This window comes from Siphateles boraxobius, unplaced genomic scaffold (genome assembly GCF_051911475.1).
Source record: "Siphateles boraxobius isolate OS27281-9 unplaced genomic scaffold, OSU_SipBor_1 13, whole genome shotgun sequence".
NCBI classification, from domain to species: Eukaryota; Metazoa; Chordata; class Actinopteri; order Cypriniformes; family Leuciscidae; genus Siphateles; species Siphateles boraxobius.
Window position 1 is genome coordinate 4,753,010 of NW_027508733.1, and position 144,179 is coordinate 4,897,188.

General features: G+C 41.8%; 2 protein-coding genes and 1 long non-coding RNA gene across 4 annotated transcripts; all 3 read right to left on the reverse strand.

The window, feature by feature from the left end:
- Positions 1-53,478: 53,478 nt before the first annotated feature.
- LOC143735027 (uncharacterized) lies at positions 53,479-73,804 on the reverse strand. The gene is made up of 9 exons (XM_077225256.1): positions 73,602-73,804; positions 72,410-72,700; positions 66,714-67,043; positions 65,925-66,224; positions 60,133-60,252; positions 58,411-58,725; positions 57,272-57,571; positions 56,915-56,959; positions 53,479-54,794 (listed from the first exon to the last, which is right to left on the reverse strand). The coding sequence occupies exons 1-9, from the start codon at positions 73,645-73,647 to the stop codon at positions 54,751-54,753; spliced, it is 1,791 nt and encodes a 596-aa protein (XP_077081371.1). The 5' UTR covers positions 73,648-73,804; the 3' UTR covers positions 53,479-54,750.
- Positions 73,805-81,777: 7,973 nt separating this feature from the next.
- LOC143735374 (uncharacterized) lies at positions 81,778-91,116 on the reverse strand. The gene is made up of 2 exons (XR_013203139.1): positions 90,900-91,116; positions 81,778-90,791 (listed from the first exon to the last, which is right to left on the reverse strand). It is a non-coding gene; the product is annotated as an uncharacterized LOC143735374 (long non-coding RNA).
- Positions 91,117-91,329: 213 nt separating this feature from the next.
- LOC143735292 (SLAM family member 5-like) lies at positions 91,330-98,447 on the reverse strand. 2 transcript variants are annotated; one of them, XR_013203079.1, is made up of 5 exons: positions 98,322-98,447; positions 97,584-97,922; positions 96,855-97,139; positions 95,898-96,592; positions 91,330-91,424 (listed from the first exon to the last, which is right to left on the reverse strand). XR_013203079.1 is itself a non-coding variant. In XM_077225424.1 (4 exons), the coding sequence occupies exons 1-4, from the start codon at positions 98,368-98,370 to the stop codon at positions 96,465-96,467; spliced, it is 801 nt and encodes a 266-aa protein (XP_077081539.1). In that variant the 5' UTR covers positions 98,371-98,442; the 3' UTR covers positions 95,754-96,464. The 2 variants fall into 2 exon arrangements, 1 of the variants encoding a protein (XP_077081539.1); XM_077225424.1 differs by lacking the exon at positions 91,330-91,424 and having other exon boundaries at positions 95,754-96,592; positions 98,322-98,442.
- Between the last annotated feature and the right edge of the window lie 45,732 nt (positions 98,448-144,179).

Below are 144,179 nucleotides of genomic sequence, written 5' to 3' on the forward strand. Positions count from 1 at the left end.
TTTGCCGGCTATTTTATTTTCTTGGGCCCTTATGTGTTGAATGTGAATTTGAATGCATAGTGATATGAGGTGATTTTGACAAGACACATTTAATTACTCTTTCTAACTCTTTCTACTTTTTCTGAGTAAATCTGTTATACTTTTTTCTATATAACAGTTGTGGTCACTGACTCTTTTGATATTTTAAGTTAATTAAGGAAAAGAGTATTTTTTGGTTTAAATGTGAAAGTGTTTACAGGATAATAATTCCAATACATTTAATTTCTGGTTAAAGTGTGTAAATATTACTGCTTAAATAGTGATTTAAAGGGAAAGAGTATTTCATATTTAATTAGCAATTACACACACACAAGTTAAACACTGATTAGTTTATTAGTGAAACCTCACTTATTTGATTGTATAGATTTTTAAAGAACTCAGGATAGCCACCTCTATAGTCCAACACACTACATTACCAACTAATGGCGCTACATTACCAACACTAAAACATAACCTGAAACTGTTATGTCTTATTAACTTAATGAAAACATTTGTATTCTGCCTTTCAGCTGATAAAAATACTTTGTTATTTAGTCCCTTCCAGAAAACACAATTACATCACAATGTAACATAACATGTCTTTATTTTACATGACATTTAAATTTAACATCACTGAGCACAAAGGCAGATCACTGTTTCTGTTCTGACCAAGTCCAACTAAAATCCAACAAAATAAATAATGAAAAAATAAAATATAAAACAACATGAAATTAGTTAATTGACAGTCTCATATATTAAGATTATACTACACCAAAAACTTGTCATATTTTTAGAAAAGATGTGAATTAAAACAACCAGAGCAGGCAACAAGTTGATAAATTCTGTTAAATTAAAATTTTAATGTAGCCTACCGAATTATCCATTTGTTTTATGACAGAAACATATGGAACTGATCGCCGCTATACATTTTGATTGACAGCCGTCACAACCTACTAGTGACTGTGTTTACTTCTGTCTTTTCAACTATTGGATAGGATTTTAAAAACGGCTGTTGTTTTCTTAATATGATAAAAACAAACAGACTGATGAAAATGCGTGACATTTTCTCAATATGCGACGTGGGGGACAAGGGGTGAAAATGCTGTGCGGTAGCCTACAACGCAACACGGGACGGGTGGTCACCATTATTATTAGCATACAGTATGTATATTTATAATAATCAACTCTAGTCGCGCAGCACGTAATCATCACATACTGTATAACCAACAGCAATATGACCAGGTAGCCTATAGCCTACACCACATTACACAGAAGCAATGTTATGAATATCCATAAAACTGAGCAAGACACTTAACCCCTAATTGCTCCAGAGGCGTGCGACCTCTGAAATATAGCAATTGTAAGTCGCTTTGGATAAAGGAGTCAGCTAAATGAATACATGTAAATGTAAAACACTTGACTATACAAGATGTAACATCAAAACATCTCTCAAACATTGCATTTTAAAGCAGTCAACAGAGAGGGATATGCATTGCCCCGACACACACACACGCGCGCGCACAGATACTTTGAGTGGAGGCCGCGCTGTCCTCTCTCCATTCCAGTACAGCGGGAGGCAGCATTTCTCCGAGCAGAACCTCCTCATTCCACTCGGAAGGAACTGAAGCGAGTAAGCCGGCGAAAACTCGTTTTGAAACAGCTTTCAAAAATGCGCGGTAACTGTTGAGCGACTTCATTGTACGTCACACAAAATTAGCAACTATGATAATATTAACACTAAATTAAAATTAAATTATCTGTGCCTCAAGTGGGGGGGCATAAGCATTTTTTGGGGCGGGCCCGACCCCCTATGGCCCGCCCATAGCGACGGGTCTTAAAGTGGTCACCCTATCTGTGGCTGTACATGGTTTAAGTTTAATAAAATTGTTAAAGTTTAAATTCCAATACAAACTATTTCAATCTACAATATAAATTTGTATTACACCTGTTCATGTGATAATCCAGTTTTATGCAATGAAGTTTTATTACAGTCCTAATTTACGTTAACATGTTAGATAAAACAGGACAGTAGCATTCAGTAAAAGTGGGAAATCCTATTAAATAAAAGATAATACATCAAATACATTTAAAAAGGAACGCAGAGCTGAGCGAAACATCCTCTTTATTAATCCACGAGTTTAGTGGTTCTTTTACATTTAATATATATATATATATATATATATATATATATATATATATATATATAACAATATCCTATTGTATTATCCAAGTACAAACTAGATGAAAATGTGTGTCCTACTTTACCAATTGCACTGTACCAATTTATCTAATAACGGCCGTAGAATAAAAATAGTTTCTTATCATTTTTGATTCTCTGTATATTTAAAAATAAAATCACACATATTTCTTAACTAACCATAGTTGAAAACACATTAGTTTAAAACAGTAATAGTGTAGATTAGATTTATTAGCATTTAATACACAGTCTACCAAAAAGTGTCCCAATTATCTGACTTTACCCCTGAGTCGTTTCCTGGTCTTGTGAAGCCAGACCTTCAGACTCACCGCAGAAGCCCTTCCCTCCGTCTCGTTCACTCGGATGTGCGTCATTGCTTACGTTGCACGAGTGCCCACTTCTGGCGGAAACTGCAATGGGCTGAACTGGCCAAGGACCAGTGAGGAAGCCGTCTGACTCACAAGTAAAGCAACCAATCATGGTTTGTTAAATTAAGTGTCATGTTTAGGGGCACCAACGTCTCCTGGAAGTCAAACGATCAATCAGATGTTGACTTAAATATGCAGAAACTCATAAAGTGTGGGTTTGATGTCTGAGGCTGAGACTAGTTTCCCACCATCTTATCCAGCACAGTTTAGTGAAAGCAGCTGCTGCCTCTGCTTTTATGAGCAAGACAGTATAGGAAGTCTAACCCACACTTGGACACAGTTTTCCTGAATTGCTAAAACTAATTCCACAAAACCATCAGCCACTTTCTCAAAATCTTTAACACAAAACTTCAAACTACATTCAGAAAACATTTGACTCTTCTGGCAAAAATCAAACAATTGACTCAAAACCATTATATCTGTGCTCAAAATCAAATAATGCTTTCAGATCTTACACAAACCGGCCAGTTGATAATACCTAGAATATCTAAATCGACTGCTGGCGGTAGATCCTTTTCCTATTTAGCACCAAAATGTTGGAACAATCTTCCTAACATTGTCCGGGAATCAGACACAGTCTGTCAGTTCAAATCTAGACTAAAAACACATCTCTTTGACCAGTAGCGGTTCTACATTGAATTACACCCTGGGCGAGACCACCTTCGAGCGCCCCCCACCCAAAAAACAACACAAAACTATCCACAAACAGTCATATTTTATCATAACAACATAAGTTAAAGAGAAAATTATATTTCTCAATTGCACAAATCCTTCATTACATCCAACATTGCCAAAAGACAATGGACACAATTCTGCACAAACTATGACAGTGTAAGTTATCAGAACTTAAATATACACTATATACATAAATGTGCCAAAAATATATACAATCAAATATATAAAAAATTTAACAAGAGCAGAGAGCAACAATAATATAAAACATTAAGAATAATATATAAAAAAAAATATAGAATAAATATTCTATAGCACAAATACTTTATCACACAAATGTGAAAACACACTAAAGAGAATCTAATTATTATAACTATTGCACTAAGAACAGAACATTGGCTGTCATCATGAGGCCATTATAACTGTGTCATGAATATTTTTCTTGACCTCAACTACAGAGGTACAAATTTAATTTTTCATTAAAATGTCATTGTACCTGTCAAGTGTTTTTCTAGATGTGAGGTGTCCACACTTGACAAGGACCAGACTTCGGATTTCACTCAGATGATTTTATTTTGACCAATTCAACAGAAGTAATAGAAGTAACAGGTGAAAAACCTTTAAATACAAAAATAAGCATTTTGAATAAACAGGTATTATTTACAGTTACAGTAAACGCATGTCAAGGTAAGTATTTCAACAATATAAAATATTTTTAGATGAAGTATAATGTCCCACAAACAATTATATTTTAACAGCATTTACTAATATGTATTTTAAGCATTAACAAGTCTATTTAAGTATTTACTCACAAATATAAGGTAAGAAGCCCACATTTTTTAACCATATACATCCAAGCATTTGGTTTTAGAATTATTTCTTTAACTATGCAGTGACAACTCTTAACTCACACCCACATTAACACATTTAGCTTATTAAATACATTTCTGCACCTAAACAGACAAAGATCTAAATGACAGTCCATGAGCTTACCGATAGCCCGTCACAATCAAAAGTCTCATTCCTCACAGTGGATGCACAATGCTTCTGCCGTCCTCTCAGTCCATTTCATTACAACCAAATGATTGCATTGTGTATATGTGCTCCCGCTCATTGAACTGAGCGCGAGCTTCTGATTACCCTAATTTAAATCACCTGGTCGCGAGTGCCAAGGCGCGCACAGTCACGCGCGCGCTACCAATGCAGAGCGGCACGCAGATAAGACGTAATGGAGGAGGAGGAGAGACAGGCTCACGGGAGACAGACACACAGCGCGACACCTCCCACTCGATCTTTACGTGGCAACGCCCAGAAAGATCGTACTCTCAAGTGGGCTGGTCTCTAACTTGATCCTCCACTGGGATGAGGACCACAAGGCGTCGGACGTCCCGATGCAGTATGGTACCCGATTCAGGATCCGTGGCACCAGGTTTTGAATTTCTCACAGAGGTGCTAGAACTTGGAGAGACTTTCACATGAACATCTCGAACGACACCTCTGAAATCAGGATTTGCGCTGATTACTTTTGCAAGCCTGAACTGCCCCCTCAGTGCGTTTTGGTCGCAGAGCCAAACTATGTCTCCAACGGTAACGTTCCTCTCAGCAGTATGCCACTTACTGCGAATGAACAGGTTCGGACCAGCAAGTTGGCTCCAGGACTTCCAGAAGTTGCTTACCAGCGTTTGTACTTCTTTGAGCCTCTTGAATGGGTAAATGGTGTAGTCGACCGTTTTAAAATCTCCACTTTGTGTGGCTCGACCAAGCAGCAAGTTGTTCGGCGTGATGTACTGGATGCGCTCTTCTCGACTCTGGACTCTGGCATCGATGGGTCTTTCATTGGCAAGATTAGCAGCTAGCTGCAGCACTGTCAGGAACTCACTAAAGGTAAGGCCTTCTACATTGCCAAGGCTTTGAAGGGCTCTCTTGGTGACTCTGACAGCGGCTTCGGCGGCCCCGTTTCGGTGAGGCGAGTCAGCTGGGAGGATTTTCCACGTCCAGGTGGTCCCATTTTTGGCAGCATACTCTTCAAGTGACTCTGTTCTCTTTTGATCCAAGTAAGTGTACATCTCTTTTAGGACAGATCTCGCTCCGACAAAGTTCGTACCAGGATCAGACCAGATTTTGCGGGGATGGCCTCGGACAGCAGTGAATCTCTGGTAAGCAAACAGGAAGCTCTCTGTCGATAGTGTGTTTGCTAGCTCGACATGGATGGCTCGGCTGGACATACAGCAAAACACAACGCCCCATACTTTCATGGTCACTCTCTTCTTGACATCATCCTTCACATGGTAAGGTCCAAACAGGTCAACGGATGCAAATTCGAATGGTGCTGCAGGACTTGACCTCTCTTCAGGTAAGTTTCCCATTATTTGTTTACAGATTCTTCCTTTTGCTTTCTTGCAGACGATACACTTGTCAACAACTTTTTGGGCAATGATCCTTCCTCTGATGACCCACGCCTTTATCCTCATCCGCAGCAGGGTTCCCGCCACTCCGTCATGTGCTTCACTGTGTGCTTCTCTGGCTAGCAAGGTGGATAACCAGGCTTGGAATGGTAAGAGTGGAACAGCTCTGCGATCTTCTTTAAAGGTCTGGATTCTGCCACCACAAACTAGAAGTCCACTTGTCTGGTCTCTGTAGACGACTAATCTGTCTGTTGTGGTGCTTGGGAAGTTGACGCCCTCTTGTGCTGCTAGGCAAAGGTCTCGAAACACGTCTCGTCTCTCACTGACTGCAAGGAAACCCGAGGATGGTACTGCCTCCCACTTTTCTTGGTCTCTGGCTTTGGCACTCAAGAACTTCTTAGCTGCTCTCCAGATCCAAGCCACAGTCCCAACCAGCCTTCTCAGGTTGCTGAAGCGCTTTTCATCGACTAGTTGTCGCACTGCTGCTCCTGCTGGTGGTCTTCCAGACTCTAGCTGGGCTGGATTGTGCGCTGTCTTCAGGCGACTTCTGGTTAGTAGTGCTACAAATGCTTTTTTCTGGATCCTTGTGACTTTGTCTCGAACTTGGGCTGCAACATCTCTGGCAGACTTTTTCGGCCACTCATCGTCAGGAAGTTGGAGGAACTTTGGACCCAACTGCCACTCAGAGTCCTCAGTTAGGGCATCTGGACAGGCCCCTCTGGTGATGATGTCTGCAATGTTTGCTAGCCCAGGAATCCACCACCAGTCTTGGACATCGGTACTGCTCTGGATCTCACCAACACGGTTTGAAAAGAAAGTCTGGTAGCCATAACTCTCACGCTGTATTGCACCCAGGACTGTTTGACTGTCGACAAGATGATACCATCTCTTGACCTGGAGTCGGCAGTGTCTCTGGAAGTAGGTCTTGAGGCGGGCTGCGAAGACTGCTCCGCATATCTCAGCTTTCACAGGATCCCCTTTGTGGTCAAGGGGGGTCAGCTTGGCTTTGGATTCGACCAGTCTCACAACAACACCATGGCTGCAGCTCCAGCGAAGATACATCACTGCGCCATATGCGTGTTGGCTGCCATCAGAGAACGTGATGGCACTGGGCTCTGCGCAGGGATCTGGCGGAGTCAGGGACCTGGTGAAACGAAGTTGGCTCAGATCAGAATATTCTTCAAATAGCTTTATAGCATCTTCTCTGAGACCTTCAGACAAAGCAGCATCCCACGTGTCCTCTAGCCAGTATTTTACTTTGGCTTCTTGAAAAGCTCTCCTAACAAGGATGGCACCCTTTTGCTTGACAGGAGTCACAAGGCCGAGTGGGTCGTACAGGCTAGAAACCTGGCTTAGCAGCTCTCGTCTGGTGAGTGGATCTGGTGTTTGATTTCTGATCTCTTCCTTGAGCAGGTTTTGACCAAGACGCATATTTCTCCCTTTCTTTGAGAAGTTAACTGCGGCCATGACATGGAGTTTGTCATCATTGATGATGTAACCAAGGCCAAGGGCTTTGTTGTCGCCTTCCGTCAGCTGGTTTGGTAGGATCATAGTCTTTGGCATCTCCTTCTCGGGTTCTTTCCTCCCACTTTGAATGGAGTAAACCCAGGGCTTTGTGTGGAATCCTCCAGCTTTCAGGATGTATTTGATTTTGGTTGTGAGGCCTTTCAGATGGTCAAGATCGTTGTGTGAAGTCAGGATGTCATCGACGTAGACATCTTCTTCCAGCACGCGTCTCTCTTCCTTAAAGTGACTAAATGAAGGCAAGTTTGCAGTCTCTCGCATGGCGACTTGGGCTATGCAACCGGCAGGTTTGTCTCCGATGTTGACTCTTGTTATGGCAAAATCTTCTATTTCAGCATCTTCACTGTCACGCCACAGGAATCTGTGCAAGTGGACCTCTCGATCTTCCAGCCAGACAGAGTTGTACATTTTCCGAATATCACCCAGGGCAGCATAGACACCAGTTCGAAATCTCAGTAGGACAGCTTTGATTGGGTTCAGGACATCAGGACCTTTGATGAGGATATCTTTCAGACTGAGACCTCTGCACTTTTGGCTGCTGTTCCACACTAGTCTGACTGGGGTGGTGACTGAGTGTGGGTTCGGTGCGATGAGATGACTTATGTACCACACTGGCCCAGTCCAACTCTGCAGGACGTCTTCGGACAGCTTCACTGCAGCCCTGCGGTTCACCATCTCATGGATTTGTGCACCGTAGGCTGCCTTCCACTCAAGTTCTTTTGACAGCTGCTTCTCAGTTCTGAGGAATGTTGCCTCAACTGCTCTCCTGTTGTTTGGCAGGGTTGCTGGATCTTCTGCCCACGGATACTTAGCATGCCAGTGTGGTTCGGTGCTGTGTACATCTCCAGTCGTGTAGGTCAAGCCATTTTTTATGATCTCCATCTCCCTTTCTTCTGCAATCGTCATTTCCTTACCCCCTGGCTGGCAGTTCCCGCAGCGACACCCTCCACATTTCGGCTGGCAGGCGGCTCCGATGCTTTCCCACCTCCACCACTTCAGAAAGTCTCTGCTGCTGGTGGCTGTGCTAGACTGGATCTCGGGGTGGTCGGGATACTGGCAGGAAGTTGAGTCTATAGTGAATTCTCGATACTTGACTGCTGAAGTTCTCATCGATCTAGCGAAGTGAGTCTTGGACGAGTGTACCTTCAGGATGACTTCCTCCAAGAGGTCTGGATGCATGCCCCCGACTGTCTTACCGAGTGGACCGTCCCAGAGCACCAGGTCACCAACTGAACGGACCTTTTGGGGCACCAGCTGCCCTTCTTTGTGGCTGATCAGAAGCTGGATTTCTCTGGGTCTGATGAGGTCTTTGAGGGGAACATCGGGGAAGATCTTCTGCAACTTGTCAGATGGAACATGCCTGTGCACTTCTGCAATCTTGTCAAGTCCATAGCAGATCAGCTGGTGAGACTTCAAAGTTCCTCTCGGAGTGCTGACGCGGATCTTAAGGAGGTAGCGCTTGGTTGCAACAGACACTTTCATCCCTCCAACGCCATGGACGACTAGTGCGACATCTTCACTGCGGAGGTTCAGCTTGCTTGCAGCTTTATGGGTTATGTAATTCGTGTCAGACGCAAGGTCAATAAGTGTTCCGATTCTTTGCCCGTCATTGGCAGTGACGTCAAGGAGCATCAGGAGCACTGGGTATTCGTGCAGACCAGTCTCCTCCAGAAGGCCTCTCTCTGCTGTAGTGGAGTTATATGCTTGAGATGCGATGTTGCAGAAAGCATTGCGACACTGCTGCGCTAGCTCAGATGAAAGTTTAGAGAGAAACTCTTCCTGGGCCTCGGTGTGTCTTTTCCCTTCAGCTCTCACAGGACCAAACTTGGGTCTTTGGGACTGGTGTCTGGGCAAGGGACAGAGGAGGTAGTGGTGTTGGTCTCTGCACTCTGGATTCCCACACAGGTAAGTAGTTTTTCTGCAGGGTTCGCTGTGGATTTCTAGGCACCCCTCACAGGCTCCAAGCTGTTGCACTGCGCTCCTCTTTTCTTGGAGCTTTGTAGTGGTCCTAAACCTCCTGCAGATATAAAGTTTTCTTTTGTGTTTCGGATCTCCACAGATGATGCAGCCTGCTATTTCATTGCTGGATTTAACTGTCCGTGTTCGGGCATGCTTGGTTTGAAACCTGGTCTTTTCCTTGGCAGGGTCGATGTCTCCCAGCTGTTCTAACTGCTCATAGATGGACTCTTGGGATTGGAGGTATGCCAGTAACTTGTCAAAGCGGTTCCAATGGGTCACAGCATTATTCGGGTCAGTAGCGTGGGTAAGCCAGTCTTTCTTCAGAGACTCTGGCAACTTACTCTCAATGGATTTTAACACCAGTGGGTTTTTTATGGCTTCTGCATTCTTCAGTTCAGTCAAATCATAGAGGGCTTTTTCCACTGCTTGGATGAGCTCTATAATTCTTCTCGGGTGGTTACCACGGACAGGTGGAATAGCTTGTAGCTCTTCGACAATCTCAATGGCGATGGTGGCTTGGTTTCCATAGCGGTTCTCTAGGACTCTGAAGATCTCGTCTGCTGAAGTATAAGTAGAGAGCCGTAGATCCTTGGCCACTCTTTCCTCGAGGCTATCAAGTAGTTGAAATTTCTTCACCTCTTTGGACCCGGTTGGTTCACCTTGCCTCTGCAGAGCCTCCCATTCTTTCCTCCATCTGTAGTACTCACGCTGGCTGCCAGTAAACTTTGGTAAAGCTGTGGCTTTGAGCTTTATGGCTGCAACAGGGGCTGCGCTGTGGGCTGTGACGGGTACCTTCTTGGTGTCCTCTTTAATTCTTGCTGCTCCGATCAGGGCGGCTTTCCTTGACACCAGCTTAGGAAGTTGGGTTTCGAGCTCCGTTAGCCGACGAGTGGAGTCTTGCTTCTCGGCTGGGGGGAGCCCAGCGGTTCCAGGTCTGGTGCGCTTCCTTGGCTTTGTGCACCAGGCTCTCTAAATGGTGGAGCATAAAGTCATACGCCTCCAGGGGTGTGTTAGGCTGAGCGGAGAAGACGTTCTCACACTATGCCTCTGCAGCTTTTAGAGCAAGGGTCAGTTCCCTCTCACCAAATGAGGCCCATAGTGTCTCCTGAACTAGGTGCTTTCCTTCTTTTAACCTCTGCTCACACTCTTTCTCCGTCTTCTCGAGGTCGGCTCTCTGCTGGTCACCTAACTCAGGTGCGCCTTCCGCTTCGGTTCCTCTGCCGAGTTCAATGTAAGCAGCCTCAACCTCCTCATTTACATCCATCACTTTAGCGCCCTCTGCTGTGAGTCTTTTGAAGTTATCTTGTAGCTCCTCTACAGACATCTCCATGTGGGTCCTCTTTATATAGTTGGCGAGTCGGGAAAAAAGTCTTTTTACTGTAGTTCGCTCCGATTTCAGCTCTTCGAGTGACTTGGACTCGGCCATGTTGCCCTTTTTGGCTGTTGGACTGACAGGTGGACGGCAGGTAGTTGATTTCCTCCAGGCCCCCAGGTGGAGTCTTCTCCCTCTTTGCGGTGGGCTTTTGTGGAGTCTTCACTGGTCAAAGCCGGTTTCCTTCTGGCCAGGCCGGTTTTTCACTGTCAAGTGTTTTTCTAGATGTGAGGTGTCCACACTTGACAAGGACCAGACTTCGGATTTCACTCAGATGATTTTATTTTGACCAATTCAACAGAAGTAATAGAAGTAACAGGTGAAAAACAAGCATTTTGAATAAACAGGTATTATTTACAGTTACAGTAAACGCATGTCAAGGTAAGTATTTCAACAATATAAAATATTTTTAGATGAAGTATAATGTCCCACAAACAATTATATTTTAACAGCATTTACTAATATGTATTTTAAGCATTAACAAGTCTATTTAAGTATTTACTCACAAATATAAGGTAAGAAGCCCACATTTTTTAACCATATACATCCAAGCATTTGGTTTTAGAATTATTTCTTTAACTATGCAGTGACAACTCTTAACTCACACCCACATTAACACATTTAGCTTATTAAATACATTTCTGCACCTAAACAGACAAAGATTTAAATGACAGTCCATGAGCTTACCGATAGCCCGTCACAATCAAAAGTCTCATTCCTCACAGTGGATGCACAATGCTTCTGCCGTCCTCTCAGTCCATTTCATTACAACCAAATGATTGCATTGTGTATATGTGCTCCCGCTCATTGAACTGAGCGCGAGCTTATGATTACCCTAATTTAAATCACCTGGTCGCGAGTGCCAAGGCGCGCACAGTCACGCGCGCGCTACCAATGCAGAGCGGCACGCAGATAAGACGTAATGGAGGAGGAGGAGAGACAGGCTCACGGGAGACAGACACACAGCGCGACAGTACCACTGTAGTTGAGGTCAAGAAAAGTATACAAGACTTGAAACTACCTACAGATTTGAAAATTCCATTGGCTAATTACAGGGCCTAACATTAACCCAACTGATGGAAATAAATAATAACTGAACTTGTAACAGTTTTGTTTCAAAGCACAATATTATGGTGAAATTAGATCTCGTGTTTGTTGACTTAAAACCTAATTATTGTTGTATAAGCATAACAAGCATCATAGCAAAAAGGCTAAGAAACGTAAGAGACGAGTTACCCACAATTAACATTAGCCCTTCATTCATGACAACATGGATACCGTAATCATACCACAGAGAGAACATAGTTGCATACCTTTATCTTTTGCTCGTTTCTCCTCTTCTTCTTTTCTTTTTTTTTTTCTAAATTGTGCACCTGATGGCTTTGCCCTTTTCCTGTCCATCTCTGTTTATTTGGCACTCGACAATCAACAGATTTCCCATCCCCAACACTGTCACTCACGTCACGAGTCACGGCCAGAAGTCAAGACTAAACCAATTCACCTTGGTGAGGTGACCCACATAATCGTTTTGTATTACTTATTTTTATTAGCCATTTCACGCAATTCAAAAAAACAAAAATTTGCAGGAACTATAGGCCTGTATTTATAATATTATGAATGAAATGTGTGTTATTTTGGAAGAAATTCGAGGTGGTGTGACTGACTTTATCCCACTAATTCCACTAGAGTATTGCTGATACAGTGCTCCTGCTAGGCGCTGCCGCGCCGCCTCTGCGTGCGTTGTGTGAATGCTCTAATCTGTTAACATGGGCGCCGAAAAAAATACGCACTTCTAACGCGTGCAGTGTGAAACCGGCGTCACACACGGCACCTTCTCAGCAAGCAGGGGCGCCTATTTGCCAATTCTCTACACAGTGAAATGATAGATAATAGAAAACCGCTTCGCTGCGCAGAGGATTTTTTTTTTTTTTAACTGCTCGTGCCGCCCCCCATGTGACATGAAAAAATGCCGCCCCGGGCGACTGCCCGGTTCGCCCGTGCCTAAAACCGCCACTGTCTTTGACCTAGCATACACAACACATTATCGACTTCTATAATTCAATGTTAGGCTGCATAGTTTAGATCATAACAACATACAGAGAACATCTGTGATTCGAATTTCAATGCGCGATTCGCACATCATATCTAGAACATCTTTTATCATCACACAGTGCGGTTCGGACCCATTAACAAATTTGTCCGTCAAATCATCCCATTAATTAGGGATGATAAAAAAATAAAATAAAAATCCTCTTATATGCCCCATTTGTTTCTTGAGATTTGCTTCACGCGTAGTGTCTACCATACATGGTAAACCGGAGTTACCAGCATCAGCGATGACAAAGTCATCCACAAGACCCAGAAGTGGTACAAGACACTTTTTTTTCAATCTTTTTATTTTTTTTATCTTTATTATTTTCTTGGATTCTGAAAAATATAATTTGTAAATAGTTTGAAATACATACACATACAAACATATATATATGTTTATTTTTTTTGTTATATATATATATATATATATATATATATATGTGTGTGTGTGTGTGTGTGTGTGTGTGAGTTCTAATATTAAAGTGTTTTAGTACCATAGCACTTGTTTTGTATCTTTATTTGTAGAAAGTTTGGTTTCAAAAATTAAAAAAAAAAACACTATAATGTGTTTATGCTTCAGTTACTATGTGTCAGCAATTATTGACAGTGAATATGGAAAAGGAATATAATAGCTCTAAGTGAAACCTTTCATTAGAGTCCAGAATTATGATTGTAGAGTAAAGCATTCAAGAATAGCAGCATGTTATGTGTCTATGGTTACTGTTGTGAACTTTTTCTTCTCAAGTGTAGAAAAGATAGAGTTGCAGACCAGGAGATTGTTGAGGTATAAGTTCTTTATTTCGTCGCTGTAGTCATCTCAATCAAGTCTAGTCTAAGGCAGTATACATTTAGTTCATATACCCTTTCAGGGGGAGGAGTTACATAAAGGTGGAAACAAAAGCATGTAAATGAGGCATCTGGGTTAAGGAATGTGCCCTAGACTGAGAGTGTTACCAATCCTAATCCAATCAGCATAACAGTGTAATGTAAATATCCTAATCCAATCAGCCAGACTCTTCACCGATACCTTCACATTATCTTAATGGCCAGGCAGTGCATAAAGACAAAAGGTGATAGTCTCACTGCTCTGACCAATTTAACTTACAATAGAGAGCTGCACAGACAGGAACAGGCAGGTTTGTGACATAATTTACCTTAGATACAAAATTCACACTAGTAAACTTTCTCAGTTTCTATACTATTGTGTTGGAAGCTCAATTAAACATTTAAATAAAATTTGTAATCCTACATTTCCCCCTTTGAGAGTTCTAAATAACTCTCACATTATATACAAATTTAAACACTTAAAAGTTCATTCTTGTAACTTGTGGTCGTTACAGGCACATAACTCATGTTCTGTGTTTGCTTTTCTGTAATTGCATGTTGACACAGAAACAAAACATGCAAATAGGGTCCGTGAGTCTTTTCTGGTTGGAACTGTGATCAATTTCTCGTGATCAATTTCTCAATTTTCTCGTGATCAATCAAGTTTCTGAACCATGAAGAATTATCTTCAGTCATCTTGGTGTAATTTGCTGAAAGATCAAGAATGTCTTGTTGGACCAACATGTTTGTGCACAAGTGAGTCCTGGAATGCAGTCATCTTCGGATGTGACATGCACACTTACTTTCCAGCAAACAAGGCATTTGTGACATATTCATCAGCTCTAAGAATATGTTGTTTCTGGAGTCCGGACTTTGTGCGATCTTCATGATGTGTAGTAGTAGGACAATCTTGATCATGTCGATGGATGACTGAAGGTTTCGTAGTCTCTGCGTTGTGTATTTTTTTTCTTTTTCTTTTCTTTATCCTTTTGTGATAGTTGTCTCGGAAGTGGGTCAAGTTGTTTCTTGAGGTTTTCTTGTGGCTTCATACGCAGATGACGAGGTCAGTGCGTATGGGTCTCGGGAAGTCATCAGTGGTATCTGCACAGAGTAAGAAAGAAAACAAAAGACAGGAGAGCAGTATTTGTTCAAACACTAGGGTTGTAAACTTCCGAGTCTGCTAAGCAGTAGAGCAGTATTTGTTCAAACACTAGGGTTGTAAACTTTTTCTGGGTCTGCTATTGTCGTTCCATCTCTCCCTATTTCTTAATTCCTTTGACACCTAAAGAACAGTGAGGTAAGGATGGACTAGGATAGGGCCTATGAGGGAAGTCTTCACCCCAGGGTTAACCCCCGAAGCCTACTGCATTCGGTTCTTCCCGGGGCTCCTCACTGGTTCTGTGTCCTAACCTATCCCTGTTGGTGGGGGAACAACCTTACAGTGTGTACAATGAGTCCAGGTTTTCCTTCCCTCACACAATACTGCAGCGGCTGTAATCAACATCACTTGATGTGGCCCATGCCACTTTGGTTCTAATGGCTTATTTCTGAATGACTTTATCATGACCCATTGACCTGGGATGATTGTGTGTCCCCCTTCTGGTGAAGTCTGCCAACATGACTCAACTCTCCCTCTGGCACTCTGTACCGCCTTTGTTAGGTTTTCACAGTAAGCCATCAGGGCATCTGAGGTAATGTGTACATCAGCATTTCTAAGATCAATCACACCTGGCATCTGCATGGGGCGTCCAGTAATAATCTCATGAGGGCTCAGTCCTACTGTTCTGTTAGGTGATGCTCTCATACTACACAGTACTGCTGGCAACGCTTCAACCCATGGTACTCCTTCCTGATGCATTTTGCTTAGCCTGATTTTGATTGTTCTGTTTGCACGTTCAACCTGTCCTGATGCTTGTGGCCTATAGGGGCAGTGGAGGTTCCACTTAATCTGCAACATTCTAGACACTTCCTTGACTATCTGTCCTGTGAAGTGTGTACCTTGATCTGAGTCAATCCAATCTGGTAATCCCCATCTGGGAATGAAATCAGTGACAAGACATTTAGCAGTATGTGCAGCTGTAGCACGCCCTGTTGGATAAGCTTCTACCCATCTTGAGAACTTGTCTATTACTACCAAAACATCAGTTTTTCCCTTACAACGAGGCAATGATATGTAATCAACTTGCAGGTGACGAAATGGTCCTGGTGGAGCTGGGGTATGTGCTGCTGGTGTAGTGGCTGCTGGTATATCATTATTTTTCTGACATGTAACACACCTCTTGGCTGTTTCTGTGGCTACATTTCTGAATTTTGGATTCCACCACTGATTTGAGAACCTGTGATTCATCGTTGCTGGACCACTGTGACCTAAACTGTGTATTTGTTGAGCCAAATATGGCAGCAGTGATTCGGGAGCGACATACTTTCCCCCTTTGGTCCAGCAACCAGATGAATCCACTGTGGCTCCTTTGTCTAACCATGTCCATGCTTCATACAGAGGAACGTCTTTGTACAGATCAATTATTGATTCAGGAGGCATAATTGTCTTCTGTGCTGCACTACCTGAACACACTTGTACAGTTGCATAGAAACAAGCCTGTTTAGCTGCCATATCAGCAAGAGCATTACCTTTAGCTTCCGTAGTATTAGTTGTGAGATGTGCTTTCACTTTGATCACTGCTAATTTCTTTGGAAGTTTCATGGAAAACATTAGATCTTTCACTAATTCAGCATGCTTAATGGGGGATCCAGCAGAAGTTAGAAACTGTCTGGTTTGCCAAATGACACCAAAATCATGAATTACCCCAAAAGCATATCTGGAATCTGTGTAGATATTAGCAACTGATCCCGAAGCTAGCGTGCATGCTCTTGTTAGGGCTACTAGTTCTGCAGCTTGAGCTGAAAAATGATCTGGAAGACGTCCTGAAGCTAACACTTCCGTGGTGGACGTTACTGCATAACCTGCTCGTCTGTTACCTTTTTCTTTTACTTCACTCATAGGTGTATATGTAAGCGTAACACAATCGTGAGTAATTTCTCCTTCATCCTCTAACAAAACTTCAGTCATAGCAGACATCATACATGAGGACGAATTTGTGACAGGTGCACGCTGTAAGACAATATTTGGCATTATTGTGGACACTGCATGAGGGCTTTTTTACGTTTACAGTCTGACCTAACACTATTAATGATGAAAGGCCTGTGCTGTAAAATAACATTTAAGGCTGTGAGTCTACTTTAACCAGAGTCCCCCAAAGGAAAAACTGAGGTAGTCACTTTCCTTTTGTGCTATTAAACAAAAAACAAAGTCTTTTATCTCTGTTGCATTATTGTGGACACTGCATGAGGGCTTTTTTTCATTTACAGTCTGATCTAACACTATTAATGATGAAAGGCCTGTACTGTAAAATAACATTTAAGGCTGTGAATCTACTTTAACCAGAGTCCCCCAAAGGAAAAACTGAGGTAGTCACTTTCCTTTTGTGCTATTAAACAAAAACAGAAGTCTTTTATCTCTGTTGCATTATTGTGGACACTGCATGAGGGCTTTTTTTCATTTACAGTCTGATCTAACACTATTAATGATGAAAGGCCTGTACTGTAAAATAACATTTAAGGCTGTGAGTCTACTTTAACCAGTGTCCCCCAAAGGAAAAACTGAGATAGTCACTTTCCTTTTGTTCTATTAAACAAAAAACAAAGTCTTTTATCTCTGTTGCAAGTTAGTGGGGAAATAAAGCACTCACAGCCCAAATGGTTAACACATCAACCAGCTGCCCCAGTTTAATGATGAGGGGAGGGGCTGCTTCATAGTAGCAAGCAGGCTGAGTAGGAGCTGAGTAACATTGTTAACTTGTTTAAAGTTCTTTTTGTTTTTCCTACACTCTTTTCCCCAATGTCCATGTTTACCACAATAATAACAACTGCTGCCCTCTCTCTTAGGAGATTTGCGTTTCTGTTGATTCTCTGTGTTGACCTTAAAGGATGCTGCTGCAATTTTTACTCTTTCCTTGACATCAGAGTCTCTTTCCCATGCAGCCAAACTGTCTAAGTTGTTTTGTATGGTTCTAGTGGACCATGTTAAGTCTAAGAAAGGCAATGCTTTTCTATGTTCTGACAACAGACCATCAAACCATGTGCGAACTAGGGGACCATTATCTTCTAGCACCTTCTCTGAAGTGTCAGCTATACCACTGTATGCTGCTGCTGACTGGCAAAATCTTTGAGTGTACTCACTAACAGTTTCACCCTTCTTCTGTAAAGAACTAGTGATCTTCGACCAGTCAATTTTAGGTCCAACAATGTTCTTCAACGCTTTCAGAACTCCCTCTCTCAATTCATCTTTTCTGGCATGTTGTAGTTCAGAAGTAACAGCAGACTCAAAACTGTTGAATTCAGATTCAGTTAGAATTTGTGACATCAGTTGTGTGACTTCTGCCAACGACATGTCGTAAAGACGCATTTTATTGATCAATGCCCTTCTAAATTCAGAAACATCAGTTCGTACTGAAGGTAAGCTTTGGGATAGTCTTTCTATATCTCTAGTTCCGAGTGCTTTGGCAACAGTTTGGTTTTGGACAACAGAAGAGTTGGTAGGAACACTTTCAGTTCCCTCAATTCCCTGAGATCTTCTTGCAACACAAACCTTTACTGAATCTACAGGCTTATCAGTTAATGATGGGATGTCTACATCTGTTTCAAAGAATGCTTTTAAGTCAGGATAAGTTTCATCTGACTTTTGGTCTTCTGAGTCACATTTGGTTGAGGCCTTGTTATGGCCTACCTTAGCGTGCATTTGTTTGTTCTGTTCTTTTAAATTAGCTATACACCTAGATTGTTCTTGTGCAATGGATAAGCTAAATTCCCTATGGCAACAGATTATGCCTTTCATGTTTTTCTTTCTGATACATGCACCTAACACCTTCTTGCATTCTTCAATAGACCAAATCTTATCTGGATGAATCTCATATTTCTGTGTTAGTTCTTGTCTAACTTTTTCAGTGACTATTAGATCCATCTGTTCTCCTAACAGTGTTTTAAATTCGCTATCTGACCACAAAGGATTAGCAAGACCACCTTTTTTAGTTGTGGAGATTAGTCTAGCACTTTTCTTAATCATTTTGTGGATTTCTTTGTTACCAAACAAACAAAGACACTAAAACTTCTCTGATCAAAAGAGTCTACACTTATGTCACAGATCAAACTGTTGATAAACCTTCCTTGTTACCAACACATCACATTTAACTTCCCTGCCAGAAACAGAGGATGAAACACAAATTATTAGCACGTTACGCTAATCTTCCCTGAAAGAAACGGAAAGGATCTTTCACCTTCCTAACTTTTTAGAGGATAAAACAAAATTACTATCATGTATTGCTAACTCTTCCCTGCCTGAAACAGAGGATCAAACTTTCCTCTCTAAAAGAAAAACTTTTAAAAGGGTAACCAAAATAAATAGCCTGTAAGACTACCTCTTCTCTGCTTGCACAGAGGCTAACAATATTTTAACTTGAATGCTAAAATCTTCCCTGTCTGCACAGAGGATACCAACAACTTCCCTGACTATTCAGAGGATCAAACTCTCTTCTCTAAAAGAAATTTTTTAGAGGGTAACACCACAAGGTAACAAACAACAAAACAAATAATTAGCAAAATAATACTAATCTTCCCTGCCTGACACAGAGGATATCTTTTTAACATGTGATGTTAAAAACGTCCCTGCCTGAACAGAGGATATATTTTCATCTTTAAAAGACAACTTTTAAAGGATAACTTTAGGTAATCAAACACTACAGCTGTCTGATAACTCTTTCTCTGACGGCGCAGAGGCACAAAATTCGTACTGGTCTGCAGTTGTTCTTTGAATAGAGTGAAACTCACCAAATCTTTTTAGTTGTACGGAAAGATTCCGTCTGGAACTCAGTCAGAAAGATAATTCTTTGTTGAAATCTTTGTTGAGCTTGAAGTTTCAAAATTCAGTCTGGAATTCAGTCAGAAGTTCATTCTTTGTTGAGATTCTTTTTTTTGAGCTTGAAGTTTCAAGATTCAGTCTGGAATTCAGTCTTTGTTGAAATCTTTTGTTGAGATTCAGTTCTGGATTCAGGTGTTTCAGCTCCATCCGGCTCACGGCACCATCTGTTGTGAACTTTTTCTTCTCAAGTGTAGAAAAGATAGAGTTGCAGACCAGGAGATTGTTGAGGTATAAGTTCTTTATTTCGTCGCTGTAGTCATCTCAATCAAGTCTAGTCTAAGGCAGTATACATTTAGTTCATATACCCTTTCAGGGGGAGGAGTTACATAAAGGTGGAAACAAAAGCATGTAAATGAGGCATCTGGGTTAAGGAATGTGCCCTAGACTGAGAGTGTTACCAATCCTAATCCAATCAGCATAACAGTGTAATGTAAATATCCTAATCCAATCAGCCAGACTCTTCACCGATACCTTCACATTATCTTAATGGCCAGGCAGTGCATAAAGACAAAAGGTGATAGTCTCACTGCTCTGACCAATTTAACTTACAATAGAGAGCTGCACAGACAGGAACAGGCAGGTTTGTGACATAATTTACCTTAGATACAAAATTCACACTAGTAAACTTTCTCAGTTTCTATACTATTGTGTTGGAAGCTCAATTAAACATTTAAATAAAATTTGTAATCCTACATTACAAAGGGTCATTTGGAGTCTCCAAGTGGCCTTTTTTGGGAAGCGCCTAGACATAAACTTAGATAAACATGTGTAAAACACTCATTTTCTAAGGTATTTATATCAAATTTTAAACTGGGTTTGGTAAGGCTTCATGCTGTGATCCCACTGGGTGATCCCTCCCAGCTGTAGTTATCTGCAGACAACTGTTTACAACAACAAAAAATGTAGGCGGAATTTTTTGGTCCTTTTTCAGTGTGTTCAAAGTTATATTACTCAATACAGTGATTCTGACTGTTTAGGAACAAACCTCTGAGTGTCACTTTTCAAAAGAGCACAAAAGCATGCATATACTCCAAATGGTTCAAGAACAGCATGCAATTTAATTTGGGTATGCCTTTTTTAGGCGTTTTAGGCTAATATTGCAGGATTTATAAAACAACTTGTTAAGAAAGTGTTATATAATGAAGGACACTTGTAATGAACATTGTAATCATTTATTGAGAAAGTGGTTTATGAAGTAAAACACTACAACTGTTGTTGTGAAATCATTTATTGAGAAAATGGTTTATAGAAAAAAAAATACACTTCAACTATTGTTGTAAAAGCATTTATTAAGAATGTGGTTTATAAAGAAAGACTACACCACACTGAATTTGTAAGCATTTATTAAGCAAATGGCAGGGTAGAGAGAAATTGAAAATGTATTAGAAAGAGTTTTTGCTAAAGAAAAAAGAAAATGCAAGCATTACCAGTTGATGTGTTGCAGACCGCACGCAGGAGAAAGCAGAGGATGAGAGCCCGAAGAAGAAGGACAAGAAAATGGAGGGCTTTATATGCAAAAGTCCTAAAGAGTTTTCCAAAATTGATGACAGTTCAAGACTTCGGATTGGACAGATTGTCTATGAAGAACTGAATCGGGTCACGTGGGTTACTGATAGTTCAAGACTTCGGATTGGACAGATTGTCTATGAAGAACTGAATCGGGCCACGTGGGAGCCTTCCACAATGATAAGGGAGTTTCCAACTGTCAAAAATGATGATGGGCTTTAAAGAGATAATGTCCAGGAGACGCTGATTCACCAAGGACGGCCTCTCCGGTGTTGGATGCCTTGACATGGCGCCTCTTGCAGTTAAAATTTGTAATTATTTGGTTTTGATTTACTTTTATTTATGTTATATATTAATACCTTTTATGTAAACTAGTTAACCTGTATTTAATAAGAAATATACATAATTGAAATTATGGAGCTCGCCTGCCATGAGTCTCTGCTTTATAAAAGATTGAGCTGAACTTACCACGGAGAAGTCTTCTGTAATCTAAATATTGTAAGTATGGAAATTCAAATGGTTTGACTTACTTTACCTAACCTGAGAATAATTAAAATAAGGTAAAAGGTGTTTAAAATTGCACACCATAAAACAACGTGTACGTATGTATCGGATGTTTGTACGGAGCTGGTATCCACCTTATTCCTGACGACCTTACTGCGTTTTGAATTATGGGTGGCACTTCCGGTTTGGGGAACTTCCATTCAAAACGAATCATTTCAAATCATATGGTTGTCCTACAAATAAAGCTGATCCCTCAGTTTTGACTGGATGAGCTGTCAATTTTCTTTCATGATTATTTTCAGACATCATGAGAATAACGTTATACTTGGTATTTTAACGTGACATTTTATAACAAGAACATCTATGGCAAGAGCTCTTTTCAGTCGCTGCTTTCTTTTCATCATGATTATTTTCTTTTTTCCCTTTGCAATCCGCTGTAAATGTATGAAAAAGGACAACATATACTGCACATTTGTGGTCTGTTCCCCCCGAATTTAATTTACGATATATTCCATTAATAATTCACTGGAATGCATGAAGAATCTCTCGTTATTCTCCTCAAAATCTTGCTGACGTTTCTTTCCAGGTTTGTTTTCACAGGTAAATGCAATTTATAATCTGTCAAAATGACGGAAATTACTTTGAAATAGTATCACGTTATGCGGAAGTTAATGAACATTTTTGATTAAGGTAACATATATTTTTTAATTTAACCAAAGACTCGCGCTTTTAGGGTTATTTGGTCTGTTGAAAGTACCTTGTTGATGCTTTTACACTTTTAAATTTCCCTTTAATGTTCGATGGTTGAAGGGTGAGTAGATTAATGTCATCTCATTGTGACACTTTTTTAACCTATTGCGTTCATAGAGCGAGCCTTTCACTGATTGTTTACAGCTTAACGGAAGTTACACCCGTAATTCGCGCAAAGCTTCATGGGGCGTAGGAATACTGTGGATTGAATTCAAAAAACTATGACGATGACGACGCTGACAGAATTGTCGAATTGATCAACCATGTCGACAGAATTGTCGTAATGTTTGTCAATTATGTCCTAGACAAAGACATGATGGCCTGTCACGTTTTTCTATTCTGGCTAGACAGTCGGTAATTTCACATTTTTATTATTTTTATTTTTTTACATTTTTATTTTACACCGTACTACTATTACATTTTATTCTTTTTACTTAGAGCATGTAGTCATTATGTATTCTGTTTTACTGTTTGTAACATCAATTGTGCTGTTTTTTTTTAGTTTTTTTTAAATAAAAGATGGAACGACTTTGCTCCTATTGTGGCAAAAACAATAATTAAACAAACAGCATCACTGCGTAAGAGACACCCTGATCTGAATTGTATTTTAAAAAGTATTATCAAATCTCAAAAACAGTTATCCTATTTATAGACTTTCAGGAAAGACTGTTTCTTCTGGCCATGAAAAACAGCTCTCTCTCGTTCTATAAAAGAAAATACTAAAAGTATCAGCATTTGTAAAGCGTGTAGCTTTGATCGGACATTAAAGGGACTTTATAATATGAGCACAAACAGAGTCAATAAATGAGTATATATGGATTTAATAAAGGAAACACTACGTATATCGGAGACTAAGGTTACATGGAATAAAATGTATACACAAAATACAACAAAAACAATGAGAGAGTATGAGAGTCAGAGAGAGAGTGGTAGAAAGAGGGAGAAGGAGGGGTTAGATCACGGAGGATCAGAAATAGCAAGTTACCTGGACAAAACCTTTGAGAGAGAACCAACAAGGAATCACACTCGCCCTATAGGCCTAAGGGGTTAAGCAAATCTTTATGATTTGAAAACTTCAATAAACAAATACTTGCAAATATAGCTCTCTTGTGTTGTCGAGAAAGCGTGTGTGTGTGTGTGTGTGTGTGTCCTTGGAGGCTGTGCGCGTTCTCTCGGAGTCTCGGTCCTTCAGAGCTGCGCGCGTTCACGTGAAGATGTAGTTGTCCGTTGAAGGTAAAGTTTGCAAGATAATTCAATTCACTTAGCCCAGTTCATTCAATAGGATCCAAGCAGAGAAGCGACCAAACAAAAATAAAACGTTGCGCTTTTCTAAGCATGTAAAATGGATAACTATATTATGGCGGAATACCATAGCAAGTGCTTGGCAGCACTTCGACTCGGCGCAGTGATATCATCACTCGAAATGAGAGGGAGGAGGAGAGGGAGCGGGGGGAGAGGATTTTTCACGAGGATATTACTGCGCCGAGTCGTATTTGCATTATTCTCGTTTCGTTGTCTATTAACTCCATATTTAGCACTGATATTTGTAGAAATAAGAAAAGTGTATTAATAAAACAAAAAGACTTGTTAGAACAATTTGTGTCTGTCATTATGTCAGAACACAAACAGGTATGAAGATATGTTTGGTTTTAACTTAACTCAAGCTTTAATGAATATACATCTCTCAGTGCAATAGTCAGATGTGATTCTGCGGTAGTTTAAAGGCAGGGTAGGTAGAATTTTATTTTCCAAATTTGTTTAAACTGTCTTTATATATCAATGCATAATTAAAATGTAAGTGCTCTGGAAAAGAAATTATAAATATCGAGTGTCTGTAGTCCTCTCAGGACTGTAATAAACACAGCTCATTATTCCATTCGGGACGAAAGAAATGATTGGCTGGGGCGACTGTCACTCTCCCTCGCTACATGGATACCACCTCTGCTGATACAGGAGCAGCCCAAATGCGCGCACCCGTTTGAAGAGGCACGGAAGCTAGTAATAACAATTATGGCAGAGAAAGAACAGTCAAAATTCTCAGTAACGTTACCTGCATATAGAGGGAGCGAAGTCAAACAAGTTAAAAAAAGGAAGACAGAATTTGAAAAGGCTATGAACAAAAGTCTTTGGATAAATAAAGAAATCATACGAGAGTCAATATCGGCGTGGCTTTCCAGCGGTGGCGACAACTGAGGGATCTCAAGGGGCTGAAAAGTGACTCCATGATGGCTTTATTTCTGCTGGACAGGTAATCTTGCTGTTTTCATTTTGATGGCATTTATTTTTTCATGAAGCATGTATCACTAGCACACTTAGCTACCTAACGTTACGTTTCATAACTAACGTTACACTGGCTTAGCTATGACAGTGTAACTTTGGTGTCGACTGGTATAACGTTACTGTTAGTGATCCAGGGTTGAGACGATAAATAAGCAATAGGCCTATCTGCAGTTGAAAGCTGTTTCGTTTAATTTTGCCAAATTTAGGTTAAAAAGTTTTATTCTATTCTATTCTATTTTTATACCTAGCTTTACCCTCTGCCTAAACTTTGTTCCTATGTTCACCGTGAACTCTACCTGCTCCGTTTTTTTCACGTTTGGTTTGTTGTTATATGCTCTACATATGTTTACCTATGTCTTTATGTTGTATCTGTATGTGTTATACAATATATGTTGTGTGTGTGTTTATCTTGTGTCTGCAATGCAGTTGTGAGAAGGTGTTTGAGTGTATGTTACTCAGTTTATCTGTAAACAATCTTATGTTATGAATCTTACAAATTCACCTTCATCACAATGTAACTGATAGTAACGGCAAACGTGTATCAGTTAAGCTATTTATAGCTTTGCCTTATATTGAGTTTGATTCGGTTACGAGCTAGTAAAATATTTTATACTTTATACCAGTTTCGATATGCGAGCTTGATAGTGAGTACTAACAGCCATGTTAATTGTTTATATTCATACATATTCATACTTTATATTCATATTCATACTAGTTATTTTATTACTTGTGATTCTGACATGTCACTACATGCACTGCGCTCCTCTCTGCTCGGTGCTGGTAAACGCGTCCGACTCTTCCAGATGAGCGAACGACCGGGATCGCACGTTCATGTGTTTTGGGGGCGTGGCTTTGGAAGGAGCCGAGAAGGGAGGGGGTGGGAGTTAATGGAATAATGAGCTGTGTTTATTGCAGTCCTGAGAGGACTACAGACACTCGATTTTTATAATTTATTTTCCAGAGTACTTACATTTTAATTATGCATTGACATATAAAGACAGTTTAAACAAATTTGGAAAAAAAGTATTTTGGGGGATTTCTACCTACCCTGCCTTTAAGTGTAAAACAGCATGCACTTACTTTTCGTGTTAATACTTTGTGTGATTCAGCATCAGATAGAGGGAAAGTTGCACTAAACGAAGTAGCCTATCAATTTAGTCAAACATTCTCAAACAGAAAGACTAATTCTTAATTGTCATTTATTCCTATAAACACTGAATGTTGACAGCTCTCAAAGAAAAATCTTCACCTAAAACACATACAGTCCGAGAAACAAGATGTGAACAGTGTCTTCTATGTGAACAAGATGACTAAACTAGTGGAGTAATAAAGTGTCATTTGCAAACTTTTTTGTATTTATTATAACCGATGCTTTTTAACCCTGTTCTCATATTGATTTGGTCTTTTGAATCTTACGTGGATGTTTTGGACACGTGTGATTCCTGTATAAAGATTTTGGTTTAAAGTTAGTCCATAGTCTTTACTAGCGTGTGAAACTTTGCATATGGTGTGCCAAAATATGTTGGTGTGTAAAAATACACCCAAAGATTTAAGCACAACTATTTACACACATACTAAGTAATATCTAACATATTGTAGATTGTGAACATTCCATTATCTGTTTATTTGGGATTAGAGAACATCCTTAGCTCATATGTGTCTTTAATTTGTGCAGGATGTTGAAATGTTAGTTAAAAAATGTATTAGTTAATAACAAACAAACAAAGACTTTAAAGCAACATGGAACCATAATATTAATATATAAAATATGGTATAATTATGGTATAATATATGGTATAATAATGTTTAAGCATACTCACAGTTTGAAAATTACTTCTGTAAAGACTCAGGGGGCGGATCTAATCCGTGGGGAATTTGCATATCATAATTAATAATTGGTAATTAATAATTATTCATACATGTGTGGATTAGATCAGTCTTACATGTTAATAAATCTCCTGATAAGGGATGATATGTCATTTTACCTGCATGCATGCGTATCCTTGCAATTAACCACAAGTTGATTGTGATTAATTACACGGACCACGTCCTACAAAACAGACAAAATTAATTAGCTCAATTGTCCGAATAATATTTGTGGGGATCCACAATATCATCCTACTATATAGGATTTCAGGAAAAGCAATTCTGTGGCCACAAGAATTGGGTTTCCAGCCCTATAAACAAATACTCTTTAAAGTACCTTTAATTTGTGAGCTTGTAGCTAAAGAACGTTCAATTAAGGGACTTGAAAATGAGCAAAAAGCCAGTAAACAATCAACATGAATATAATGAATTTAATACGGCAGAACTACTTATGTATTTACTACGGTTACATGGGCTATATGCATTTACAAACATAATAAACAAACAAAACACGATAAGGCATCGATGAACGAGAAATGCATAGTGTGGACAATGGAAACACGTGTGAGAGGGGGAGAGGGAGAGAGAGAGAGAGAGAGAGAGAGAGAGAGAGAGCATGGCAACATTCACCCTGACAGTCACCTGTCTGTAACAACACGAAAACATCATCTTAATGCTTCTTAGAAGCTCTATAAAGAGATATACTTAAGTTTCTGGGTCTCTCTGTGTCGCGGCATTCCTGCGCGGCCCTGTCTGGCCGCGTGCGTGAGCGGAGTCCTTTAGGAAGCGTCACGTGGTGCTGCTTGGCGCGGGTGTTGAACGGAGGTTCAGAGTCTTTGGGGTAACATTACCAAAGGAAAATAGTTCGGCTAAGTTCGTTTCACTTCGTGGAAGTGAACAGAGTCGACTACGCAAAACAAAACTTTGACTAACAAAGAAAATAAATAAAGATCTCTACGGGGAAATCACGCGGAGTTAACGTTACATCTTTGCGTGGCTGGTGAAGAAGCGCGTATGCGTCTCTCGGTCCGGCGCGTCACGTGGTCACGTGCGCGTGTTTCTCCTTCAAAACGAGCGCGCGCTCGTTTAAAGGTCCCTTGTAGATGGATTTGCTGAAGAGATGTCACGCGGTGTTCTTTTCACTCGTCGATTGGAATTAAACACGGAGACTTATTTAAGACTGAAAAACACAAACTAAACTAGAAACAAATAAAAGAAAGGCGAAGAGCTCGCCCGGAGGCGAGACGTTACATTATGACACACGAGGACAAGAGAAGTAAGAGAGGGATAAACTGGTATTCAGTCCTTTTGAAGACCTGACGTTTCCGCCTTCTTTTGGAAGAGGGTCCAATCAGGAGCTGTCCCTTTGGAGGGAGATTTTATGACCCTTTGTGTCATTTAAATCTCTAGTTTCATTGGGTGTTTAAGAGAAGAATCTTCACAATTCTTATAATACTAATGTGTCACAAAGTTTAGCAAAATGTAATGTCAATTAACAAATGGGGAATGAAGATTGGAGTTTATCGAGACCAAACTTGCCACAAATGGATTTGGTTAAACCTTAGTTGGCAAAGTTTAAAACATTATCGCATTAGAGTTGTCGAGAAACATAGACCAAACCACAAAAAGGCAACTCATGAAATAGGGAACTTAGATACATTGTTCATACAATTCTCAAGTGGATATATAATAGCATATATATGTGACCAGTCACGGAAACTAGGGACACAAGTCGGTTCTGGGGCATTTTGAGTTATTCATAGATTCTGAGAGTGTAATATCCAAGCTTTCCAACGATGTGTAACATGTGGAAATCTGATAATATTTGGAGAAGTTGTGGCCATTTTAAAGTAGGCACTTAAAAAAGCTCAAAGAGGAGAAAACGAGCTAAAGATTGTGCAGTTCTCACCTGTCTCTGCTGCTGGGGGTGACAATAGGGCTCATTTACATCTCATTTAGATAAGCCATACCCCCTGTAAAGCTCCTCCATGTGCTTTACAGCTTTTTTTACACTTCGAATGAGTGCACTTCTGCCGCACTAGGCGAAACACAATTGTGCTGCCTATTTGCAACGTACCAGCAACAACACACAAAGACCAATAATGCCATATAGCCTGCATATAACGCGAAACCAGCAACAACACATAAAGACCAATATGCCATATACATATAACGCAAAACCAGCAACAACACACAAAGACCAATATGCCATATAGCCCGCATATAACGCAAAACCAGCAACAACACACAAAGGCCAATATGCCATATACATACAGTATAACGCAAAACCAGCAACAACACACAAAGACCAATATGCCATATACATATAACGCAAAACCAACAACAACAAACAAAGACCAATAAGCCATAGGCCTACATATAGCGCAAATAGTACGCAACGCTCGTGTGCCCAAAATGTCAACAATATTAAAGTTTATGTAGGAGGCAAATGCCTGCTGGCATTTTTCTTTAAGCAGTCATTTCTGCAATTTTCCAAATAATCACATTTCACCTCCTCAAATTACTGTTGCAAATCTCTTTACACCACTTTCTTATGTGCGTATACACACACAAATGAAATGTCCGCAAGCACATTATATCATCAGCAGGTTCAGCATCTTAAATAACGACTAAAGAGCAAATGAAGCTTAACTTACATTTCAGAAACACGCACGGCAGGCCTTCATCGCAGCAGCAAAGGTCTTAACTGCATCCTCTATTTCGATTCTCCGTCACATATGAAACAGCCAGCCACCGCTGTCAGCGAGCCGAGCCGCCGTATTGAAGCACTGAGGGCGAGCGCGCTGCGCCCATACCTCCGGTTCAGTTTCCCGAGCCCACGAAGTGCGGCGAAAACATTTTCGGTGTAACTGCCAGACGGTTCATCTCGTCTGCGACAATCTTTGCGGCATCCATCTTCATTGAATTTTGATATCAGAGAGAGCTGGCCAGAGCACAGCATAATAAGTAGCCATGTGGTTGACTTGGAGGGCGGGGGCAAAAGCGCCGGGTTATTCAGTATGGAAATACACACAGACAATGACACGCCACGCCCCTACTGCATACTAGAATCTCCGAAAACAAGCCGATTTCAACCTCAAAATGTAAGCTTTTAAATATACCAATACTGCTATCTCAAACATGGAGAGGCTTCTTCGTGATTTCAATTAACAGATTCTCCAAAAAATTGAAAATCACCAATTTTGAAAAAAAACTCTTCTTTCTCATTTTGCTCGAAAGTTGTGCTGCCGACTTGTGTCCCTGGTTTCTGTGACGGGTCACATATATGAATACAGGATTCATTTCTCCTCCTTGGTTAGAATTCAGAGAGAGCCACAGTTCTGTGAACATTCCTTTGGGTCGTAAACGCTGTTATCTAAGAACACCAGTGATGTTAGTTTTGGTCTCTTTTCACTCCAAAGATGGAAAACATAGTAAACTATATTTTACTGGATATTACTGTACGTATTCTGATTGATCACACCGAAAGCATTCTGGAGGTGTCCAGAACTATGTGTACAAGTTATGGGAATAGACAGTTATATTTAAAATGCATAATGAAGGTATTTATAATTCACCTTAAGCTACGATAAAATCATAGTCATTCCAATGTGACATGGGCAAATGGACACACATAAAAACACATCGAATATATCTGGTTAAATGTCTTTTAAAGAAAAGAAGTTCCTTTTCGCTTTGGAATCCACTTCCTTTGGGACATTCCGATCAGTCATAAAATGTCTTGTAAGCGGACACCACGCTCTATCCTAAATGTGTGGTCTTCACTGGTGGGGGAATGTGTGCGTGTGTGTGTGTGTGTGTTTGGGTTAATTTACATTCAGAGATTTTTGGTCTTTAGCAGAATGTATTTAGTTATTCAGATTCACCCACTTAGCCCAGTCCTTACAGTCCCCCTTTTTGTCTGATGAAGTCCCTGTGTGGACTTAATCGGACAACACTCATCACAATGGACGGATGACAGGTGAATCATGATGATCGGGTAGCAGGTGCTCTCAGGCTGAGGCTGAGGGCTCAGCTTGATTAAGTTCGATGCAGCCTCCAGCGTGGTACCCTCTTCCTGAGGGTCCCGTGGGCTTGGCTGTAGATATTCGCACCTCGTTGAGCCTCTTGCGCAGGATGACTGTCGAGCGTCTGGGTGTGGTTGATAGAGGTAACAGCGTAGGGTCGGCCGCAATCCAGGATTGGACAGCAGGTGTGGTGGTTAAGTAGGGCAGTTGAGACAAAGCTTGGAGGGCTGTGTCGATAGGATAAATGTCAATTCGCTGGGACCCCCCCCCTTTCGCAACTCCCGTTCTGGAGTTAGGGTGAAAGTGTGGTTACTGGAGAAGGATGGGATTTCCAGTTCTAATTTGTGCTCTTTGCTTGGAAGATGGTACCATGCCAGGTTGTCACGGTGAAGGATGGCACCTTTCGGTACTTGGATTCACCTGCTCTGGTGGAGCGAGGTGACACAGGTGTCAGTGTCATTCTGGTCATAATTGAGTGCAGCTGTGCGCACAGGAGTGTTAACGAGCCCTGTCACTTACAATCTCTGCTTGGGTCTCGATGACTTGAGTGCGAGGCTTAGCTTCGGCAGGGCAGCGGGTGTCGCTGATCTGCAGCCTGCAGATTCCGTCAGTGTTGTCTCCGAGGAAGGGTTTGTTAGGGCAGAGATAGTGAGTGTCTTTGGTCAATGTGCACACGTACGGGTTCGGAGCTAAGGACAGCTTTGTGTAGCTGTTGTTGAAGTCAACCACGTCCGGCGTGCGGATCTTGATGTGAGTGTTACTTTTCAAAATCTGACATTGACAATGTTCTTGAGCCGGTAGATTCGGCTTGGCTCTATGATGGGCAAGTTCCGGAGCAAAACCCACTTTTCTCTGCTTGGGGTCGACGCAGAGTGGGCTGGCACTACCCAGCGAGTAGGCAAGGTGTATTTGTAGAGAGTCAGCTGGCGTGGTGATGGCGGAAGCCTGCACGGTTTGCACAAGGCTTAAGGGTATCAGGTGCGGTGGAATTCTACCCATGGCTAGGCTGTCAATGGAGGAGTTCACCTCCAGCAGCGTGTCTGTCATCAGGGCTGTTACCAGCTGAGTTTGAGCAAAGTCATTTTGGAAAACAGTAAACGGCTGTTTCATGGAGTTCACTGCCTGGGTCAGCAGAACGCTGTGAGTGTTGAAGATTACCACAATTCCCTTTAGTGTCTTGTCGATGGTCTGCAGGGATGCACTCTGTGTTGTGAGTTGCTCTTTTATCTGTGGAATCTCGGTCTGAATTTCGGCTGCATGCTGCCTCACGGTGGCTAGGTTCACTGTATTCACATTGGAGATACAAGTGTTAACAGAGTGGCAGCGGCTCCGGGCAAGGCTCCCAGAAACAGTTTGGAGTGGTGGTTGTGTCCACCTAACTTGTGTGATAGTCATTTTCTCAAGTTGGTTGAGCATGTGCTCGACATCGGCCTCAGCGTGAGTGAGGGCGTCCTCTGTCCCTCGGAACCTACCCAGCTGTATTGTGCTGTTACGCTGGGGTAGTGTGTTCTGTAGGCGTTGTCAAGATCAGGCACATACACTTTCTGAGTGCGGGTCCGGCAGAAAAGGAGTCCTGGTTGTTCCCTTAGGACGATGCCTGATGCCGGACCTGGTGAGATGTCCGATTGCGGCTGCCCTCTGGTTGGCTGGAGGCACAGCAGCATCCTGGTAAAAGTGAAAGGGAGAGAGAAAGAGAAAGGGAGGAAAAATTTCAGCGAGTGTCGTCCTTGGTTGGCTCGGACAGTCTTTTCGCTTTGAGGACGCCGGTATGCCACTTGCTTCGGTGTCTTGCAAGTGTCTCTGGTGCTGCGGTGTGCAGCACATGGGCATACATTGGCATGACCCCCCTTTTGCACTGTGGCACCACAAGCTGTGGCGCAGTGATGGCATCAGGTGCAGAACGCTGAATGTTGTCTTGTGCACGCAGCATGTGCAAGGTGTATTGCAGGTGTCTGGGGCACCGGTCGTCGGTGGGTTCAGACGGCGTGCTAGGGTGGTTGGAGGGGTATGAGAGGTGGTTTCTCATAGTGTCCATTGTTTTGTCATAGTCTTTGGTAAGCTGGAAGGTTAAGGTCAGGCTAAGCAGAGGCTCTGTGCCATTTTGTCACACTTGTGGTGAGAGAATGCATGACCCTAAAAGTTCAGAACCACGGTTTAACGGGTTCGCTAGGTATGTAGCATAAAGCTAGGTGTTTCATGTGTATCTAGCTAGTGAAGTATGTCTTGTATCCTTATCATCTTAGCTGTGGATGTTAGGAGGCTAAGACTTGTGGTTCCGAGAGTATTTCCTGGAAAGGGCATAGCCGAGATGAAATAACTGACTTAAGATGGTTCTTATGACTAAATTATTTCTCAGGACTTAACTAGTGGTTCACTACGGCTTGACGAAGTGGCTGCTAGGAGGAAAAAGGACAGCTTTCTTATTCAAATTATGCTTATTATCCATCCTCAGGACCCATAGTTATGCCCTAGTAATTGTTGAAATCACTTGTGTTGCAGGGTAGAGGTCTGCGCGGGACACAATTTTCAGACCCGCTCCCGCCCGCTCCCGCAGTGTTCAGTCCCGCTCCCGCCCGCTCCCGCAAAGATTTGTCATTTTTAGTACCGCTCCCGCCCGCATCTGTGATATAATGTCCCGCTCCCGCCCGCACTTTCTGTCTGACGAAAGGTCTTGGGGAAAAAAATGCGTGCACACAAAATTCCTTACCAATACTTGGTAACATATTTATTGGTCCCATATTACGAACAGCATAATATTCACAACAGTACTTTATCTGAAGCACTAGAGGCGCTCTGTTCCTCGTCCATGCTGTCTATTTTGAACTTGAACTAGCTTTCGAATTCGAACTCGGAGCAGCGGGAAAGGAATTGTCTCTAAACAAGTGTGCGTGAGATTAGGCCCCGCCCTTCCCGACAACATTCACAAGTTTAGGCTGCTTAAAACGTTTTTATTGCTGCCAATCAGAATCTCCCTCCCAACTACAAATTATGTACGCTACTTTAATCATTTATATATTTTACTTTATACTCATATTTAATTTGCGGGAGTGCAGCGTATCATCCCTCCCGCCCGCACCCGCAAGTGCACCTCATCATCCCGCCCGCTCCCGCAATGACCTTATAAAAATTTGTCCCGCGCCGCACTGTTTTGCGTCGGGACCCGCGGGTCCCGCGGGACTCCCGCGGGAGTGCAGACCTCTATTGCAGGGTCACAAAAATGAGTGCACTTATTGAAAATAAACAAAATCACAAATAAAGGTGCCTCCGTTTCCTTTCTGGACCCTATGGGAAATGGAACCACATTCAAACAAGAGAGGAAATGGAATTAAATCATATAGATGACCGAATAGACAAGGTAATAGCTGACTGCTATTATTATTAGACTAAAAAAAAATTTAAAACTTAAGTGAGTGGTCAGAACAGCGGGACTGATCTGAATGTGAGAATAGTCAGTAGTACTAGTGACTAAACTTTAGATTTGCCTGGACCAACACTCCATAGTGGGTTACAGCGGTTGCGTGTTCAAGACCACACTGTGTGTGTCCCTCCAAAGGTTTAATCAACATGCTGATGGAAATTCTCATTACTATACGAATTCTTCTCTAGCTACACAGTTTACATGTAGTTAAACTTAAGTTTAATTGACAGGGCATCTGCAAATTTTGCCTACAGCGCTCAGCCAGGACTACGCCTAACTAGTGAAGGTGAAATTTAGCTGAGAAGAATTGAAAGTACGGAAAGTGAAGAATTAGAAACCCTAACTGGGGTTAAAGAAAGTATTCTAGAATACTTTGCACTGTGTAAACAAAAGCTGTAATTAAGGCTTCAAGTGAATGGTGCTAACTGCTAACTGTAGAAGTTATTATTTAGCTTAGCCTAAGCTGGATGAATGCTAGGTTAGGTTAGCTTAGCCTAAGCTGGATGGACGCTAGGTTAGGTTAGCTTAGCCTAAGCTGGATGGACGCTAGGTTAGGTTAGCTTAGCCACCTAGGCTGGTTTGTTTACAAAGTGACATCACAAGTTAGCACTTCCTGTGACCAGTTGTTGTCATGGGAACCAGAGCATGTCAGAACAATTCAACAGTACCTGAAGAATGTCTGCACATTTTACTGAGTTATGCATGTTTAAACAGGTTAAAAGGGGGCGCCTATACTTTAAGTCTTTCAAGAACTTGATGTTACATTCAGTTAAATGCAAATGTGTTTTGGCATTTGCTAATTTTACTCATGGAACTCTTCTCTTTATACAACTTATTCTATTTGTTTACAGAGTAAGGAAATAGATTTGCTGTAAGTCAAAGCTTGTCTAAGCCTATATAGTTACGTCCCTCTCATGCATAAATGCTGACTCTTCAGCGAGTGAACAGTTTTGATCGCTAGGTAGCTCTCTGCTTGTAGATGCAGCTAAAAATTTAGGTGAATTACATCAATCTAACAATAATTTGTAAGGCCTTTACATTGTAGAAAGGGGAGCATCACCCAGGTCTACGTATATATAACACTGTCCTGAGCTTTCTTTGTCAGAAACAGGTTTAGCACTACTGCAATTTGGATTTCTTTAACCAAAGCAGGATAGATATCGGTACAGTTTACAAGCTGCTGAGATGAGATTTTTTTTTTTTTTTTTGTCAAACAGACTAACGCTTTACTGCTGAACTTACTTATATTAGTTGGAAATCTAAGACTCTTTCACTTACAGTAGAGATGTCAATTCCAGCTATTGTTTTATCTGCATTTAGACAAGCCAGCAACCAGTGATCAAAATGCGTATCGCATGTTGTGTTCCGTTTGGATCGCAATGATCAAATGCACACCTGTAGGTTTACAGTAGTTTAAAACTCCGGTGGTTTTCCTACACTATGGCGTCAAGGTGACGTATGCCTTATTTGGAGCTAGTGTTTCCTGTAACCCTTCATTGCCATGGAAACTAATGTTTAGCAGTGTCATTTCAACCAGCATCTAGAAACCGTTTGTTTCAAAAGAGTCGTTTATAGTCTGTTGGCCGTTGAGATTTACACGTCCATTTAAGATTCTTTTAAATCAGTAAAATTCTAATTTTACGAATGCAGAGTTTTGCAACTCTTTGAGCACACATTTTCATCTACTTTTACAAGTTCTATGTCCTATGCTGATCAGGGACCTTTTTAGCAGAGTCTTGCACTGTGTTCGTGCAGTGTCTTCTGGTTTTGCAGTTCAAAATCATTGGGGTTTTAGGAATTCTTTCTGAGGAGGCCTTCTGTGTTAGAGGCCTTCTGCATTAGGTCACGCATCGTTGAGTGGGCATTGCGTGGTCTTTGGCGAGCTGGAAGGTGCAGGGTAGCGAACTTGAATCTTGACTTGGTGCTGAGGCTGTGTACCCATGGATGGCTGCTGGAGTTCCTGGGAACTCTGTGACCTTGAAGTCTGGCTTTGTTGTAGTTCTCGTGACCTCTGTGACCGGCCAGTCTGGCTTTGGTGACCTGTGTGACTGGAGGGGGAGGGGTTCTTGAACTCGGGCCCAGACTGTCAGGTGACTGGGAGCTACCTGTTCGAGCCGGATGTTGTTCTGGCTGTACGACTGCACGTTCAGCTCACACGTTTGGGGTATAAGAGTTCGATCTTTGCTCTTAGCTTTAGCGCTGAGTCTTTCAAAGAGTTGAGCTGACATTAAAGTGAGGTCTGAGCCGGTGTCTACCAGGGCTTCAAGGCTCACCTCATTATCCAGAGTGATGGGTAGGTAGAGTTTCCGAGCCCACCCCCTTTTGATCAGGTTCCCCAGGAGTCTTAGCGTAGGGGCTGGGGTGTGGTGATCGATGGGCGGTTAGGGCCGGTCTTGTGTAATTCTCTGCGGAGACAGACAGACAAGCAGCATTTCTAGGTATTTTGGGCTTTTGGACCCAGCTGTGGGAAACTGTGCTGTGTCGCTCAGGCTGTGTAGCTGCCAGCTGTGGTGGCTGTGTGCTGCTGTCACTTTGTGATGTGACAGTTTGCTCTGTGGTCTGTGGCTGACGAGCAGTGTTCTGTGTGCCTGTTGTAGGTCTTGCGCTCAGGCATAGGATGTCAGGCTCATTCCTCTTGTATTCTTTGGAAAGTCTTTTGTGAAGAAGCTTTTCAGTGTCTTCAGGGTCTCGGCTGTCTCAGACGTGGCGGCACTGTGTTTGTCTGATGTGTGCTCAGACTTGTGCTTACCAGTGGCATGTTGAGAGGGGTACCGCTCCAGGCTGTCTGGGCTTGATGGTCTGGTCGATGGGGCTCGGCTCTTTCTGGGCCATTGGTCGGTTTCCCATGTGGCTCCACCTTTTGGGTGGTCGGGTGGTTGTTGCAGGTCCCAGAATCTGTCAAAGCGCTCGCTCTGGTGTCTTGGACGAGCACCATCGCAGTAGTGCTGCCCTCTAGTGGCCTGGAACGGTCTTGACTCTCTGTAAACAGGGCTATGGTGTTGTGGGGCGCCCTCTAGAGGCAGCTCTGAGTAGGGCTCAGAGACAGAGTAGATTGTGGGGTTTTTTCAAAGTCTTTCGGACACAGTCTTTTGCTTGGTGTAAGCTTCTTTTAGCTGTTGAGTAGTCATGCTCTGTGGTCAGGCCAGGATGTCTAGGTGATGACTCACTGTGGGGTGCAGATTTCGGAGAGACAGAGTTCTGAAGTTGAAATCATCCTCCATACCGGGCTGATTGAGGTCCATAGCTGTGATTAGTCTTTGGTCTGATTCTGGATCAGAGAATTCTTTAGTGAAGGCCTGCCGCAGCGGCTGGTAGTCCGACTTGACTGTCTCTGGTTGACTGTCGAGGAAGCTGCGCGCATCACGACTGGACGTGATTCTGAGCAGGTACAATCTGTCCCACGCGATGACGTTGGTAACAGTTTGTAAGTGAAAGTCAATGTCCTGCGGGTGGCGTGCACGTTGTGGCCTCCTGCAGGGTTCGGAGTGAACGTAGGGATGTTTCTGGCCAGCTGGTTGAGTCTTTTGGGAGCCATGCCGTGGTTAGTGGCAGGGGCTCTCCTGGAAAGGCTCTTCCCCCCCTCGCTGCTGACGGGGGTTCTTGTGGGCTGGCTGGTGATGTTTTGAACAGTGGGCTTTCACCCACCTGTACAGCTCTGAGTTTGTGGCTGAAAGGTACGGACCGGCTGGTTAGGGGAAACTTTGTGGTGTGTGTTTCCCCTTCCCGGTCATTCGGCAGTCTATAAGAGTGTTTCAACTCTGTGTGAACGGTAATAAGTTCATGTTCGAGATCTTGTCTCTGCTGAACGAGCTTGTGAATGATAGCACGGGCCTCTTGTGAGTTTTTCGCAGGCCGTGGCTTTCGAGTCTCTTTAAGTTCAGTCTCTGCTCTTTGCAAGGGGCTTCACCTTTGTCGGAGTTTCTCGTTGAGTTCCTCTCTGGTTCTTTTCTCTGACTGCTCTCTTCGGTCTATGTGCAGATGAAGATCAGACAGGGCAGTTTGAAGTCTTTCCACTTCCTTCTGTAGCTCGGGGTCGTTGTCATCCTCGGCTTGCATCCTTAGCGTTGCAACTTCGTGCTCCAGGGCGGTGCGGCTCCTTTCGCGGAGACGTGCTTGTGCGATGAGCTGGCAAGTGAGGTTGACGTGTCTGACCGGTCTTTGTCGTGGGAGCTTTGGCTTGGTTTGTGCGCCATCAGCTTGTCCACGTCTGCGATGCTCTTGGCTCGGGGCTCTGAGTCACTGGCGACCTTGGTCAGGAATGGAGGTGTCATGAATCTCAGCCATGTCTCCAGGTTGTCCCAGCGGGTTGTGGGACTGTAGGACCGGAACATACTGGCTTCACTGTGGGCAAGAGGAACACAACACACACAGAGAGACCAATGCAAGTTCGTTCTACGTTTAACGAGCTATAATACGGGCTATGCCGTGTATGAAAATTTTGGTTAACTGATGCAGACAGTTAAATCATTCGGTGGGACAATTTAGGTAGGTCATCAAGGGCCTGAATAGAGATTTTTGACGGGGCGGTAGCTTAGGAGTCACCTGTTGATGCTACCGGGTTGGTTGTCAAACTATTATTCAGCGTTCCTTGTTGTCTCAGATAGGTTCTGTCTCTAGGTGAACTGAAAGGAACAGAGCACAACAGAAAAGAGCAATGGCAAGATAGCAAAGTTTGAAGTAACATGCAACCATCAAAGATGGAAAGGTCGGTAATGAAATGGCGTTAATGGTACACAGGAAGTGTTACAGGGGAAGAGGAGGCCTAAGCCTGCGGTTTGTGGCTCGGAGAGGAGGAGGGAGCCAAACACTTCAATGACCGGGGGAATCTCTAGATTCTGTGGCCAATACTAAGTGGATGGATTTAATACCTTTTCTAGTTTACCTGGGGTGAAATGAGGTCACTCAGGTTGGAGTCAGCATCGTGGTTGGTCTTTCTGTAGTCCCCAAACACTTGACAGCAGTCTCTCGGGCCCTTCCGTATATCTGTACCGATGTGTGCCCTCACGCAACTTGACTTTGAACACAACCGGCAGTGCCAAATTGGTGATGTCGTGTTGCGGGCCGCACCAATGGAGAAATACAGGAAAGTCCGAGACTCGTGCTCAGTCAGCGCTGGTGACGCAGGTCAGACGAACCAGCTTGCTGGACCCCAAGCAGAGATGACTGTCAAATCACCACAGCACGAGAGAAATTTCTACCTACAAACACAAAACAGGATGAAGGACAAGTGAACCTCAACGTGAATTAAAGCTCTCTCTATCTAAATCAAATTGAGTGTCTATTTTTTTGTAGAAAAATCATCAAAGGCAACGGCTTTACTAAAATTATGGTACAAACAAAAAGGGAATTATGACAATGTTAATTATCAGAACAACCTAGCCTCCATTCAGAGAAGAGATTAAGTGCAGCAGGAAGAGCACAGGAGGAAGCAAGCTGTAGTGGCGCGTTTGGGCCACAAAGGGTTTGGGCCACTTCCTCTTAGTGGTCAACCTGGCTGACAGAGAACTTGATTTAAATTGCATTCAAACTGGTTTAAATACAATTCAAATCAAGCGTATGCACAGATGTTAAGTAACTTCTAGAATAGTAAGGATACAGTTGTCATAACTTATCAAATACATAACGTAACGTATCAAATCAAAATTATTAAAAATAATTTGAAAAAGGAAATATAGAAATAGAGCCATAAAACAACTCCCAACAGGAAAGGAGACTTAATTCAAATTGATCTTGAAATTTGTTTGTTTCAAACCAAATTTGAATAAGTGTAGGAAATTAAAGGTTGGCATTATATTTGATGATGATCACGACTACGGTGAGGTATCAATGATAATAACCAAAATAAAAACCAACTGGGAGAAAGCCACTTCAGAAAAGAATGATGTTAGGAACTAAGTGATGAGCTGACGTAGAGGGGGGCGAGGCCACAAGGGGCGCATTCCTCCTAAGTGGTCATCAGAAACTGCTACTACTTACTTTTAAATTTTAAATTCAACTGTGGTTTGAACCAAATTCAAAATAAGTGTACACAGTCAGGAGTGAAATCATGTTAGTAAAACTGGAACTTGCACATGCATTGAAGGTTAGAAACACAATTTCAGAAATTCACTGGAAAAATCTGAAATTGTGATGAGAGAAATTGTTTAGGAAAGGACGACCTCGTTACTAGTGTCCACGAGATGGCGCTATTTCGCTCATGGAGGGTAAAGTCAGGGGGCGGTGCGTAATTCGGGAACTGTCAAGCACTTAGGCCTAAGGGCTGCCCTCTAGTGTTTGTCAGCGGAATAACGACCAGCCTGCTTCCATGTGTGATTCAAATTGGAGCGTGCAGACGCTTTGTTTTCTGTAAGATCACACTTATCCAAAATAAAATCTCAGCGTTTTTTGGTGCTATATTTCACAAAACGGCGTGGCAGGATTTTTTTTTTCTTTTCTACACACACACATAGGGACAACAGGAATTAGGCATCTGTTTTTCGATTCCCACATACAACAATTAGCGCTATGATTCTCACGTGTTCGCTTATGAATTTTAAACCTCGGCGGGTTTTTTCTATTCGACACACGTGTGCACGGAAGGATTTCTTCGCTTCCACACACTAATATGGACAACAGGAATTATACGTCTGTCGTTCGGATCTAAATAACATTTATCAAATAGCACTTATGATTAGAAATGTTTTTAGGTTTTGGATTTTTTGGTGCTATATTTTAACAAACACGTCTGGCGGGATTGCTTCGCTGCATCGTGCAAAATAAAACAGGAAATATTCGTCTGTTTTTTCGACTCCCATGACATATTATCAAATAGCACTTATGATTAAATATGCTTTAGGTTTTTTTACAATTGAGTAGCTACGTCAATGTATAACCAGGAGTTTATCGTTAATCTAACGATTATAATATCAGGCCTTTCTTAACAATAGCGAAAGAGCATCGTTTCACTAAATCTTGTCTTCACCCTGACAGAAGAATCTCATTCGGACAGGGGAGTTTAACATTAAAATGTCACAATTCAAAAGAGGTTTCTTCGTCTTTTGTAGGACAAATTTAATACTATGAAACTGTAGTTTTACTTTTAGTTATTAACAATGTCAAAAGGAATGTTAGACATTATTTTGCAGCTGTTAATGTGCTGAAATGGACTCGGCTTTGTGCCTTTAATCAGTCAGCCAGTGAGTTCGCGTTGCGTTCGCTCACTCGAGGCCCGCGTACAATATTAAATCACAATATAGACATTGATTGAAACTGAATTGCTCAAAAACAAGTTTAAAATGTGCCTAGCATTTTCTCCACCAAACTGTAAAGACTCAGGGGCGGATCTAATCCGTGGGGAATTTGCATATCATAATTAATAATTGGTAATTAATAATTATTCATACATGTGTGGATTAGATCAGTCTTACATGTTAATAAATCTCCTGATAAGGGATGATATGTCATTTTACCTGCATGCATGCGTATCCTTGCAATTAACCACAAGTTGATTGTGATTAATTACACGGACCACGTCCTACAAAACAGACAAAATTAATTAGCTCAATTGTCCGAATAATATTTGTGGGGATCCACAATATCATCCTACTATATAGGATTTCAGGAAAAGCAATTCTGTGGCCACAAGAATTGGGTTTCCAGCCCTATAAACAAATACTCTTTAAAGTATCTTTAATTTGTGAGCTTGTAGCTAAAGAACGTTCAATTAAGGGACTTGAAAATGAGCAAAAAGCCAGTAAACAATCAACATGAATATAATGAATTTAATACGGCAGAACTACTTATGTATTTACTACGGTTACATGGGCTATATGCATTTACAAACATAATAAACAAACAAAACACGATAAGGCATCGATGAACGAGAAATGCATAGTGTGGACAATGGAAACACGTGTGAGAGGGGGAGAGGGAGAGAGAGAGAGAGAGAGAGAGAGAGAGAGAGAGAGAGAGAGAGAGAGAGCATGGCAACCTTCACCCTGACAGTCACCTGTCTGTAACAACACGAAAACATCATCTTAATGCTTCTTCCCAGATAGCAAAAAATATCGGCACGGCTTCTTTTTGCCGCCGGCCCCAAACTGTCGGCTATAGGTGCGCCCCGCTGGCGGAGATGAAACGTTTGCCACCGAATACGTCACTCCCATTTCTTGCGAGATGCCGCCGGCGAACAGCCGCCGGGCCGCCGACTTCATTCTCTCTGGCGGTTGCCGCCGTCTAAATGAACCGCGGCCGGCTGGCGGCAAGCCGCTTTGAAATCGACCAGCCATGTCATTGGCATGAGTGGAACTGACAGCATTTTAACTTTCACATTTAAAGCGATTATAATTATTATGTGAATTATATCAAATTTTGTTGTTGTTGTTGCTCCAAAGTCATTAGGATTTATAACAGATTTGACTCAGTCTGATTCCATGATAAGGTTTAGGAAAATACATTTAAATTACGTTGAAACTCTGAAGCGATTCAGTGATATGCCTATGTAAAATATATAGAATTATTTTAGTCACTTAAGGTGACAATTCTTTACATTTCTTTGATTTATGCACAATTGAGATGCACAAATAGTCCAAAAAGAATTCCTTTTGTAAAACTTACTTGGCAATAAATATCTTTCTGATTAGGTTTTAAAATAAATATTTCATTCATGGTATGAACAATTTAGCAGAATAAATGGATGAAGTTAGACTTTTCACCAATGCCTGAAATCAGTGAACAGTGAAAGACATCTGCAACTTGGCCAAAAGCTTGGGTATGCTTTAGATTTTTTTTTATTAATTTGCAACCATGGTAATATTTATAATAAACATGAAAATCCCTGTTTTGACCTGAAAGATAAGGTGAAATATTTAGAACTATTTTGTCTCTCTGTCACCCCAGGAAATTTCGTTTATGTCTTTCATTTTTTTACAAGCTCGATTTTTTTATTTATTTGACCTTTTACAGGTATAAGGGATTAATTTGCAATTGCGAGTTTTGCAATCTGTACAAATGTTTAAGAAAGTATTAAAGCACAAACAGAGAAGTACCTCCACCGGCCGAGAGGGGCAGTACCTAAAAAACGGAAGCAGATTTACCAACACAACAGTGGCCACTCGTCACACGATTTCAGTATTTGGAGAGGATATCCTATCTAGTCATTGACTACGATCTTTAAAGTAAGTACATTTTTCCTTTTTGTGTAACGCAATATTATGTTCATTTTTTACATTTTTAGTTCATCTTTTTCAAATATGTTGAAAAAGAACTCCTGGCGTTAGTTTTTTCTTTTCTTCTTTTAACTATATTTACGTATGTTTATGCCAGTGTGAGTACTACAGTATGTGGTTTAAGATAGTATTGGTCAGTCGAATAATTAACTAACTTACGTAACCAAATCCTGAAGGACAATTCTCCCGCCCACGTGGGAATGGTAACGTTAGCAAAATCTTTACGACAAGAAAGACTGATCAGTATAACTTGTGTTGTTTTCTAACTAAACATAATGATGTTTTGTTTGATTCGACAACCATGCTGCTAGTCTAGTTTAACTTACAGTGTTAGCTAACACATGCTGCTTCGCCTTTTTTACTCACTGAATTCAAGCATGTTCGACATGTTGAAATGTATCTAGCTACAGTAAATCGCCAATGCTTTACATCTAGAAAGTTTAACTTTTGGTGTTTATATATATATATATATATATAATGTGTATATATGTGTTTATATGTATATATGTGTGTGTATATGTATAAGATTGTGTTTGTCTGAACATGGTTTTCTGTTGATCCACTTGTGAAAATGACTCGTTTTTTTGAAGGGGTGAGCATTTTAATGTTATTGATTTTGCCTGGAAATGAATCAAAAAGTATACTTTATGCAAAATGTTCTTCTATTTTAGATGGTTCACATTGTTCAGTTTATCAACGAGGAGGATCTGCCATTTGCAGTGGTTCCGCAAGAGTGGCTCAGCGAGAGCATGTGCCATTGGCCCCCATTTAACCTCAGCAAAAAGACGAAGGCAACAATTTAGCCATCCTCTGCACACCTCCACACAGCACCTGGGAGAAACATCATTTTAAGTTCATGAAGGGAGCAGGTAAATGGGTCTGACTTGTGTATTTGATTTTCCTGTATTTCATCTGTGTAATTTATTTTCTGTTTATTGTGGATAACTGACTCTTTCATTCATTATTCCCTACTCTAGAATCTTGGAAGTCTCAAGAAAAAAAAAACTCTAGAAAGATGCATCGATTCCAGAAAAATGCTGAACTGGTATGTAAAATCTATTGCTGTGATGCTGGATTTGTGATCCTGCCACTAAACTATACCATTTGTTAGATTTTCAAATTTCTGTTTCCTCTTTCTCGCAACCAGGTTTCTCCCCAGTAATCCAGACTCCACTTCACAGAGCCAAGAGTTTGAGTACAAGTAAGTGATGTTATTTGTGAAGTTTTTTTGTCTTGGAAACTATTGCTTCTATTTGATGTCGGCATGAACCGGAAGTTACAAACGACTTTTCTCCAGTGTTGTGACGTATTTAAAAGTGAAACGGTATATTGAACGGAGGGCAGGGTTTTACTCTAGCGCTCCTCTTCTCCATCTCTGCTCATAGCACGGTTTGAGGGGAGTTGCCACGCCCTCGCACCATAGCACATGACCGGAAGAGAAGAGAAGTCGTTTCGAGGGGGGAGGGAAGGGTAACGTATTTGATTAAAGATTATAAGGCTACATGAATTTTAAAAGAATAATGAAGTGCACAGATAAATCATTTATAATAAACACTACAATATTACATATATAAAAATACGAATTGTAAAATCTTACTTCAAGAGCAGGTGAAACAAGTTCAACAAACAATGTTGAAGACGTTTGCTTGCACTGAGCAATTAGGCACAACTTGCAAACAGCACCTGTGGTTGTCGGTTTAATTCCCACTGGGGCTACCTGTACATGTAGTAGACCTAGATATAAAGTAAAATTTAAGATTGTATACTGCATATATTACAGTCTGAATCCTTAGCCTTTCACATTTTTTATTTATTTATGAGAAGCTTCAGAGAAATGTAATTTGTAACACTTTTTTGGATTTTCAGCTTGGTGTAGGGGATAAAGCATGTTTTAGAGACATGTTCCTGAAGACCATTGTTCAAAGTAAGTTGGATATTTTTTTTAGATTTAAGTAGATGTGTATGTCCTATTGTCCTCATGCAATTCAAATTAAATGACAGATCTGTATTTTCTATATTAGCCATCTGGAAGGACCCGGCAACCCAGGATGCACTGATGAGGCGGTCCAGGTTAACGTTACGCATTACCTGAAAGGAGCATCTGACCGTGAAGGCAGAAAAAGGCGCCGCACAGCTGAGAGGGACCCACAGCCGACCACTTAAAACTAGACTGACTACTGACACCCCAGAATCACTGACAACTGGAATCCTTTCTTTATCTTGCAGTCAGTAGAATCAAGACCCCTAAAGAAGTCAGAAGTGTCAGACTACACTCACTCACTGTGGAAATTACTTTCTTTTTTTCTTTTTCAAATAAAGCTTGTAAATCCTTGTGCCACAGGTCAGCATTGCCGTTATAATGGCCTATTCTACTCCAGAGCTTTACTATAAATTACTACCACTTATCATATTGTTAGAAATGGCTTGTAAATGTAGTTATACTTTTATTTATTTGGTATCTTGCACATTATTTGGTATCAAATATCCTCTTTACTTGTCATAATGTTTACTGGTAATTTTTTATCCTAGAGCTGTCCTTTTTATATGAACACTTATTGTAAGTGTTGTAATTTGCTTGTAAGGCTGTTTAACCAAAATTGAATTGGAAACCTGCATGTTAGTATATTGATTTATTTATTTTTCTGTTATGTTTCAGTGATCTGAAATATCTTGTTTAAATGACAGTTACTGTACTTTGTAATGTGGAATAAAAATGCCAATTGTAAATTTGTCTGGTTTGAGCAATCATTATTCTTGCTAAACTGCATGCTATAAATAAAAAAATATATATATAGCCAGAATAAGCGGCGGCAGAGCGCTCGAAAATAGCGTTTGCCTCCGGCGGGCCGCGGAAGGACGGCCTTCAATATAAAGGCGGCGGAACGGCGGTTGGCCCGCGGGCCGGCCGCTTAACGAAGGCGGTATGAAGGCGGCTGCCGCTTTTAAAAAGGGGCTGCCGCCGGCGGTGCGCCGTCCAACGTGTTTGCGATGTCGCCATTCTGACGCTTCTACTGCCGCCGGAGAACCGACGGTGGTCCGCCGACTCATTGCTATCTGGGTTAGAAGCTCTATAAAGAGATATACTTAAGTTTCTGGGTCTCTCTGTGTCGCGGCATTCCTGCGCGGCCCTGTCTGGCCGCGTGCGTGAGCGGAGTCCTTTAGGAAGCGTCACGTGGTGCTGCTTGGCGCGCGTGTTGAACGGAGGTTCAGAGTCTTTGGGGTAACATTACCAAAGGAAAATAGTTCGGCTAAGTTCGTTTCACTTCGTGGAAGTGAACAGAGTCGACTACGGAAAACGTCTCGGTTACGTATGTAACCCTCGTTCCCTGAGTAGGGAACGGAGACGTTACGTCGGATGACGACGAATGGGGTTTCGCTTAGAAAGCCTATCAACTTCGAGTATTACAAAACGAGCCAATGGCAAAGAAATGCCATGGGTCTGCGGAATTTGCATGACGTAACTCCGCCCCACCTCGTGGGTATAAAAGGAGGACGCCAGCAACAGGCAGATATGTTTCTTCGCTGAGGAGCCAAGACTGAGCTCAGGCGATCCCCGCGGTACAGCGGAAAGTGGCAGGCAGACGTAACGTCTCCGTTCCCTACTCAGGGAACGAGGGTTACATACGTAACCGAGACGTTCCCTTTCGTTGTCACTCCGAGTTACGTCGGATGACGACGAATGGGGTTACCAGTCTAATCACGCCACCTTCTCAGCTGTCTTCCAGTGCCCTGCGTAAATCTGAGATCCCTGTCGTGAGACTGGCACGGACGAAGGACTCCTATTTAGCACAGGAATACCAAGGTACACTGGGGAGCATATCCCAAAGTTTAGGGGAAATATGCAATTACTGCCAACCCAGAGGGGGGGGGGGACTTAGAGAATACACATATGACCCGAAGGAGACATATGGAGAACACTGGGGTGTCCAGCCGCAGGTGGAATATTTCAACCCCAGGGGTGGCAAGGTGGATTGCCAAGGGAAAGACACACGCTCAGAGAGGCTTACAGTGGAAACACACATGTGGGGGTCGCTCAGAGGAGGGACCATGCACACGGGAGGCACCTAGCCGACGCACAGGCAATAGACACTGGCGCCAACGTCAGGAGTGCTGGAGGAACTCAGGGCTTTTCGGGGAAGCTCACCTGAGGAGAATATCGCACGTATCCAGTCCGTGGAGTGGAATGGCGAGCAAGCGAAGACACCTGAGCGGGTCCAGTACTAGCTGGTTGAAGCGAGTACATGAGAGGACACTGGCTCCACTCGGAGATTGTAGAATCTGGCGAATGTGTTAGGTGTCGCCCAGCCTGCAGCTCTGCAGATGTCTGTTAGCGAGGCGCCATGCGCTAGAGCCCAAGAGGATGCCACACTCCGGGTGGAGTGGGCGGTCACACCAAGGGGGCACGGTCGACCTTGCTGCTGGTATGCCAAGGCAATGGCGTCCACTATCCAGTGAGACAGCCTTTGCTTGGAGAGAGCCTTTCCCTTCAGCTTCCCACCATAACAGACAAAGAGCTGGTCTGAGGTCCTGAAACACTGCGTCCTGTCTACATAGGCGCGGAGGGCGCGTACTGGACAGAGCAGTGCCAAGGCTGGGTCTGCCTCCTCCGCGGGCAGCGCTTGCAGGTTCACCACCTGGTCCCGGAAGGGAGTGGTAGGAACCTTGGGCACATATCCAGGCCGGGGTCTCAGGATCACGTGAGAGTAAGCCGGCCCAAATTCCAGGCACGCTTCGTCAACGGAGAATGCATGCAAGTCCCCCACCCTCTTGATGGAGGCCAATGCAACCAGGAGCGCTGTCTTCATAGACAGGAACTTAAGCTCCACTGATTGCAAAGGCTCAAAGGGAGCACTCCGCAGGGCAGTTAGAACCACTGAGAGGTCCCAAGAGGGAACGAGAGGAGGACGAGGAGGATTCAGTCTCCTCGCTCCTCTCAGGAACCTGATGATCAGGTCGTGCCTTCCAACAGACTTACCTTCGACTGGGTCATGGTGTGCGGCAATAGCGGCAACATAGACTTTCAGGGTGGAGGGAGACAGCCTTCGCTCCAGCCTATCTTGAAGGAAGGAAAGCACGACACTAATCGAACATCTCCGGGGGTCTTCTTGAAGAGAAGAGCACCAGTTGACGAAGAGGTTCCACTTCAACGCGTAGACGTGTCTCGTGGACGACGCTCTAGCGGAAGTGATGGTAGCCGCCACCGTAGGTGGAAGGGTACTCAAACCTGCTTCGTCCCGTCCAGGAGCCACACGTGGAGGTTCCAAAGATCGGGACGAAGGTGCCATAGGGTGCCCCGTCCCTGAGAAAGGAGGTCCTTCCTCAGGGGAATCGGCCAGGGAGGTGCTGTCGCGAGGAGTACTAGTTCGGAGAACCAGGTCCGGGCGGGCCAGTATGGCGCGACCAGAATGACCTGCTCCTCGTCCTCCCTGACCTTGCGCAGGGTCTGCGCAAGAAGGCTCACTGGGGGAAACGCATATTTGCGGCCCCGCGGCCAGCTGTGCGCCAGTGCATCTGTGCCGAGCGTGCCCTCGGTCAGGGAATAGTACAGGGCGCAATGGGTCGAGTCGTGAGAGGCAAACAGATCTATCTGTGCGTCCCCGAACTGGTCCCAAATCAGCTGAACCGACTGGGGATGGAGTCGCCAATCTCCCGGGAGGGGCTGAAGCCGTGAGAGCTCGTCGGCTGCACAGTTCAGGGCTCCGGGGATGTAAATGGCATGAAGCGACCTCAGATGCTTCTGACTCCATATGAGGAGGTGGCGGGCGAGTTGCGACATACGGCGGGAGCGTAGACCACCTTGATGGTTGATGTACGCTACAGTGGCGGTATTGTCTGAACGGACTAGTACGTGTTGGTTCTTGAGCACGGCCCGGAAGCGGCGCAGAGCAAGACGTACGGCCAGCAACTCGAGGCAATTGATGTGCCAGAGGCGGCGGGGTCCTGTCCAGGAGCCCGCGGCAGCACGTCCATTGCACATGGCACCCCAGCCCGTGGAGGAGGCATCTGTCGTTACAACAACATGCCGCGAAGCTCGTTCCAGGGGCACTCCGGCCCGTAGAAAACTGAGGTCCGACCACGGGGTGAAGGTCTGACGGCAGGACGGAGTAACAGTTACTCGGAAGGTGCCGTGTTGCCATGCCCACCTCGGGACTCGGTCGCGAAGCCAAAGCTGAAGCGGTCTCATATGAAGCAATCCGAGCGGTGTTGCCACGGCTGCAGATGCCATATGCCCCAGGAGCCTCTGAAAGAGTTTCAGTGGAACCGCACTCTTGCCCTTGAACTGTCTCAGGCAAGTCAGCAGTGACTGCGCGCGCTCGCTCGTAAGCTGCGCGGACATGGCGACCGAGTCGATGTCCATACCGAGAAGAGAGCTCCTCTGCACGGGGCAAAGTTTGCTCTTTTCCCAGTTGACCCGAAGGCCCAGACGAGCTAGGTGCCGGAGCACTAGGTCCCTGTGTTCGCATACCTGGTCTCGAGAGTGAGCTAGGATCAGCCAGTCGTCGATGTAGTTCAGGATACGAACCCCGTGTTCCCGAAGGGGAACAAGGGCTGCCTCGACGACCTTCGTGAAGACGCGAGGAGAGGCGGAAGGGAGCGGCACGGTCCGGGGACGGCGCGCACTGCCAGCCGGCTCTGGGACAGAGGGGGACGAGGGGTGCACGGCTCGGAGGCGGCGCACCGTGTCGTCCGAGAACTCTGTGTGCTCAGGGATGGGAATGTTACTTGTTTCTTTAACCACATTAGGGTGCTGCCCACCCGTGGGTGAGCAGCGGGGAGTGGAGAACAAAAGATTCTCCCCCGGCCCTCCACCGGGGGAAGGAGTGGTCCTGCTACCATCTCCTGAGAAGTAATTTTCAGCATCCCTGAGCAGCCCGTCTCAGGAGCGCCGCTTGGCCCGGCGTTTAGCGGGGGGCGGGGCTGGAGAGGGCTGGGGCGCCTTCTTACGGCTTCCTCCGCGACCGGGCCTGGGTGGAGGCTGCTGCTTGGGCCGGGCGGGAGGGGCGGGAGCCGCAGGAGGGCGCCCTCGGCGGCGAACAGACTGAGGGATCTGCCCGGTCGGCTGGGTGGAGGCAGCAGCGGGCCGTCGGGGCAGAATGTGCCTAATGGCCTCAGTCTGTTTCTGGGCGGTGGATAGGCCGGCCTGGGACATGGGGGAGTCGAGCAGGCGAGAGCGCTCAGCGTCCCGCATGTCAGCCAGGTTCAGCCACAAGTGTCTCTCCTGGACCACAGCTGTGGACATCACCAGACCCAGGGAGCGTGCGGTCACCTTCGTCGCCCGGAGGGCGAGGTCGGTGGCGGCGCACAGCTCATCGAAGAGCCCTGGGTCCGTCCTACCCTCGTGCATGTCCCTTAGCATCTGCGCCTGATAGACCTGCAGAGTGGCCATGGCATGCAAAGAGGCAGCCGCCTGTCCCGCCGCTCTGTAGGACTTCGCCACTAGGGTAGACGAGAACCTACAGGCCTTGGATGGGTGCTTAGGCTCGCCGCGAGAAGAGGCACTCTGAGGACACAACTGCATCGCAACAGAGCGCTCAACCGGGGGGAGCCCAGTGTACCCACGGGCAGCTGCCCCATCGAGGGGAGGAAAGGCGGATGAAATCAACGAGCGGTCGCGGGAAGACATGGGAGTCTTCCAGGACTTCGAGATTTCATCATGCACGTCCGGGAAGAAAGGTATTGGGGCAGGCTGAGGACGGGAAGCCGCAGCTGCACCCAAAAACCAATCGTCCAGCCGCCCGGGAAAGCATGGCCGTCATCTCTGGATCAGACTGAGCCACAGCCGTATTCACACCCGAGGGTGGCAGCTGTGACGAGTCGTCACTTCCAGACGAATCAGACCCGCCTAGTGATGCTGCGATCGACATCGCATCTTCCTCTGGAGCACCAAAGGACACCCGCGGGACCTCAAAGGACGGTCCCGCGATGATCCCCTGAACGCTCGCGGGTTGCAACACTGGAGAAGGTGCTGCGGGGCACGGACACATAGTCGGCGCTTTGTTCCACACAGTCACCCTCAGATCACCCTGGCCACCAGCCGAAGTAGAGCCTCTCGAGGAGGCGCTAGATCGGGGTGTGGATGAGGGGACTCTCACTCTTGCGAGATCCTTGAGTCTCGATCTAAGTGTTGCGATGGTCATGTTCCCACAGAAAGAACATGACTCATCCACGAGCGCTGCTTTAGCGTGATCAAAGCCCAAACACACCAAGCAGCGCTCGTGCCCATCAGAGTCAGACACCAGTCGACCGCAACCAGAAGTGCACGGGCGAGGCATCTTTAAAAAGACGTGCCGCGTGCAAGCTCTTTTTGTGAGAGAAACTCAGTGCTGAAGCGCCCGCGGAGAACACACTCGCTGGCAAACCACGCTCAGATAAGCAGGAAGTGTGCACTCGCCGGGAGATCGCCGTCACACCAACACTGGAGAGTTGCTCGTCTCGTAAGAAGCTGACAATCAGAGATAGCTTAAGGAGTGAAGAATTACACTTGGCTCCGAAGCGAAAACATATCTGCCTGTTGCTGGCGTCCTCCTTTTATACCCACGAGGTGGGGCGGAGTTACGTCATGCAAATTCCGCAGACCCATGGCATTTCTTTGCCATTGGCTCGTTTTGTAATACTCGAAGTTGATAGGTTTTCTAAGCGAAACCCCATTCGTCGTCATCCGACGTAACTCGGAGTGACAACGAAAGGGAACAAAACTTTGACTAACAAAGAAAATAAATAAAGATCTCTACGGGGAAATCACGCGGAGTTAACGTTACATCTTTGCATGGCTGGTGAAGAAGCGCGTATGCGTCTCTCGGTCCGGCGCGTCACGTGGTCACGTGCGCGTGTTTCTCCTTCAAAACGAGCGCGCGCTCGTTTAAAGGTCCCTTGTAGATGGATTTGCTGAAGAGATGTCACGCGGTGTTCTTTTCACTCGTCGATTGGAATTAAACACGGAGACTTATTTAAGACTGAAAAACACAAACTAAACTAGAAACAAATAAAAGAAAGGCGAAGAGCTCGCCCGGAGGCGAGACGTTACATTATGACACACGAGGACAAGAGAAGTAAGAGAGGGATAAACTGGTATTCAGTCCTTTTGAAGACCTGACGTTTCCGCCTTCTTTTGGAAGAGGGTCCAATCAGGAGCTGTCCCTTTGGAGGGAGATTTTATGACCCTTTGTGTCATTTAAATCTCTAGTTTCATTGGGTGTTTAAGAGAAGAATCTTCACAATTCTTATAATACTAATGTGTCACAAAGTTTAGCAAAATGTAATGTCAATTAACAAATGGGGAATGAAGATTGGAGTTTATCGAGACCAAACTTGCCACAAATGGATTTGGTTAAACCTTAGTTGGCAAAGTTTAAAACATTATCGCATTAGAGTTGTCGAGAAACATAGACCAAACCACAAAAAGGCAACTCATGAAATAGGGAACTTAGATACATTGTTCATACAATTCTCAAGTGGATATATAATAGCATATATATATGAATACAGGATTCATTTCTCCTCCTTGGTTAGAATTCAGAGAGAGCCACAGTTCTGTGAACATTCCTTTGGGTCGTAAACGCTGTTATCTAAGAACACCAGTGATGTTAGTTTTGGTCTCTTTTCACTCCAAAGATGGAAAACATAGTAAACTATATTTTACTGGATATTACTGTACGTATTCTGATTGATCACACCGAAAGCATTCTGGAGGTGTCCAGAACTATGTGTACAAGTTATGGGAATAGACAGTTATATTTAAAATGCATAATGAAGGTATTTATAATTCACCTTAAGCTACGATAAAATCATAGTCATTCCAATGTGACATGGGCAAATGGACACACATAAAAACACATCGAATATATCTGGTTAAATGTCTTTTAAAGAAAAGAAGTTCCTTTTCGCTTTGGAATCCACTTCCTTTGGGACATTCCGATCAGTCATAAAATGTCTTGTAAGCGGACACCACGCTCTATCCTAAATGTGTGGTCTTCACTGGTGGGGGAATGTGTGCGTGTGTGTGTGTGTGTGTTTGGGTTAATTTACATTCAGAGATTTTTGGTCTTTAGCAGAATGTATTTAGTTATTCAGATTCACCCACTTAGCCCAGTCCTTACACTTCCATGAAGTTTCTTTTAGTAAAGCTACGCCTGGATCATCCCAAAGTTTTGTGTTTGTGGGTGAGACCTAGCAAATATTACACCAAATATGAGCTTTCTCGAACATTGCATGTTTGCACTATGCCTGAAACTTACTAATCAACATGCATTCCCTATTTGTGGTTGTTAAACACCTCAGGTAATTCATATGAAATGTAAGTTGGTCAGAAGAAAAAAGGATCAGTCATACATTTAAAAAGTCAAAGTAAATACAATGTGTTTGTCACAAACACATCTAAAGCGTTTTTACTCATGTGAGGAAACCCCTCGCAACATTACTAATCAATTAATCACAAAAATAATGCATGTCATCAGACTGTTTTAAAGAAATAAAAAAATAAATAAAGGTAAATCTTTATTTAAAGAAAATAGACTTCTGCTTTTGCAACACAAATTTATAAATGTTCAAAATCGTATAAATGTTCAAAAACTTCTATTCCATACTTTGAAGCATCATGGTCTGTAAAAATACAGAATTTAAAAAAACATTTTCTGATAACGTAGTAAAATGTACGCATACTAACCTTTGTATTTTAACTTTATACCGCTTTTTTTGTTTTAAGTTTTAAATGTGATAGTGAATTTTTCAAATATATGTGAAAAATGAAACTTTCTTTAATTAAAAACAACTCCTCTGTTTTTGATGTAAATCTCTCATCGTTATCCAGATTGACCAATCTGTGACTTTGTTTTTGTCAAAATCGTACATGCACGCACGTCCACCAGACAAATGAAAAGTATATTCCACATGCTCCCTCGGTTCATGGAGAAATCTTGTTAAACAAGGACAATGCTTCTTTCGTGGAGCTAGAGTCAATTCATCCATAGCTTTCATTTAAGACTATCCTCTGAGGTGAACGGTCACTTTTTTCACGATATTCCTGAGCGTGGGAGATTTGTGTTGTCTTTTCCCACGCAAGCTACCTGGTGTGTGAATGTCATGAGAGGAGTCTGTGTCTGGCTCTGCACACACTTTCAGTCTGTCATTGCCAACTTTGACTCTGAGGTGAGAGGACGTGTTTTCATCAACCTCCCAGGAGATTACTTTACATGATTTTTGGAGAAAATACACAAGGGGTCTTTTTTGAAAAACAAAGCTTTTGTTCTTCTTTCAGCAAACGGATTTGTAAAAACGTAAGTGTTTTAAAAATAAAAAAAGATGACAACGTTTTTAATGCCTTTAAACACTATGTAATTGTGAAAGTACAACTTTTTCTTCAAACGTATGTTAGGCGTGGGAACCTCTTTTATGGGGGGCAATAAAACTGTCAGTTTGACGAGATGTGCCTTTTAACCTCTCTCAGAAACCGTACGTGGTTTATCCAGTATTCATTATGTGCAATGAGTAACAGGTATGATGTGAGATTTTGATTAGATTTACATTAGATGATGAAATAAAGATGAAAGTTAGACTAAAGATCAGTATGCAGAACATAGTACATGAAATATGTCTGTATGTTATCCTGTTGTTTCTGCACAGCTCAACATCACAAACACAGCTAGATCTCCTTCATATGGGGGTTTAGAAGCTCACATGAGGAGAAATCTGATTTTTATTGATTTTGAATGTTGATAATGTCACAGTCCGGAGTCAGCCGTATACTGTTGTCAAAGGCACCTCCTCTGGGTTATTTCCTGAAAGAAAACACACGAGACAGATCATATTAAAGAAAAATTTTCCTTATATATATATATATATATATATATATATATATATATATATACACAGGGCCTGAAGTTAACTTTTTTGACCACCTGCCACAGTAACTTTTTACCAGCCAATTTTTTTTTTTTTTTTTGCCTCATAAAGGTGAAAAATAGAAATCACACAAACATTGTTCTTTAACTTGTAAGAATACACATTTAAGTGCTGTCAAGTTATTAACGAAATCATTATAAGTAATAATAACTCTTAAGGGGGTCGCACACCGGATGCGCGGCGCCGCGTCGCGCAGAACCACGTCTTTAAAATTTGAACACATTATTTTCTATCAGTGTACACACACCAGCGGCGCCATTCGGCGTCTGTCCGCGGCGCCCAGCTACGGCTCAGGACCTTGTTCAAAATCCTGCCGCGCCACAGAGCGCTGTTTACATAGTTTTACATTAAATGTACATTTATTTGTCTCAAATCGACGTTAATGTATATACTGACTTCACCCTGTGCTGCAATACACTCACCTACAGGATTATTAGGAACACCATACTAATACTGTGTTTGACCCCCTTTCGCCTTCAGAACTGCCTTAATTCTACATGGCATTGATTCAACAAGGTGCTGAAAGCGTTCTTTAGAAATGTTGGCCCATATTGATAGGATAGCATCTTGCAGTTGATGGAGATTTGTGGGATGCACATCCAGGGCACGAAGCTCCGGTTCCACCACATCCCAAAGATGCTCTATTGGGTTGAGATCTGGTGACTGTGGGGGCCATTTTAGTACAGTGAACTCATTGTCATGTTCAAGAAACCAATTTGAAATGATTCAAGCTTTGTGACATGGTGCATTATCCTGCTGGAAGTAGCCATCAGAGGATGGGTACATGGTGGCCATAAAGGGATGGACATGGTCAGAAACAATGCTCAGGTAGGCCGTGGCATTTAAACGATGCCCAATTGCCACTAAGGGGCCTAAAGTGTGCCAAGAAAACATCCCCCACACCATTACACCACCACCACCAGCCTGCACAGTGGTAACAAGGCATGATGGATCCATGTTCTCATTCTGTTTACGCCAAATTCTGACTCTACCATCTGAATGTCTCAACAGAAATCGAGACTCATCAGACCAGGCAACATTTTTCCAGTCTTCAACTGTCCAATTTTGGTGAGCTCTTGCAAACTGTAGCCTCTTTTTCCTATTTGTAGTGGAGATGAGTGGTACCCGGTGGGGTCTTCTGCTGTTGTAGCCCATCCGCCTCAAGGTTGTGCGTGTTGTGGCTTCACAAATGCTTTGCTGCATACCTCGGTTGTAACGAGTGGTTATTTCAGTCAAAGTTGCTCTTCTATCAGCTTGAATCAGTCGGCCCATTCTCCTCTGACCTCTAGCATCAACAAGGCATTTTCGCCCACAGGACTGCCGCATACTGGATGTTTTTCCCTTTTCACACCATTCTTTGTAAACCCTAGAAATGGTTGTGCGTGAAAATCCCAGTAACTGAGCAGATTGTGAAATACTCAGACCGGCCCGTCTGGCACCAACAACCATGCCATGCTCAAAATTGCTTAAATCACCTTTCTTTCCCATTCTGACATTCAGTTTGGAGTTCAGGAGATTGTCTTGACCAGGACCACACCCCTAAATGCATTTAAGCAACTGCCATGTGATTGGTTGATTAGATAATTGCATTAATGAGAAATTGAACCGGTGTTCCTAATAATCCTTTAGGTGAGTGTATACATTTACTTTTACACGCATTCACAGAAATCAGCTGCTTGAATGAAAATTGCTGATGTTATCGGACAGACGCAAAAAACAACAACTAATGAATCACTCAATTCTCATTGGCTACCCGCCAATGTGGCAGGTAGATTGACAGTTTTACCCACCAATTGCAAAATTCACCCGCATTTGGCGCGTGGTCAGGTGTTAATTTCAGGCCCTGTATATATATATATATATATATATATATATATATATATATATATATATATATATATATATATATATATATATATAATATATATTATATTATAATAAGGAGAGTTGATTTTGATTTATTATTAATGATGATAATGTTACACTGGATACATACTTCTCACACTTTCCTCCACTGGGTTATTTCTGTTATCAGTGGATTCTGAAAGAAAACACACGAGACAGATCATATTAAAGGAAAGCTTTGCTTTTATAGAGAGAGAGAGAGAGAGTGAGTAAGGAGGAGTTGACTTAGTTTGAATGCATTATTTGCATTTAGATTTCTTAATATTAACACAATCATTTAAAATTATACACACACACAATCATTTACAGTTATACACACACAGTGACAGAGTCTGTTCTGACAGAAATCAGAAAGTGTAATCATACAAACTCAGTCTTTCATCTAAATGTCTGACAGGGTTGATCTAAAATAAGATTGTTATTATACTGACATATTTGAATTACTCACCGACTTCGACCCTGAATAATTTAGTTGTGATATTTCCTCTTTCAATTTTGCTAAGCATATAAACTCCAGCATCTCTGGGTTTGCTGTTCTTGATGGTCAGTGATCCGGTCTGATGATCCAGCTCCACACTGTCTTGAAATGGTGAGATGTACTTAGTCTTTCCTCTGATTTCAGCTAGGAGAGTGTCTAGTCCAAACCTCCATAGGATCTCTTCAAATTTCTGTATGTCATCAACACCAGTCTTCAGTTCCAGAGATTCTCCCTTTTTCACTGACACTGTCTGTATATCATCTGTCTGATCTACACATAGAAAGAAAGAAACACAGAACAGAAATCAGAAAAAGAAAGGGAAGTAGTAAAAGCAACATGGATAAATTCCTCCATACCTAAAAACCTAAAATGTACTCATTTTATAAATCAAATTAATGTAATTTCTCATTTTATATACAAATCTAAATGATGGTATAAATCTATTAAACAAGTCAAATGGCCTCAATTCTCATGTTTGTTGTGGTGTGTGTTGGACCAATCATATTCTCAGATTTATATGAGATCATCAGTGTGTTAATTGATATAAATTAATTGTGTTTATGCCAGGAAACAATATCATTTTTATTGAATATCATGTTTCATTGTGGTTTGTTTTATATTCGTCTTTGTTTTATTTTCTTATTGTTCCATTAATAATGGTTTTATCCTGATTAACTCTACAATTTATATATTTATAGTGGTGAGCTTGAGAAACTGCAGATCATTTTTACTTTCTATCAAAAGACTGATGCGATTTGATTGAATGATTTTCTTGTGCTGATGTGTTTATGATTAATATTGTGCCGTCACCGCATGTTTCACTGTCAGATAGTTGTCGAGGTCTTCAGTGACTCACAAACACACAACAAACTGATCAAGTTTAGTGAATATTGATTAAAACATTAATAAATACTTGTTTGATTTTAAAGTGATTTGAAATGAAACTGTGCTTTTATATACAGCATACAATATTACATTATGCTTCAATACTTGTGCTGAAGACTGTGCATATAATAAGATATAACCAAATTAAACCCATAGTTCTTCATTTAATCAATTAAGCTGATTTAAAATAAAATCATTATTACGTAAAAATTTTAGTAACTCACCAAAGACAGAAACTCTGAATCTCTTTATTGAGCTCTTTCCCGGTCTGCTGATCAGTAGTTCATATTCTCCAGAGTCTGTGGTTTTGATGTTCATGATGATCAGAGATTCAGTCTGAGGATTCAGCTTCAGTCTGTCTCTGAATCTCCCATCAAGAACATCATTATGTACAGTGAAACTATGATCAGAGATTTTCATTTCAGCTATACCAATGCCTCCAAATGACCACACTAATTTGTCATCTTTATGTTCTTCATCAGGGTTTAGAGTGATAGATTCTCCTTCAATCACTGACACTGTCCTCACTTCATCAATCCCTTCACATCAGCAAACAGAAACAGAGAAACACAGAACAGACATTAGCTGGAGAAGAAAAGCAATAAAAACAGTAAGGAACAAAATCAACATGATCATTCGCTCCACATTTATCACCTGCTAGTTTAACAATAGTATTTTTTTAAGTAGTTTTACTTTAAGCCAAACCCAGACATCTTCATACATTTTAAAAAGTGTGGACCACCTATAAATTGCCACTCAACAATAAAATGTTTACAAAAATGCATTCAGAGCCCTTAATTCGAAAACAAAACTACAGGTCAGTGCTCTTTAATATCTGTGTATTGAATATGTTTCTTTCTAACCCTGCTTTTATGAGAAAACTACAACAACACTGTAAGCCTGGAAAACTGGAAGACCATTTGAACTGACTCTCGTGCACTATCAAGATGAAGGCCTCACCTCCCTCATCCTAATCTACATCTCTTTCCCTCGACCCCCACTCCCTGCACTCGTGGTGAGATCTCCCAAACTCACACAAGAATCTAAATGGTTTAATGTGAATGATTATCATCGAGTTTTATACATGTTTGGTATTATTTGAAATGTCTCAGTGCGACTTGTACAAATGTCTCATACCCAAAAAAGTAAAACAAAGCAATAAGGTTTTTATGAGTTAGAGATAACATGCACACAGGAGGGTGTGTCTTCCAGGCAAATGGCCCTCTGCTCTCAGAAGGTATTAACAGTGTCCCGCTGTTAGCAAATGGTTACCCCCAGTAAGCCTGGGACAGCAAGGTAAATTTCCAAGGTGAACCCATATTTACAATTGAAATGAGGTCTGGGTATATAATGAAACGCAACGAGAGCTCGGGGCCTTTTCTGTATCTGCGATAAGCCCGTGAGGTCGAGGGCCGAGCCTCTCAGCCCCACGCATTTCTAATGTTGGGTAAACAATTTTCCTCTTTGTTCTAGAGCATTTGATGTTTTGCATTGATTATCTTTGAATTGATTATGAAATTGTAATGATAAATTTACCTGACATAACTAAATTGTGATATTTGATTATTCTAATTGACTTTGACATTATTTTCATTCAAGAGTTTAAAAAAGAATAGTAAAACATTCGCTCACATTTAATGATGCACGGATATCATTAAAACCCTTTTCATTTATGGAGTCAGATGAAATAACGAGTAAATACATATGACAAAATGTATTGAATTTAACCAAAAATACTTTGCCGCGAGAAAAGACAGTAACACGCAGAGACCTTCTGAGCTGATCGGACGACCCCCATTGGCCTGATGGAGCGCGACCTTACAACACATACATACAAATGTAAAATGTTTGAAACATGATTATGAACAAACATTTTACACTTTTAATCTCTACTGTAGCATAATAAAGCTCAGTATTTCTCTTGCTTTATCAGCTGTAATACTTACGTTGTTCTTTTAGTTCAGAGATCCTGTGGCGATAGTAAAAAACACCAGCTACAGCTGCACACACCAGCAGAACAACACCAACAGCAACACAGATCCCTGCTATAGCACCTGCAGACAGACCTGGATGTGATAAAGAGAGAGTCATCAGTGTGAGTGAATCTGTCAGTCTGATCTATTTAAATATGAATCTGATTCTGTTAAAGGTGAATCATAAATGAGCCTCTAATGTAATTTCAGAAATCATGACTCTCCTTTTCACTGTTCATCTTCTGCATTACTGTTTTACAGCAGGTGTTTGATGTGAACACAGGACAGATTTCAATGAAAATATTGCAAACAGTAATTCAGATTAAACTGTTTAAAAACCTTCAGAAACATGCCAACAGTGTTAAAGCATTTGATGCAGATACAGATGGGCTCTGACATGTTCATAACTAACTAACATAATAAATGATTAGTGTATTAGTGTCTTCCATATTACTTACAATTTACTTTCTTAGTCAGGAGTCTGAGGAAATTATAAATTGTATTAACTCTTTCCCCGCCAGCGTTTTTGAAAAAAAAATTTGCCAGCCGCTGCCTGTTTCTGACCATTTTCACAAGTTTCATGGCCAAAAAAATATGTTGTTGTATGAATCTCTGAACTAAATATAACGAAATATATCGAAAGAAAGAATATATCCTCTGTTTCATTCTAGCTTCATGCATTCTTTTTTTATTAACCTACATTACTCGAAAGTGGGTAAGTTTCATAAAAAAGCAACATTTTGAGAAAAAAGTTAATATTATATTTTATTTATATTATATATAAAATTATTATTATATTATACTTTTGTCAAAGACTACATCCAGATAAGATTCAGAACGATGATCAAAACACAGATTGAGTAGATCGAGTCCATCGACACCCATAAAGCTTCACAGTCCAGTCGCTCGTCCTGGGTCGACATTTCATTCAGTAACATTAGGCAGTTTTGATTTTTGATATGCGGTTTAATATTGATGATTGTGTTATTTTCCATATGCATCTGATTACATATGATATAGCTCGTTTTTGCATCTGCCTCGCATGTGTTTTAATCAGGAGATTCAGTACTCTTTCAGAAGATGTGTAATAGCGCCCCCTATCGTATAATGTGTGAAACAGTGAAAAGGTGGAGAAAGAGTTAAAAATAAGAGAAATACATTAAAAAAAAACATGTAATTTTGATGTGATCAACATTGTAATTAACTATATCAATGTTATCAATTAGGGCTGCCCAATATTTAGGAAAAATGTGATTTGTGAAAAATTGTTAAATAATGTGATACGATGCTTTCTTTTCATAACTAACGATGAAAGAATGTGAAACATAATTGGTTAATTTTTTTTTACATTTTTTAAATATAATTTTTATTTATTTTAGACTGTTAAAACAATATCATATCATATGTAAAATCAATTTAACGTTGTTTTGAAGTAGGCTATTAAAATCATTCAAATTTCGCAAGCCATTCCGATATACATATTGCAATGCCCATTTACAAGAATAAAATAATAAAATGTTGACATCTCGTTAGTTATTGCAATAAAAAAAAGTGCAGTCAACAGAATTATTAGGACCCTTGGTAAATATGAGCAAAGGCGACTGCATGGTTTATCCTTTTGATCTTTCATTCAAATAATTTGCAAAAATCTAACCTATCATTGAAGTAAAACAATTGAAAATGAAATAAATGCTTTTCTCTAATTCACTTTGGCCAAAATTATTGGCATTTCTAGACATTTTAATGATAAAAATATCTCTAAAGTATATTCCCATTTTTTAGGGTGACTAGGAACACGAAATTGTCCAGCTTTTTTGCTTGCTTCTGTTAAAAAGTTTGTTTTATAACAGCGGCTCTTAATCCAGGTCTCTGATAACATGAACGTGATTTAAACACGCAGCAACAACCCGCACCAGGCCGTGAATACCGTTTAACCTGAGTGTAGATCTCATACTGTAAGTAATGATAGTCATTATACAGAGTGAATGAGTCTGACTATAGCACTACAGTGTGCATTTCTATGTTAAGCACTTTGAATTACCATTGTGTTTGAAATGTGCTATATAAATAAACTTGCCTTGCCTTGCCTTTTCTATTCAATGAGCATTTCACTGTCCAATGGTAATGCCTTAACTGCAATTTCTAGTATTGCATTAGTATTGCATTCTTCTCATGGGCATTTCATAATTTTTGACTTTTCAGTCTTTCATTTAGTCTGTTTAAATGTATTGTTTGGCTTGTTTTATCTGTAAAAGAAAACGTGCCTATGCACACCTGAATATAAGGCGTTTTTCATTTCCAGCCTTCATGAACAATTATATATCGTGAAGCATTCTTTCCGGCACACCGATGACGTCGCTGACGAGCGCTCTGTGCAAACCTTGTTGTTTTTCGTGTTATTTTGTGTTATTCGTGTTATTTCTTATAAGTACTTTTGCTCAGACAGTACAGACTCTCATCCAGTATGATCGAAAAACACTACTGGACATCCGAGCAAATTTAAACTTCAGTTCGGAAACAACGCTGCCTCAGTATTCCAGCTTCAGCTGTTGCCGGCATGCATCCTAAGACACCGTCGGAAAAGGAGGAAAGGCAAGCCTGCAGATCGCGGAAAAGAAGTTTTAATCCTCCTCTCCCTACCATCTTGTTAGCCAACATGCAGTCTCTGGATAACAAACTTGACAAACTTAATGCGAGAATCACACACCAGCGGGACATTCGTAACTGTTGTGTTCTGGCTTTCTGTGAGACTTGGTTACACTCAGAAGTACCGATACGGCCATTACACCGTCTGGATTCTCAGTTTTTCGTCATGACAGATCGCTAAACTCCGGTAAGAGCAGAGGTGGAGGTGTATGCTTTATGATTAAAGGTGGGGTATGTGATTCTCTTTTTTGTCCATTTTTTCAAAATAACTTGAAATCCTATTCCTAACCCACTTATAGCCACTGAGTTAGAAGCACTGAAATGAAAATTAAGCAATTTAATCATCTGTGGAACGGGCAGGGCTCGAAAAACTCCAGCCAATCATTTCCAAGACCACCTAGAATCATTGGACAGTAAGTTCGACAATCAAACGGTCGCACCATACCCCCCTCCCCCCAGCGCGCGTGACCACTTCGTGGGCATACTCAAAGCTCGTGACGCATGCGCATCTTGTCAGTAAAGCAGGTTCCATGATTAGTAGTAAATCGTCATTACAATCTCTCATTGAGATTTCGAAAATCTCTCAGTTTTCGCTCGTGCATGATTGCGCGTCCATGTTCTTCGAATGGGTGGAGTCAGGGCCAGCGTTGGAGGAAAGAAGGTAGAACCATTTGAATTGCATATTTTCAAAATCTGCCGGTCGTCAGATAAGGTCTCCCTCTAGTCAGTTAACGTAGTGTGATTGCGTAGAGCTACGTCACACATAGGCTCACTATTGGCCAACGCTGGTCATGTGGGTGATGCGTGTGACGTACAACAACAGAAGCTTACGCTATTATACTAGTGAACTGACTAGAGGCGCACAGAGAAGGAAATGAATAGTTGAAATAAAGTCGTTATTTTTGTTTGTTTTTGCGCACAAAAAGTATTCTCGTCGTTTGATAAACTTAAGACTGAGCCACTGTAGTCACTTGGACTATTTTAACGATGTCTTTAATAACTTTTCGTTCAATCCCCGTTCAATAAAGTGTTCCAACCAATCACTGACAGGGGCGGGTGTTGCTCCGATTTCGCGTCCAGCAGTGCACGAGCGCAAAACCTCACAACACCCGCCCCTGTCAGTGATTGGTTGGAACACTGTTTATTTTGGTTTTGAGTGGTGGTTGTACCCATTTGTTTTTGTGTGCAGATCTCAGAGCCTAGGCTGCCTACAGAGACGCGGTTTTTGGACGGCATGCTTATGGGGCGGGCAGCTAACGGATCGTTAGGAAAGATTAGACATTTATTTTTGGGCCAGAAATCACTGATACAACCTTTAATGTATCTGATTTATAAAAAAAAAACCACTATGAATCAGCTATGACTGAAACTTATAGTAAATATGAATATAATTCTGTTTAAATTGAATCACAAATAAGAAGCACCTCACGCCTATCTATACAACATTATAAAGAGTAATTCAGATGAAATGGTTTCCAAAGTTTCCAATTTACTTTGGAAACATGCCAACAGTTTTAAAACATTTACTACCGATATCTTGGTCTCTGCATTAATAACAAACATTATTAATGCATTAGTGTCTTACAACACAGAAGAAGAACTTCACTTTACTGTCTTGGGAAGAAAGTGTCAACTGAGAAAATTATAAACAAGCATTCAAATAAATTGCATTATTAAACTTTCCCTGACCAACAGATATTATCAGTGTTGTAATATCTTCCATATAAATCAGACTACTACATGAATTGAGTTGAAGTTAATACTTTACTTTCTGTTTGCAACAGTTACAGCAACAGACATTAACTCTCCATGCCTCCCGCATGGCAAATCTTGAACTGACTTTTCCAGGATAGAACACAACACTTGTAATACGCAAATTACACCTAGTGGTTACTCAAGGATACTACAAGTGTGATCATTAGTAAAATAAACAAATAATAAACCATAGAAATGTATTGTTTCACTACATATTAATAAAAAAATCTGCTTGTCTAAAATGAGAGAACTTTGTTTTTTGTTAAAAATAGTATTTCCTTTACAAATATCTTGTAGTATTTTGCCCCAAACCTCTTTGAGAGACTGACCAACTAAAAACATTTAAGATCCAAAAGTGTGTTTAACTCTTTGCATGGAGTTTAAATTAGTGCATTTATTTCATTATTTAGGATTATTCATATAGTCTGATTTAACCTCTTAAACCCTTAGAGTTGTTTTGGATTTCTGCCTGAAACTGACACCCTAATCTGATGGTTCCTTAACCACATTCATACCCCTTTTCCACCAAAAAAGAACTGGTTCGGAACTGGTGCTGGTTCAAAGTTAGTTCGGAGTTGGTTCAACTTGCGAACCTTCTCAGAACCGGTTTGTTTTCCCACTGACTAGAGCGCCCAGCGAACGACGTCGTTACGTCACTGTGTACGTCGCCATACAGAAACGCTAGCAAGTACATTATTTTGGGATTATCTCTAACTTGTGTACCATGAAGGCTTTAAAAACAATTGAAATAAGTAAGTCTTTTAATCTTTTCCTTTGATATGTAATCATTTCTGATTAGTTATGTACCTCTGTCTTGTGTCTTTTTTCTTTCCGTTTATTTGTTCTATGTTTTGACTGTTTTCTTCTTTGCTTACATAATGTTTTCAATAAAAAAATAAAATTTAAAAAAAGCTAGAAACGCTTGCGCCAACTTCAAGCATAATAATTACAATGGTGGACTACATCGTGTTTCTGCAAATGTTTCTCCTGGCTTTGCGGTCATAAAATATGTTTAGGACACATCTAAACCCGCCCCCAGCCCCCGACGTAAGCATGACACGGTGGTAAAAGAACGGTTCTCTGGTTCTAGTCCAGCAAAGAGTTGGTGCCGCTTTGGAACCAGTTTTCCTGGCCGAGAACCGGTTCTTTGGCTGTCGAAACACAAAGAACCGGTTCGCGAGTAGGCACCGGCTCCGAACCGGCTCTCAAAATGCTTTGGTGGAAAAGGGGTATCAGTGAAGTGAATGCAAAGTATTGGTGTCATTTCAACTCTTAACATAACAAAATCAAATGTAATAAATACTATGATATGCGTTCAAAATATTAGATAAGAGCATTATTATATTGACAGATTTGATACTCACCAGTGACAGTAACAATGAATTTCTTGTGTATGATTTGTTCGCTGCTGCTAATCTGTAGTTTATAATCTCCAGAGTCTGTGATTCTGGCGTTTGTGATGGTCAGAGATCCAGTGTGATGATCTAGATTCAGTCTGTCTCTGAATCTCTCATCAGGACCATCTTTTATATTATTGTTTTGGGTTGTCACAATTAAAGTGTCTCCAAACATCCACAGTACGCTATCATATTCCAATAGTTCAGTAACATCAGTGTTTAGAGTGAAAGACGCTCCCTCCTTCACTGGCACTGACTGTATTTCACCTGTAACAACAAACACACGAAGAACATTGAGGAACAGCAACTCAGAGATTCATTACATGCATTCAGAAAAAATTAAGTTATATAGCACTGACAATAATTTTATTTAACAAGTCTCACTACGTCTTGTCTAAGTCTTTCTGAGATTAAATTCTATAGCAACTTTTACGTGAGGAAGCTAATGTTTAGGCCCAACAGGACTTTTCTTGGAAAGAAAAAACAAAGAGAAGAGAAAGCAGGTGAACATGACTTCACTAAATACAGAACACAACAAGCATTTAAGAAATGCGTATGAAAATTGATTATCAATTTTATTTCAAGATATAATTTATAATTTTTATTAATCTTGTTAGAGAGAGTGAGAAGAGACAGTAGGATACAATATTTATTAACTTAATTCAGCACAAACATGTGCTGATTTTAATCTAAATTTTTCACACAATGCTGATCTAAATAAATGTATTATTACACTGAAAGACTTGATGTACTCACCTCTGACAGTCACACTGAATGTCTTGTGTATGGTGTATTTGCTGCTGCTAATTATGTCAACTTCATATTCTCCAGAGTCTGTGGGTTTAGTGTTTGTGATAGTCAGAGATCCAGTCCAATAGTCCAGCTGTAGTCTGGTTTTGAAACTCCCATCAGCAACATTGCCATATATAGAGATGTTTCCAGTCGCTCTATTGACTTCAGCTATAGGAGATTTTTGATCTGCAAACCTCCAGCGTATCACATCATATTTCTTTGGCTCAAAAACACCAGTGTATAGAGTGACAAACTCTCCCATGAACACTGACAGCATTTTATCAACAGGCACAACTGGAGAAGAAACAGGAATAGTTACTAAAACTATTCTTAGTAGTTAATAAGACTATAATGCAGCTATTCAGGTCTTCATTAGTCCAAAATCACATTTTGAGTCTGGAAAGAGATTTAGAAAAGACTCATGTCTTATGACCAAATATGTTATCACGAAGCTTGAACGGTGAGTTTTGATTGTGTGGATATAGTGCTGTTTTCATCAATTTAGTGTGAAAATAACCCTTTTCAATATAGTCAAACTCAATATTGAGTGAGTTAAATTGTTCATCATTTAAAGTGATTTTGTGCCTTCACAAGTCTTGGAATTGGCACACGAGTCGCATAAACTACTTTGACACTATTTTTATGGTTGTTTTTTTAATCATTAAAGTGTGTTTTATGTTCAGCAAAATTGAGTCACGTGGGTTTGGAATTACATTTGAGTAAATTATTACTTTAATGTTGTTACAGATGTATCATGTTGGCTTAATAGAAAAACCAAAAGGAGATGATGTGTGTGAAGAGTATAAATTATAAAGAGTATATTAAAAATTTCTCAAGCGGGATGAGTAGAGCTCTTGTTAACATGACACAACAGAGACATGTGTAAGCCAGATTTCCATATTTAAGATTATTGATTGTCATGCATAACATTTTAATTAACATTTATATTTGCCTAATAATAATGAAGAGTCTGACCTCTTTCTAGAAAAATGTGTCATTTATAAAATGTGTAAGCCTGTTTATTGGTCCAATGAGGGTTTCCAATAATACAGGTGAAGGTCTCTGCGTGTTACTGTCTTTTCTCGTGGCAAAATATTTTTGGTTAAATTCAATACATTTTCTCATATGTATTTTCTCGTTATTTCATCTGACTCCATAAATGAAAAAGGTTTTAATGATATCCGTGTATCATTAAATGTGAGCGAATGTTTTACTATTCTTTTAAACTCTTGAATGAAAATAGTGTCAAAGTCAATTAGAATAATCAAATATCACAATTTAATATGTCAGGTAAATGTATCATTACAATTTCATAATCAATTCAAAGATAATCAATGCAAAACATTTGGTTTTGAACTTTTAAAAATAAACTTTTGGTTTATTTCTTTGGGAATGAGACCTTTGTACCAGTCGCACCGAGACATTTCAAATAATATCAAACATGTATAAAATTCGATGATAATCATTCACATTAAACCATTTAGATTCTTGTGTGAGTTTGGATGATCTCTGCCAGGATGAAGAATGGGGGAGAGAAATGTAGATTAGGATGAGGGAGGTGAGACCTTCGTCTCAATAGTGCATGAGGGGGAGTTCAAATGTTAATTTCCTTTGTTTTCTCAGAGAGTGGCCCTCTCTTAAAGTCCTTCCAGTTTTTCCAGTCTTACAAATGTAAAAAACAAACAAATCATGCCTCCCCAAACTATCTTTAAAGGCACCGGGGTGACGGTGCCACCGGCTTGGGCACGTCATCGCTGTAACTATATAAATATAGTGTGTGTGTATATATATATATATTTTTTTTTATTATTTTTTTTATTTTTTTATATATATTATAACTATATAAATATTGTGTGTGTATATATTATAAAAAAAAAAAAATAATGGACAAGACAGAGAATTTTACTTGCCTGACCTGATTAGAACAATGAAAAAAAAATAATAATAAATTGAGCGTCAGCGTCAGTTCTGGCAAGCAAAGTAGTCAAGATGCTGCTAACGCTATTGGCCAACAACACGGTCTCATCAGCGATCTGCTATAGTGCATCGGCTGTTCATCTCCCCTCACTGCTAATGACTACGCTCAATTCAGGGCGCCCTAATTAAGCAGATTCAGTTTGCTCCTAACTGCTTGCTGCTCGCTCTCTGCAACCCACCACCTCCCCAGCTCCTCCTTGTCGTTTATAACGTGGCATTTGCTATTCTGTCATCGTTGCTGCTCTGTTCATATGGGAGAATAGTTCTGCTCTCCCAGTGCTAAACTGTGAGCGTTCCCTAATGCTGCTGCTGTCCTCTGACTCTCTGCTATTTCATGGTGCTCATGAAAGGTCAGAGGACTCCCTGAACAGAGCCATGCTGCCAAATTTTAATCATCAACTGAATTGCAATTTATTCAATACAAATTTCCTAATCATTTCTATTGTCATGTATGTTCTTGACTTAAATGGACCTGACAGAAATATATATATATAGTGTGTTGTAACGACTGAGACAAATCAGACAATTATTTGTTTTAGGTAACAAATAATATTTATCTGTTGGGGGATCTGTGGTCCCATCCCCCAACAAGGGCAAGAAGGATCTTTGGTTACCATGACTACGATCAGATAAGTTGGTTTTATTTCTGTGAAGAATGTGAAGACGGAAACAGACTTTGAAACCAACTTTGCTGCATTAATCATAGACGAACGGATCTATAAATGAACATGCACCCCATAAAATTGTGTGAATGAGTTACTGTTTTGTGTAATGTCTTTTAATTCTATTCATTTTTATTTTTGATACTGTAGACTATTTTGACAGAACCAACGGTCAATGTAACCTCTCCTATACAATGTTTGGGCTCCATAACTTGGTACTTTGAAGATTGAAATGACTGTGTACATGATATGTCAATAACAACAACATATTAGTATTACAAGAATCTTTCATAGTTTCTTCATCAGCTACCACCCCTCCAGCGTGCACATGCAAATAAGCACCCTTGAAACAAAGACCCATAAATCGAACTCTCCCGCCTGGAACTTCTACCTTTCTTATTGGCCGAGCCAACCCTGAGAGGTGGGACCTTTCTCAGGCTTTAAATTGCATCTACACCAGCCATTCACTCTTTTTGGCCTTCTTGGTACATTCAAGGTGCTGTGCTGTCCTGTGTGGCCTCAGCAGGCCCCAGGACCCCTGGCCTTGACTCACAACCAGCCATGTGCTCATTCTGGAGAGAGAGGACTCTCTCAACCACAACAGAATCCAGGACAACCTCAGGAGTTTGGCACAACGTCTTCATTCAACACAGAAGAAGTCCATCACAACTCCCACCATTTCCTCTCTTAGTCCTCTCTTCCTCTGGCCTTCACTGCTGCTTCTTCGGGTTGATGTCTGCATGGACCCCCCACCCTCCCATGGGCCCCGGCAGGCTGTGACCACACTCTCCCAACAGAGTCGAACTAACCACGCAAGTTCATCATATCTTCTTCAATCCAACGGAGAAGAAAACGATTGCAACTTCAACATTTGACACTCACAGAACCAACGAACGTCAATTTTCAACAACTTCAAGAATTGTGTTCACTGCAAGGCCATGCAAGTATGCTTTTAAGAAGGTGCTTTGAAAATGATAATATTGATGGTTCTTTTCATAGTTAAATGGATCTTTTCCGTAGTTCCATTTCCTACCTCCGGTTTCATTCTGTCACTTTAACCATCTACCTTTGAATGCATGAATGAATGTATAATTGTTTGTATGTTAGTTATGTTTTCGTGTTTTGGTTAATAAAACTTGTGCACAATATGTATTTGGTTCTGATTCTCTGTTTGCATACAAAGTTTACCTTACGATTTAGATTGTGACTACATGCTCTTAATGGTACAGTACAGTAAGAAAGACATTTCCCTTCCCCGGAAATGAATACTTCTTAGAATTAATAAACAATTAACACTGAGTGTCCACAGGACAAACAGGTGGGTTGAAGTAAAACATAATTTTACTACATTTACTACAAGTTAATTATATTAACTGATCCAAATATTCATAATCAATTCTAACCAGTTATTATTTATTATTAATATTTCATAGAGCTAATTTACTACACTTAAGAAAACGAAACCGCACACACTTTGTCAAAAAATTATACCCTTTTATTTACAGGGCCAAACTGGACACAATATTAACTTAAATCTTTAAACAATATAAATACAAGTTCTAATCAAACAAATCTAATCTCGACATGGCTCCAGGTTCCCATGTTTTGTCTGCTTGAACCAGTCATGTAAGTTATCTGGTCGTTGTACTAGTTACGGCAGCGCTTAGCTTGACGAGTTCGGTATTTCGTTCCCACTGCATCTCAGCTACGCAGCGTTGAGTGAACCTATGAAAGAGAACGTCTCTGGTTACTGGTGTAACCTATGTTCTCTGAATAGGGAACGAGACGCTGCGTTCGCTGCCAAGATCCTCGCGCTGCCGACAAGCTTCCTTTTTCAGCAGAGAAATCTGAGGAGCAGATGGTGCGCGCGCTAATATAATATGACGACGTAAGAGCGTCGAGGCGGCGCCCGCGCCATCAGCCAATGGATTGGCGTGATTCTATATGGGCTTCAGACAATCGGCACACCCAGAGGGCGTTCTGACGCGTAATTTTACACGTGAAATGCAGCCAAACCTTGGAGCATTTTGTCTTCGGCATCTTCATTAATCCCCTCGCTATCAGCAGACGTTCCAGGAGTCTCCTGCATATTGATAACGGCTCCCTGATGCCCGCAAATTAGTTAAAATCTCAGAGCGAGAATACAGGAATTATGCTTAGGGCACCAAAATGGCTAGCAGCGGCACTGATCGCACTTTATTAGTGTTCATCTGAGTCGTTTTACGGATATAAAGTTTATCAGTTTATTAAGCACCCCCTGAAAAGGTCTGTATACATTTGTTTACTGTTAATTTACATCACCGGAGCACGAGCTCTTGAAGCTCCGCCCTCTTCTTGAGTTATAATAGGTGCCCTTTAAGGCATTGCATGGAATGTTGGCAGAATATTTGGTTGTGCTAATTAAGCCTTATAATTCAAATGCAATGTTGATATCCTAAAAAAAAACTATTCTTAATGATCCCAAGAGTGTGTTTTAAATCTAAGGGTGACCACACTTTTGCTGCCGCTGGCCCAAGATTATGGAAAAGCCTGCCTTTTGAGGTTAGATCGTCCCTTCAAGTACATTCAAGTCCTGCTCAGATTCATCTCTCTTGCATACCTGTTCTCTCTCTCTCTCTTTGTTTGTTTTTATTATTTCTTTATTCACTTGTAATGCACAGGAGTTACTGTGTAACCTGAATGCTCTATAAATAAATATATACAATACAAATAAAAAATATAATGATTTCTGAGTCTGCTTGATGGCTGCACTGATTTAATCACCTTACCACAGAATCGAAACAATCTGAAATCTTAATATTTTTTTCCTAATAGCAAAGGAAAGCTTGTATAAAAATATGAAAGGTCTGTTTGTCAATTTTCTTTTCAGATAATCATTATCTCATTCTTAAAATTAAATACTAAACCAAACAATAAATGACAGTTCTTTGACAATTAAATCAGAGAAAGGTAATTATGAATAATTATGTGGAATAAATAATTTTGTAAATAATTATTAAATTTAAAAAACCTGACACTCACCGTGGACAGTGAATTTCTTTGATGGTGGTTTTTCACTGTTGACATGTAGATTATAGGATCCAGCATCTGAGATTGTGATGTATGTAATTTTGAGATCTCCAGTCTGATTGTCCAGCTTCAGTCTGTCTTTTGAAGGTCCTTCATATAATATATCGCTGGTCTCAATATCAATCGAAGCAATGAGAATTTCTCCAACCCTCCAGTCAATTTCCTTTATCTGTATTTTTGTATCAGCATGTAGAGTGACTGAATCTCCCTCCACAACTGTCACCACATCATCACCAAACACACCTGGACAGCAAACAGAAACAGTCATAGATGAAACTTAGAGAACACTCTTAGATCATTCAGTCTTGCCTAAGAAATCTCACAAGCATGCTGAATTTTGCATTAGATCTGTGTCTACATTAATGAAGGCATGAATAAAGGTCTACTGATTTGTCCATCATGTTTTTAGTTTTTAAACAACATCAACCTGGAACAACTATAGCATTCAAAAATAAATAACATAAGAGTGATATACATATAAAACATAGTTCCGGTCCTTGATTATTCGCTGAGCCACATTAAAATACTACTTAAAATGGCTCCTTATTCTTTCTAAACTCTACAAAGCCACAAAACAAGACAATACAAAATGTCAGATCTGGCAAAAGCAAACCCTTCAAGCTGGTGCTATTCCAACATAACTTGCAACATATACAAAACAGCGAATGATTGGCTCATATACACCAAGGATGTGACAAATTTAAAGCTCTATCTTTTCTTATGCATTTTCAGAGTCCAGTAATGTGCACTGTCATAGAGCTCAAACAGATATGTATGTGCACAAATACTTTGTGTATGCAGTAAGTTTGCATATTCAGTATATTTTTTACATTATTAACAGAAATACAAGCGCAAAGGGGAAAAACTTTTTTACAACATGGTTTGATTTAAAAGTGAACAAATGAGCTATGGTTTCCTTGAGCGCTGGGTGTGGGTAGTCAGTGAATGAATGACTGTCTACAATAAATGTTACTGTGTGTCTAGTCTAAAATATTACATGCATAGTCATTGTTTTAGTTTACAAAAACATTGCTCACACCTTGATAAAAATCGAATTTATTTAATCAACAAACTCAGGTACCAAGTATATTATAAATGAAATGCGCGAAACCGAAAGTGCATAAACAAACAAAACAACACTTACCGCTCGACACTAATGGGAAAATAATGAGTATAAATGCGCTCATCATATTTGATGTAGCGTTGAGTGGTTGTAGATGATCTGAATAGTTATTTATGTCCTCTGTTCTCCGAGTTCTGAAGTCGATTCTGTTCCCTTCCGGAATTCCTGTTTCCCTTTACGCAATCATACTAAAGTCATGCGTAGGCCTAGTTACCATACCTACCATCAGAACCATGAGTATGGGGAGGCTGTTGACACCTGTTGATACGCCCCTGGCAGTTTTACGCCCCTGTTGTTCCTGATGCGTCCAGTAGGGGGAGGCTGTACATTAGTATATGAGCCTAGTCCTATATCATAACAGACCTTATAGCATCAGACCTTCTAGAAGCGACACTAATTGAGGTATTTTAAATAATCTGTTAAAGTTATTGTTGTTGATTGTATTGTAATGATGCAACATTTATTATTTATAAACGATTGTCTAAGATTCGATATCAATTCAAAAGATGGGTCTATAATTTATTTTGAGAGACAATAAAAGTAGGCTACTTGACGGTCAGGTTGATGTTCTGTCTGGCTCAAACTTAGCTAACCACATATAGGTTTAAAAGCTGCCCCTAGTCTTCTCTTTACCCGCTCTGTCTCACTCTCTTTTAAAATTCATTTAATTTTTATGTTTATCTTGTCTTTAGCTTGAGTGACATGGCATCTTCTGGTAAGACCCTGTTTACTCATTGCATTTAAACATAACCTACTCCACATGGTTTCTTTTTTTTTTACAGTTTATGATGTGTACACGAAATACACATTTATAATAGGCATGTATGTATGTATTTGTATGTATGCAAATCTCTAGTATGCAAAAATGTATGCAAAAGTAAAGAGTTGAACTGCACACTCACTCAAATAGTTTGTCATATAATACATACATACGTCATGCATGATAAAACCCACATTAAAAACTTTGGTCCCATATGGTTTAAATGTAGATTTTGGTTTGAGTTGTTTCTAATAAATGAGATGATCTAATTTTCAAATGTATATCATAATATACAGTTTTCTTAAAATAGCTTATTGATCTGGACTAAAATGTAAGTGCACTTAATGTGTGTTTTATCATACTCTGTGTTTAGTTCTTTTTAACTTGTATCTCATAAAGGTGTGTGTTTACTTTAGCTACTTAAGAAAATTAAAATCTCTCTCTAAACTTGTATAAACTATAAACACCCATTTTTTTTTCTCTCTCCTAACATAAATTGTATTCTCTCTTCAGGTGAAGAAATACCATCTATACAGAGAGGTTGCAACTTACCTGCGCTTAAGAGACGCACCTCTTGCTGTTCCCTATTTCACTGTTTTTTCTAAGCCCTCAAAGAAAAGTAAAGTACAAACGCATCTTCAGCTTCACTTTTCGAGGGCAGCCGTCCATGAAGGTAGCATCATTTGTGATTGATATTTTTTTCTAAAAATGTAGTAATGAATGTTGATGTTAAATATATGCATGATTGCTGTTTTAGTATTACTCAAATAAATTTATGTCAACATTGTAAGGCCACGTTGCATTTAAGTTTAACAAATAAGTTGTGCTGTGTATTATTTTCTTTCTCTGAAACATTAAGCTAATCACATGAAGTAGGAATCCAAGAAAGAGAGTGTTTTTTTCTTTGTCTTTTTTTCTTTCAGATTATACAATCCACTGGTGTTGTCTAGGTTGTGTGTTACAATTTCACTACCATTGTGTATATTGTTCCTCAATAAAATTCCCACCTGAAAGGCTGTAAGAATGCCAGTATCAATCACCATTCCTGATGTACTGCATGTCTAATGGGCTAAATATGGTTAATACCTAAATGTAACTTTATATGAATTCACAACGACATATATCAGTCAGTCTCTATATAAAAACAGTTAAAAACAATTAATTCTACAGTAGGTGATATATCATTACTTCGTCCATCTGATCCAACTATATGTATTCATATTTTTTAAATGCACAAAAACAAAGTCTTCTTACATTAAAAAAGTACAGCATTGTATATAATCTTTTGAACAAAATGCATAATAAAGATCAGTGAAATACAATGGCAGAGCTATATTTATAATTTTTTTGTAGAACATTTCAGTTATAGCCTACCTGTATTACTGAAAAGTACACTGAATATTACATCACTAAATAAATAAGCATCACAAAGCAATTTTCTGAAAAAATTAAAGTTACAGAAAAAAATTTCAGAAGTGATTAATGCGTTATTTACAAACTTAGGCTTACAAATGGCTAAACCAAAGAAACAGAAGAGTTTGAACGTCACATCTTCATCTACAAATGGACGATCACTTCTTTGAGTACGACTCATTTTCTGCAACTGAGGGCTTATGGTTCAGACACGGTATTTGATGAATGCTTTATCACAGGATCTGTCAAAGGGAAGAAGAATTTATATAAAATTAACCAATGATTAACATTTTTGTATGCATGTTTGAATAAGTGTATAATAATTTGCATAGAAATGCATTAGAATTCCTTTAAATTCTCAGTTTACCTTTCAAAGCTTTGACTATATCCTCAAGCTAGACATGAGTGTCCATTTTTATCCTCTTGTCTGTTGTGACTAAACAGCTCTCTATGAGTTACATTGAACATGAGATTAGTAGAAGCCCAACAACACTTACAGTGAGCAGAGTTCAATCAAAAAGTCACTGATATAGTTATTTGCAGCAATAAAGCATCCTGTGAGTGTTAGAGGGCATGTTGTATATTGATAATTGTTGGGTATTTCCCATGAATTGGGCTACTGTGGTCATGCTAACATGCACTCTATTCATCTGTTAAAAAGATTTAAGGAAATTAAAAGTTATGCAAAATATTGTATGCCAGGACAACTGCAACTTTACCAAAAAACAATGAAATAAACAGATTTTTACATGACTGACTCAAATGAGGCAGAAATTAGCCTGAAATGGACACGTTATTAACAGTTTCCTATAAGACTGACAGAATCACCTTTCATTAGGCCTGATTCAAACATCTCTATAACTGAGGTGATATGAGATCAAACCGTACTCACTACTCTCTTCTTCGCTTGTCTCTGCACTCAGATTTCAGTTTTTCTTCTATAGCAGCTGCTCTGAAAAACAACAAACATTAATATTTCACACACACAAAAAAAGTAGTAACATATAAATTATCTATATATAACATATTTTTTTATACTTTTCAAAGATCATTTACACCAAATTGTTCAGGAAATCATAAATACAAAACTTCATTTTGCAAAGAAAAAGAATGTTAATGTAATGAATGTACATGTTATAATAACTAATTGTGTTTTTAGATGCATTGGACAGTGTTTTATAGTTTTTAAGACGGACAAATGTCTCCACATAGATTTTAAACATTTATCAAAGTCTTTAGACCTATCCACCAAGGAAAAAACGAAACAGTGAGCAATTTATGCAAACAGCAACTAAAACTTACCAGTAACTTCTGAGGGCAGTATCTTCAACTCTTCAAGTCCATAGACATAATATAGAGATAGACGCCCTATTGCCATCTTTACCCGATCATACTCGTAGTTTCGTCGCATAGCAATTAAGATGCCAGAGCACTGTACAGCATATTGGGAGTGTTGGGCAGTTGCTACTTGTAACTTAAGAAAATATGATCATATAACACCTATTTTATCATCTCTACACTGGTTACCTATTAAGTTACAAAGTATTCCTACTGACCTATAAAGCCCTAAATGGTTTAGCTCCTGTGTATTTAACAGACCTTCTATCGCCATACAATCCATCGCGCTCTTTAAGATCACTAAATTCGAGGCTTCTGGTCATTCCTAGGATATCTAAGTCCACTAAAGGAGGAAGGGCGTTCTCGCATTTAGCTCCTAAACTCTGGAATAGCCTTCCTGATATTGTACGAGGTTCAGACTCGCTGTCCCAGTTTAAAACTAGATTAAAGACGCATCTCTTTAACCAAGCATTCACTTAATGCTTAACCCTTTAGGCGCCAGAGGTTTTTTCCTAAAACGTCCAATTTTGACATCTTAATTTCAAAAGTCTATATATTAAAAGTGATAAAAGATAGAGACTTTCTGTAAATTAGAGAAATATTAAGGATGACCCAAAGTTTATGTAGGGATTACATTTTCCCATCTAATTTGCATATCATGACGTCATATGGTGGCGGCAATCTTGGATTATAGAATTTTCATGAAAAGTCACGTTTAAATGATAAAATGCAGCACTTCTTTCCCCCCAAAATGTCCATCACCTTCTGTATGCTATATTGCACAATACTGAATGCTCAGGTATATATTAAGTATTAAACAAACTGTAAATCGTTACTAATAAATGGTAGAAACAAACCGAATGCATGTAGTGGTTGGACTTTTGCTGTAGAGATACATTTACTAAATACAGTAGGCACTCTGATTCCATGTATGGGGCACATATATATTATTCATATGACATACAAACACAAGTAGACAAGACCTGTTTAGTTCAAACGCTCACTCGCCACGGCAAGGCACAGATCATGAGTGAGATGATACGAGCAGCGCGGCCAGATCTGCCTCGCGCGCGCGCCGAGTATGCACAGCTCGGACTACTTTCATTGTCATTGCGACTCCTCACCCTGCTTCCACGTTGCCTCCTAACTGTCCTATGAATACTTCGACCTCGTCTAACATACCCAGTGGTATTAGACAAAGTCTCCACCACAATACTGTCGCCGCGATTGTGATGGCGAGAGGCTCTGATAACATGGCTCACTCGCACACTAGCTCCGCTTTTGATCGCACTGATTCAATGCGCTCTAACTCGAACATTTTGTATAGAAACATTACGTTTTTTTGAGTCGGGGGTGAAGAATGACATGTCTGCCATCCAGTGGAGGGGATGTCGAACGAAATTTGACACCCAATTTGAAAAAAATCGGCCGTTTTATCCAATGCGCGATCTTGTCGAGTAAACTCGACCGTGGCGCCTAGAGGGTTAACCTTTGATACTACTGCTGAATCAGTTCGAATGCATTAACATTATGAACATCAGCTATGCTAATTATTTCCCATCTGCCTTTCTGCTGTTATCTCGGGACGCTAGTCCCGAGGTAAATAGCGTTCGTCAGCTCCAGTTTGTATCCAGCCTCTCACGGAGACTTCAGATGCCCCAACGCCTGTGAAGAGACGACTCAAAGCCGGCGATATGTTATGCCATAAATTAATACATGATTAACTAACTGTATTTTTCTATGTACATTTCCGAAATGCACATTCTGTAAAGCTGCTTTGAGACAATGTGTATTGTGAAAAGCGCTATACAAATAAATTTGAATTGAATTGAACTTAGATAGTAACTTAGTATTTTGGTGGTAGCTTCACTAGTTCCTCTCTCTCTCTCTCTCTCTCTCTCTCTCTCTCTCTCTCTCTCTCTCTCTCTCTCTCTCTCTCTCTCTCTCTCTCTCTCTCTCTCTCTCTCTCTCTGTGTGTGTGTGTGTGTGTGTGTGTGTGTGTGTGTGTGTGTGTGTGTGTGTGTGTGTGTGTGTGTGGACAAGGGCTGCTAAATATCAAGGGCTGGGAGGAGATGGATGCAGAAGAACGTGTTAGTACAGTGTGTGTGTGTGTGTGTGTGTGTGTGAGAGAGAGAGAGAGAGAGAGAGAGAGAGAGAGAGAGAGAGAGAGAGAGAGAGAGAGAGAGAGAGAGAGAGAGAGAGAGAGAAAAAGCTTCAAGTAGACTCTAATATAATCATATATTGTTTCCTCAACTTATCTGAAATATCTGAAATATCCTAAAATATCTGACTTTACTGCCACACTCTGTTTCTGCTTCTCTATCATATTTATAGTGTGTGATTTGCAAAATACCTAGCATAGCCTACATCACATATCATAGAGTGACCAGACGTCCCCTGTTTTGGTTGCCTGTCTCTGGCTAAATAAAGAAAAAAACTACCTCTCTGTCCCTGTTTTGTTTTTGAAGAACCAACATTAGGTTTTTCAATCAGATTGATAATCCCCTTTTCTGGGATTATGTTCCCAGTTTTGATCTTGGACGTCTGGTCACTTTATATCATATATCAGAATATTTTATTACTGTTAAGCTCACTATCTAAATATGCCGATCCATGTGTCCATGTATCATTGCTACATGTATGACCTTTGCAGAAAAAAAACCTGCGTGAAAATCAGTTCGGTATTCAGTGAGGTATGATTAATTAAATGCGCTGACAGCTCATCGCACCTGTCAAACAGATTACACTGAGCGGAGCGGGTGACCGGTCTAAGATGGCGTCCCCACGGCTCGTCTGCGCCAGTAGCATAGACAGTAAAAGAAATGGACACAGCGACCCCGTTGATTTCAACGGAGAGAGTTGAAGCCAAACATGGGCACTCACTTCCTGATAGCCAAGCGTTCTGCGCAGGCTCAAACTGAGCTTGATGACGTAGATGTCACGTGAGCAACCTGACTGACAGTTGTAAATCTTCTAGTAGCTATGCCAAGGATATTTGAAGTGTATTAACAGTAGCATAATGAGCAGAAAACATGGGTATGCAGTATGAACAATATAGACAGATATGTGCAGTTTAATAACAGTAACATTTTAAGAGTAGTGTGGGTGTGTGTGGTTGACCCTGTCAAAGCAGCCCCATGGACGTGGTTATAATAATTAATTTAATATAACATATTACGCTATATAATTACAATATGACATGATAAAAGAAGTGGCTAAAATCGACTTTAAAATAGCCTACTTTAGGATTGTAATCGTTTGAGTAGCCTATCTGCAGTTCTAGTAATTTTAGTTAGTTAGTTTAGTTTATTTTGAACATGTTTATGTATATATCTATTAGATTTAAATATTTGGCTTGTACACACACACACACACATAATACAATCAAACATAACAGATAAATAAATGCATGTAGGCTACAGCACAATCTTCCAAAATTATTAAAAATGATTCAAATATAGGCACATATGCAAATAATTTTTTTCCTTCTTTTTCGTTTCCTTCTACATCAAACAGAATAATAACCCCTCCAAAAAATACTTCTTAGTATGAGCCCAGGAACCATATAATAATGTCCCCTCGAGTCATTTTCGTATCCATTCAATATTACATGACCATATAATATTCCAATATATAAAGAATTGTGAGCTAGGTGTAAAATCATGTAGTTTTGGCTAATAAATCACGGTCACAAACACTTGAACAAAACCGTTTTTCTTTATTTCACGTTATGTAGGCATTTTGTACATATGGCTTCCGAACGGGATCACATTCATCTTCAAGCGTAGATGTGTAAATAAATAAAGGAACAACGTTAACCGCGATAGACATTGAGATGTTTTTTTTCTTCTTCCATTGCCTGTATAATTTCCTGATAATTAATTTCCAAACCCCCGTAGGTGTAGTAGTAGATAAATAATTTAAAGTTCGTGGATAAATGTTACTTCATATGTATTCACTTGCCACATATCGAATTATTTCCAATTCCTCAAAAACGTTGTTTAAATATTTTGTCGCGTTGCTTTTATGGACTCTATCTATGCCATGGGCTGACTTTAGACAGTAAAAAACTGCCTGCGAGACTGTGCGAGCTTCTCCTCCTGTCTATACGGTAATGTCTCTATTGTGCGACATAAAGTCGCGTGGTTATGACGCAATTTTTAGCCTATTTTTACAAGAATGGCTTCTACGGGGCCATAACGTAAGATACAAAGTAATGGAGCCTTTTATACATTGTCGTGTTTCTTTAGAAATAAATAATGGACAAAGGAGTCTTTGGACACCTCAGATGTAAAGTTATTCGCTGTCAAAGTGACGCCAAAATGAATGGGAGTCAATGGGATGCTAACAGCAGGTGATAGCCAGCTACAATGGCGGCCCCCGGAGGCAGCTTCAACTTCCGGCTGATGGATTACCCCCTTGGCCAGTAGCGGTCGATAGGGCGTCTACTCTCTATTATATCTATGTTGGAGTCTGCTTCGACTTAAAAGCTTGGCTCTGAATCTGATTGGTCAAATTGAATGTATCTGCACTGAAAAAGACGTGCTGCTGTTACACTTTGTGTCAAAAATACAACTGGCACTGACAAGTAACGTTAATTTAATACAAATAATTTAATACTGGTTTGTCAACATTTAATCCTCAACCTCGATCAGAAGGTTTGCAAGCAAAGAAGTTCATGACAGCTTCAGTTCCCAAGCATTGATTTATTCCAATGAATCTACAAGTAGTTTGTTTTACATGTAGGTTTATGTGTGGTTTCTGAAATAAATGAACAACAATGAATAAATGAAATGCACTTATCAAATATTTAAATACGATGCTGTCAAATATATATTGCAATAATAAAGCAACACTGAATTGGGAATTGCAGTATTAATTGAAATTAAACTAATGACCACTAGGCGGAGCTCTTGCTCCAGTAATAGAACAGTCACAAGATTTGGTGCTAAATCAAATCAAATGGGCCAACTCGTTATAAATCACTTAAACACCCTCAAAACGTAAATAGAATACTAAATGATATCACACAAATATATTACATAGATCAAAATCAGTACGGTTAATATATGCATTTGCAATAAACAGAACGTGTCCGTCTATTTGTAGGCCTACATGTCTGTTAATTGAAACTCTTCTTAGCACGTGCATAATATCACGACAAACAACAATATAGCATTGAATAACATACACATGTCTACTTATACACATTCACATAAGGTATACTAATGGAAACGTACGTTGTCAATAACGCACACACATCAAAACAATGATGTCTCTCATTAAAGCAGCAGAGCAGATCTAAACTTCTTCTGCATGTCCCGCGACTCCACCCACATGTGATGTCACAGACTAATTCCAATTAAGAGTTCGAAAGGGATTTTATACACAAATCTGACCTAGAATTACAAAATAATGAGGTTCCAAATGTCACACGCCATGCAAACTTGACGAAGCTGGGTAAAACAAACAAACACACATAACACTTTATTTTCTATTTATTAGGTCCCCTGTATGTATGAAGGTATTTTTGGTGCAAATCAACTGAAAGCCTGTGACACTGGAATTTGTAGTTGTAGAGAATAGCCACACAAGTGTATCAGTACATTTGAAGTCACAGAGAGAAATGTTTTAAGAGTTGCAAATTTGTAGACATTTTTTTCTTCCACAAACACAACAGTTACACCTTCTCAAATTCTTCATTGCAGGTGCACAAATCCTATTCTACAAATCGCACATTAAGAGACTTGTACGCTCATATTTTTGCTACAGTTGCTGCAGTGAATATGGTGCAAAACTCATTAACACACCCGCATCAAAACATGTGAAGTCACTGAGAAATTATGCTCATCCGCAAATCAGGATGTGAGTTGTGATAGATTTTTAAACTGTATATTAAACTAACCATGTTTCTAACATCTAACCTTATTTAACATGCTAACACTTTGAAACACCATGTACTAAAACATTCTGTTCTGTGTTTTTGAATGTTGTAGACCTATGTTGCCATACCCCTGTTGAGTGTAAAAATAACAAATATGAGAAATGAAACTAGACAGGTGTCTAGGTTTGAACATGAACTTGTGATTATGAAGTAATGAAGAAAACAGAGTTTACTCTTTCCTAGTAACAGGAGAGTGTGCATATGAAGAACCAATCAAATTGTAGGGAAATTATGTTATGTATCATGTTCTTTTGCCATACCCCTATTCTATAAAAACTGTTGTATATCAAATTGTAGTGAAATTATGTAATGTATCGTGTCATTTTGCCATATAAAAACTGTTGTATTAGTGTTTACTGGTGGGATTCTGTATGAAATTTATCTGAGATCCTCCGGGCTAGCTTAAAGCTTCTTCGATTCTCTGAGAACTGCTCGGGAAGATCTCCCGGCCGTGATTAAAGCATTTAGAGGAAATTTGCTGAAGTCTGTCTGTCATTACTGCTGCGCAGCAGGTTAGTTCAGGGAAGCAGATGAGTTAGTATACAGAAATAGGCTATATAGGGAATGTCGATTGAATACAACTCAGGGAACGTTGATGAGGAGACGACCCAGGTAGACTTAGGTACGTAGTTAGGTTTAGGGAAAAATCTACCACAGAGTTCATCCACTGAGAGTTGCACACTTGTAGAATATTTTCTCACAAATGTCTCATATATTTTTCTATCACTACCACAAGTAGATAACTACAACTGCTTGAATGTGCTGCAACGTATCTCAAACACTGTTTTTCGGTTTCAAGCGACAAGTTATGTGCGCTCTCCCTTTTGCACCATTGATCAATGTGAAATGTGGAGCAAAAGTGAGTTGTGCATCTGTAGAGGCAGTGGGCGGAGCCTACATGAATATTCATGAGTTTCCCTGGCATTGGCGTGTGGAACTGCTCATTTTATGCCCCGTTTACACGAAGGGAATACGCAGATATTTCCCTGCGGTTTGGCCTCTCATTTACACAAAAACCCCGTTTTAGCATAGAAAACGATTATTTCTGAAAACTCCGGCCAACGTGTGTTCAATAATGAGCCTTTTTGGTCACAAACTTTTACATACATGCTGCTCACATATTACTGTAGCAGAGTTTGTGCTGAATACAGCGTAATCAGACTTTAGCCATGAAAATGACCAGTAACAGAAATAAGCACAAATATCAGGGCATGTCAGAACACCTCCAGGGCCCAGAGAACACCTCATCTCTTTAATAGATGTGAGACCAAGACAGGATCTTAAACTCTACTTACTGCAGTGGCTCAAAGGGTGCTCTCTGTAGGGCTGTCAAGACCAAGGAGAGGTCCCAAGAAGGGGATGAGGCATGGCCAAGGAGGATTCAACCTACTGGCGCCTCTCAGGAACCTAATGACCAAGTCAAATCATAGCAGCAACATACATTTTCAGGGGGGAGGGAGACAGCCTTCGCTCCAACCCGTCTTGCAGGAAAGAAAGCACAACATTGACAGAGCAACTAAGGGGGAGTTCGGGAAGAACACCAATCACCAAAGAGGTTCCACTTCAAAAAGCATCAATGCGTATCCTAGAGGGGACTGTAGCTGAAGTGAAAGGTGTCAAGTACCGCTGTAGGTAGGCCAACTTCTTATAGGGAAGTACTCACTAAAGCTGATCGTCTGATCGTCCGAATGAGCCAGCAAGATGGACTGCACTAGCAAGATGGATTGCGCTAGCAAGATGGACTGCACTAGCAAGATGGACTGCGCTAGCAAGCCCCCCAGACATCATTCAAGCAGCACCAATGGAACTACATACATACCATGGTGGGGCAGCGAGGTGGAGCACAGGGACCCAACCTCAGGAAGGCATAGTTCCAAAGCAAAGGATGCTTATGGGCTAGATTCATATTCTCTAAAATTATGTAAAGACTCCTTAATTGCTCCAATAACATATATGACCAATACATCGTTCAAGCAGAGAATTGTTCCATCCTTCTGGAAAATGGCCTTTCACCCCAATCTTTAAATCTGGTGATAAATTAAATGTAGCCAATTACCGACCAATCAGAATCCTTCCGGTGGTCTCCAAGGTTGCTGGGAGGTGGGTTGCTAAAATTATAAATGAACATCTAAATAAAGGCCACTCCTCTTTGCATCCTATGCAATTTGGGTTCCACACCAATCACTCGACTGAATTTGCCAATAGTTTGTTTGTAGAAAAAGTAAAAAGTAAATTGGACAATAATGCTTGTGTCGGTGCGATGTTTTTAGAGCTAAAAAAAGCATTTGACACTGTGAATCATGACATTTTATTATCTAAACTGACATATTTTAACTTTTCTTTAAATGCCATTCAATGGATTAAATCTTACTTGGACTCAAGAAAACAGTGTGTTAATATTAACAGTGTCAAATCGTCTTTCTTAGATGTCCCCGTTGGAGTGCCTCAAGGGTCAATATTTGGTCCCTTATTATTTTCTTTATATATAAATGACCTTCCAAACACTTGTGTTGATGTTGAATTTCAAATGTATGCTGATGACGCAGTCATCTACACAAGTGCAAAAAGTGTTCAAGAGGCTTCTGACATTCTGACCTCCGCTCTGGTCCCTGTAAATGAATGGCTTTTTAAATCCTGTCTGTTACTTAATACTAAAAAAACAGTTTGTATGATGTTTACTAAACAGTCTCGCGACATAAAACAATCTGGGGTATTTCTAAGAGGAGAAGAATTAGAAATCGTCTCGGAATTTAAGTACCTTGGTCTTAACCTTGATTCCACATTAAGTTTTAAAAAACATGTAAAAAGGATATCGAGTACAGTAAAATATAATTTGCGAAATTTTAAACAAATTCGTCAGTTTATACCATTTGGGGCTGCTAAAGTGTTTTTTCATTCTATGATTTTATCACATATGGAATATTGCTGTACCAGCTGGACTTTGACTGGTATGAACAAACTAAAATCAATAGAATTACTTTATAAAAATGCCTTAAAAGTCCTTGATAAAAAGCCAATGTCCTTCCATATTTGTAATATTTTACAAAAACACAATGTATTAAGCATAGAGAATTTTAAATATGCCTGTTTTGTTTACAAAGTGTTAAATGGATTAGCCCCACCTCCCTTATCAGACTTTTTTAAACCAAACACTCACAGTGGTGCCAGGACATGGGCCTCCGCTAGAGGTGACTGTGAGGTTCCGTTCAGAAGAACAGCCTTTGGACAGAATTCTCTCTCCGTGAAGGCCTGTAAGTTATGGAACAGTATCCCCATCACTGTCAGGGAATGTTCCACATTTTCTATATTTAAGCAAACTTATAGCAACTTAACTTCTAGCAAACCAGTCTTGTGACCACTAAGTGATTATTTTTTTATTCTGCTTGTACCTTTCATTTTTGTCATTTTGTCCGTTAATCTCTGTATTTTTGTAATTTGTCTAGGGACTACGGATGTAAATTAGCCCTGTGGCTATAATCCGGCATGTTTATGTCTGTTTCTGTTGTCACAATGCAGATGTTCATTAATGTGCATTGTCCCTATCAAAAAAAAAAAAAAAATAGTGTCCCGGTTTAGAGGCCGTGAGTGTGATGTAACACCTTTTTTTTTACTGCAGGGGGATCAACACCTTTGGCTACGAGCAGACTGAGGGGCAGCTCACGACGGTCTGATAGCAGAAGTTACGTCGGAGCAGGCTCAGATTGCCCCAGCCTGCTTCTGGACTGCCAAGAACCGCTGGGCACAGTCCTCGACAGTGTCACTGAAAAGGCCACCTTGCTGGATGGGAGTATCAAGAAGGCACACTTCGTAGATATCTCTCACATCTGCAAGATTTAGCCAGAGGACAACCAATGTGGCCATCGTCTGGCTGAAGGCCTGGGCTATGACTTTCATCGCCCGGAGAGTGAGGTCAGTTACATGCGCGGTTCCTGCATCAACCCCTGGCTCAGAATACCCTTGTGCATTATGAGCCTGGTAGACTTGTAGGTGGCCATCGCATTCAGGGCGGAGCCAGAGCTGCTGTTGTCTCACAGGTGCTGGGTGGGTGTTGCGGATGACCCCCCCAGATGGCAGCATTTTGCGGGCATGCAAACTGCACACTCCACCTTTGGAATCCCCACGAACCTCCTGACCACCCAACCATCAAGTGTAGTGAGAAAGGGAAAACTTTGAAACAAATTTTGGCATGCACGTGTAGGATTGAAAATAATCCAAGATATTTGAAATGAACATTTGCTTTGCAAGACATTTGCTTTACTGTTTTCCATCCCCTCTTTCTACCACAAGGACCATTTGGAGTTCACAAAGGCACAGAGGGGCTGATAGTGATCAAGGCCTGTAGGCCAAGATGTGTGCACTTTGGGGTTGTTAAAAAGGCCATTACTAGTTAGAATAATATGCCTTCTGACTTAAATCTTTTTTCTTTTGCCGAGATTGATCGACGCACAGCATCCAGCACAGCAGCCAATCAGCGTTCGCTGATCTACGTGCTTTCGAACACCCTGCCCACAGCGCTCAGTGTGAAGTTGAGAGTTGATTATGTCGGAGCGCTGATCCTTACGCTGAACTTTGCCGTTGTATATAATATATAGTATGTTCATTTCATGGGTGTTGTGCGTCAATGCAAAGTAAGTGTATTATATTTGATTTCTAGCAATCATATGTGCAAAACTAGACATATTTTAATATTTAATTTGCCATTATAACGTGCATTAGCTCGTTAAAGTTAATTATAGGAGTTGTCACGTCTTTGGAAGATGTTACGCTGTATATAGGATATTATCTTTATGCTTAGTTGTTTATATTGACGTCATTTATGTATATTTCATCTGTGTTTGGTGCATTTCAATTGTCAAAGTTGGCGGCTGAGGTATTCTGGAGATGTAAACAACTTAATGCGTGTGCGTGTAACAAGCCCAGACAGAGCACCGCTGACAAACTGTGACGCAGATACAACTGTTCACAGTTTAATTTAATGTCTGACATAGCAAGTTTGTTTTTCTTTCATTATTAATCTCATTTCTGTATTTTGTTCATATTCATCCTGCATCTGTTTTAAAACACTCAATGTTATGATCATGTACGTTTATACTTTTTATACTTCCTCTCTCGATCATCAACGTCGTCGCTCCTCCTTTATGCTTCCGCTCCTCCGTGAGAGATGCGAGACCGGTGTGCTTCACAGGTGCTGCTCATTAGCAATTGCATCACCGGCCTCGCGCCGTTCTCTCACGTCCCTCGGCCGTCCTGTTCGCCACATACCCTCATCGCCCCTCACAGGCCGGGGGGTACCCACGAGCCTGTGCCTACTCCTCCCCCCCGGCGGCGGCGATCCCTGGGGGGTATGGACCGACAAGCCGAGGGAAACGGAGACGGAAGCATGGGGAGCGACAGATCGAGAGAGGGGAGAGAGAAAAAAAAAAGAAATTGGTCCGGTTCCCACAACGCGCTGCCATCTGGTCCCCCACCAGCTGGGCGATCTCCTCCGCGGTGCCTGGCGGTGACGCTGGGTAGCCCTCGGTGGACGGCTCGACGCTCCTCCGCCGCCGGGTGGACGGCGACGGCTCCTTGGGTTCCTAGGGCAGTCGGCAGGAGTCCCCCACTCCCTGCTCCTCCCCTTCATGGTGGACGGCAGCAGGCTCCGGCCCACGGCGAGCGGCAGCGACTCCCCCGCTCCCTCCCGGACGGCAGCCGCCCCTCCAACTCACAGGCGGCCGGCAGCGAGCTCGACCGTCCCACGGGCAACTCACTCCAGCGCACCGCCTCGAGCGTCCATGGCCGCGAGTCCCCCGCTCCCTGCTCCTCCCCTCGTTCGGCGGATGGCAGCAGGCTCCGGCCCACGGTGAGCGGCGGCGACTCGCGCACCATGCTCGATGGCACCGCGGATTCCCCACAGCGGCGAGGACTCTCTGACAGCACGTTCCTCCCTCTTCCCGGGTTTCGGCACCAGTGTAGCAATGTTCAGGGAAGAAGGAGGCGGGAACCGGCGAACAATCAAATAAACTTTATTTAAAATAAAACAAACAAACCAAAATACCGCCAGCAGCCCCTCGCGGACGACTGCTGGCTAAAATAAAATACAAAAACCAAACACAACTAAAACACAGGCCTGTTCCTCTCTCGATCATCAACGTCGTCGCTCCTCCTTTATGCTTCCGCTGCTCCGTGAGAGATGCGAGACCGGTGTGCTTCACAGGTGCTGCTCATTAGCAATTGCACCACCGGCTTCGCGCCGTTCTCTCACGTCCCTCGGCCGTCCTGTTCGTCACATACTTATTTCTGTTTTTAAAGAAAACCACACCCACTTATATACCCTAATTAAGGACAACTGTTTTATTATTTGAGTTGATGTGGTGACAAATAAACGGGTTATTCACAGATATCTACTGACCAGTCTCTTACCAGACACCCTGTGGCGGGTTTTCAACTTAACTGGCAACATAAATAAATGTGATTGCGCTATCAACAGCCAACTCATTTCTTCAGGGGGTCTATGAATTATCACAACTTTAGAACAATGGAGGAATTTGTAATTATCTGATTGGTCAGTTTGAACCTCTCTCTCTCTCTCTCTCTCTCTCTCTCTCTCAACATTTTATACATATGCTGAGTACAATTAATGATATAAGATGTAATCATCTCATACATCTATGTTGTAACTATTTTTTAAGTGTAACCATAACCATATTTTGTCATTAAACCTTTTCAATTACAAATAATGTGCTAACTAGTTTTGATTTGGTATTGACTTTGAAGTGCTACCGATTGCAATACAAAATTGTCACTCTATATAGCAATGCGCTTATTTCCATCGTTGGTATAAGTAGCAGTGGGTGGTAATAGACAAGAAATGTACAGTTTTCTACCATCTTGCTGACAACGTTTCGTTAGTCATTCGGCAGTCTTGCAGCCTGAACCCCTGCAGGATTCCCACCCTTACATACGGCCTTCCATAATAGCAATAATATGATTCCATACTGCCAAAGTTGTTCATACACTTCCAGGAAGAAAGGCACAGGGGCGGGGCAAGGCGATATCCACGCCACACTCCGCCCCCAAAAACCGATCGCTCAGAACAAGTCTGAGCATGCAGCAGCCCCGGCAAGCATAGCATAGTTAAATCAACTCTGAATTAAATTTAGCATGCGCAAACACTGCTGAAGCGGGAAGCTCAGCGTCATCGTCCTTCTCCAGAGCATGATAACCCTCTCTCTGATGCAGCTATCGACATTTGACCCTCTTTAAAAAGACGCGGCCATCCGCTTGCTCTTTTAGGGAAAAGTGCTCTTTAACTGTCGAAGCGTCCAGGGGAACAGTCACTACACTCATCTGTGCAAAGGAATGCCCTTTTAAATGCGCCCTCCGCTGCAATGTGGTGTCAATCCAACACTGAAACAGCTTCCCTCTTGTTCAGCAGATCCTCGAATGAACCGTTGGAAGCATAGATCGCAATTTAAAGTTAAAGGAACAGCGGTCACACTACCCTAACGGGGCTGGTTCAGAAAAAAACCTTGAGTGACTGCAAAAGCCCTGCAGCAAGACTTCGGCTCCATTTTGCTCAAAATCATATAAATAAGCCACAGACGTTTTGGGATTCTGTTCTGTGGAGCGATGAAACAAAACTGGAAAATTTCGGCCCTATGGATCAGCGGTATGTCTGGAGGAAGATTGAAGCATATGCTGAAAAGAACACTCTGCCTACATGGTGGCGCTCGTGATGCTCTGGGGCTGCTTTGCATCCTCTGGCATTGGAAACCTGCAGCATGTGGAAAGCAAGATGGATTCATTGAAGTATCAGGAAATCCTAGGAGAAAATGTCATGCCATCATTTGACCTTCCAACAGGACAATGATCCCAAACATACCTCAAATTCCACCAAGACTTGGTTTCAGAAAAAGTCCTGGAAGATTACACTGGTTATCACAATCACTTGACTTGAACCCCGTATAAAATCTCTGGTGGGATTAGAAGGCGGTTGCAGCACGCAAACACAAGTATATTACTGATCTGGAGGCCATTGCTCAGGAAGAATGGCAAAGATTCCTCAGAAATGATGCCAGAAATAAAAGCGGAAGAAATATAAAAAGACTGATCTTACCCTCCTATTTTGTTGCCTGTATATAGGTGTCGTAGCGAAGTTCCCCTCCATCCTCCCCACCACCACCAGGATGGCTTCTGTCCACTTCTTCTGGGGTAGGCTCCGCCCCTGCCTCTATCATCAGGCAGGACCTACCAGTTAACTTCCAAAACTGGACGGAGGATGGGGCCTACGCCAAAGAACTTTGAGACGGAGCTTGTTGAGAGTTTACTTTTATTTTGCCTGTAAAATCATTTTATAAAATAAATCCATTTCATACGAGAATCCTCCCAGTCTTTTTGATAGAACCGCCTATACATCTTGAGAACAGATTTGAAGTATTAATGAATGAGGAATCCCCAAATTTGATGAATGTGATCACACACAGACAGAATCAGCCAGTAGCTAACACTGATGCTAACTGGGGCTTAAGGTCGAGCAGACAGCGGCACTCAGCTCACAGTGCAGCCGAGCCCAGGACTCTGATAGTGGGCGACTCCGTAATCAGAAACATTAATAGCAGGGATACAACAACGTGCTGCCTTCCACAAGCAACAACATCTGATGTAAACAGGGAACTTCAGAACATTCTGATGAAACATAAGACTGCAAATCGACTGATCATTCATGTGGGGAAGAATGATATTCATAAAGAGCAGTCGGAACTTCTTAAAAAGGATTTCAATGAACTTTTTGAAACACTTAAAAGACTGAAAGTTCAAACATTCATCAGTGGACCACTCCCAGCAAGAGGAACAAACAGGTTTTCACGGTTGCTTGGGCTTAATACATGGCTGCAAAAAACCTGCAATATAAAAGGAGTGAACTTTATTGACAACTTCAATCTTTTCTGGAGTCAGAGGCAACTGTTTCAACAGGATGGCCACCACCCAAACAAACTTGGTTCAAGAGTGCTAAAGGACAATATCTACTTCTCCCTCCGTCATCCTTCTGCAATGTGTGCCAATCCACTCAACCTGAATGGCACACACACACCTGGATACAGTATGAATGACCACAGGATTTCACTTCAGCCCCTGAATGGACATGCGGTTGACACATCACACAAGGACAGTGATAACACCACTCAGCCACAACAACCTCTGCTCACGGACACAATCTCAGCTGAGCCCTGCCCACAGAGCTCACCACAGACAGACTGTGACATACCAGCACTGCTCCAATATACAGCACCCAAGGACGACTTTCTGGAAAACAGCCAGGGAAACCAGGACAGCATATTACAGCCTCCAATAACACCAGAGCAAAAATCACTCTCACTGGAAACATTATCACTCTCTCCAGCATCTCCACTTCTGTGCTTCTCAGAGAAAATGGAACAACTGGTGCACGCTGGAACTAGACTATCCCACTCTTTTGCTGCGAGCCCCCAGATACCAACCAAAAAACGCCAGGCCCCACAACCACCAAAGCCTACGGGCCCAGCTCGCCCTCCCCCTCCCCCTGTGAGAGCTCTTCGGCCTCTGCCACAGCGCCAGGGCCCACACCCTCCTCCGGCGGCTCGAGGTGAACCAAAAACAACTGATACCAGCTCTCAGTGATATGTGTCGGGTCCCCGCTATGATAACAATAACTTTCTCAAATGTTTACAGAACAAGCGGGAACCCAGTGTGCCTGTATGTTTTTCTATTGCTGTTCAATTACATGATAGAAAGTCTAAGGCCTTCAAAAGCCGTACAGCAAACCCATCTAATCTGGTGCCTATTACACGACATACCAAGATTGCTGTGGGGACAAAAAGTAAGACTGTTAAGTTAGCACTTTTAAACATCCGCTCACTTAAAAATAAATCACTTTTAGTCAATGACTTAATAACCACATACAACCTGGATTTTATGTTGCTAAATGAAACTTGGCTAGAAGAAAGTTGCAGTGCAACAGTCCTCAATGAAACAGCCCCTCCTAACTTTACTTTTATGAGTGTCTGCAGAGCTGTCAGAAGAGGCGGAGGTTTAGCTGCTCTTTATAAAGATGTCTATCAATGTAAGCAAATATCATTTGGGAATTACCCGTCTTTCGAATATATGGGTATTGTGTTAAAAGGTGCTCCACGCATTTTACTTATCATTGTTTACAGGCCTCCAAAATACTCTCCAGCTTTTGCTGAGAACTTAACAGAACTGTTAAGTTCTATTTCCTCAGAGTTTGACTGCTTTGCCATTGCTGGAGATTTTAACATTCACATAGATAATGCAGAAAACAATATGGCAAAAGAAATCAAAACTGTTTTAAAAACTTTTGATCTGACTCAGCATGTACATGGAGCCACACATAATCGTGGACACACTCTAGATTTACTTATCAGTAAGGGTCTAAACATTTCATCAATTGTTATTAAGGATGTAGCACTGTCTGATCATTTTTGTATTTTCTTTGATATATTGATCTCTCCTGCCATTGAAGCTAGATCTGTGTCTGTCAAGAAGAGATGCTTAAATGAGAATACTAGTGTACTATTTATGAAGGCTATATCTTTAACACCAAGCATATCTGCTGACTCTGTTGATTTTCTCCTTGATTCTTTTAACTCAAAAGTTAAGAGTGTAATTGATGATATTGCTCCTGTGAAAGTCAGGAAGAAGAGTGGCAGACAAAAAGCACCTTGGAGAAACTCAACAGCAGTGCAAAATATGAAAAGACAATGCAGAAAAGCAGAGCGCATGTGGCGGAAGACAAAACTTGTAGTCCATTATAACATCTACAAAGACAGCATCCATGCTTTCAATAAGGAACTAAGCAAAGCTAGACAGACTTTTTTCTCGAATATTATAAACAGCAATATAAACAACACGCGCACTCTTTTTGCTACTGTAGAGAGACTGACAAACCCCCCAAGCCAGATTCCCAGTGAAATGCTCTCAGTGAGAAAGTGCAGTGAGTTTGCTTCTTTCTTCTCTGAGAAAATCAATAATATCAGAAAGGTGATCAGCTCATCCTTGAGTTGCGCTGGGGTCAGGCAGATCAAACAACAGCACGAGAAAGTAGCAACTATGTCTGATTTCGAAGAAATTGATGGCAAAATTTTGGAAGAAACCGTACAGCAACTAAAAACATCAACCTGCGCCCTTGATGCACTTCCCACATCTTTTTTCAAAAATGCGTTACACAGCTTAGAAGCAGATCTCCTAGAAGTGGTAAATGCCTCACTTCTCTCTGGGAGTTTTCCGACCTCCCTGAAAACTGCTGTTGTCAAGCCCCTCCTGAAAAAGAGCAATCTGGATAAGACCATATTAAACAACTATAGACCGATCTCAAATCTTCCTTTCATAGGCAAGATCATTGAAAAAGTTGTCTTCAATCAGCTGAACAAATTCTTAAGCTCGAATGGATACTTTGACCATTTTCAATCTGGTTTCCGACCGCACCACAGTACAGAGACCGCGCTCATAAAGATAATAAATGATATTCGCTTAAATACTGATACAGGCAAATTATCAGTGCTGGTACTACTCGACCTCAGTGCTGCATTTGACACTGTCGATCACAAAATACTTCTTGACAGGCTGGAAAACTGGGTCGGGCTTTCTGGGATAGTCCTAAAATGGTTCAGGTCATACTTAGGAGGCAGAGGTTATTATGTGAGTATAGGAGACCATAAGTCTGAGTGGACATCCATGACATGCGGAGTCCCTCAAGGCTCAATTCTTGCGCCACTCCTATTCAACCTGTACATGCTCCCAATGAGCCAAATAATGAGAAAGAACCAAATCGCTTACCATAGCTATGCAGACGACACACAGCTCTACTTAGCCCTATCGCCTAACGATTACAGCCCCATTGACTCCCTTTGCCAATGCATTGATGAAGTAAACAATTGGATGTGCCAAAACTTTCTTCAGTTAAACAAAGACAAAACTGAAGTCATTGCGTTTGGAAACAAAGATGAAGTTCTCAAGGTGAACGCATACCTTCAGTCTAGGGGTCAAACAACTAAAAATCAAGTCAGGAATCTGGGTGTGTCTCTAGAGTCAGACCTTAGTTTCAGTAGTCATGTCAAAGCAATAACTAAATCAGCATATTATCACCTGAAAAATATTGCAAGAATTAGATGCTTTGTTTCCAGTCAAGACTTAGAAAAACTTGTGCATGCTTTCATCACCAGCAGGGTGGATTATTGTAATGGACTTCTCACTGGCCTTCCCAAAAAGACCATAAGACAGTTGCAGCTCATACAGAACGCTGCTGCTAGGATTCTGAGCAGAACCAGAAAATATGAACACATCACACCAGTCCTCAGGTCTTTACACTGGCTGCCAGTTACATTTAGGATTGATTTTAAAGTATTATTACTGGTATATAAATCATTCAATGGCCTAGGACCTCAATACATTGCAGATATGCTCACTGAATATAAACCCAACAGATCACTCAGATCATTAGGATCACATCGGCTAGAAATACCAAGGGTTCACTCTAAGCATGGCGAGTCTGCTTTTAGCTACTATGCCAGCCGCAGCTGGAACCAGCTTCCAGAAGAGATCAGATGTGCTCCTACAGTAGTCACATTCAAATCCAGACTCAAAACACATCTGTTTAGCTGTGCATTTACTGAATGAGCACTGTGCCACTGTTCGTCCGACTGTTTGCACTGTATTTTATTTTATGTTTTAATTATTCTGATTTCTGTATTTTATCTTTTATTCTAAACTGTTTTAATTATTCTGATTTCTTTTGATTATTTTAATTTCTTCTATGTAAAGCACTTTGAATTACCATTGTGTATGAAATGTGCTATATAAATAAACTTGCCTTGCCTAGAAGTACTACTAAGTATTAAAGATGCTTGTCATGAAGGGGTTAAATACTTTTGAGCCTGGAGAAGTCAATTAAAGGTTGCATTTTCAGTTGAATTTGGGGAAACCACTAAAGACATTTGTTGTGTTGAGCTATTTCAATTACTTTTGTTTGATTTGTTCATTGTACACAGCTGAATTTGCAATGGGGGTTGAATCATTTGTATTACAACTGTAGATGTAGATTTAGATGTAAAGCAGTTTAATTGTACAGTGAATCATTGGTAAACAAATATTTTCAGATTTGTATTTGTGGGGTGGCTGCACATGAAACAAGCTGAAAAAAAAACATATTAAGAAAAAATTAAAACTGTGGGATTAACAGGAATATAAAATGGAAGGCATTAAAGAATAAAATGAAATTTTAAAGAATATTCATCGCTTTGAATACACCAAATACACCAGGTTCAGGTAAGCATTGGTAAGCAAAGAGTTGTTTCATATCACTAAGCAATTAAACCACACGTTTTTAGATCTTTACGGATTAAAACGTCATTATATGCCACAATATTTATGATATCTGTTCTGTTTTCTCCGTTTAACCTCTTGTAGATCTGACGTCATTGACCAGAAGAACAACAGCAACCGCAGCAGCCACGCTCATCAGCGCAGTGATGACCAATCGCAGCACAGCTTCAACTGAGTCACAACAATGGCCGTGGACTTCTGAAAAAACAATTGATAAATAGAATTGAGATCTTCAACTAGCTGACCTCAGCTGTCACAAACTCAAAATTATAATAAAAAAGCCAAAAAGATCTTCTTTTGGTGCTTTTGTGCATTAGAAAACAAATCAAACCTGTTTATAAAGACATGAGTAAATGATGACAGAAGCTCATTGATAATTTCTGGCATCAAGTTATCAGTGTCAATGAAATCAATTAATTATTTCAGTGTATAAATCCAACTAATATTAGCGCCGCTGTACCTGCACATGTGTGACAGAGTGTGTTGATGTCCAGATGTGTGGTCTGGTTGCTGATGGGATTGTTCAGCACACAGCTGTAGGTGTTTTTATCCTGATATTCCACCTCCAGAGGTAGAGAGAGACTGATACTGAGATCAGACACACTGATGCTGGACAATACATTGATTCCTGCGTACCAGGAGAGAGTCACATGACTCACGTTCACCACTGATGAACACACCAATGAACATGATGATGATGATGATGAAGAACAGTCTCTACTGATGACAGGAACAGCCAGGTGAGCTGGAAAACATAACACAAAAAAGAGAAATAAGAATAAATTGTGGCTTTTACTCGCAGTTATCAGGCCATGCATGAGGTCAGTTACGCAATGCAAAAAAAAAAAATGTTTTATTGTAGCCCAGGTCCATCCACTGAGCCACACTTTCAACTTTAAATTGTCAAACTGGTATACAGAGTTGAGTTAATGTTTGGGTTGTACACTGCTGTTGCTTTTTAATGTTTTGAATTAAAAAAAATCAATATACTAAATTATTACAGTGATACAGTCCCACTTCCTTTATACAGTCATGAACACAATGTATACCACACTTTTTTATCAATACACCAAAGCATTGCCAAGATACAGAATGACTATATTTGCATTGTATGGAATCAGAATGATGTTGAAAAATTTGGAGCCATGTCTGTAATATAAAATAGAGTGAGCTGTAATGCTCTACTCACCATAGACAGTAACATTGAATCTGTTTGTGGTTGTGTTGCTGCTGCTGCTTTTGCTGATCTTCACTTCATAAACTCCAGAGTGTGTGTCTCTGATGTTTGTGATGGTCAGAGATCCAGTTTGATCGTCCAGCTTCAGTCTGTCTCTGAATCTCCCATCAAGAACATCATCATATATATTGATCTTACTGGACCATTTATTTATTTTAGCTATGGTTGACTCGTTAGTTTCAAACTTCCATATGATCCTATTCATGTCCTGTTTTTCAGTAACAATAATGTCTAGAGTGACTGAATCTCCTTCCATCACTGACTTCACTGCATCTGAATCACCAAACACAACTGAAGAAGAAACAGACACAGTTTCTCAGTGACACGTCATAAAGATAAAAAATGTAGTTTGGTTTGATGAAGTTTTAAGTAGTTTTGAAATGATTACAAACACAAATGATTGCAAACTTTGAAAAAATAAATTAGAAAGTTTGAAATGGCAAAAGATAGAAACAGAATTGTGGAAAATGAATGGCATGAAGTAAACAGCAATCTGAATTCACATATCTTTATATATTGTACATTTCTAGTTTTGGTTAAGAGTTACATGTAAATTGCGCAGTGGAAAATCTACATTTTGCTATTTATTGATGGTGGAACTGAAGTTCATTGCAGCTCCACACTAATAACATGATGCTATAAATCTATAAATCGTAAAACATTTTTTTTTTTTTAAAATCTGTCACTTACCAACTAGATGGAAACAGCAGAAACAGCAAAAAACAAATGTGTGTAACATTTTATTCAACAGTTCAGTGGTCTGAAATAGTTTAACTCAAGTTTGAAAACCTGTGTGCGCATGTAGTAAAGTTGTGCAGAAATTAAACCACACCCCATGTCTAGTACTTTCTCTCTTCAAATCCCCGCCCTCAAGACCTGTGAATATAAAATTATTAAAAGGCATTTAATTGAAAACACCAACAGTTCTTTCTTGATTTTTACATATTGTCAGAATCAGCAGTCAGGACACCATTTAAATCTGGCTAGTGTGTGTTATTCCAAAAAAATATTTTACAGTACAAGTTTAAGTGTGTGTTAATGAGCATTTGCAGTGATATAGGATTGTGTAGCTCTTGTGTAAATATTTATATACCTTTTGTATTTCATTTTTGTGATTTATTATTTTCCTATCCAGTAGATAATATGAGGAAATGGACACATCATATACTGTAGATTTCCACTGTATACTCACATGTGACAGCAGGTGGCAATATTGAGGCCGTAAGGACTGATTTCACACATGCAAAGTAAACATAGATGGTAAAATAAATGGACACAGGGACCCCATAGACTTCAACGGAGAAAAGTGAAGTCAATTAGAAGCCTCACTTCCTGATGGCTGACAGTCTGACTGCACCGCAATAAGTATACAACCGATACACCAGTGGTTCTCAACTCCAGTCATCGGGACCCACTGCTCTGCACATTTTGTATGTCTCTCTTATCTGACAGACTCAGTTCAGTTCATGGAGTCTATCCAAACGAGCTGATGATCTGAATCAGGTGTGTTAAATAAGGGAGACATACACAATATGCAGAGCAGGGGGTCCCGAGGACTGGAGTTGAGAACCACTGCGATACACGCTTAATGCAGTCCGAATAAGCTCACTCGTTTTTATTCACTCTAAGTTTTAAGTCTTCTAGTAGCTGTGTCAAGAGAAATCTGAATCATTCCCTTCCGAATCTTGAGACGGAGAGCGTGAGTAGGAGCTGTCCATGAGCTAGGAGCAGGATTAACTTTATGAGTCTCTATGGGCATCTCCCTTGACTTTATGACTCTCTATGGGCTTCTCCCTTGACTTTATGCCTCCACGTCCCCCCGAATGCCTGCAAGCTTCTCATCCTAATTTCTCTACTGTGCGACAGAGAGTCGCATGGTTATGACGCAATCCTTAGCCTATTTTTACAAAAACGGCTTCTACTGGGCCATAACGTAAGATTCAAGGTAATGGAGCCTTTTATACATTGTCGTGTTTCTTTAGAAATAAATAATGGGCAAATGGAGTCTTTAAACGCCTCAGATGTAAAGTTATTCGCTGTCAAAGTGACGCCAAAATGAATGGGAGTCAATGGAATGCTAACAGCAGGTGATGGCTTGCTAGCCAATGGCGGCCCCCAGGAAGTAACACTGCTAGTGTTGTTAGATACTGGACAACTCACATTGGCCAAATCTGTAATCACCCCCTATACCCTCAAATAGGACATTATTTAAGGGGACAGGCATTTGTAGTGTTGTCCGAAACTATAGTGGATGTTATTGAGTGCACACATTCAATCCCACATTGCACCGCAATAAGTGTACAACCAATATATGCTTAACGGCTGTCCGAATAAGTTCACTCGTTTTTATACACTCCTTCAAGTAACATAGGTAATAGTGATTGAGGGTTTAGGGGGCGAATTTCGGATTCAGCCATTGTTTTTTTGCTGATTTTGCAGATTGGCATTAGCAATCAAAATAAATATTTGCTACCACAACTAAACAGTCTGTTCGGTGTGTGTAACATTCACACTGACATTTATTAAATTAAACAGGCAGGCTGGCGAGTGGGAACAGAAAAACATGAAGCTAAAGGATGCATAGGATCATAAAAATGACAAATGAAACACCCTAAAGTCATGTGAACATCTTGGACATGCGTGACTGAAGGATAAGATATCATAAGTCCACATTCACTGTGCCATTTGAGAATGCATGTCTAATTTTGAAATAAAACAAATCATTAGCTTCAGTCCACCCACTCTTTTAGAAGGTTAACAGAGTATTTTTTTTTATTTGGGAAAAAATGCAAACTCCAAATTATCATGTACTCTTAAAGATGTATGAAATCCAGTTATTTATTCCAATCCATTTTTTGAGGTCTGAAATCAAGACAACATCATTAAAGGAGAACTGAAACAAGAAATATATAATTTGATAACATTTTGGTTATTAAAATAGTCAACAAATTAAGAAATATTAAAAAGAAAACATATATGAAGTTTTTCCCAATACTGAAATTTACATTTGTTGTAATCAGAGCGGCGCCATGTTCAATGCCTTCACTGGCATGGTACCACTGTAGGCTACTAGCGTTATGTCAGGTTACGCTAGTGCTACTCTGTCCATACTGTCAAATTTAGTCAGTTCAGTCAGATCCTGCCAATCCAGTTGGCTACACATTCGAACCAGTTAGGGAGATGCCGATTGCACCTGGTTTTCAGTTAGATGATGATGATGAACCAGAAGTTGTTTGGGGTCAGGAGCGAGTGGGTCGGAACGACTAGTGTCAGTGCGGGCGTTGTAGCTCTATGGAGACCGCTCCGGAGTCACATGCCTTTGGTGTGAGAGACCCGGGTTCGAATCCACTGTGAGACACCAATGTGTCCCTGAGCAAGACACTTAACCCCTAGTTGCTCCAGAGGCGTGCGACCTCTGAAATATAGCAATTGTAAGTCGCTTTGGATAAAAGCGTCAGCTAAATGTATAAATATAAATATATATAAATATAAACCTTTGCAAAATATAAATATAAATATAAATATAAACCAAATTGTAAAACACTCGCTGCTTATAAAAGTAAAATCAAAATGCTATGCTCATACACAGTACGATGGATATTGCTTATATTAGATAGTACCTCGATGTCATATTAATTTAGCAAGGTGATCTATGGTGAAGGTGAACATCACGATAACAAGTAAGAGGTGAGTGGAACTTGTTTACAGGACCTGCCGTTGTCACATTTATGTCACAGTCATTTTGCAAACAGGTTATTCGGTCCTTGATATTATCGGAGGTGTTATATTTGCTTGTTGGACAGATCACCATTTTTTGACCTTGATTAGCCTAACCTAACCCTAACTAGTTTTGGACTTAATTTAGCATCATCGATAACAGCTAAACCTACCTCTGTGTCCTCCACCTGACTTAGTTTGGTAAAACTGCTAAAGCTACTAGCTAAAACTGAGTTTTAGCGCTCTTTCCCTTGGGCTAACAGTGCTAGATGTGCACAGATGCCCTGTGTCGGTCTGTCGGTTTGCCCTGCATTGTATCAAGAAAAGTCAAAGACAGAAGGTGTTGCCTCAAGCTTGAGTCTGTTCGACTTGGTCTTCGTCAGTCTACCACTCGAATCAAAAGTGCAGCTCTCCTCATAGTCTGATGTTTGGAAGTGGGCACTACAGACCCTAAACCCAGGGGCTGTAGGAGGGCTAGCCCGTTTTAAGGCTGCTAGCCAAGATTGTAGGGCTGCCTTTCTCCGTAGAGGTAACCGATGGTAATGAATGTTTTGGCCTGCTGACTTTGTCCTGTACAATTCATGGTGGCAGCCTGCAAGGGCGATTCCAGGATTTTATAAATGGGGGGGGGGGGGCACAGGGGGGACCAAGATCCAGTTTTGGGGGGCATGGGAAATCAGAAAATTCAAATGGAAAGAAATACGTGTTTAGAAAATATTAAGTAAATATTAATTACTTAATTATATTAAGTAAATATTAATTACAAAAGTAGGTAAGTTATGCTAGCCACTTGAACTATTTTTCAACTTTAATGTCATTGTATTGCTTATAAAAACAGAATTTATTTTGCTCATTGTGCAGTAAGAGGAAAAGGCACACTGAAGTAGTTTTATGTCGAATGAGACCAGTTGACTGGTAGTGGCTTAACTTACTAGCTAGATTGCAAAAATCGATTTTTATTGAACACTGTTTTATGTAGCAGCTACAGTTTATAAGCTGTGTTAATCGGTTATAAGTTAGGGGTTTATCATTGTATGTAAAAATTCTGTGCGGCCTAACGTTACTTTCATTCTTTCTAGAAAGCTCGAGGCTCATGTGTCGTTCACATGGAAATGAATAACATGATGCATTAATTAAGATAGTGTAACTAACAAGCAGTTATCATCTTATTTTGGCCATCCCTCTTCACACAGTCAGGTGAGTCTTTATTGGTTTCCTATATAATTTAATCTTGAACATTTACAAAGCAAATTGATCATTAACCACTTTTGGTGTTTAATTCTTACTAGGACTTACTTTCTTCAGTAAAAAGTCAGTTTGTAATATCAGTTTGTCCTACTTTTCTTTCTTTTTTTCTTCTTTTTTTTTAGATCCATGCAGTATATCTGGCAAAACCTGCAAACTGAATTCATTCAAGAACTGGACAGATTCACTCAACGTTTTATAAATATCTTCAAGGCTAAAGCTGGAGACATTGGCTCCAAACTTAAGAAGATTCTGCAGCAGATTCAAAATGTCGTAAGCTCCTTGACATATCACAATTGTATGTTTCGATGGAAAACCAAATGTAGCTTTTGCTTTTTGCTCTGTGTTGTGCTAGTGTCATGAGCTCTATTCAATATCAATTTTTATAACTTTGCAGAAATCCAACATCAATGCGGAACGAACAGCCGTTCATCATGGCCTACCACTCCTTCTCGGAGAGGACCCCACCGATTTTTACAAGACATGTTTTGAAAGTATTTTCTTCTCTGATGTGATTCTTATTTAACAGGCAAACCGTTCTTCAAACAGTTTTGATATCTGGCAAGAAGAGTTATGAAGGTAAGAAAAACACTGATCGGGACACTGATACAAAGTAAGGGTTAGAGAAAAGAAAGTGAAAGATAAATTAAGAATTTAGAGGAAAAAAGACAGTAAGATGATACATTGTATATTACGTAAAGAAATGAAAAAAAAAACATTTAAGAAAGACAATAGATTTTTGATATTTTTAATTTATATAACTGACCTTCAGTTTTATTTGTTTTTTCATGCAGTGGTTTGATGTATGTATTCCCCCCTGCATCCACTGCGGTGTCCTGTTTGAAAACGCCTTTACATTTAGACATAATACAGTGTTATTAATTTAGTTTTACATTTTAATGAGTATGTGCTCTTAAAGGGATAGTTTACCCATAAATAAAAATTCTGTCATTTACTCACCCTTATGTTGTTCCAAACCTGTATGCATTTCTTCAAACCTGTATGAATTTCTTTCTTCTGTTGAACACAAAATAAGATATTTCGAAGAATGTTGGTAATCAAACAGTTGAGAGTAGCCATTGACTTCCATAGTATGTTTTCCTACTATGGAAGTCAATGGCTACTCTTAACTGTCTGGTTACCATCATTCATCAAAATATCTTCTTTTCAGTTCAACAGATGAAAAAAAAAACTCATGCAGGTTTAGAACAACTTGAGGGTGAGTAAATTATGACAAGATTTTCATTTTTGGGTGAACTATCCCTTTAAAAGATGTTTTGTGGCTTTCTTTGACCTCATTTTTGTTATATGCTATTCCCATTTTTAGGACTGCGATGACAATGAAGATATGTCCAACATTGAAATAGGTATTCTGACAGTGATTCCCAAGGACTCTGCAACCGCTGCAGTACCCTACTCCCTGCATCTTGATGCCACAACAACGGCAATCATTTTGGAAGGTACGGTGGTTGGGGATGATCTTGAAAATCTTCCACAAGCAATGTGTTTGCTCTTTGGACTAAATTATGCTCTAAACTTAGAGTATCCTGCAGCATTGAAGAGCACATTCAACTTCATACAGAGAGTGATTTTGTCCCTTGGCCACAAGCCATTCTGTACCAAACTCTGTGACTTACACGCTCTGCTTTCAACCAATTTGTAAAGATGTTAAAAACAAAGAAACATTGATCTTTTTATTGTCTTTAGTTTTTTGTTTTTTCTTGAGTGCATTATGGGCTTTATTTCTAAAATGTTGTTGGCGGGCCAAGTAATGTTTTAAAATTGAATTGTTGAACAAATAAACATTCTAGTGTTTTGCCAAATCTGTTGTCTTTCTTTGTATTCTCAACTTAGAATTTTGAGTACAACTTGCTTGAGAAATTTAAGGCAATCGGTTTCCACACATTCCTCTAGTAAAATGAACAGCAGACAGGTTAAAATAACTGTTCCCTTTCAAGGGAACTCGAGCTGCGTTGAGACGCGGTGGGAACGCTCTGCGTGATTGCGTCGTGAAGCACGTGTATAATCAGTCCAATGGAAGAGCGAGACGTCATAGGCGGTGACGTCATAGACCAGGAAGCTATAAAGCACACCAGAAAACAGACCGCGACAGCTTCTGTTGCCTTCAGCAAGCGATCTGTGTATTCTGTCCTTGTCATATTTATTGTTGTCTGTCAAGTTGCAATATATATATATATATTATGGCAAAAGAGAGCAAGCAGCTTTTGTGTTGTTCCCTGCCCACGTTATATCACGGGTGGGGACACACACATCAGCTTTTTGTTACTATTTGGGAGTGGAGCATGCCACAGTCAGTTCTCGAGGGGGCTGACTGTGAGCATTGCGAGAAGCTGTCCGTGAGGACGCTCCGCTCCCGCAGGGCGTTCTTCGAGGAGTACGGTTCGGTTCGCGCACCCCGCGCGGGTCCCACTGTTGCCGATGCACGGCGGCGACTCGCATTTTGGGGTTCGCAAACGGATCTGACAGCGGGGGTTGGGACGGGCCCCGCCCTATCTCAGCTTTCACCTGCCAGATCCAGTGCTGGCGATTTCCAGTTCCGAGGAATTGGTATCGTTAGTGTTTTGTTTAGAAAAAGAGAACAAAACAAATAAAGATATTAAGAAAAGGCAGATGTTTGAGTTTTCAATAAATGAATAAATAAGTCAGCTCATAACTCTGTTGAATAAAGAGGAGCTTTAAAAGGAGGTTTATCTAGTGCTGTTGCTAGTTAAATATTTTCTGGCCAGCTGAACATTATGAGAGTGAAAATAAAAAGAGTTTATTAGATGAAATAAATCTAAAAACAGAAAAACTCTGTATCTCAGCCTCCTCGTCGGGGACTGCCGATTTTCCCTATCTCCACACCACACTGAGGTGTCGAGATCGTGGAATAAGTCGGTTTCTATTTTATGTGTTTAATGCCCAACGTCTAACTATAGTAATGCTATGGGTATTAAATATCATGGTATGACATTGCCTCGGGTTAAGAGACGCTTGCTAGCTTTCTCTCTCCCGAGTCGGCGTCATAATTTTTAACCCCGACGTTACCCACCAGCCATCTAAATAAAAAATAAAAAATTTATTAGGCAACGCTGGTGGGTAAATTATAAAGACATGGATGAATGTGAGGTTGTCAGCACTGACGCTATTCGAGAATTGCGTCGTGCAAAAACAGATAAACTATACTGGGGAGGGACGGTTTCGAGAAATCGTTTCTCCTCTGCGTCCTCTGGGTGGCGACTCTCTGAGGAGGGTCGCAGCACGGCCAGTTCGGTTGTTTTTCCTGCTGGTGGCCACGGAGTGATATATTTATATATTTATATATATATATATATATATACGTTTTTCTGATTTAAAAATAAAGAAAAATAAGATAAAATTATGTCTGTTCTTCTGGACGCTCCGCTTTCAGAAACAAAACCGTTCAGCGGCGTTCCAGAGGTTTCTTCCTCACCAATCTAATGTTCCCGAGACTGCTGGGCGGAGCAGTCTCAGTCTACTAAGCTCCTCGCAGCACAGAGTGCAAGAACGAGCATCGCCATTTGGTCTCCTCCACAATCGAAGGGGACTTGGGTGGCGGTAGCAGTCTATCCAGTTAGAGATATGCAAGATCTGAGTACTGTTTTATCTCTAAAAAAGCTTGGACAATAGGAAGCCCTGACGCCGAGGCTATCAGGCTTCTAAAGGGTGGTCCCCTCCGGGGTAGGGATGGTTTTGAGAAAATCGTTTCTCCTCGGCGCCCTCTGGGGTGCGACTCTCTGAGGAGGGTCGCAGCGCTGCCAGTTCGGTTTTCCTGCCGGTTCGCCGTTCAGGACACCAAGGTGTCAGTGTCCCCAAACGATCCTCCGAGGGGGGTCGTAGAGCAGTCAGTTCGGTTTCCCTGCCGGTTCGCCGTTTCAGGGTGCCGAGGTGCCTGCTTTTTCCAATGATCCTCCGAGGAGGGTCGTTGGAACTAAGTTATTTAAAGGGAGGCAAGATCTGAGGACTGTCGTCATCTCTAATATAGCTTCTGAGGGCTCCTCCGGGGCAGGGACGGTTTTGAGAAATCGTTTCTCCTCGGCGCCCTCTGGGGTGCGACTCTCTGAGGAGGGTCGCAGCGCTGTCAGTTCGGTTGTTCCCTGCCGGTTCGCCGTTCAGGGCACCGAGGTGTCAGCGTCCCCATACGATCCTCCGAGGAGGGTCGTAGAACGGTCAGTTCGGTTGTTCCCTGCCGGTTCGCCGCTTCAGGGCACCGTACTGACTGTTCAACCAAATCCAGAGGCCAGTCTTGAGAGACTGGTTCCCCTAGTAGAATTTCTGGCAGCGTGGAAACTACTGCCACATATTTCTCGGTGGGTCCTGCACACTATAGAAAAGGGTTCAGAATTCGGTTCTTGTCCGCCCAGATTTCTAGGGGTCCTCCCCACTGTGGTGGACCCCGAGCAGGCTTTGGTTATGGAGCAGGAAGTACTGACACTTCTGCAAAAGGAGCTGTAGAAGGGGTTCCTCCTCCCGGCAGACAGTCAGGGTTTTACTGCCATTACTTCATTGTTCCGAAAGAGGATGAGGGGTTGCGTCCTACTCTAGACCTGCGTCAATTAAACAGCAGGTTTCAGAATCTTAAGTTCAAAGTATGCTTACGCTAAATATGATTGTGTCACAGATTCAGTCCGAGGACTGGTTTGTCACAATAGACTTAAAGGACTCTTACTTATCTATCCATCCTCATCACAGGAGGTTCCTGAGGTTTGCTTTCAAGGGCGAAGCATACCAGTATCGGGTTCTTCCATTCGGCCTAGGTTATCACCCCACACCTTTTACAATATGCGTAGATGCAGCTCTGGCTCCTCTGAGATTCCAGGGCATTCGCGTATTAAATTATATCGACGATTGGTTGATTTTAGCTCAGTCCGAGCTTTTGGCAGTTCAACATCGAGATGTCGTTCTGTCCCACATAAGGAGGTTGGGGTTGCGGCTCAACACCAAAAAGAGTGTACTCCTCCCAGCTCAGAGGACCACTTTCTAGGTGTATTATGGGATTCGACAACGATGCAAGCACGTCTGTCTCCTGCACGTATTTCTGCGATTCTCACAGCCGTAAAGAATGTAAAACTAGGTCAGTCACTCACTGCAAACAGTCTCTGAGACTGTTGGGGCTCATGGTAGTTGCGTCTAACGTAGTTACTTTTGGCCTTCTGTACATGAGACCCCTGCAGTGGTGGCTCGGGACCAAGGGGTTTTCTCCGAGGGGAAATCCGTTTTCGCATTATCAAGGTCACGCGGCTATGCCTTCGTGCCTCGGTCATGTGGAAGAAACCTTGGTTCCTCGCCCAGGGCCCAGTGCTGGGTGCTTCTTGTCGACGCGTCACGCTATCGACGGATGCTTCCCTCACAGGATGGGGGGGCGGTCATGATTGGCCGCTCGGTGAAAGGTCTTTGGCTGGGGCTCATGGCAGTTGCGTCCAACGTAGTTACTTTTGGCCTTCTGTACATGAGACCCCTGCAGTGGTGGCTCGGGACCAAGGGGTTTTCTCCGAGGGGAAATCCGTTTTCGCATGATCAAGGTCACGCGGCTATGCCTTCGTGCCTCGGTCATGTGGAAGAACCTTGGTTCCTCGCCCAGGCCCAGTGTTGGGGGCTTCTTGTCGACGCATAATGCTATCGACGGATGTTTCCCTCACAAGTCGGGGGCAATCATGAGTGGTTGGTCGGCGAAGGGTCCGGACAACACACTGATGGTCTCGTATATCAGAGCAGATATCCTGTTGAGGCAGGGGCTGTGGCCCGGGGAATGGAGACTTCACCCCGAGGTGATGGAGCTTCTTAGAGAGAACTTCGGTCAAACTACAAGTTGACCTTTCGCATCGCTTGTACAATGCATTGCCCTTGTGGTTCTCCCTCACGCATCCAGCTCCGCTTGGACTGGATGTAATGTAATAAGGTGTGGTTGCCACTACACCTATACGCTTTTCCCGATATCTTTGCTCCTGGGAGCTCTGGAGTTGTGGATACTGTGGGCTCGGCCTCTGAGGGGGCCCAGCTCATAGATTCAGGTTTCTCGACCGAGGTCGTGGAGACCATACTCCAGTCTAGAGCTCCCTCCACGAGAAGACTAATATGCTGTTCTCTGCCTGGTGCAGAGAACGCCTTCTGAATCTCGTTTCTGCCCTGTTGGTACAGTACTTGATTTCTGTAATGAATGTTTCTTTGCTGGGCTATCTCTGAGGAGAGATCCTTAATTTCGTCTTCTCCGTGGTACATGAGGCTGAGGCCTGCACGTACTTGGATTTGCACCTGGTTGGTGGTAGTATTTCTTCACCCCAGATCGGGCTGTATTTCTAGGTCCCTACTAAATGTGCGGGTCATTTGTGCTCCAGGCCTTCTGTCCTCCACCTTTAATACCCCAGATCAGGAAAATCTTAAATCTGTTATGCCCTGTCCGGGCTTTGGATGCTTAGGTCCACAGAGCTGCTCAGTGGCGTTTATCAGAACAATTATTTGTCTGCTTCGGGTAACCTAAGATAGGTTGCCCTGCATCTAAACAGATAATGAGCAAGTGGGTAGTTGAGGCTATCTCACTTGCTTATGAAGCGGCCGGACAGCGTTCACCTGTGGCTGTTCAGGCCCATTCTACAAGGAGGATGGCTGCCTCTAGGCTTTAATTTCGGGTGTTTCCCTTCAGGATATTTGTAATGCGGCAGGCTGGTCCTCACCTCATACATTTGTCAGATTTTATGACCTACACCTCTCCACTCCCGGGGCTAGGTTGCTTGCTTCTAGTGTGCGCAAGGACTTCACACAGAACGGGCATTTGTCTTATGGCGTAGTGGGTATGGGGTTCCCACCGCGTCTCAACGCAGCTCGAGTTCCCTTGAAAGGGAACGTCTCAGGTTACGTATGTAACCCTGGTTCCCTGAGAGGGAACGAGACGCTGCGTTCTCCTGCCATACTTCCTGCATGCCCTGATCGACTTGCTTCAGGCTTTTTCAGAAGCTGTCGCGGTCTGTTTTCTGGTGTGCTTTATAGCTTCCTGGTCTATGACGTCACCGCCTATGACGTCTCGCTCTTCCATTGGACTGATTATACACGTGCTTCACGACGCAATCACGCAGAGCGTTCCCACCGCGTCTCAACGCAGCGTCTCCTTCCCTCTCAGGGAACCAGGGTTACATACGTAACCTGAGACATTTTGTTTAAGTTCTGCTTACAAATCTCAACTTAAATCTGTAAGTTGCCTAAACTTGAGTTTATTAAGGTACCTGTACTCAAGTTTTATGGTAACCTCTACAAATACACAAGTTAACTCTACAAAGTAGTAGAGAGTAGTATCAAGTCAAAAAATATGACCTAATTTGCTTGAAAAATTTGAGGCAATCAGTTTCCACAGCTTTTCTTAGTAAAGTCAACTTATTACTTTTTACAGTGTACATCACAACATGTTAATAATGTAAATGTTAAACAATAATGAGCTTTTCTTGCATAGTATATGTCCCTTATGCCATCTTAGATTTTTTCTTCTTCTTGAAACAAGCAAAACAATTTTTGATGAATCGAATATGTTTAACATTCCACCCTGTTAGGTTTATAGATCTAACAGGGTGGAAAATTCTGAGCTAAGTTAGCCATAGCTCTTTGAGTGATCAACATTTTTAGCTAGCTAACCTTCTACAGATAAACAGAACTTTTATAACTATGTCAGATTTGTTTTTACATTTTTTTGATAGGACAAACATTCTCCATAACATAGCCTAACAGGGTGGAACTTTAAGGGTGGGACAAGCAGGATAACATTTCAAAAACTAAAAAAAAAATTAGGAGTGAGAGCTGAAGCATACCTCAGTTTGTACAGTTGAATTCCAGCAGGTAAAAGAAAAGAAATGTCACTTCTTGAAAATGGTCTCAAGGAAATTGCAGTTGGATTTGGAAGGCAAAAAAGTACATACTAACAGGGTGGAAAATGACTTCAGGTACGCAGTAATTGAAGAAAATTTTAAGAAAAAGACCTATATTTCCACATGATTTATATGTATGATTAGAGGCAATTTAGCCTAGTCTATAACATAATTTAAAAATATTTTGAGGTTTTTGTCATTTCATGGTTTATATTTCTTACTGAAGTTGATTACTGTGCACTGAGGACATGATATAATTGAATGCATACATCAATTAAAATTGTGTAAAATACAAAATAGTATTTTTAATGTCTATTATCTCTGATTAAATGGTAAAGAATACTTAAATCTACAATTTAAGCCATTTATTATAAATATGCGACTCATTTTAGAGAAAATATGAGTAAATAAATCATTGGGACAGGAAAGTCACCGCATACCAGGAATGACCCATGTATCTATTTTATTTTTAGACGTGCTGCCGCGTAATAACACTGACAAGTCATCTGCCGAAGTTACGTCAGCTAACCTAACATTACTGGCTTGATCAGTCACACATGAAAGTAATCAGACCAACATATGGTGCGATATTTCAAAATATATACTGTAATTGAGTGTGTTTATACCATAAACAGTGACGTGTCGAGGTGTTTCTCTCTCTCTCCTACTGTTTGAAAAACGCGGACCTGTGATTCCGCTTTGCGAATCACAAATCAAGCAGTGATTGACAGCGCTCTGATCCAATGGCGTTGGGCATTGTCAGGTTGACAGTAAATCTAGCCCAATGACGTTGGGGGGGGGGGGGGGGGGGGCACCAGGGGGGGGCAATCATATTTCAGGGGGGGCCAGTGCCACCTCGTGCCCCCCTTCTAGACACGCCCCTGGCAGCCGGGTGCAATGCAATAAGACCCCCCTCTCGATCTGTGATGCTCTTGAGATGCCATTTTGCCTTACCTTTTTTTTTTTTTCCCATTTTGCTGGACCTGTCAAGGTAGCGTACCATGCCAGTGACGTCATGGATCGCCGAAAATCAAGATGGCGGCGCCCTATTAACAAAACAACAAACTAACATTTCTGTTTTCTCCCCTTGTAACTACTTCAGCAGTTTTAATTGTCCTACCACAAATAACAATGATAACACATCTGTTATATGAGCTTAACTTCTTATTTCTTTTCAGTTCCCCTTTAAAGTGACATGAACCCCCCCTTTTTCAGCCTGGTTCACACAGATTTGAAAAAGACTTTAAATGTTTAAAGCTGTAGAAAAGAGGAAGTGTAGAGGGTGGGAAGTGTGACATTTAATATTGATTTTCAATATTAAATGTACAGAGAAATGCAGACTAAGGATGCTCAGGTCAAAGGCCATATATAACCAAAAAGTGCTTAACACAGTAGAACTAAAAGTCATATGATTAGCTTAGCTCATTTTAAACCAATCACCAAAACAAATTACAGTGAAGAAGACTTGGGTCATATTGAGTTTTACTCAACTGTATGATTTAAATGTACATGTATCTTTCTATTCAGGAGACTCATTTGGTTGTTGTGGCCAGTGATCTCCCGGCCGTGAATAAAAATTAATTTCTACAAAGAACAACTTGGGAGTCGTGTCAGGTATATGCTGCGCAGCTGAGGAATAGATCAAGGATCTCAAGGAAACGCTCAAAAGACAACAACAGAAACATATTAAGTGTGGTTGAGGTAGTGATAGTAGCTTCTTGACGGGAAGTATTGTATTGTAAGTATTCAGGGAATTACCTTAAGATACTGTAGTTATTATTTTTTAACAACTGGAAGTTGTTTAAATTGTCCGTGGTGAAGAAGTCAGATTAAGTAGGTGGTATTCGTATTAAGAATTTCCACGACACAAGAGAGGAGACAACCACCAATAAAACACAGATCTACAACTGTCTGCGGACAGGAGGAGACAACACGGGTAACTCAGTTCACAAAGGTTTATTTGCAGGTGTGTTACGAACTCTTACAATCTAAGGTCAAAAGAGATAACATTGAGGTCATGATAAAATTTGGTGTGATAAGAGTGACAATAGCCAAAATTTAACGAATGCGAAAGAAAAATAATTTATTATCCATAAGTTAAATAATTATACAAAAAGATGAATAGTAATAATTATTGAGAAAATAAGCAAAATATTTTCAGATCAAAGAGTTATCTTTGGCTTTTTCTGCCACATCAATTATGTTTCACAAACACAGTGACAGCAGTCAAAGTAAAGCTAACACAAGAAGAACGGGGGCCAAGCGCCCAACTAAAGCAAACACTGATCACCATAATGGTGATACTTCAAATATCAACATCTAAACCTTTGTTAATTCTCCCTAAGATCTTCTGTAGACATCTTACAGAAAGTATTTGTATTTTACGTCTGTGATTAAGGGCAGCACGAGTGTCTGAGCGAGAAAGTAAATCTTCTGTAGACATCTTACAGAAAGTATTTGTATTTTACGTCTGTGTTTAAGGGCAACACAAGTGTCTGAGCGAGAAAGTAAATCTTCTGTAGACATCTTACAGAAAGTATTTGTATTTTACGTCTGTGATTAAGGGCAGCACAAGTGTCTGAGCGAGAAAGTATTTCCTTCTGATCTGGTTTCTCTCATGATCCAAAGATGTGTGATTTACACATGTGTAATTATATCTAAATGAGACCATAAATGATGTTGAAAATATGTCCACAATGGCCACATTTGAACTTGTTTTTAACCTTGTACGAAGAGGGTCCATGAACGTCTAGATCGGACGTACAGAACACGTCCAAAAAAAAAAAAAGACATCATAAAAACTTTCATTCTGGCTCCTCAGTATACGTCTTTTCAACATCCGACTTTTGTGACAAAGATGTTGAAAAGACGTCTTTTAGACATCATTATTTTCCTCTGAGCTCTTAAAACACTCATGTGGATTCTCAACAATCCCAAAACTCGTCCACATGGGACTGAATTTAGCACACAATTTGGGGGAGAGTGCAAAGTTGCATTGATAACCTAATAACCTAACTTTACAAGATGTCCTAATGAGACTGATGTTAAAGCTCACACGGGAATGGCTCAGATATTTGTTGACAAGTATTTATTTTAAACAGTGTATTTTTCAGTTTTATTCTGTGTATGTTCAGGAAAATCCTAGCTGACTTTAAACAGTAATTTTAAGTGTTTTAGCAGCACATTCTCAATGCATTCAGATCAAAAGGCAATGATTAATATACATACATCTGCAGAACAATAGTACACGTTTAATTTTGTTATATATATTAGCAGCAAACAGATGTTTTTGGTCTATTTTTACAGTATTGCATTCAACAAACTCAAACCACAGAAGGCCTCAGATTTAGATCTGGAAAGAAATGTGGTTTCATCTGTTGAGAGCATGTGTGTGAGAACGTGTCAGTACTGGACGTTTGTGGTTAATGTGCATCAGTGTTTGCTCGTTTTGAGGTTTGAATATTGTGAGTGTGTTTTCTTGTGAATCTTGTGGGGTTGAAGAACTTCCACAATTTTACTTCCTCTATGCAAAAATTAATATTTACTGCAAAATAAAGTACAGAATGGAAAATGTTTATTAAAAATATATTACACACAGTATATCTTACTGTGTGAATGTGAAATATTAATATAATTTACTATGTGTGTGTATTCAGCAGCATTTGCATTTCTCTGTATATCCATGACCCCATATACTCCTGCTGTGACCCTACAGATAACAAGTGTTAGTTTCAGTTAGTTGCAGCTCAAGCAACACTTCATTATTTCTGAGAAGTTTCCACTATTCTTGTTATCACACCTAAGTTCACCCATCTAATGTTGATCTGTTAATGTCAAAGAAACAATCATTATAAAAATAAGTAAATAATAATAAAAAATGCATTTTAATTCCGTCATTGTTTTAAACAGTGATGATTTTTCCAGTAGCAAACTTTTTTTTAACCACTATTAGTGTAGCAGAAGGCAACCGCCTGAATCATAATGTCATGTGACTCTGTCTGATAGCTCTATCTTAAAACTTCCTTCAGCAGACAGTGGAAAAACAAACATCTATTTTACACTATTAAAGGCATCCAAAAATAATTTACTACCGTTTAATAACCATCAAAGGAACATGCCTACAGAATGGTATAATTACAGTATCTAACATTAGGGCCTAACAAGGCTGTTATTAGAGTCCCTGTTATTAGAGTCATAATACATGTGCTTACACTATTAGACGAGCGCTCTCTAGTGTGCAAACAAGAAAAGCTCTACTGTTAACAGGTGGGGCAATAAATAGATCTCATAGTAGAGCAGCAAATCAATTATAGTTTGAATCTAACTTTAGGAAAATGTATAAAAAATCTTACCAAAATACTTTAAATTTGATTTTTGTATATATTTTTTTAATGTTCAGGTCTAAAAATGGTTTTATCTGTAGTTAAGAGTCATTCACAAATAAGTTCAGCTTAATAAATCCTTCTTCATCACTGACAGACAAGACATTTGTTTGATTTCAAAAAACTGTCTGGAAAGATTCACTATTGTGTTACAATTGAAAAGCTGCAGTAAACTATTCACGGCGTCGGAGTTCATGGCAGAAAGTTCACCGGATAAATGGAAATTCTGTTGTCATATTCATTCTTTTGATGTTCCAAACATGTATGATATTTTTTTCTTCTACTGAACACAAAAGAAGATATTTTAAAGAATATGGGTAACCAAACAGTTGATGGCCCCTATAGGCCTCATAGTATGGGGGAAAAATCCAATGGCTGTGTCCGAAATCACCCCCTATACCCTTAAATAGGGCACTTGTCTGAGTTTATTATGAAATGAAAAGACAAAAATGATGTTTTCAGACATAAAAACATGTTATCTTTTGTTTTGCTATAAATGAATCACTAACACTAAACTGACAATAATGTAAGCCAATGGGAGACCGTAGACGGCTGTTCATTCACTGTATCGCATTAATAGAAAGCCAGTTCATATAAAGATTTGTAACACAAACAATTTTTTTACCTAAATTATGTTTTAATAAACAGCATTTTCATGCCATGACCGTGTGGGCGGGAACATGTGTGACGTAGCCATGCGCTCTTACTAGGCAAGGCAAGGCAAGGCAAGTTTATTTATATAGCACATTTCATACACAATGGTAATTCAAAGTGCTTTACATAGAAGAAATTAAAATAATCAAAAGAAATCAGAATAATTAAAACAGTTTAGAATAAAAGATAAAATACAGAAATAATCAAATGAAATCAGAATAATTAAAACATAAAATAAAATACAGTGCAAACAGTCGGACGAACAGTGGCACAGTGCTCATTCAGTAAATGCACAGCTAAACAGATGTGTTTTGAGTCTGGATTTGAATGTGACGACTTGAATGTGAGCACATCTGATCTCTTCTGGAAGCTGGTTCCAGCTGCGGCTGGCATAGTAGCTAAAAGCAGACTCGCCATGCTTAGAGTGAACCCTTGGTATTTCTAGCCGATGTGATCCTAATGATCTAAGTGATCTGTTGGGTTTATATTCACTGAGCATATCTGCAATGTATTGAGGTCCTAGGCCATTGAATGATTTATATACCAGTAATAATACTTTAAAATCAATCCTAAATGTAACTGGCAGCCAGTGTAAAGACCTGAGGACTGGTGTGATGTGTTCATATTTTCTGGTTCTGCTCAGAATCCTAGCAGCAGCGTTCTGTATGAGCTGCAACTGTCTTATGGTCTTTTTGGGAAGGCCAGTGAGAAGTCCATTACAATAATCCACCCTACTGGTGATGAAAGCTTGCACAAGTTTTTCTAAGTCTTGACTGGAAACAAAGCATCTAACTCTTGCAATATTTTTCAGGTGATAGTATGCTGATTTAGTTATTGCTTTGACATGACTACTGAAACTAAGGTCTGACTCTAGAGACAAACCCAGATTCCTGACTTGATTTTTAGTTGTTTGACCCCTAGACTGAAGGTATGCGTTCACCTTGAGAACTTCATCTTTGTTTCCAAACGCAATGTAGACCGTCTCATTCTAGCATTTAATGTTGAGGAGGACACTCCAGAAAATGGCGCCCGCAGCAGAATAATCCGTCATCCATTTTCAAACCGCTGTGTATACAGCGTAATATCATGCCAGTATAAATTCATTTTGAATGGATTATTAAATTGTTTAATTACGGTTTATACATAAGTTTCCATGAGAGTTCAAGATAAATCGTTTCATTACTACTGGAGCTGCCAGTTTGCTACATTTCAAATGATTAGGCTACTAAATGTCAAGCGCAAACTATGCAAAAGTTGCATCCGTTCAGTCGCTCTAAGGGCCCTATCATACAGCCGGTGCAATGACGCGCCAGGCGCAATGCGAGAGTTTTTTCTGCTAGTTTCTGCCCGATGCAGTTATAATTTTCACGTCCTGCACCACATTGTTTAAATAGCAAATGCATTTGTGCCCATTTGTGCGCCCATGGGTGTGCTGGTCTAAAAACGAGGTGTGTTCAGGCACTTGTTGGTGCATTGCTTATTTAAGGCAAATGAAATAGACTGCGCAATTGACCAACAGAAAACTGGTCAAAAGTCACATTTGTTTTGTGTTATTCAAAGAGTGCATTAGTAATGTGCACCTATATGCGGGTCCACAACGCACGTACACTTGGTCCCGTAGATGTTCTGCTTGTGCATTTTAACCTCGCGCATGAGCAGATCCGTTTCCTCGCTAGAGAAGCTTTCAGTTTTTCTGCAATTCTCCAATGTAAATTGCGAATCTGCCCTTTTAAAGGGAATGGGAGATGAGACTTTGGTTGGTTTATTGCACATTACGCCCAAAACACACCCATTACTCATTAAGGAATATGGACAACCCTTTTAGACCATGCGTCGGGTGCACCGACCATTTTTCCAGTCGTTAAACTAGCAAAAGTGGATTCAGACATGCACTAACTGCACTTGCGCTGTGCACTTTAGACCATGCACTTAGATCTTTAAAATAGGGACCGGTGTCTCCTTTCACTGTTACGCTGACAATACCTAAATCGACTTACCCCTGGGATGAAATAATATGGGTTTGAATACTCTGTTGGCTTGTCTATCAGATGTTAAGGCCTGGATGTCCCTAAATTTTCTTCACCTCAATGAAGGCAAAACTGAGATGATAGTTTTTGAATCTTCAAAAGCTGCTAGTTCCCCTTGCCTACATTTTGGCCATTTGTCTTTGAGTGTGAAACCACTAATAAAGAATTTGGGCTAGTCAAACAGGTTTTTTTTTCATCTCTGAGTCCTAGCGAAAGTAAAATCATTCTTTCTTTTAAGGACTTTGAAGGGGTGATCCATCCTTTTATCTCAACAAGGCTTGACTATTGTAATTCCATTTATATGGGTATTAACCTCTACCGCATGGTGTGGCCATATGGCAACATACTCTTGGTGTTTATTTCCTTGCCACTGTCTCTTTAAGAGAAGATCCTCGTTTTTTCTTTTTTTTTCTTGGAAAGACAATACTTTAGTTTAGCCAATAATGTGCTTTAAGTCACGTGACATGCAGTTTTTTTATGTGGCACAATTTTTGACGGACTGTTGTCTTTTGTCTGTAGTTGCTGAAAGCAAACTAAAATGTCAGTAACAAACAAGGACCATCCTATTTCACATCCACAAAAAAATCGGAACCATCTCCTTAGGTAAGTTATGATGACATATTCAAAAACATACCCGAATGTTTTGGGGCACAAAGACAAGAATGGATTGTGTGGCTGACACAATGTCAATGAAAAGATGGGAAGCTATCAAATGCTTTCTACTCTTTGCCAACAATGATGAACAGGAACCTGCTGGACAGCCTGGTATTGACAAGCTATTCAAAGTGAGGCCAATCGTAACAGCTTTACAAGAGAGTTTTAATCACATCCCAATGGATGAGCCCCTATGTGTTAAAGAGCAGATTGTACCATTCAAAGGTAAAAAGCCAGCAGAAGCAGTACGTTCCAGTGAAGCCTAACCACTGGGGCTACAAGATCTTCGTGCTGTGTGATTTCTACATTGGTCCAATCGCTTCAGTCGAAGGTTTTCCAGACCTGGGTGCCACCGGAAATATGGTTTTGAAGGTGGCCTCGATTGTGCCGATGTATATGTCCCACAAAATGTTTTATGACAACTGGTTTTGTGGTGTTAATCTTCAGGTGCAGCTTGAGAAAGCAGGGATCCACAGTGTGGGAACTGTAAGACAAAATCGTCTTGCTGGATGCACCTCCACAGAGGACAAAGTTATGAAGATCTTCAGACGTGGAACATATGAAGAAAAAGAGACATGATTGTACAGCACTAACAGCAGTGAACGGTTCAACAACCGGACAGTTATCTTCATAAGCACATTTGCAGCAGCCACTCCAAACTCAACTGTGGACTGGTGGAAAAGAAGAGGAAGGAGGTCATTACAGTGAAGCATCCAAACATAATTCAACTCTTCAATGACAGCATGGGTGGGGTGGATCTTATGAATTCTCTCATTGCTCTGTATCGCACCAAAATATGCTCAAAGAAGTGGTACCACAAGTTGTTAGAAAAAAGGTATAAGGTGTTGTTTAAAAGCTTATAATAGCACCAATTGAATCATCGCAAACAACATTATTTAATTAGGAAATAATTAGTAAAAATATTAACTATAAGTAAACTAACTTTCATTCTAAGTTGTTCCACTATGATATTTTGCCATACGGCAACAACATACAATAAAGTACCTTAAAATATATATTTTTAAAATCTTTTTCACAGCACTTCAAATTATGGGAATATGCGTGTCATCAATGCATCCATCCTAAATGATACTCTAATTATTAGGTTACTTCCAGAGGTCACAGCAATATGTTATAAAGTGAACGTCATTTCTCAGATTAGATCCTCATTTAAACCGGTTCTCTTACGAGAGGTTCTCTCGTATTGCGTAAGTTTAGCTTACGCTACGGGAAAGATTCATCTTCTCGAGATACTGAAGCCAAAAAATTATCCTTAATTTTGTATTCCTTGTCAATGCAGTGCAGCAGCTAGCAGACCTAGAGCAGGCCATCTCGCGTGCTCATTGGCTGCCCTGCGGGCAACAGAGGTGGAAAGAGTAATAAAATATTCTACTCAAGTAAAAGTACTACTACTTCAATGAAATTTTACTTAAGTACAAGTAAAAGTACCGGTCTAAAAATCTACTCAAGTAAAAGTAAAAAGTAGCTCATTTAAAATTGACTCAGAGTAAAAGTTACTGAGTTACTTTTTTAACAGCGGGGGTGGGGTGGGGGACCCTCCCGTGTAGGGTTGTAATGGTATAAGATTTTCACAGTATGGTAACGTCTCAGAAAATATCACGGTTTACAGTATTAATCAATTGTTAAATAAATAAACTGTATTATTAAATTATGGGTATTATTATTATTTTCATCAGTTAAAATGACAGTTAAATTAATGAAAACAGGAATTTTTTTTGGTTGAACAATAATTTTTTTTTATTAAAATTTCAATAAAACATGTCTTATCAATTAAATTCGATAATTAATAATGAATTAGATTAACAAATTTTTAACATTAATAATTTATTAAAATGTTTAAGAATAATATTGTCCAATGAAATGTATTTTTTATTCAGAAAATTGATGTTTCTTTTTATTAGGGGTGTAACGATATTCGAACCAAACCGAAGAACCGCGATACAGAACCAACGATTCGAATGGCGATACTCTCATGGCGTTAAACCACTGTTTACATTTTTTTTTTAGCTTTCTAAACCGAACCGAGACGTCAAAACCGTGGGAAAACCGAATAGTCAGTTTTGAGTATCATTACACCCCTACTTTTTATGATTTAATCCAAATATATTATCAAAAACGGTGGTAATCAAATGTAAATTTAAACTTGTGTATTTTTATTTTTTGGGGAAGCGCTGCAAAAACAGATTTACTAAATTAAACCATGGACAAAAAAAAAAATATTCCTTTAAATAATGTTCAAATAAAATGTATTATTATTGTTGTTGTTATTATTATTTTGAGAAGTAGGCTACGTTCTATTGTATGCCTACAATAGTTATATATTGTCGTGTTCTTGCTATGTAGCCAACACATGGAAACGCGGGTGGAATGAGCCACGACAAGGAGATGCTTTCACAAGTTTTACTGAAGATCTTAGGACACAGATGTAAGTTACAGTTCACAGCGCACTCACCAACATTCATGAACACAAACTTATATCGGTTGCTGCAGCTGATAGGCACTCTTGCTCCGGCACTGGACGGCAGTTTCTCCGACGTGCGATGAGCATGCGAGCAACCTCTAAGAACAACAACTAACTTCACTTCCTGCTCTATGCTAAGGAGTGCGTAGCTGAACAACCAATAAGCTACAAGAACACAGCAGGCAGTTAAGGGACTTAAAGGGCCAGGTTACAACACTATCCCCCCTCTAGCAGTACTGAGTCCCTTCAGTACAATAGCCCAAAAACAGGAACCAAATCAATAACTAAAACATTGTACATGTAATTATGACCAGTAAGTACATTTAGTCTGGAAAAGTCTTCAAAGGCGTTAGCTCTGAAATAAAAGTCCATAAGTACTTGCACTTAACTGAAGTCTGGAACAGTCATTCTCTTTTCTCTTAATCATTGTATCTGGCAGGCTTACGAATTTCTCTTCCTTTGTTTGTCCTCTTGATTGTTTCTTCTTGTCCTAGGTCTAACATAAACCCAAGTTTTCTTTCTTTTTTTCTTCGTCGGCGAGCTGTTGGCTGACGTTTTCTTCCTTTGTCCAGGTTTTCCTTGGGCTCCAGGTCAGAAGATGCTGAATCTGTTTCACTACTGTCCTGGGTTGCGAGCTGTTCAGGTTCAAGCTGAGGTTCTTGAATGATAGGATCATCCGGGGTACCATTGCTCTTTTGCAGAATCTGGCTCCTTTGGCGCTTAACCCATGCTGGAATCACCTCACAGTCATAAGGTTTGAGACGATCATGATGCATGATTTTCTTGTGTCGTAATCCCTGAACCTCATAAAGTACAGGGCCACGACAGGCAGATATCACCATGGGCCCTTTCCACGGTGCTTGGAGTTTTGGACTCTGTCCCTTCTTTTTGGTGCTGTCCCTAATATACACCAGATCTCCCACACTATACATCCTCTCTTGAGCCCTGAGATCATACGTCTTCTTTTGACGTTGTTGAGCTGTTCGAAGGTGCTCTCTGGCAGTGTCATGTGCTTCTCTTAAGCCTTTCTCCAAGTTGTACAGGAAGTCTGGAACTCCCAAACTTTCTGACCTCTGCTCTGCTATGCCAGACCACAGATCTTGAGGTTGGTAGACTTCCCTTCCGAGCATCAGCCTATTGGGTGTGAATCCGGTAACTGCATGCTGGGAGCTACAAAATGCTGATGTAAGGAGGGGAAGGTGCACATCCCAGTTTTTCTGATCCTGGTTCACATAGCAGCGGATCATCTGAAGGAGTGTACTGTTGAACCGCTCAACTTGCCCATTTGAGGCAGGGTGGTAAGGGGTCGTCCTTGTTTTTGTGATCTGCAAGAGACTACAAACATTCTTGAATAGTGAGCTTTCAAAATTGCGACCCTGGTCTGTGTGCAATTCAAGTGGTGCACCAAACCGGGAAATGAACTCGTAAACTAGTGTCCTAGATGTAGTTTCTGCCCCTTGGTCTGCAACCGGAAAGGCTTCCACCCATCGAGTGAATTGATCAATGATGATGAGGACATACTTGTTTCCAGAACTAGACACAGGAAATGGACCCAGTATATCGAGATGGATCCGATCCATTGGGGCCCCTGCTTGGTAATTTTGAAGTTTGGCTCTCTTAGTAGGTCCTGCAGCTTTGCAAGCGTTACAGTGTTGGCACCGTTGTATGTACAAATGTACATCTCCACCCATGCCATACCAGTGAAAACTCTGACGGAGTCGCTCTAACGTCTTGCCTTCCCCCAAATGACCAGACTGGGGTGGGTTATGGCAGGCTTGCAACACTTCTGCTTGCATTGAAGCTGGTACTAGTAGCAGCAAAGAAGGGCTGAGTCCTCCAGGCCTTTCCCAACAATAGAAGAGAACACCTTGATGTGCTTGGACTTGCGGCCAACACAGCCAGTATTTCCTTACCGCTGGACTTCTCAATGCTACCTGCTCTTTTGTGGGAAGGGTTTCACTCTCTTTCCACTCATGCAAGATTGAAAGATCAGGATCAGCCTTTTGTTTTTGAGCCAGCTGTTGTTTGGTAATGGTTTCTAACCAATTAACACGTGGGGCTCCAAGCAACTCTGAAGCTGGCCTGTTCTCTTCACCTGTGCAAATGTCATTGTGTTCCTCTGTTTCACACTCAATGCGCCTTACTGCTAGTGGCACCACGTCATCAACGTCTTCTTCAAACCTCTCCCAACGGTCATGGAGTCTTTGGCAATGTTGGCAACCTCCACATGGCAAATCTGAAACATCCTTCCCTGCCTGATAACAGTTACACATGTTGTGGATCTCGCCCTCACGTCTTGACATTGCATCAGCATTTGAATGGTGTTTTCCAGCCCTGTGCTCAATGACAAAATCATACTGGCTCAGCTCTTCCAGCCATCGTGCAAGCTGTCCTTCAGGGTGTTTGAAACGGAACAACCAGGTCAGGCTGTTGTGATCAGTGCGCAGAAGGAACTTCTTGCCAAGCAGGTAGTGTCGAAATTGGCGGGTGTAGCAGACAATAGCCAGCAACTCTCGTCTCGTTAGACAGTATCTCCTCTGGGCTGGGGTAAGGTGATTACTGGCGTAGGTGATAACTCTCTCCTCTCCCCACTGGAGTTGTGATAACACTGCTCCAATGCTGTGATTTGATGCATCTGTGTCCAGGATATATTTCCCTTCCGCCGAAGGATACCCAAGTATTGGTACAGAAGTTAACTTTTCCTTGAGCTGTGTGAAGGCATTTTGGTGATCCTCAGTCCACAGGAATTTTACTTCTTTTCGAAGGAGTTCATTTAGAGGGCTGGTCAACTCAGAGAATGCCTGAACAAACTTCCTGTAGTAGTTACACAGTCCAAGGAAGGCCTTCAGCTCATGCACACTTGTGGGGGTTTTCCAAGCTTCCACATCCTTAATCAAAGCTGGATTGGGGCGTATACCCTCACCACTGACCACATGGCCCAGAAAAAGGACCTCATCTTTGAGTAGATGACACTTTGATGACTTCAGCTTCAACCCGTAACTGTCAAGGCGTTGGAATACCACTTCAAGATGATCAAGGCTCTCGTCTACCTCTTTACCCAGGATTATGATGTCATCCAAGTAAATTAGAAGGGTTTCCCACTGAAGTCCTCGAAGAACAAGCTCCATTGCCCTTTGGAAAGTGCTTGGAGCATTGCACAGTCCGAAGGGCATACGATTGTATTCATAAAGCCCATAGCGAGTGATGAAGGGCGTCTTTGCTCTGTCCATTTCATCTACTACAATTTGCCAGTACCCAGATTGGAGGTCTAGGGTAGAGAAAACACAAGCGCCACCAAGAACATCAAGACATTCCTCAATCTTGGGGAGAGGATAAGCATCCTTAATTGTCAGGCTGTTTAGGCGCCGATAATCGACACACCAGCGGACACCACCATCCTTTTTACGGACTAGCACCACAGGTGATGCCCACTCTGAGGAGGAAGGTCTAACAACTCCTGCTTCCAGCATAGCTTTGAGGTGCTTCTCCTCTTCCCCTTGAAACCCAAGGGGAGTCCGTCTTACAGGCTGGCGTACTGGCCTAGCCGCTCCAGTGTTTATCTTGTGTGTGACAGCTGTTAAGAATCCAAGGTCATCATCTGAAATGGCAAAGAGAAACCTGTACGAATGCAGGAGCTTAACAAGTCGTTGTTGCTGTTCCTCACTTAATGTCCCGCTTGAAGCAGCATAAAGGGCTTGGAGGTGCTCGGGCAAGTCAGTGGCAGTTGTCAGTCTTCTCAGTTCTGAATGAACGGTGTCATCACTCTGCTCTTGAAGACTACAGTCCTCTTCTTGCTGCGTATAATTAGATAAGCTCTCATCTGAATAAGTTTCAACTAAGAGACCAAGGCAGGCTCCTTTCAGTAAGGTAGTCTTGTGGCTGGAAAGATTGCAGAGCCTGACAATCACCCGTTGCTCCATGGTTGTGACAACACTTCCAGAAGCCACAGTTTCTGTGATCGTGTAGGGTTCCAAAACAGCACAGACACCAGGTTTTGGATTATCAACTTCTCCCCAGACAAGACATTCACTTTCTGGAGGTAACATTGTGTCTGTCTCCAGGACCACTCGTGCAACGTGATAGTCTGTTCCATCACCGCCAACGATCCTAGCCGGAACCAGCTCCTCCTCGACTAATACTCTGCCATTCGTGTGGATTGTTACATTTGCAGCTTGCAGAAGATCGAGGCCCAGAAGAACAGAGTCACGTATCGGAGCCACAAAAACGTCCCATTCTGCACTCCAGGTACCAATTTGGAATTTAACTTTTAGTCCACCTTTGGCGCTCATGTCTTTCCCTGATTCTGCATTATGGAGGCATGTCTGTGTTAAAGCCATCTGCTTATTTGAGGGAAACTGCTGATATAGGGTTTCTGAGATAACTGTTGCTTCAGCTCCTGTGTCTACAACGGCTTTCACTGGAATGCTGTTCACAGTTGCATCAATGAGCAAGCTTGGGCCTCTACTTGTAGCGCGTCCCACCTGGGGTGTGGGGGACTGACTTCTCCAGCTTACCGAGTCTCTTGGAGCAGTACTGCGGTTTTGATCCTTACTACTTTGACCAGAGTTGGGTGGCAGGGTTGACAGCCTCATGCACTCTCTGCGAAAATGTCCTTCTTCCCCACAGTGATAACACACACCTGTTCCAACACGGCTGGGACTTGGGGAGTAGGATCTGGTTTGTGCTGCACCACGTTGTGTTGGAGACCGCCCTCGCCTATTTTCCTGATTTGCTTCCTCCAGCTTTCTTGGCTCCTTAGCCACAGGGTTGTCTAGTTTTGATTGCAGCTGCTCCATCTTTTTCATAAGGAGGTGAAACTGGTCAGCAGTCACATAGTTCTTACTAATCCTCTCCACTGTCTCTGTTAGGGCTGCAGTTTTCTGCGAGAGAAGGGTTAGCTGGTCTGCAGTGACGTAGCTTGGACTATGCACCCTGCGTGAGGCTGCTGGAGTTTCAATGGACACATCATCATCTGCCCATGAAATCCGCCTGGCTCTGCTCTTTGAATCAACATCACGCCCCACAGTGGCTCGATAATTGTGCTCGTGGGCCTCTACAAATCTTTGAGCCTCCACTAATGAATGGGGATCTCTGTTCATTACTTCATAAGCCACCTTTTGGTTACGAAGCCCTTTGAGGAAGAAATCTGTGGCAAGTTGGTCTTGCAGATCGAGGTCCACACCAGGGTAGGCTAAGGTGACTAAGCGTTGTACCTCTTCAGCGAACTCTGCTGCCGACTCTTTGAACTGGTGGAGTTCTCCAAGCTTCCTCCTAATCGTGGTTGGGGGGTCTCGTTGACCAAAACGTTGAGTTAGCTGCTCTTTCAGAAGAGTGTAGTCCTCTCGAATATGCTCAGGAAGTGAACAGACGTACTTAATTGCTGCCCCCCTCAGGCATTCATGTAAATAGTCCACCCTGTGGGCTCCACTCCATCCAAACTTTCTGGCCTGCCGTTCAAATGGTACTAGAAACGATTCCCAGTCCCCAGTACCATCAAAAATAGCGAGCTTTGCTCTGGGACCCTCATGAGAAACGGGTTGGCCTTGATGATGAGGAATGTTGTGTCTTTGTTCAAAAGCGTAGGTAGGTGGCAGTAGCTGAGAGCCACGCTCACTATTTCGTTGCCTAACACCTGTCTCTATGGATGGGGTAGCTCTGGTGGGGCCTGAAGTACGTGCTCTCTGTTGTATGACGTCCAGCTCAGCAGCAAACGGTCCGCTTGTAATGTTGCGTGACCTCTCTGGATTATCCAAGGGAAACTGTGAATCAATGTAAGGCATTCGCTTATCTCTGACAGTGGGCTGCAAGCTCTCACGGGTGTCCCACCTAGGTGCAGTGGACATGGATGTGTGCTGGGCTTGGGTACTACTTGCAATATGGTGCAATATTGGAGTCATCATCGTTCGCAGTTGCTCATTATTCTTGCTCTGATTTTCAAGCATTGCCTTCAACCATTCCGGAGGTTGGTCGGGATCAGAGGCTGCTGCTGCCATCGCTCCTTGGTATAAATCTTCCTGGGACATGTTTTAATATTTCTCTTTATTTTTTTATAGCTTTTTTTTATATATAGCTTTTCTTTTCTTTTTAGATAGCTTTTTCTCTTATTCTCACAAAAAATCTTCCAGGAGCATTTGGTTTTCTTGATGTCTCTGACAGTTCACAGTGTAGTTGAGTCAACACGGTTCTCATCGGGTGCGAGCGCGAGGACGACAGCAAACTCGTGCCTCCGGCTACCAGTGAACTGCCTGATATTGAAGAATGGTGGAGGGCTTTTTATCCATATAGTTTTGTCGTACTTTTTTATTTCAGTCAATCATCCTTACAGACGACCTCCAGGAGCATTTGATTTTCTTAATGTCTCTGGCAATTCAGTGTAGTTGAGTCAACACGGTTCTCATCGGGCGCGATGACGTCAGCCCACTCGCGCCTCCGGCCTCAAGTGAAGCGCTAACACATTAGCATGCCACTGCAGCATCCACTTTTTTTAATCGATATCCGATATTCTTCTGGGTTAATCCACGTTGTTTCAAACACAATCTCGCTTCTGACACCAGTTGTCGTGTTCTTGCTATGTAGCCAACACATGGAAACGCGGGTGGAATGAGCCACGACAAGGAGATGCTTTCACAAGTTTTACTGAAGATCTTAGGACACAGATGTAAGTTACAGTTCACAGCGCACTCACCAACATTCATGAACACAAACTTATATCGGTTGCTGCAGCTGATAGGCGCTCTTGCTCCGGCACTGGACGGCAGTTTCTCCGACGTGCGATGAGCATGCGAGCAACCTCTAAGAACAACAACTAACTTCACTTCCTGCTCTATGCTAAGGAGTGCGTAGCTGAACAACCAATAAGCTACAAGAACACAGCAGGCAGTTAAGGGACTTAAAGGGCCAGGTTACAACAATATTTCTGTCATAATTTCTCCTAGTAAAACCGAACTTTTATTTTGACGGGTTGTAGTGAAGACCTGTTTGTGTATTTGACAATGGTTTTTCTCAAATAAAATTATGAAAATGCTCATTAGGCGTTCTCTCAGAGCAGCTCTGGAAATGTTCATGTATTCATATCCTCAAATTGTTTGTGAGACGCTGAAAACACCATGAACGTCACGAGTACTTCAGTATGTAGTAGACAAACGCAGCTCAGCAGAACAAATAGGGTTATATATTTACATGCAGTATTTTTGTGCTCAGCTTAAATATTCACAGACCATGTCGCGATTGGATTTATTCTACTTTCCATGTATTCATCCATCCACTATTTTGCATGTTTTACGTGACATCTGCATTAAGTGAATTCCATTTTCATGACTGGATTCCGGGATTCCCTTTGCATCACCTAAATCGGGACATACCTTTATCTGCAGGAGGGATGGTGTCCTATATCCTCTTTTTGCAGCCACTTTGCGTCCACATTTTTTGCAAATTGGATATCTATCCTCGAGGACAACCACGCTTTTTTTCTACTTTTCATACTGGCCATAATTCGCTTGGCGCTTAGCTTTCAGCTTCAGCTGGGTCTGCGTCACCTTTTTTGCGCGTTTGTTCTCCCGCCCTTCAATCAATTCAGTAGTTTCCGGAGTGTGTGATTTTTTTTTTCCCCCTTGTATTATTATTTTTTACTCAGTAACGGATATGATTTCAAATGTAGCGAAGTACAATACTTCAAAGAAAACGTACTTAAGTAAAAGTAAAAGTACAGATTTTAAAAACTACTTTAAAAAGTAGAAGTACACAAAAAAACTACTCAATTACGTAACGCGAGTAAATGTAATTCGTTACTTTCCACCTCTGGCGGGCAAATGCTGCAGCCTACCAGTGAGCCCGGCGTGACGTCACGCCCAATGAAGGGCGCCCGCGCCTTCATAGCGTCACAGCCCGCCAGAATGGGCGTGGCTTAGCGTATAACACTAGGGGCTGTAGGCTGACTTCCCTGATTTTCGTCTCTTCAGCGAGCTCTTCGCATCGCTGGATCTGAGAGAAGCCACCGCCGCCGTCGAACAGCGGTCAGCCAGCTTAGGAGAGCGCTGAGGAAGCCGGCCGTCTTCGCCACCTTCAGCCATCCGTGCGAGCTACGCTATCCGGCGACGTATCCTTTACCTTGCTAAAACCTATTCTAAAACCTATTCTAAAAGAGCAGCGAGTGTCTTTTTTAAGACGCCTCGCACTTCCGGCTGTGAAGTGCTTCCGCTGTCGACCCTGCGGGCTCGACTCGAAGCCTTCAACACCCCCTGCCTCTCCTCTCCGACGCGCAGCTGCCGCTCACGAGCCTCACTGCCGTCGCATCTGAGAATGAGGCCGAGGGACACGTACGAGCACACGGCTAGCTCTCTTTACGTTACAAGAGAGCTACCCCGCCCTCGTGCCCCCGTTCGCGCGTCATGCAGAGCCCTCTCGAGCTCTCTGCATGACCCGGACGGGCATCATCTGTGTTACATGTAGGTCCCGTGCCCACTACTCGTGCGCGCGCCCTCGTACAAACACTGTTCCAGTTCTGCTCGACCACCGAGCACGCGGCTAGCTCTCTTTACGTTACAAGAGAGCTACCCCGCCCTCGCGTCCCCGTTCGCGCGTCATGCAGAGCCCTCTCGAGCTCTCTGCATGACCCGGACGGGCTTGCGCGCCGCCGTCGAAATGTCTCGCCATGTCAGTCCCCTTATACCCCTTTTCCACCAAAAAAGAACTGGTTCGGAACTGGTGCTGGTTCAAAGTTAGTTCGGAGTTGGTTCAACTTGCGAACCTTCTCAGAACCGGTTTGTTTTCCCACTGACTAGAGCGCCCAGCGAACGACGTCGTTACGTCACTGTGTACGTCGCCATACAGAAACGCTAGCAAGTACATTATTTTGGGATTATCTCTAACTTGTGTACCATGAAGGCTTTAAAAACAATTGAAATAAGTAAGTCTTTTAATCTTTTCCTTTGATATGTAATCATTTCTGATTAGTTATGTACCTCTGTCTTGTGTCTTTTTTTCTTTCCGTTTATTTGTTCTATATTTTGACTGTTTTCTTCTTTGCTTACATAATGTTTTCAATAAAAAAATAAAATTTAAAAAAAGCTAGAAACGCTTGCGCCAACTTCAAGCATAATAATTACAATGGTGGACTACATCGTGTTTCTGCAAATGTTTCTCCTGGCTTTGCGGTCATAAAATATGTTTAGGACACATCTAAACCCGCCTCCAGCCCCGCCGTAAGCATGACACGGTGGTAAAAGAACGGTTCTCTGGTTCTAGTCCAGCAAAGAGTTGGTGCCGCTTTGGAACCAGTTTTCCTGGCCGAGAACCGGTTCTTTGGCTGTCGAAACACAAAGAACCGGTTCGCGAGTAGGCACCGGCTCCGAACCGGCTCTCAAAATGCTTTGGTGGAAAAGGGGTATTAGATAAGGCTACTGCAGTGGTGTATTTGGCAGCCAACGAGCCGGTAATGCAACCCTCTCGCCTGCACACATCCGCCGTTCTCGCGGCGACCCAGAGAAATCTCAAGTGAGTATAATGTCAGATTAAGAATGTAAGTTACGTGCCCGCTCACGAGCGCTCACGCTTACTAACAGACACATCGCCTCCGAAAAGACGTGCGTGTTTAAGTTTATTCCCTGTCAGTCCCCTTCAAACAGGCTACTGCAGTGGTTCAATTAGCACGCAAATGCCGTTTTCACGGCGACCCAGAAAAATCTCAAAAAGAGTATTTAATGTCTGGTCCGGCTCATGCCGTCGGTGTTGTAAGTGTAATGAAAGTGCCCACGCCCCAGTGTTCACCACTACACATAAGCACTCCGAACCTCGCAGAGCACACTCTCATGAAGCGCAGAAAAGCCGCTCGAGTGTTGAATGTAAGAAATGTGTCCACAAGTCTGTGCCCATTATTTGCCCGCTCTGTTACACGATCAAGAAAGCAGGTTATGAATGTAAGTCTCGTGCCCGCCAGAGTGCGTTCACGCTTACTAACACAAACCTCCCCCCGGGCTCCGCCCGCGCGTTTAAGTGTTATCACAAAACGCAAGGCATTAATAAAACGCTCCCCATCCATTATGATCGGGGCGTCAAACACACTTGTAAGTCTAGTGCCCGCGCTCACGCTTACAGGAAGCTTTTCCGCCCGGAGCACTGCTCGCGCGTCAAAGAGTGAAAAAGAATGTTCCCCATCCCTTATGATTGGGACATCTCACATAAATCAGCCGGTCTCGGCTTTCAGCGAGCAGCCATTGCCCAGAACCGAGAGCGCACGCGCCGCGCTTTCGGCTCCGGGTCAGTTTCACAAAAGAAAGCAGGTTATGGATGTAAGTCTCGTGCCCGCCAGAGTGCGTTCACGCTTGCTAACACTAACCTCCCCCCGGGCTCCGCCCGCGCGTTTTAAGTGTTATCACAAAACGCAGGGCATTAATAAAACGCTCCCCATCCATTATGATCGGGGCGTCAAATACACTTGTAAGTCTCGTGTCCGCGCACACGCGCTCACGCTTACAGGAAGCTTTTGAGCCCGGAGCGCTGCTCGCGCGTCAAAAAGTAAAAAAAAAAAAAAAAGAATGTTCCCCATCCCTTATGATTGTGACATCTCATATAAATCAGCCGGTCTCGGCTTTCAGCGAGCAGCCATTGCCCAGAACCGAGAGTGCGCGCACCGCGCTTTCGGCTCCGGGTCAGTTTCACAAAAGAAAGCAGGTTATGGATGTAAGTCTCGTGCCCGCCAGAGTGCGTTCACGCTTGCTAACACTAACCTCCCCCCGGGCTCCGCCCGCGCGTTTTAAGTGTTATCACAAAACGCAGGGCATTAATAAAACGCTCCCCATCCATTATGATCGGGGCGTCAAATACACTTGTAAGTCTCGTGTCCGCGCACACGCGCTCACGCTTACAGGAAGCTTTTGAGCCCGGAGCGCTGCTCGCGCGTCAAAAAGTAAAAAAAAAAAAAAAAAGAATGTTCCCCATCCCTTATGATTGTGACATCTCATATAAATCAGCCGGTCTCGGCTTTCAGCGAGCAGCCATTGCCCAGAACCGAGAGCGCGCGCACCGCGCTTTCGGCTCCGGGTCAGTTTCACAAAAGAAAGCAGGTTATGAATGTAAGTCTCGTGCCCGCCTGAGTGCGTTCACGCTTGCTAACACTAACCTCCCCCCGGGCTCCGCCCGCGCGTTTAAGTGTTATCAGAAAATGCAGGGCATTAATAAAACGCTCCCCATCCATTATGATCGGGGCATCAAATACACTTGTAAGTCTCGTGCCCGCGCACACGCGCTCACGCTTACAGGAAGCTTTCCCACCCGGAGCGCTGCTCGCGCGTCAAAAAATGACAAAAGACTGTTCCCCATCCCTTATGATTGGGACATCTCACATAAATCAGCCGGTTTCGGCTTTTGAGCGACCAGCCATTGCCCAGAACCGAGAGTGCGCGCACCGCGCTTTCGGCTCCGGTTCAGTTTCACAAGCCTGCAAATGGCGGCGGTCTGAACCCGGAGGCCATTCGCCCCCTAGTGGCTCACATAGCTGCGTGGGAAACTATCCCAGGGATTTCAGAATGGGTGTTGAGCACAATAAAGCTGGGCTATACCTTCAATTCATTCGCCGTCCCCCGCGCTTTCAAGCCCGGACCGCGACGATAGTGAATGCGGAAGTAGCACACCTACTTCACGCAGAAATAGCAAAGCTGCTGTGCAAAGGGGCTATAGAAAAGGTACCGCCTTCTCTGAGCGAGTCAGGCTTTTACAGCCGATATTTTCTCGTACCCAAGAAGGACGGAGCCTTCAGACCTATCCTAGATCTGAGACATTTGAACTAAGTGCTTGCGAAAAGACCGTTCAAAATGCTTACGACCAGGAAAATCCTCGCGCACGTTCGCCCGAGGGACTGGTTTATTTCTCTAGATCTGAAGGATGCCTATTTTCAGATTCAGATAGTACCCCGTCACAGGCAATTTTTGAGATTCGCCTTCGACGGTCAGGTATATCATTACACCGTCCTGCCGTTCGGCCTGTCCCTGGCACCCTGTACATTTACAAAGTGCATGGACGCGGCGCTCGCCCCCCTGAGAAGTCAGGGGCTGCGAATAATGAACTATCTGGACGATTGGCTGATATTGGCACAGTCAGAGACAGAACTGCTATCTCACAGAACAGTGCTTCTCAGTCACCAGCAGACCTGGAACATATGAAGAAAAAGAGACATTCTTGTACAGCACTAACAGCAGTGAACGGTTCAACAACCGGCCAGTTATCTTCATAAGCACATTTGCAGCCGCCGTCGAAATGTCTCGCCATGTCAGTCCCCTTAGAAAAGGCTACTGCAGTGGTGTATTTGGCAGCCAACGAGCCGGTAATGCAACCCTCTCGCCTGCACACATCCGCCGTTCTCGCGGCGACCCAGAGAAATCTCAAGTGAGTATAATGTCAGATTAAGAATGTAAGTTACATGCCCGCTCACGAGCGCTCACGCTTACTAACAGACACATCGCCTCCGAAAAGACGTGCGTGTTTAAGTTTATTCCCTGTCAGTCCCCTTCAAACAGGCTACTGCAGTGGTTCAATTAGCACGCAAATGCCGTTTTCACGGCGACCCAGAAAAATCTCAAAAAGAGTATTTAATGTCTGGTCCGGCTCATGCCGTCGGTGTTGTAAGTGTAATGAAAGTGCCCACGCCCCAGTGTTCACCACTACACATAAGCACTCCGAACCTCGCAGAGCACACTCTCATGAAGCGCAGAAAAGCCGCTCGAGTGTTGAATGTAAGAAATGTGTCCACAAGTCTGTGCCCACTATTTGCCCGCTCTGTTACACGATCAAGAAAGCAGGTTATGAATGTAAGTCTCGTGCCCGCCAGAGTGCGTTCACGCTTGCTAACACAAACCTCCCCCCGGGCTCCGCCCGCGCGTTTAAGTGTTATCACAAAACGCAAGGCATTAATAAAACGCTCCCCATCCATTATAATCGGGGCGTCAAATACACTTGTAAGTCTAGTGCCCGCGCTCACGCTTACAGCAAGCTTTTCCGCCCGGAGCACTGCTCGCGCGTCAAAGAGTGAAAAAAGAATGTTCCCCATCCCTTATGATTGGGACATCTCATATAAATCAGCCGGTCTCGGCTTTCAGCGAGCAGCCATTGCCCAGAACCGAGAGCGCGCGCACCGCGCTTTCGGCTCCGGGTCAGTTTCACAAAAGAAAGCAGGTTATGAATGTAAGTCTCGTGCCCGCCTGAGTGCGTTCACGCTTGCTAACACTAACCTCCCCCCGGGGTCCGCCCGCGCGTTTAAGTGTTATCAGAAAACGCAGGGCATTAATAAAACGCTCCCCATCCATTATGATCGGGGCATCAAATACACTTGTAAGTCTCGTGCCCGCGCACACGCGCTCACGCTTACAGGAAGCTTTCCCGCTCGGAGCGCTGCTCGCGCGTCAAAAAATGACAAAAGACTGTTCCCCATCCCTTATGATTGGGACATCTCACATAAATCAGTCGGTTTCGGCTTTTGAGCGAGCAGCCATTGCCCAGAACCGAGAGCGCGCGCACCGCGCTTTCGGCTCCGGTTCAGTTTCACAAGCCCGCAAATGGCGGCGGTCTGAACCCGGAGGCCATTCGCCCCCTAGCGGCTCACATAGCTGCGTGGGAAACTATCCCAGGGATTTCAGAATGGGTGTTGAGCACAATAAAGCTGGGCTATACCTTCAATTCATTCGCCGTCCCCCGCGCTTTCAAGCCCGGACCGCGACGATAGTGAATGCGGAAGTAGCACACCTACTTCACGCAGAAATAGCAAAGCTGCTGTGCAAAGGGGCCAAGAAGGACGGAGCCTTCAGACCTATCCTAGATCTGAGACATTTGAACTAAGTGCTTGCGAAAAGACCGTTCAAAATGCTTACGACCAGGAAAATCCTCGCGCACGTTCGCCCGAGGGACTGGTTTATTTCTCTAGATCTGAAGGATGCCTATTTTCAGATTCAGATAGTACCCCGTCACAGGCAATTTTTGAGATTCGCCTTCGACGGTCAGGTATATCATTACACCGTCCTGCCGTTCGGCCTGTCCCTGGCACCCTGTACATTTACAAAGTGCATGGACGCGGCGCTCGCCCCCCTGAGAAGTCAGGGGCTGCGAATAATGAACTATCTGGACGATTGGCTGATATTGGCACAGTCAGAGACAGAACTGCTATCTCACAGAACAGTGCTTCTCAGTCATCTGGAAAGCTTGAGTCTCACGGTCAACTGGACCAAGAGCTCATTACTGCCCAGCCAGTCAATTTCCTTTTTAGGAATAGCACTGGACTCGGTGACCATGACGGCTCGTTTATCGACACAGCGCGCGCGCCGTGTTCGCCACCTAGCCGCATCTTTCCAGAAGGGCAGCTTTCTCCCTTTGAAAACATTTCAAAGGATGTTGGGCTGTATGGCATCAGCTGCAGCGGTGCTCCAGCTGGGCCTACTGCGCATGCACCCGCTCCAACGCTGGTTGAATGCTCGCGTGTCCCACTGGGTGTCTGGCGGCCAGAAAATCAGAGTGACTCAGACCTGCATAGCAGCTCTGCAGCCCTGGTTAGTGGCCGACTGGTACCAGCAGGGAGTAATGATGGGAACCATCTCTTATCGTAAAGTCATCTCGACAGACGCGTCCAACTCGGGTTGGGGCGCACTGTTCGAGGGCAGACCGGCCTTTGGCCAGTGGTCAGACCAGGAGAAGGGTTTTCACATAAACTGTCTGGAAATGATAGCGGTCGAGAACGCGCTGAAGTGCTTCCTCCCGTTCATACAGGACCAGCATGTTCTTGTCCGCTCGGACAACATGTTTGTGGTATCCTATGTAAACCGTCAGGGCGGTGTCAGATCCAGAAATCTCTGCAATCTGACGGAACGCCTCCTTATTTGGTCTCAGATGCACCTGCGCTCGCTGAGGGCGGCGCATGTGCCTGGCCATTTGAACGACGGCCCAGACAAACTGTCCAGGGACAATGTTCCCCCAGGGGAATGGTCCCTGCACCCCAAACGGTCCAGAAACTGTGGCGCCTATTCGGCAGAGCGGAAGTCGACCTATTTGCGTCAAAAGACAACGCTCAATGCCCGACGGTCTGTTCGAAGGACGAGGACGCGCTGGCCCAGGTTTGGCCCAGCCTCCCGCTATATGCTTTCCCTCCGGTCTCTCTGTTGCCACAGGTGATCAAGAGAATCAGGGAAACGCGCCACTCGGTGCTCCTCATAGCCCCGCGTTGGGAGAATCAGATTTGGTTCCCGGAACTAGCAGGGCTGTCACATACAGCTCCGTGGCCAAATCCGGTGAGGGCAGATCTCCCCTCTCAGGCTCGAGGCACGATCTGGCATCCCAATCCAGAGCGCTGGTCTCTGCATGCATGGTTGATCAACGGGTACTCGTTGCCCTGCCAGAAGGAGTGATGAACACGATCACGCAGTCTAGAGCCCCTTCCACGAGAAGGCTCTACGCGTCTGAATGGTCGGTTTTCTCTGGATGGTGCACCGACAGAGGTCTGGACCCGCGGACATGCGGGGTGGCGCATCTGCTCACCTTCCTACAAGAGCTGTTGGATAAGGGAAGGTCCCCATCCACGCTCAATGTATACGTGGCGGCCGTGGCAGCGTTCGCAGAATCGACGCACGGCCAGTCATTGGGAAGACACGAGTTGGCCATCCGCTTCCTTAGAGGAGCTAGAAGGATGAATCCGCCACGCCCCCCGTCGGTTCCCATGTGGGATCTTTCATTGGTCCTCGAGGCCCTGAAAGCTTTTCCATTTGAACCACTAGACACCGTGGGGTTGAAATATCTATCACTGAAAATCGTCTTTCTGACTGCACTGTCATCAGTAAAACGTGTAGGGGACCTGCATGTGCTGTCTGTCAGCGCGTCGTGTCTTGAGTTCGGACCGAATGACTCTAAAGTCATCCTCAGACCTAGACATGGCTATGTCCCTAAAGTGATGGGCACTCCATTCAGAGCGCAAGTTATTTCGTTGTCAGCTCTCCCAGCATCTAACAGCGAAGGTGATGTGAATCTCCTCTGCCCTGTCAGAGCGCTGAGGTTTTACATTACGCGCTCCGCCTCCTTCAGGCATTCGGAACAGCTTTTTGTTTCGTTTGGTGGGCGCACCAAGGGTCTCGCCTCCTCGAAACAGAGCCTGTCCAGATGGATAGTAGACGCTATAGCGGCCGCTTACGCGTCAAAAGGTCTGCAATGCCCTCTGGGCATCAGGGCTCATTCCACGAGAGGCGTGGCCTCTTCGTGGGCATGGTCCAGTGGAATTTCTATCCATGACATATGTGTAGCGGCGGGCTGGAGCTCCCCGTCTACCTTTGTCAGGTTTTATAACCTAGAAGTTCCTGCCTTGCAGGCTAAACTGTTGTCAGTCTGAAGGAGAGGTGTATTCTGCGCAGATCTCCTGCTCAGATCACTCTCACATGACTCAGCTCTCCTGGTTGAGCTGCACTAAGTAGGGTATGTGCCATGTGCCTATACAGACCGGCGCGCTGCTCTGTATTCCCTATGTGTGCTTATGTACAAGTGATGGCCCGCGTGGCTGGCCACCTTATTTTTTCCACTTATGGGGTTCCCCTGAAAGCTCGGGGTCTCATGTGGATGCTTGGCGCGCACGGCGTTGACAAAGTGTTCCCGTAGCGTAAGCTAAACTTACGCAATACGAGAGAACCTCTCGTAAGAGAACGATACTCGGTTACTAACGTAACCTCGGTTCTCTCTAGAGAGGGAACGAGTATTGCGTAACCGGCCGTGCTCGCGCCACGAACGACTTCGCTTCAGTCGACGAAAACCAGGGAAGTCAGCCTACAGCCCCTAGTGTTATACGCTAAGCCACGCCCATTCTGGCGGGCTGTGACGCTATGAAGGCGCGGGTGCCCTTCATTGGGCGTGACGTCACGCCAGGCTCACTTGTAGGCTGCAGCAGTTGCCCGCAGGGTAGCCAATGAGCATGCGAGATGGTCTGCTCTAGGTCTGCTAGCTTCTGCACTGCGTTGACAAGGAATACAAAATTAAGGAAATTTTTTGGCTTCAGTATCTCGAGAAGATGAATCTTTCCCGTAGCGTAAGCTAAACTTACGCAATACTCGTTATCTCTCTAGAGAGAACCGAGGTTACGTTAGTAACCGAGTTTCGTTTCTCCACCACTGTCCTGAAATCCTGTGAATCTCCTCTTTAATGGATCTCGCAGGTTTGTGTCCAGGAAACAACACAACAACTCTCAGAAAGAGTGTTAGAGCGAGCCACAATTTTCTTCCCGCTCTGATCCAGCAGCTTTACTAATGTGCTCTCTCTGATGTTATATAGAAAAATGTGCAATGAATGAATGAACTGCACTGCAAAAATGCTTTTATTACTTAGCATTTTTGTCTTGTTTCCAGTCAAAATATCTAAAAATTCTTAAATCAAGATGCATTTACTACATAAGCAAAACTCTGGGTTTATATAAAAAAACCTTCTCCTGACCAGGTTAGGTTCACAGAGTAAGTTACCATGGTAACTGACTCTGAGTATAAGTTACTTCTCTTTCAGAAACGGGCTTGACTTGCTCTGCTTTCTCGGGTTTGACACACCTCCCATTCTGAAACAGAAAACCCAGAGTTTCCCTTATTTCAGGGTTAACATACTCAGAGTTTTCACTTAACCTCCTTTCTGAAACACACTCCAGCTCTGCGCTGAAGCAAAACAATGTGTATGAATCTTTATACACTTTGCTCATTGTATTATGCAAATACAGTACATTGATAACAAGTCAAGCAAAAACTGACAGTACAAGATGTGTAGTGCAAATATTCTTCACATTTGTGCATTTAATACATGAAATTAAATAATGATGTTGACTGTCCTGAGAACTCATGTTTGTCTTAAAGGTTTAAGTTGTCACAGTGCAAATATATTGTGAAATGTTGATTTGCTAAATACCACACAGCATTTGTTCTATGAATGTATCAAGATAATAAGTAGGTTATTGTTGAATTGAATAATACTGAAGTAACTACAGTGAATAAGCGCCGCCTAGTGTTTCTATCATAATGAGTCTGTATCAGAATCTTCACTGCAGAAACACTGAACTCCTTCTCAACCTTCAACAAACCGCTGAAAAAAAACCTCTTCCACTAATACATCATCTCAAACAAGACACTTATATTATAATAAGCATGATAAATGATCAATGTTAATCTATTCCAGGGTTTATACGCTGCAACTACCAGATAATATAATGTTCATCTAATTGGCTTAAATTATATGTGCTTCCAGGCTGGTTATGAAATAAAACTTAAAATGATTTATTCTAAAATTCTAATGGTCGAATCTAGTGATAACACCATGCAGTGAAACAAACCAAAAAGCTCCTATAATGATGCAGAATCTGCAGCTGCTGATCTGTAGTATATTCTACAGAGTCTTGTAGCGAACGGCTACAAATTAAGTCTAAAGGAACAAGTATTTAATTAATAATCTCATTAAATAACACAAAAAATCTATACAATTTCATTAATCATTAGAATTTGTACGAACGGAAAACTAAAAATGGTAACAAAAAAAGGTGTGTTGTTTTTTTTTTTTTTTTGGTGACGGCGTGAAAAGAAAAGAGGAAGTAGGGAAGCGGAAGGAGAGTCTGGTCGGGAAGTTGAATCCGCGTCTGGAAAAGTCTGAGGGAAAACGAGGTCGTTGTTGCAGTGGTTCGTGAAGTGCTCTTGGATTATTGTTCATGTCGTCAAAGTCTGAACGTCTGCAGTGTGGAATACTGGCGTATGGACGCGCATGCGATGATTGAATGACTGATCGACCTGGAACCTGGACGCCGCGGGTGAAAACCAACGCCTCTACACGCGACACGATACCATTAATTTTCAATTGTGAGCGGGCGACTTCCGGCGACACGCGCGGTAGCGACCGTTGGCTACGGGCGTGTCTGGCGACGCGACAAAGTTGAGATCTGTTTAACTTTATGCAAATTAAGAGCGACTTTCGGAAGCGACCACCAATAGGAGTGGAGCGCGCATGATCCTTCTCCACATCATTGCATGTCATTCATAAAGGCAACCAGGAGTGGGAACGCCCACTAGCGACCTCATCGCCAGCCACTGGCGACATGCAGCGACAAAGTCGCTTGTAGTGTGAACGGGGCTTGGGTAAACTTGAGAAACGGCAGAATCGCAAGTTTTGCCCTGTGAGTGTTACGGTACTGATCCACTTTTGCGACACGACTGAAGCGTGGTGTCGCACGCCTCTCCACATTTGTAAGTTGATGGGCGTTCCTCAAGTTTACCGCTATGGGCGTGGTTTTGACCCAGCGGCCAGTCTAGAACAAAGGCCCCTCGAGAGACTACTTCTATTGGATAGACGCGTCGCGTTTGACGGATTCATTTGCATAAAGATGGGAATCGGCCAGCTTTTTGACGCGCAGCATTTTTCCAAATGAAGCGCTGCCTTCCCGGGATGCTTTGCGGGCGCTTTAAAGTCGCGTGACGTCACCCATAGGACTGAAGTGACTGTAACACTGAAGACGACTGAAGTGTCGCACAGACAAGTGGATCAGCACCGTGAGTCCCTTCTGTGACACTTTCCGACGTTATGATCATCGAAAGGTAAAAGGAGAATTAAGTCTTCCCGCGCTCTCAAAAGTTCCTGACTCTAAATACTTATTTCTGCAAACCCGCAAACCCATCAAAGGACCCCACTCTTTTGTTAGAAACGATTATTATCTCCTCTATCTGTTACTAAAAATATTAATTGATTTACTTTCGTTTTATTTATACATTTATTTATATTTTGAACTGTTTTGGGATTACTTTTGTTGTAGTTCTTTGGACTAATTTTGAACTTTCTCAGTCTGTGCGCAACCGCGCCGGTATTCCATAGTTGTAACGAACTGATTTATTTATTTGTTAATTTCCGAGAACTTACAGTTGGACACTGCTGGTGATTTAAATATTTTTTTTGTTGGTGAAAAATTATATGAATGGACTTAATGAATTCAGCAAGACTCTTGTTCTGGTTTTCTGTGTTTTCCCTGATCGAAGAAAAAATTTGTTTGTCACTTTATTGAAACTGTCTGGCACCCAATGTGAACGCTTAAAAGTTTAGTAACTCACCGTTACAGTCTTCAGTTCTGATGTTCATGATGATCAGAGATCCAGTCTGATGATCCAGCTTCAGTCTGTCTCTAAATCTCTCTCTATACTGAACATCTGAACAGATCTGACTCTGATCTCCAGTGATTTCAGTGATGGGAATGTCATTAAAACACCATTTCATCACATCATTTGATTTTCCGGGATTTAAAGTGACAGATTCTCCCTCCTTCACTGACTTTCTCCTCATTTTATCTCGTTCAGCAGCAGAAACACCTGAAACACAAACCAACAGATGCCGGATGATCTTTTGGGTGAAAAACTCCACAACAAGAATTATCTGTGAAAATAATTGTGCATATTCAATTCCTGGATATTGAGAAATTCAATAGAAACTAAATTTAATGCAAAATTGCTAAATATCAAGTTAATCGTGGATGTTTTTATTCGTATTGATGGAATATTTTTTTACAGTTTAGTACAATGTACAGGTCCTTCTCAAAAAATTTGCATATTGTGATAAAGTTAATTATTTTCCATAATGTAATGATAAAAATTAAACTTTCAGATATTTTAGATTCATTGCACACCAATGGAATATTTCAGGGGCCGTATTCACAAAGAATTGTATTTTACCACTAGGAGTACTCCTAAATCCCATTAAAATATTTTAGCTAGGAGTTTTCTCTTAAAAGTTATTCACAACGCCTTTCAGACCTACTCTTAGTAAGGAAAAATGACAACTCCTAAACTAAGAGTGAGTCTTCGTTGCTATGGATGACGTCAATTCTCATGCACGAGTTTCCTCGCAATGATCACGGTGATTGGTTGTTAGATGACAGGGCCATCATGCGGAACATAACACAGACGCAACAAATCATGGAATTACGACATCTAAATATGTCTGTGTCCTACACAAAATAATAATAGTAATGTCATCGAAATGCATATATAATGACATGTTTGTGCAGGCCCCAGTGAAGTGTAATTCTAAAAAGGCAGAAAGAGAGAGAAAAGTGGTGAATTCAATTCAATTAAATTAAGGTAGCCTAATACCCTAATGAAACCGCCACTTGCCTAATAATGAAAAACGACACTTGCATTAACACTTGCTTGGTTAATTGACATCCTATTAGTATAGAAGCTTGTTTCCGCCACTGAATAAAAATAAATTAAAATAATTGCGACTTTTTTATCTCATTGCGAGATATGAAGTCAGAATTGTGAGAAATAAAGTCGCAGTTGTGAGATAAAAAGTCGCAATTAGCTTTTTTATTTTTCATTCTGTGGCGGAAACAAGCTTCCATAGCCTAAATAGACTACTTAAAGCAAGTAAATGTTGCTCCTATTGAAGTAATGTAATAGTTGAATTACGGTGGATTATGAACTCGCCAAAACGAAAAAGAAAGCCCAACTGGACGCAGGATCAGTTACTGCTGCTGGCCCAGTTGGTGCTGAAAAAATAAAAAATAAAAATAAAAGGGAAATTCGACACTGGGATATCAAGTAAAACTAAGCGTGAGACATAGGAGAAGATTTGTTTGCAGATCAATGCAGCATTCCCGCTTGTGTGGCGGACCCCGGACGACTGCGAGGCGGTGATATGCGCTACAATCCTTTGTGAATAGGTCTTAGTGAGTTAGGAGTCCTCTCGACTTCTTTTAAGCTGTCCCAGACTTAGGTGCTACTTTTAGGGCTAAAATGCTTCGTGAATTACTTTTAGTGAAAAAAATTAGGAGTCCTAAAGTTAGGAGTGACACGCCCATTATTTTTAGGAGTTGCTACTAAATTCGCCAGTTAGGAGCTACTTTTACCCTTAAAATTCTTTGTGAATACGGCCCCAGGTCTTTAACTGTTTAAATACTGATGATTTTGGCATACAGCTCATGAAAACCCAAAATTCCTATCTCAAAAAATCAGCATATTTCATCCGACCAATAAAAGAAGTGTTTATAATACAAAAAAAGTCAACCTCCAAAAAATTGTGTTCAGTTATGCACTCAATACTTGGTCGGGAATGCTTTTGTAGAAATGACTGCTTCAATGCGGCGTGGCATGGAGGCAATCAGCCTGTGGCACTGCTGAGGTGTTATGGAGGCCCAGGATGCTTCGATAGCGGCCTTAAGCTCATCCAGAGTGTTGGGTCTTGCGTCTCTCAACTTTCTCTTCACAATATCCCACAGATTCTCTATGGGGTTCAGGTCAGGAGAGTTGGCAGGCCAATTGAGCACAGTAATACCATGGTAAGTAAACCATTTACAAGTGGTTTTGGCACTGTTTGCAGGTGGCAGGTCATGCTTAAAAATGAAATCAGATGGAAGCATGAAGTGCTCCAAAATCTCCTGATAGCTAGCTGCATTGACCCTTCCCTTGATAAAACACAGTGGACCAACACCAGCAGCTGACATGGCACCCCAGACCATCACTGACTGTGGGTACTTGACACTGGACTTCAGGCATTTTGGCATTTCCTTCTCCTCAGTCTTCCTCCAGACTCTGGCACCTTGATTTCCGAATGACATGCAAAATTTGCTTTCATCCGAAAAAAGTAGTTTGGACCACTGAGCAACAGTCCAGGGCTGCTTCTCTGTAGCCCAGGTCAGGCACTTCTGCCGCTGTTTCTGGTTCAAAAGTGGCTTGACCTGGGGAATGCGGCACCTGTAGCCCATTTCCTGCACACGCCTGTGCACGGTGGCTCTGGATGTTTCTACTCCAGACTCAGTCCACTGCTTCCGCAGGTCCCCCAAGGTCTGGAATCGGTCCTTCTCCACAATCTTTCTCAGGGTCCACCTCTTCTCGTTGTGCAGCGTTTTTTGAGTCCCACAGACTTCCCACTGAGGTGCCTTGATACAGCACTCTGGGAACAGCCTATTTGTTCAGAAATTTCTTTCTGTCTTACCCTCTTGCTTGAGGGTGTCAATGATGGCCTTCTGGACAGCAGTCAGGTCGCCAGTCTTACCCATGATTGCGGTTTTGAGTAATGAAACAGGCTGAGAGTATTTAAAATCTTTTGCAGGTGTTTAGAGTTAATTAGTTGATTCAGATGATTAGGCTAATAGCTCGTTTAGAGAGCCTTTTCATGATATGCACATTTTTTGAGATGGAATTTTGGGTTTTCATGAGCTGTATGCCAAAATCATCAGTATTAAAACAATAAAAGACCTGAAATATTTCAGTTGGTGTGCAATGAATCTAAAATATATGAAAGTTTAATTTTTATCATTACATTATGGAAAATAATGAACTTCATCACAATATGCTAATTTTTTGAGAAGGACCTGTACATGTTTAGTACAATGCATTACTGCACTGGAATATACATTTCTACATTATAATGATCCAAAATAAGCACATAACAAATCTAAAATATTCTGATCATTATATGAGATAAACTGACAAACAAGATTTTTACAATTTACAATTTCTTTGCACTTTTTTGTGAATTAAAAACAATGAGTATGAAAT

Coding starts and splice junctions, on each gene's coding strand:
- LOC143735027 (XM_077225256.1), bottom strand. CDS start 73,647: ATGATGAGCGCATTTATACTCATTATTTTCCCATTAGTGTCGAGCG. Junction 72,701..73,601: donor TTTCCCATTAGTGTCGAGCG/GTAAGTGTTGTT, acceptor TTTGCTGTCCAG/GTGTGTTTGGTGATGATGTG. Junction 67,044..72,409: donor AAAGAAATTCACTGTCCACG/GTGAGTGTCAGG, acceptor TTTCTTCTCCAG/TTGTGCCTGTTGATAAAATG.
- LOC143735292 (XM_077225424.1), bottom strand. CDS start 98,370: ATGTTACACACATTTGTTTTTTGCTGTTTCTGCTGTTTCCATCTAGTT. Junction 97,923..98,321: donor CTGCTGTTTCCATCTAGTTG/GTAAGTGACAGA, acceptor TTTCTTCTTCAG/TTGTGTTTGGTGATTCAGAT. Junction 97,140..97,583: donor ATTCAATGTTACTGTCTATG/GTGAGTAGAGCA, acceptor TATGTTTTCCAG/CTCACCTGGCTGTTCCTGTC.